This window comes from Pempheris klunzingeri, chromosome 8 (assembly GCF_042242105.1).
Source record: "Pempheris klunzingeri isolate RE-2024b chromosome 8, fPemKlu1.hap1, whole genome shotgun sequence".
Classification (NCBI taxonomy): domain Eukaryota; kingdom Metazoa; phylum Chordata; class Actinopteri; order Acropomatiformes; family Pempheridae; genus Pempheris; species Pempheris klunzingeri.
In genome coordinates this window covers 21454934-21576829 of record NC_092019.1, presented here as the reverse complement: position 1 = coordinate 21576829, position 121896 = coordinate 21454934, and the positions used below count along the sequence as shown (strand labels likewise).

General features: G+C 42.9%; 5 protein-coding genes and 2 long non-coding RNA genes across 8 annotated transcripts; 4 read left to right on the top strand and 3 right to left on the bottom strand.

Annotated features, from left to right (window-relative positions):
• Positions 1–263: 263 nt before the first annotated feature.
• Positions 264–30194, bottom strand: ago3a (argonaute RISC catalytic component 3a). Its single transcript, XM_070834783.1, has 19 exons — positions 29465–30194; positions 16579–16750; positions 16175–16295; positions 15809–16017; positions 14773–14909; positions 12299–12433; positions 12044–12131; positions 10553–10700; positions 10232–10351; positions 8302–8424; positions 7279–7412; positions 6535–6719; positions 6009–6168; positions 5689–5779; positions 5303–5497; positions 4768–4902; positions 4059–4160; positions 2948–3147; positions 264–2799 (listed from the first exon to the last, which is right to left on the bottom strand). Exons 1-19 carry the CDS (start codon positions 29481–29483, stop codon positions 2691–2693), a joined length of 2583 nt encoding a protein of 860 aa, XP_070690884.1. The 5' UTR covers positions 29484–30194; the 3' UTR covers positions 264–2690.
• A 355-nt stretch (positions 30195–30549) lies between these two features.
• ago1 (argonaute RISC component 1) lies at positions 30550–49697 on the bottom strand. Its single transcript, XM_070834635.1, has 19 exons — positions 49631–49697; positions 45842–46028; positions 43285–43405; positions 41974–42155; positions 41594–41730; positions 41114–41248; positions 40744–40831; positions 40215–40362; positions 39934–40053; positions 39693–39815; positions 39434–39567; positions 38682–38866; positions 38243–38402; positions 36533–36623; positions 34503–34697; positions 34252–34386; positions 34038–34139; positions 33638–33837; positions 30550–33285 (listed from the first exon to the last, which is right to left on the bottom strand). The coding sequence occupies exons 1-19, from the start codon at positions 49653–49655 to the stop codon at positions 33177–33179; spliced, it is 2577 nt and encodes an 858-aa protein (XP_070690736.1). The 5' UTR covers positions 49656–49697; the 3' UTR covers positions 30550–33176.
• Positions 49698–53199: 3502 nt separating this feature from the next.
• Positions 53200–59066, top strand: dhdds (dehydrodolichyl diphosphate synthase). Of its 2 annotated transcripts, none has more exons than XM_070835461.1 (9): positions 53200–53221; positions 53600–53680; positions 54621–54737; positions 54861–55003; positions 56026–56142; positions 56284–56385; positions 56526–56640; positions 57267–57374; positions 57842–59066. In XM_070835461.1, the coding sequence occupies exons 2-9, from the start codon at positions 53618–53620 to the stop codon at positions 58082–58084; spliced, it is 1008 nt and encodes a 335-aa protein (XP_070691562.1). In that variant the 5' UTR covers positions 53200–53221; positions 53600–53617; the 3' UTR covers positions 58085–59066. The 2 variants fall into 2 exon arrangements, with proteins under 2 accessions (XP_070691562.1, XP_070691561.1); XM_070835460.1 differs by having other exon boundaries at positions 53209–53324.
• A 1534-nt stretch (positions 59067–60600) lies between these two features.
• LOC139205810 (uncharacterized) lies at positions 60601–65302 on the top strand. Its single transcript, XR_011584476.1, has 6 exons — positions 60601–60779; positions 62148–62165; positions 62487–62516; positions 62807–62851; positions 63072–63128; positions 64633–65302. It is a non-coding gene; the product is annotated as an uncharacterized lncRNA (long non-coding RNA).
• Positions 65303–68236: 2934 nt separating this feature from the next.
• On the top strand, positions 68237–78053 carry LOC139205802 (uncharacterized). The gene is made up of 3 exons (XR_011584475.1): positions 68237–68430; positions 73930–74042; positions 75182–78053. It is a non-coding gene; the product is annotated as an uncharacterized lncRNA (long non-coding RNA).
• Positions 78054–92505: 14452 nt separating this feature from the next.
• LOC139205812 (uncharacterized protein C1orf232) lies at positions 92506–95972 on the top strand. The gene is made up of 4 exons (XM_070836138.1): positions 92506–92586; positions 94279–94356; positions 94624–94730; positions 95482–95972. Exons 1-4 carry the CDS (start codon positions 92506–92508, stop codon positions 95852–95854), a joined length of 639 nt encoding a protein of 212 aa, XP_070692239.1. The 3' UTR covers positions 95855–95972.
• Positions 95973–118787: 22815 nt separating this feature from the next.
• fam110d (family with sequence similarity 110 member D) lies at positions 118788–120514 on the bottom strand. Its single transcript, XM_070835945.1, has one exon. It carries the CDS (start codon positions 120132–120134, stop codon positions 118788–118790), a length of 1347 nt encoding a protein of 448 aa, XP_070692046.1. The 5' UTR covers positions 120135–120514.
• Between the last annotated feature and the right edge of the window lie 1382 nt (positions 120515–121896).

Sequence of the window (121896 nt, the reverse complement as noted above, 5' to 3'; positions counted from 1 at the left end):
ACATTTTTTTCTGTTAGCAAAAATAAGTGGTGTGCATTACATAATTTGAAATGTACAAATATACTTTCGATCTGGCTTTTAAAAAGGCTTTCAGACACTAGTGAAATCATGAAGGCTCAAACCTACTGGCTACTGGCTTCCACACTGGAAGGCAAGCCTGTGAAAGGCAGTCAAATGCAACAGCAGATGCAGGACCTTACGTTACACCTCACTGGGTCCTCCAAAGGGGACGTCTGCCACTGTACCGTTTACAGGCTCTCGATGCTGATCATAACCGAGTGAAATCTAGAGCTCCCCGCAGCAACCACAGCAGTGGGACCTTCTCCTGCTCTTCAGCGAGTGAGGTTTCTTGTTTTTTCTGTCCTTCTACCCAACCCACGTGCACATGTAGAGTCTCTTATTGAGGTTCAGCTTCAGATTCTAAAATCAGGCAGAGTAGCACCACGCCTGTGTTCACTCCCGAAACACAGCTCCTTTTAGTGCAGATAACTTCTAAAAACACCCCCCGGACGAGCTTCAGGTTTATCAGCGGCACAGAGGAGCTAAGTGGTGATTCAGCTACACATCTCATATCGACAGTCAGCTGTGCTTCTGCTGCAGATGCCGGTCACTGACGTAACTCCTCAACATTGTTCTGAAGCCAGTCGCAATTTTGGGCAGGTTACACGGACAGGAATTACACCTGGTCCTTTCTACTGCAACAAGCAGTCCGTTGAAAGAGTGAGTCTATGACGACGAGGCCGACTCCGTGTCCATGAACCCGGCCTTTCAGGTACAAACACACCGTAGCAGCTGGATCCATGTCTGGTGAACTTTAAGCAAAAAGACAACTCGGCCTGCTTTGCTAGAACGCTGCTCGGACGCAAAGCCAACAGCTAACACCGCTGTATAGGCAAACGCAATAAATATATTGATCTTAGGATGATTTGAATGAGATGTATAGAAAAGTCAGTAGACAGTTGTTGAGGAGAATAAGAGGCATCGGGTGAAGTTTTCTTGCTTTAAACCATCTTATGCTGTCCGTTTGTTGGAATATGCTTTTTGATTATTTTACCCCACTGAAAAAGGATCCCTATAATGCAGCTTTTGACCATTTAACACTTAACTTTCACCAGGCACTTGAATACTTCTTCTTTATGGCCTTTAGACTCCACTTTGCTGCAGTAAGGTGAAAAGCTTTGCTAATCTCAGGAACTGAAAAAACAAAAATCAGCTTCATTAGCAAACTGATGAGCAGGAAATCTGAAATTATGCCCATTGATGATAAAGTATCCTCAAACCACAGAGGCGCATAACATCCTTCAATTCAAGTAAAAACATGAAAATCACCAAAACTGCAGTTGCACCATTTTTGCCCCACAGCAAGGGCAAACTCATAAAACATGCTGATCAATCGTCTCACAGAGGAGCAATACATGAAAGTGCCAAGCGAATGGCAAACTTCTCTCTTTTCAGGGACGCTCACTTTCAAAGAAAATGCGTAAGTGTTCTTTTGAGTCGTGTAAGTCCCCTAAAATCCTCTTCCCTTCGTTTCAACTGATTATTGCACTAGAGGAAACCAACAACGTGATCTCTATTTACCCACCGTCTCAAACTCAAGAGAGGGAAATGTGAGATAAAGCACTGAGGGAAATGAATGCATGACGACTACTAAGATTAAAAACACAAGCTTACATGATTTTAAATGATTAAAAAAAGTCATAAAATGTTTCACATAATGTTGATGAAAAACGACAACTAGAATTAAATAACAGTGTTATACTTTAAATGTCCATAGATGACTACAATCGAGCAATTGATATATCAGCCAATATAAACTGCCCCTGTTTAAACGTGACAGCTGACTGCTAAAGATAAATCAAAACTGATCTGAAGCCTTATAAGACAACATCTCCTTGTTGTGACTTAAAGGGGGCATTTATACCTCGTCGCCAACAGGTGGCAGTGTGCTCAAAAGAAACTGTTGCTCCATACAAATAACTGGTGGTTTCACACACTAGTGAAAAGTGACAGAGTGGAAGAAACAAGAGGATAAAGGGAAAAAATAAAAAGTGGCAACTGGGAGGACCTCTGGTCCAACAAAACAACTATATTCCAAAATAAATCAAACGCCACTCCAGAGTTTGACCCCTCCTTCTCTGCTCCCTCATTTCTAACACTGGGGCGAATCGACAAACTACAGTAAAACTGACAGAATGTAAAAGTGCTGCTGCTCAAACTGACTTGAGGTACTGTAGATGGCAAAGGAGCAGTGGAGTAGAATATAAAGAACAACTGTGCCAAAAGGAGGGAAAAGTAAAAAAAACAAACGAGAAAAACACCCACTAGGCCACAAGTAAAGGAGACAAACAGGGAAGAACAGATAGGAGGGGCAATGAAAAGGGGGCCTGATAAGGGTGAAAATAAACTGGTTGGCTGGTTTAATATTGCATAATAGTGCTGAGTTTCTCTCTTGTTTGTTTTTAAAGCAGCGTTTGCATCCTCAGTCCAGTGTGGGGGTGCCTCCTCCCCTCCTTCCTCCCCGCTTTCCTCTGCACAGTGTCAGGTCCGGATTGACTAGGCGTGTGGGGGGGGGGCAGGACTCGCACATATGAGGACTCCTTGACTGGCAAGCCAGGTGTGTGCGATTGTGTCTGTGTGTGTTTCTGTGTGTGTTAAGGGTGGAAATGGTTGGGGAGGGTTGGTGCAGCTCAAGCGAAGTACATGGTCCTCAGGGTGTCGTGGTGAATCTGAACAGCTTTGGCCAGCGCCTGGGGGTCCCGACCGTTACTCTGACCAGACACATGGCTGCCCTCAGCGCTACAGGGAGGAGACAAGACAGCCAGTTGTGATGGATGACGAACAATAAGTGCAAAATTTTTTTTTGGCACATCCTGCAAGTAATACAACAACCTTTACATCCAGAGTCAAAAAAGGAGAACCTCGTTTACTCTCCTCTCTTCCTCACCTGTCGTGTTCTTTGTCCACCAGATGGTAGCGGGCACGGAAGGCCACCAGGTGGGCGTAGTAGGCTGGCGCAGGGATGGAGACTGAGCGGGTACAGCGCACGTAGGTGTGGCACAACTGGTAGGTGAGCAGCTGGAACTCGTCAGCGGTAAAACAATTGTCGTCCCACAGTACATGGTAGTGGGAGGGCCGACTGGTGCCCTGGGAGAAGGGAATTAAAGGGCACATTTGTATTACTATTAGATTCAATGTGACTGGAATTTGCTTTGATGGAAAAAAAAAAAACCTCGGGACATTACATAACTACATTGTTGTGGTAAAAACATAAAATAAACAAGAACACCCTTGCATAAAAAAATAATATAATAAATGGATAAAAACAAACCTTCCGTAGGGGTTCAATCAGCACCACTAATTAACTGTGATGCATACATACCATTACAGTGCCTTGTGCACAAACCAAACAGCAGCACAATGGTGATTTAGGAGTTGGTAAAAAAACAAAACAAAACAACAACAACATGCAAACAGGCTCCGGGTAAGTGCTGTTACAGAACCTCCCGTCCTAGATCTGATACTTTTCAGTCTTTTATTAGTGTGGAGTAAACTTCAGTAAGGGATGGTAGCTCGATGATCTCTGATGCAGTGTGCACGACTCTCTCCAGCCGTTTACTGTGCAAAGGTGCTGCCTTTCCAACCAGCAATTGCAAAGGTGAGAGTGCTCTGAATGCCACTTTGATACAATTACATCTAACATTCCCACGATCTGTAAAACTGTTTCATCTAGAAGAAGACTAAGGCATCTTACAATGAGAATATGTGAGCAGGTATCCTGTTCCTGGGGATGTAACTTAGATAGATAATGACCCTAGAGTGTGTGTACATGTGTGTATGTGCTTGCGTGCAGGGGAGTTATAAAATTAATATTTCCTCTTTTCTCCTGTAGCCATGTTTCTGAATCATGTTTACCATCTATTTGCAACAATGCATAGCTCTGCGAAAGCACACACAGTCTTCAGATGTTAGTGAGGGAGAATGTGATGAAACACTGCTGAGAGAAAAAAAAAAAAAAGGCAGCAGGCTGGGCAGAGAAGACAAGAGGTTGGTCTGACCTGTATTCCAGCGTGACTGCAGAGGTAAAAGTCAAACTCGTAGGGATGCGTGATGTCCGTATCCACGGTGGTACCAGCAGGAATGTTTCCACTACGTCCAACCTGACAAAAGCAAAGGTAAAGTCAGTTGGTCCCCACTAACGGCCTTTGCCTTCCCCATGTTGTATCATGAAATCAAAAACAACATGAACAGAAAATGGAAGATTCAGGAAAAGTGCAGCAGAAAACAAAGGTTTCAAAGCTCAAAAGGATGTTCGGAGGTAAAAATTCTTATCATTGAAAAAAAGAACTAGATGATGGACCCTGGCAAAGGTTTACCAAGTGCTTCCTAATCAACCAATTAAAAGCCTAATGCTCTGGAGGGCCTAATGCTCTGTATGGGAGTGCCTGCACTGAAAACAAGGTTGTTACTAGTCTTACTCTGGGGGCCTTGAGTGCCACTCCAGAGCGCTGGGTTTGCGTTGGGCCCTAATGCTTTAATCGAAGATAATTACTGGGGTTAGAGGGTGAACAGTCCAATTGACAACAAAAGGTAATTAAGGAGACCCATTTTGAGCACTTAATGTGCTGGAACAGAGCATAAAAAAAGAATATGGACTAACGCATAACACACTATACTGACTTTAATGGGTCCCATCGCTGTGCCACGCTAAAGTGTGTGTGTGTGTGTGTGTGTGTGTGTGTTTGTGTGTGAGTGGTAGGGACTCACTCTCTCGTTGCGGTCAGCACAGAAGAGGCGTGTATGGTGGCGTTTTTGCACAACAATGTAGGTGATGCCTGGCTGGTACTCCTTCTCCAGGCTTATACAGGCCTCACGAATGGCCAGCAGCTCATAATACAGCACCTGAGGAGGAGGAGGAAGGAAAAAAAATGCAAATGTAAAAATTACCTTTAAGAGAAAACCCTGTCAACTAAATTCTTCATACATTATACAATATGCATTCTTTTGTCCTTATTCGTGTCATTTTAGTTTCATGGTGTCCTATCATATATGAGTGATACAGATCTCTACCTGCTACCTAATGTGTCTCATTAAATCATCTATTATTGAAGAATATCAAGGAATATGCTCATACATTTTGATTAATGCTTGCAAACACTTATTAGTATATTAGTATAAGCTACAGACGCAAAAACAACCTAAATATCTAAATAATGAAAATCAAACTCAGTAGAATTCCAGATGGTGTTCACTCACACCCCGACTTCAACCAATATTTTCATGTACACAAGCAGAAACTGACCTGTCTGAACTGGCCTTCTGAAACTCCGTCCCTGTAGAAAATGATCCTGGTGGGCTTGTAGCGGGTCGACTTGTAGAACTGGATGAGCAACTCCCGCACCATGGAGGCCAGGTCCTGAATGACCTCCTGCCTGGGCCTCTGGACCCGCACAGTGGCACAGTACCTGCTGGGGTGTGCGTCCATGCTGCCTACCACCTGGAGGAGAGAGCGGAGGAGCAGAGGGAGCATGAGTGAGTGATAAATTGCGAGGGGACAGGGAGGGGTGCAGGAGAGTGAAAGAAAGAGGAGAAATCTGATATCAATCAACAGTGTATGTCAGATCACAAGATCATCATATCTTAATAAATTCAACCAATAGGTCAGGTGGACATGATGAAGAAACTCACTGCTGCGATTGACGGCTTCTTCCCATCTCCAGCAGGCGGATGTGTAACATCTGCTCCCAAGAAGATAACTGGCTGCTGAAACACTGATGGTCTATTGATTGAGAGATGAGACATTAATTAGACTGAGTTACATTAAAATATATCGACCATTTCCTTTTCCCATTTTTTAAAATTTCTGAACAATTGTCACACAATCTCATGATATTCTGACACAAATATTTGAAAACAACAGCTGAACAGTCCAGGATACGAGAAGCCATTCAAAACCAGTGCCACTGCAGTAGAGAATCTACTGTGAGGAGATGGAGAGCGTGACTGACCGTTGGTGAGGCACCAGGATGTTGTTGATGCCTCCCAGCTTCACGTTGATCTTGAGGCAGAGGTTGGAGAGGGTCTGCGGTGACGTCTTCACCACGTTCTTCACCTGGACACACTGCGTGGCCATGCCCAAGAGGGTGTCTCCCACGCGCTTCACCTCCGCTATGGGTGGTTACAAAAAAGTGATGAGCCAACGTGATTATCAAATTCTAAAATATGCCATCCTTGCAAAAGTAGCACAGGCATTATAATGTCAATGTCATTTCTCAACATCGAGCCACTTTAGGTGTTGAAAAACCAAGAACAGTCTGAGGAAAATGTACAGATTAAAAATATAACACAATAGAAAGAATGTTTTGTAATACAGCATGATGTACTTAATATGGTCCTTTCTTTAACAAAAACATTTGGGGAGCTGAGGAGGAGTGAATATTGTACCAGAGCTCAGTCCCAGAATAGCATTTGTCTTAACCACAAGCATATCTCTGTACTCTAATGTGATATTTATTTCTAAACACATTTTCTAACCGTAGACAGGAGTCTTCCCAGGCAGAATGACGATGATGAGCTGCAGTCCAGCATACGTGTTCTTCAGGTGTCTGAACATGGGCTCCACGCTGTCCGCTCCCTGGGCGTATTTACAGAAACATGGCTGGCCCTGGATGGGCATCCCAGCATCCTTAGAGATCTTACGCAGCTGATCTGTGAAACCCCTACACGAGGAAAAAGCAGGGGTGAAGGATGAAGAGTTGAAAGTCAACTAGAATCAAAGCTGCAAGCTTTTATATTGTCTTTTATATGGTCACATTATTGCATTTTTTCTTTTGCAGTGCAACACAGGGCAGTGTGCAGTTTACAAGGTACATTTTTAACATCGGTTACAGCAACTACAGATGAAAACTATCCTTTTGTCTTTGACAAAGTGATGGTTATTCCTCATGAATGTGCATTGTTTGGCATTAACTTGTAAGATATATAATATAATGAAATCGTCAGGCTCGCTGTAGCAACACCTTGTCCTTCAGCAAACTGATGAGCTAGCCTTCTTTTAGTTATCATTTGAAACAGAAACCATTATTTCATGCCAGATTTCAATTTATGAAGACACAAATATACAAATAAACCATCTCTTACATCATTACAGATAAATGAGAATGCATAATATACAAATGATTGGAATAGATGTAACTAAGGTCTGGATTCACTTTTGTGAGCATTACTGCTGCACACATGGTGACAACAGAATCTCTAGACTTTTACAGATAAACGTACTTTAGGATTTCTTCCCGACACTGCCTCTGTGTGGCGAAGCAGGCGATGGCCCACATCTTGATCTCCACCCCGGTGTGGAACTGCTTCCCCCTCATGTCCCACACCCCGTGGCTGGGCGTGGCTACAGTGCGGTTCTGAAACAACATTGCAATCTCACCACATGTATTCATGATTATGTAGGCAAACACTCACATTCATACTGTTCATACAGACTCGTGCTTGAACAGGCATACAAACACATAAACACATAGACACACACAAACACTCTTCATCCATACCAAAATGTTCCAACACTCACTTTTTTTTTAACAAATATTCACACTTTGAGAAAAACAAACAAACATGCATTTGCAAAAAATCTTTTACCAGAAAAAGGCTTTAACTTTTAAATCAAAATGACCAATAAATATGAAGTGCACATAGAGGTTTTGATGTGAACCTTGAATTTCATTGCAAAGGTGATGCACTATGTGATGGAGTCTATAGTACATAAGATGCCAGTTTGTGTGTGTATCACATACAAGATAGTGTGCATAACAGTGTCATAGTTTTCAGTAATACACACATCCAAATGTACAATAGTAAACCTCAGAGATGGTAAACAGACAGATGTTAATCAGCACTGTGGTTCAGTCTCATTAAGTTGCTTCTTTATCCAATTTCTGTTCAATGCGCTTCTACTTGACTTCACCAAGGAAAATTAACATTAGGAATATGCTGGCAAAGAGTTTGGAAATCATGATTCTTTTTATATTCTAAATGGCCGCCGTGGCAGATCTGTCCAGTCGGTCTCTCTCAAAACCACAGAAATCTTTAAGGTAGAGCTGAAGTTTGCACTACTGAGACTCAACCACAAAAAGTAAGCCAAAAAGACTGACACCATGAAGTACAAAACAGAAGCCAGTGAGTTAGTTCCCCTTAGAGGCAGGACAATAAAGGCTGAGGAAGGGGAGAGCGTGTCAGACAAACAGAGAGAATGGGCGTGATTTAAAGGAAGGGTACCATAAAGTGCTCAGTGCTCACCCTGCCGCCGTATTGCAGCATGGGGGCGGGTAGCACTCGCCCCGTCACGTGGGCCATCTCGTCGCGCACTTTGAACTGGAACTCCTGCACAAAAGGGTCTGCCTCGTAGTTGGCACTGCGCACCTGCAGGGAAAGTGGGTGGGACAGCAGGACACGGTAGTCAGTGACAGTATGAAATAAAGATCACTGCAGTGCTGCAAGGATGTCGTATACAGTCACACGTTCTACTGAAGCCTTTTTTACCTACTCACTTGTGGCTTGTTTCAGTTAAAAGTTAAAGTTCAACACTTTTCGAAGTAGTGTATTTGCTCTCTTTCTGAGAGTTAGATGCCACTCACAAATCTATACGGTAACGTTAGGTTACAGGGAGCAGCTGGTTAGCTTAGCACGCAGACTGGACAGAGCCAGGCTAGCCGTTTCCCCTTTTTCCAAGGTAAGGTAACAAAATCTGATCATCAGTGCCACCAAAGCTCACTAATCAATACTCATATCTCCAGTCATGCTAAGCTAACCAGCTGCGGGCTGTGAAAGGAGAAATAGGAGAGTGGTATCAGTTGTCATCAAACTCCCAGCCAAAAGGTGGATAACCTTATCTCCCCAAAAGGTAAAAACTAAATTCAGCCGTTGTGAATTGACAGTAAAATACACGACCCTTTCTTAGATGTCTCTGTGCCAAGTGCTTGTGCCATCATTGTTTCAGATTCACCTTATGCTTGTTACCCTAGTGAGTCATTGCTTTTCTGGCCTAATACATGAGTATTAGTTTTCCTTTGTGCTGCATTCTCTTTTGCAGTTAGTATTTCTATTGTTTTCATTACTCTCTATGATGTTGGTGGATGGGAAAAATAAAACAGCAAATTGGTGGCGTGCCACGAAATGTCAGGCGCCAACACCCTAATCCAAGACGACTGCAGGCACAGGGTCCATGATCAGCCAAATTGGCACCATATCCAAGTTTATTACAGAATTCATTATGTACTTCTGACAGACACAGCTTATCTGCTTGTTTAGTACCTTTCTGTCTCTCAGCCTCTGCTATTCCACCCACACTGCCTGTCAGTTTCAAGCAACTGTGCATTTAAATGAAAACGCCACCACACTGATGTCTACAATGATTTCCTGTAAGCAAGTCCAGTCATTTTGCTGCGGAGTGGAGAGATAGGGAGACGTGGTTTAATAAGGTAACAACAGATACTAAATGAGCGCTGCTAATCTGATAGTGGCCAAAGGCAGCGCACAGTCTGTCAATCTTTCCATATACAATACGCTGCATAGACTGTAGCAGCCTCACACGCACACATTAAAGCCATTAGTCTGGCATTTTGTTGACCCTGGGTAGGACCTGCCTTGTTATTGCGAAATCTGATGGACCAGTGTGCAGACATGCCTTGGTTAACAATATAAAATGAAAATCTGGGAGAGGTCTCTTACAAAACAAGCAATTGAGCAGCATGGCAACCAAGTGTTGACAAGCGTAGCAACGCTGCATCTCATGAAGCTGTTATGTGACCAACTAAATTGCTATCAAAATGTAACATGCTGAAATGAACAAACTGCTAAAGATTAAAATATTCTATACAAGCAATCAATGTCTATCTATTAGACATAGATCTATCTCAATCTATTAGAGTTTTGTATTGGTTCTTGCTCCAAGTTGCGGTGTGGCCCCCAAAATGGCTTTAACTTTCATGCATGTACAGTATGACCCTAACACTGCACAACATATCAAGATGTTCTGCCTACTAGACACATTTCACAGGAACGTTTTATCAAGTTTGAAATAAATAAGCATCACAGCCTTGAATTTAGAGTATGTTGACACTGAGGGGAATATTTAGCACCCTCAGCGCATTATGTTATTTCAGTATTCAACCAGGGCTTCTATGGAGTGACAGAAGAGCTCTTGATTCAGCAGGTGTCCCCAACTCACTAGTCTGCTGATCTCCTCCTGCCTGTCGGGTGCGGAGCGAGCTGTGGCTTTGATCATAGTGGAGGTCTGATTATCTGTCAGCTTCTTGATGCATCGTTGACCAGCTACAATGTTACACACCTGAAAGAACATGAAGGCAAGAATGGTTGGAGCATGTATCTTTAATGATTGTAGTTATTAAGTAACCAGCAAATTATCTGCTGGGCATTCTTTAGACTTTGCTTCTTATTCGTACAGCTGATGTAGAGGAACACCTGTCAGTGAACCATACACTGCCACATAAAAAAAAAAAAAGAGGAATAGCAACTTGTTTTCTCTCACCTCCAGGGGCAGATAGGTGTGCTTTTGCTCCTGGCCCACCTGTAGACAGGGCAAATGTGGGTACTTAAGCTGCAGGTTGTACTTCTCCCTGAAGTACTGGGCTACAGTCCGCTCTACAGTCTGACCATTTTCCAGCTGTAGTGGGAACCTGCAGAGAAAATGCATCTCATTTTGAAAACTAGTCCACCGCTCAGGCAACTAAATAAGAATGATTTAACTGAATGTAAGTCAGTTGTCACTGTGTGTAAAACCAGTCGTAAGCACACATTAACAACACTTAAAAAGTGTGTGGCCATCTACCGTCAAATCTTAGCATGACTATTCAAATAAACATAGCACAAAAAGAAAGGAAATTTGTGTTTGGTAGATTGTTTCTTTGTTGTAACAATGCTTCTTGGCAATAAATCTTATACCGTTGGAAAGCCTGTTTATTTCCCTTTTAAATGGTGCCACATTTGTAAGGAATATGAATTTGTGGGATGAGCAGCAGAGCTGAGGATGTGGGTTGTGCCCATGAAAGATTTGCCAAATCTTCTCTGCCAACGCCAAACAGCTTATTCTGTTATCGACTCTTGTTTGGTGGATTAGATGATTGATGTCTGAAGAAACAAGACACATTGACAATTTATTGACCCCGCTCTGTGGGGGCGGGCATTGTCATCTTGGAGCACGGTCTTCGGTCCCAGACTGTGGAGATACACCATCACACTGCTTCCATCAAAGAATCTGTGCAGCAATCAGCATAGCCTGCTCCGCATCTTCTCCACACTTTGACCCTGTGATCCAACTGCCGGAGGTTCCTCCACATGTTCAGGTTCCAGTGCAAGTGTTGCTAGCACCAGTGCAAATGGGCCTGACGGTGAAGGGCAGTCATGGCAGGCCTCCTGGCAGCCCTATGAGATCAGAGATTGGCTGCGTGCAGTCTGTTCCAGGCAGAGATTTGGCAAATGTTTCATGGGCACAACAGACATCCTCAGCTCTGCTGCTCATCCCACAAGTGCATGTTCCTTACTAATGCGGCACCATTGAAAAGGGAAATAAACAGGCTTTCCAACGGTATAAGATTTATTGCCAAGATGCATTGTTATAACAAAGAAATAATCTACCAAACACAACTTTCCTTACTTTTTGTGCTATGTTTATAATTAAATATATTTACTCTTAGTAGTCAAATCTCATAAATGGCATATTTCCAGAAGTTTGGACCATCCTTTTTGATGGCCACATGGGGACGTAAACACCATGTAGAGGATAAAACACAGACAGATATTTTACTCTAAATGAGACTAAGGATCAGCAGCCGCACATAGCAGCTACTTCACTAATGGATGACTAACGTTGACCGCATGGTTGTCAGATGAGTCAGCCATTATCTGGTTTGTTTGGTGGTGAACTGGTGATCACATCCTCTTTAGTCTGTGTTGCCCTCCCCCATCCCATCCACACACGCCATCCTGACTCTCCGATTCCCTCACCCGCCGGCTGACTCACGTTTGATGGCTGGCAGGCCGACGGGTCACGTTGCAGACACGGTACTTCCTCCGCATGGTTCCACAGTGCGTCACCTCCACCTTCAAACCTGGTGAACAACAATAAGTGTTGGAGTAGCATTTAGAGTGTGTCTCTGTGTGTGAACGGCTGCGACATGTGCTCTCCCCGTTGCTGCTCAAGCTCTCTCTCTCACCCACGCACATAATGCACTTGTATTTATCTATTCTAGCAGTCTTTCTCACACGCAGGCATCACCTTTGATTTCTTTGGTGAATTTGACCCGGTGCGAGTCAGTGAGAGGGCGAGGCTGCTCGTCGATGTTGTGGATGTCCAGCACTTCACACATGAACTGGATGACTGGCTGGGCCTTGTAGAAGGCAGTGGCAGAAACTGCAAGATAAAGCAAAGACAAGCGTCATTTAAGACAAAAAAAATATAATAATATACTATAACACTAGACTGAACCGACAGCAGCTTGATTCATTGATGCAACAGCGTTACACCACTGGCTGCACTTACTTTGTAGTTTAATTTTGGATGGTGTACATATTGAGCGCCTGAAAAGAAAATTTGAGCAGAAATGTAAAATGTTTATGGAGAAAAAAAAAAATTTGTCCCACATTGAAGTTAAAGGGCTCTTCATTAGGTTTTGTTTAGCACTATGGAACAATCCGACCATGAGGACAAATTCAAAGCTCTACTAACAACACCTGTAACACAACAGTTGTAGAACTCCTTCAGAAAACCGTATGTTGGTGTCTAATGACTCGCAGCTTCAATTAACAAAGGCAGTGCGTGAATACCAGGCAAATCTTCAATGTGCAACATAGCTGTTATAAAGCTCATCACATAATGTTCGCATAGTCAGCCTATCGTGCTACTTAAATGTAGCAAGACTCACTGAACAGAGGAAGTTAGATTCATGCAGTACAAAGTTCCCTTGTTTTAATACAATGCTTTCTTGCAATAAATGGAAAGACTGAGGCACTGGGAAATTGAAATACGATAGGTTACAAGGCAGAGCGGGACACACAACGTCAGAGAAAAATTCAAGAGCTAATATGACAATACACAAAGCAAGATTTGAAGAAATCCAAAAATGGATGTGACGACATGAGGAGGTGGTGTTGGCAGTTTTTGACAAATGATCTGGCTAAGCAGGTCTGACACCTCTCTCAGACGGAGTGTTTGATGAAAGCACCTCCATGAGTGACACCAACAACAAGCCAGATGACTGCATTGTACACATACTCTTTGACATGGGAGCGTTTTACAACCAGCAGGAAGTGACATCACTCCAAACTGTCCTGGACACGCATTTGTGATTTCATTTCTGTGTGTCTGGCAGTGTTTGAGTCATCCATGCAAAGGTAAAATTGAATGGTTTGATTTCTCTGTAATGGCAAATATTCAATATGTGCGGTTTTGATCACCCATGATACCGAGCGTGGGAAGCAGTTTTTGTTGCCTTCCTGCACGTGTATTCAAATAGGCTTTGCAAATATACAATGCCACAGAGAACACTTTGAGCTCTAGTTTGTTGATGCAGAGCGGACAAGAGACTTGTCGGCCAATTGATTTTGAGAGGGCGGGAAAATGAGACAAAGAGTGAGCGGTTCAAATACAGACAGAGGCTTCAAGCACTTGGAGCAAAACAAAAGCTGTCTCAAGGAAATGCTCCACACACCTACCCTCCTGACCCCAGCAACACCCACCAGTCTCACTCATGCAGGCACAACCGTACACACACACACACACACACACACACACACACACACAGATACTCACAGACACACTAACTGCCCTCCGTCTCCACAGCAACCAACTAGTCAGTTCCCATCCAGCAAAAAAAAAACACCTCTAAGTTCCTTGGTATCCAACAACCTCCTGCAGTGTGCATATGGCAGAACACATTCTCCACCACCCTTCCTGACACTTATTTTCCACTGAGAATAACAGACTGAAATTGTAGCTCACTATTCCAGGACATCAAATCAAGTTTTTCACCCGACGAGAGGCCTAAAGCCAGCAGAGCAGCCTCTGTTTTGACAAATTCTAGATAACTAGATAACAAGTGACGCCAGAGTAGGGGCAATGCCATCACCGTGTAAAACTTAACTCACTCGACAGCCTTTATGCGCAATGCGAGCAGCAAGTAGATTTTCAAGACTGATTTGATGAAAAAATAACTAAAACAAAAAGCAAAATACATCTGTCAGTTTCACTCTGGAAAGTGTTGCCGTTTCTTAAAATAAAGATTTGATTCCCTGGCACAACACCACAGCATCAGCCTCCACCATGATGAAAAAGCCTTGGGAGTATTTTGCAGACCTCATTCAGTTAGAATAGAATATAATTTCTCCAGCATGTGGCATTGTCAAGTTAAGATTTACATTAAACTACTCAGATATAATATTTCCCCAAACATAGCATCATTGAAGCTAAATTGATCATGCACAAATCTCTAAAAACAAAAAATAACCGTGTCATGGAGGCTTGCATATCATTCTAATCCATCTGTTTAATTATTAAAATCTCATTTCACCAGCTGTGAACGCAAAACAATTTCTGTGTGACTGTACAAGAGTACATCATTTTATTTTCCTTTTTCACTGGGAATCTTGTACATTTTGGAATATTTTGAAATTTGGACAGAGAGCATGAATTGTTTTAGCTGGGAGGAAATACTGAAGCCTTGATTCCATTTCAAGTTGTAATTTGGTTCTCACCATCAATGTTAAGCATCATCTTCCACATGGCAGGGCGCACAGATTGATGGAAGCCGAACCAAACCTCCCTCCCACCACCCAAGGGATGGTCATAGCCCTCTGGAGCCGAGAAGAAGGATCGACCCACTGGAGTGTACCTAGATGGAGCAATTGCAAGAAAAGAGCAAAGAGATTGTAAGAATGAAAGATGATGGGGAGGTAAAAACAAAAGGTTGTGAAAAAAGGACAAGATGAATAGGAGGGGAACAAGGAAGAAATTGCACAGGAGATGACAGGAAATGTAAGATTAGTCCACACGTCCTGAATTGAGAATGTAGGTCAATATGCGTTTATACGGGGTCCCTCTTCAATATGGCCTCAAACTACATCAGTGAAATAAGAGGGTGGTGACAGTGCCTGGACCCATCGACCTCTTATCACTCTGCCCAGGAGGCACATTAATAATTGTACACGGGAAACATTTCTCTTGGTGAACCTCGGGACTGACAATGTGTCATGATGCCACTGCAATATCTGGCCCCCGGTTGCTACGAGCGGTGCTAAATGAAAGGTGTCGATGTAACCTCTTTTTAATAATGCTTTGAGAAAGATTTTCATTACAGCGCTGGCGATATTGTGTTCGACTGTGCTCTTGCTGCGGCTTAGGAAAGTGATATCGAGTGTAAGATGGTATGAGGTCAAGTATGGCACTTCGTGAGAGCCCATACAAGCTGTGTTTGATTTCCGTTGGGATCACAGTGCTGATATTGGTGCCACTGTGACAAACCAAATATATAGTATTTACTCTGAGTATCAGAGGGATCATGTGCTCTCTGTCCTTTGACTTTACGTTTGCTGACTGATGATGGAAGTGCGGTGATTACATAAGGATAAATGGATCATTTCCTTATCTCCGCTGTTAAAAGATCGCTCCTTAAAATGATCTAATAATATTGATAAATTATGTATTCAGGCCTCCAGCTGTCATGAAAAGAGGGAACCCCGTAGCACAAAACTTTTAGAAAAAAAATAAATAAATAAAAAATCAGCATCTCACTTCATGGAGGGCAGGTGCCGCAGCACCACATCCACCGCGTGCACAGGGTTGGTGCTGATGGGCTTGTCCAGCTCCAGGGGCTCAGGCATGCTGCGACCAGTCAGCACCTCGTGGAGCATATGCCAGCTGACAAGAGACACAAACTTGATGGAGACTTTGAAGGGGCGATCTTTCCCTCCCTCGCCTGGTAGAGTGACGTCCAGGTCCACCTAAGGAAGAAGGAGGGCGAGACGGGAGATGAAGGCCGTGTGCGTTTAGTGAGGGTAGATTTCAAGTGGTACACTAGACATCACGCATGGTTAACAATGAGGCCGTGCTGAAGAGGAAAGATTCTGTGTTTTCCTGCGTGTGTTTTTTCCGGCTCACCCCTGTGGGTGCCACAGGCAGTGGGTTGGCTGTGTACAAGCTCTTCTTTCCATCGTAGACTGGCCTGCGATCCCCAAAGATGGTCACCTTAAAGTGCTGCACCATAGAGTCAACCACCTCCCTGCACATCACACACACACACACACACATCGAGTTTCAGTAATATTGTAGGTGGTAAAATGCTGACATTAAAAATGTTAAATGAACAATTAATGAAACAATCAAACAAATCTTTAGATTCAGCTAATCAACAGCCGTTTATCCTTTGGAAACCCTGTGCACTCACTCACATCGGGATGCTCTATGTTAAATATGAGCTAAATGCCTATTCCCAAATGTATATACTATATCTGAGAAAGACGTAGGAGAGGTTTTACAGATACTATTCAGACGGTGCAGCCTACCTGTTGACTCGCCGTGGACACTTGTCAGGCTTGATGTCCACCTCGTAGAGGTAGACATCCATCTTGGGGATCTCCACCTGGAAACAGTTGGCCAGCAGCTTGATGGGCTTCCCCATGGTGCCATAGCCAGGCCGCCGAGGCATGGAGAACAGGGACTGGGCCCCAACGGCTCCTGAGAGGATAACAAGGAGGGCAGGGTGAATGAAAAAAGAAAACTTGGAGTAGATCTGACGCGAGTCATTCAGGGAGAGGATGTGATCGATACAGGCACACAGAGAGCGGGTCATGTTATATTAGACAAAATGTGTCACGCTCTGCTGACATCAACAGATACTGGCTTATCACAGATACTGTAGGAGTCTATTAGTTTGTGTATTTTATACACATTACTTTTTAAACTAAATATTAACGTCCTCACCAAGAAAAAAGCAATGAAAAAATTTATTCTTTATATATTTTATTTCCTTGGGGCACCAATTACAAAAATCAATGTTTTTTTATGAACAGACCCCATATTTTTTGAAATATTGGCCTCTACCAAACAGTTCAGATGTCGTAAATAAAACATGTTTTCAATAAGATATAGTGAGTCAAAATGTGCTCTACCATATGGTTGAGCAGAAGGTTAAAGGGTTAATTTCACAGGATAAAAAGTATTGATATGTTATAATATCCTGACTTAGATATCTTTGTCACAACAATTTAATACCCAAATCTTAGGTACAATTGCCAAAATAATATGCATGGGTCATTTGTTTATGAAGAGAAACGTGATATCACAACAATATTACTTGTTGGACTATAAAGAAGAAGGGAAGCTAAAAGGGAAACTATTATTTTTTTGCCTTTCTACTACACTGTCAGTGGCTCACACTGTAACAGGGCAACAAGTTGCCTGATGGTGGAAAACACATTAACAGTGACATTCCAAATCTCAAGATAAGGTGTTGTGCAGGGGAAACACCAAAATGAAACACATCTCACGTCAACATTTTGAACAACACCACAAACACACCCACCCACTAAAATCATACCGACACAAAACGAAACAGGCACTTTAAATATGATTTGACCTACTGAGAAAAGTACACAGATGAGGTACATGTATCGGGGGAATAAAACCATTTTCAAAAGATGAACAACACACACACACACCCATGACGGAAAAAAAAAAGAAAAAACACACTCAGGACAGTAAACACTGACATTTGTTTAAGTGTGACATGGCACACTAACTCATTAGCAAACAACAGCATGTGGATGTTAAATATGGACTGAGAACTGAAAAACAAACATTCACGACTGACCATGTACATAACATCTGAATCAGGAAATACACTGACTGGCAAATTAACTCAAATAAATGCTCGCAGCAACTCTGCCTTCCAAATAGTTGTCAGAGTCACATTTAAAAAAAAAAAAAAAAAAAGACATCAGTGTACAAAAATAAACTGCTACCCACTTTCTCTTGGAATTGAGGAGCGGGGAGACACTCACTATAGGTTTCCCACAATAATGATGGTGTCACATTAGTGTTGATGGTGTTTACTTTGAACTTTAGGACACAAAGTAATGGCATTCAAGTGAGGTAGTGGGCAGCAGACAAAAGCAGGAAAAGCATTTGTAAATCAAATTTAAAAAGCATACATACTTCATGCACATGTATGGATTAAACATCACTGGACGGAAAGACGACGATATATCCTCCTATCAATGTAGACCAATACAGGGCAACATTAATGATTATTAATTGTGTAATGTTACTCACAACAGAGCATGTTTTTGACAATATGTTTGCTGAGCTACACAGTTCTCACGTTTACTCTAAAAAAAAAAATGGCAGTACTGAGCACGCACAGACACTCGCAGAAAGACCATGAGATGTTTTAGACGTGAGTCACTTTGATCCAGAAACAGTGAGTTCTTTTCAACTTAATGTGTCACACTCATGTCAGTGCTATTTTTAGGTCTGCTGAGGCTTGCCTTCCACATCACACTTGGAAAAACACAAATGGCTTTGCTGATGTGCCAATATGTGGCTTAAACTTATGGTGTTGTCGTACCCTTTGCTATTGTTATGCTACAGCCATCTCTACACGAAGACTCAGATGAGACGCATCCATTTGCCCGGTAAGTGTTACTTTGTTTATGCCCTTTTCCCCCGTGGCCGTTTTTCAGTTTTATTCATCTGTCTCATTCTCTCTCCGGTTTTTAACCAAAGAACTGCCCCAAATGTGTCATTGATAAATGAGAGTCATGGCGGAGTGTGATTCATCAGCGATTTGACTCATAGGCCGACATGTGGGTGATGCTGGGGTTGAGGGCCCAGCTGAGGGGAAGTTCACAAAAACCTCCCGACAACAGAACAGAAACCTTCTGTGAGGTAGCAGCCGACAACATGAGCAGCCCTGTTTGTTTACTGTCGGGCTTTGGAAGTATGTGTTTTCTGCCCTGCTCTCTTTCTCTGTTTCTCCTCTGGCGGGCTGTGGAGTGGAGGCTAACAGGGTTGACAGAGGGTGAAGGCCTCATGTTTGAAATTGCCTGCTGGGATAAAATGATGAAAAAGAGAGGAAAGTCTGGAATTCCAGCCACGGCTGTCCCTCTCACACAAAGCTATGTGCACACACACACCTTTGTTATGGTAATTCTCATGGGGCCCTTGGTGAAACTTGGTAAGCCCAATTTCACACACAAGAGTGACAAAAAGAAAGAAGACAGATATTCTGGTAAATCTTCATTAAGGCTACAGAAATAAGCTTGTCTACCACAGACTGAGATCTGTCCTACTTCAGTCAGAATGGAACTCATTCAAGAAGTCCTTGATACAAATTTCAAGAGGGTCTTCCATTACTGAGAGCCCTTTTTTCTGTACTGTGATGGTACTGGTAAGGACGGCAAGTTGGAGGAGGATAGCAGGGAGTGGCTGGATTAGAGAGTGGGCAAGGCTGGTGTTTTCCAGCTTTCATCTGCCTCTCAGCGCTGGCTTCCATTCAGCATGAGTCACAGAGCCACAACATGCAGAGAAACACACAGTGGAGCATCCTCAACTCCATGCTTCTGGATTTGGTAGTGGTTGAACTACAGTGGCAATAACAGGGTCCGACAGTGAGGGAAAAAATTAAAAAGTGAAGGAAAACAAAAAACGCGCCGCTCACATTAAAGTTTTGGTATTCCACCCACTGCGCAGACACACACAGAGCCAACTGGTTAAGTTTCAAAGTCTCAGTATCAAACCCACACACAGCAATAGCCGTGGTATTGCACAGACACACTGTTAGAATTGCTTTGTATATCCCTTATTACCCTGAGAGTTAATACTTTTTGACATTTTGCACAAACACAAGCACACACCCTCCATGATGTTTCAAAACACATGCATGCACATTGACAAGCTGCTATAAACTCCAAAATTCACACAAACGAATTACTCCTGACACGGTCCAACCTCTAAGGCCAAATCTCCCAAAAAAAAAAGTGCTCGATGGCACAGGCTGACCCACCACCTGCAGTCAAGACTTGTGTGAGGCGGTAATCTGACAAGATGCAAACAGGCATCAAAGCAAACAAGTTGTGTGGGTCTGATAAAAACGCTGGCTCCGTCACCATGATATTTAGCGAGCCTGCCTCTGCATTCGTTGGCTTCCTGCGATCATGACGGATTCTGACGCCTGCAGAAATGCTACGAGGTGTTGGTATATTCAGGTTCCATCTGCAAGGATGCTTAAAAGGCAAATGTGTCTCCATACAGAAAAATGTTACAGAAATAGAAGGGGTTAGGTTAAAATTGACTAACACAGGATTTTTACTTTCTTTACTTGTAGATAACAGAAGAGACCCGAACCTCTTTCTGCTTTCATGTAGTACAGTGTGATTCATTTTGGCCTCAGCATTCGTCTGTGGTGATTACTGCTTGCTGTAACACAGATGGGACCTTACAACATCACCCTCATTGCAGACAACGCGCTGTGATGTTGAAAATCAACCAGGCAGGTCACGCTGATGTGTCTCGTGAACGGCCGGCCCAACCCTGGTCGTTCAGCAGCACATCAGATACCTCCCTCCTCGCTGCCCTCCCATGGAAACTGTGCATCTGTTCCCTACACAAACAGACACAACAAACGTGCTTGTCCACTGACGGGAGCGAGGGGGTCACGGTGGGAGGTTTAACTGTCGGGCTGGGAATGGAGGTGGGGGGACTGGGAGAGCGCAATACTTCAGTCTTGAGTAGGTCTGTCTGTAGTGAAATTACTGAGCGTTCAAGACGAGTAGGCAGTGTTATTGTTATGTGTTGGACTAAGACCTTGACTGTCAAAATGGCCATTCTCTGGGCTTGTTAGGTATGTGGGAGGCTGCACAACCCCTAACACACAAAGACGCCTGCATGAGTTTACAGCAACACAAGACTAAACACAGAATACTCATGAAGAACATGTCAGGGGGAGAAAGACGTCTGCTCTTGGCAAGGTGATCCGTTATAGCTGGCAATGACAAATAGTGAAAACTCAACCACAAATCTACACAAATAAATCGAAGGCCTATTGGACTTTTTGTACAGTGAGTGTAAGCGTTCAAGGAACCCTCCCCAGTGCACGCACTTTCAGATAATTACAGGAAGGACATGCTTTAACAAACAGAAGAGAGTAGATTTAATCCTCCCCCGTCTACCAGTAAGATTCTCATTTCCTGAGACGTGCGTTCGCTGGGTGACTGGCGACAAAGGAGGGCAAAACCTTCTTGACCACGAATAAAATTAACTCCATTAGTGTATTTTAGTGAAATTGCAACAATTATGTGTCATGGTGCAGATGGAAATAGCCACTCAAACCTCAGACCGATTGCATCCTGCTGAAAGAGTAGCGTGACCCTTGTTCTTGCCCTTTATCGTGCAGCCAGCCAGCCATTCCATAACTCAAGTCTGGTGCTGGCTGATCACTATACAAGCTGTTCAATGAAGACATGCAGCAAGAGTCAGAGGTTCCTTCTTTGAATTAAAAGGATATATTTATATTTCTTTCTTTTTACTGCCACTGAAAAATAAAGAGTTGCAAGCGTTTCTAAAAATAAATCCCACTCCCAAAAGCAGTCTGGTTTAGCTTTTAGAAAGGAATTATCACTTTATATGCAGGATCAAAACACAAGTGGAGTAATACATGTACATTTTTACACTGTTAGTTATGTTCTTCACATTATATTTAGAGTAATTCTTTCTTTATTTCTGTGCCAAATACCGTACTTTCAATTGAAGCAGGTATTCATTATGTAATAAAATGAAATATTATAATACAAGTGTTTAAGTCAAATGCTTTAATATGGTTAAACCCTACAGGCTTGAATGGTTGTTAGTTTCCTCTTTCAGCGAGCAGCCGCTGTGGTCAGCTTGAATCTGTGTCACATTCACTGTACTCCAGTAGTAACATAGTTTCATGGCAGAAATACAGTATCAAAACATCCATAGAAATTCTCAAACTACTGCTATGAATCCTGCTTCCTGCTGTCCAACAGCATGTCCAATATGCTCCAAGCTCTCGTATTTTTTGCCAATTTTTTACTGAACACACAGCTTCAGTTTGCTGCTTGTGCACTGAGCTGAGTTTGTGTGTCGCTTGTGCGGTTAGCTGGCAACCCTACTTTTGGACATATTCCGCCGCTTTCTGTTGGCGGATCAGTTTTACACAAGTCAGCTGGCGAGGTGAAGAGTTGCTGGCGCCTTTTACAGTTCAAGCAAACCTCAAACATCCAAATTTCTTCGGTGCCGTTGTAACTCTGTCTGGCAGCTTATCACTGTTTATTATCAGCATTTTTCTGAAATTATTCAATGTGATCCAAGTGCAGTTCTGGGATCATTGTGCAGTTACAGTAACACTAATATTACAAGTAGTTTTAAGTCTCATTCTCTTCCCTAAGATTGATCCACTTGTCATTGGTGATATGAGGAACTAATAGATTCATTCATGCATTGGTGGTCTTTGCATCAGTAAGAAATGTGTCACGAGCACAAGGGTTGAATTTAGTTAATCAATTGTAAACAAAGCTGAATGATTCCATTCAGCAAGTGAGGCACCGGTACTACACGTGGAACATATACATCAAGTAAATACTATGTAACACATGAATAACTGTGATGCCTTTCTTAGCATATGAATATTTTGCATAAACAGCCCAGCAAATGTGAGCTCGTTCCACTCTGCTGCTTTCCAACACAGCACAGTCACTCTGTACACAGTGGGCTGGGAGCCAGAATAACTGGATAGTGAGGGGCCAGGCTGACATACAGTCTCTGCTAACCCCCTTAGCCACATCCCCCACGGTACACAAACCTACACGCTGCTAACGAGTGCACATGTCCACAAATATAAAGGCCCACACACCAACACACACACACACACACACACACACACACACAATACAGCTGTTGTGTTTCTAATCCAGAGAGGCCTGAGCTGTGGGAACAGGGTGAGAGCTCAGTGGCGAGGCACAATGGCGTCAGTCACAGCAGGCAGAACGTAGAGACACACACAAACACACACACGCACACACAGACGTACACAGAAAGACTGATAGCTGGCGAGCAAGGAATGATGCACGACACACTCAGTCAGACTCCTCCCTCCCGTTCCCCTCGTCAGCCTCGAGAGTGTTACATCTGGCACCCATGGGAGTCGGTACAACTCTCTGCCGCAGATAAAACCCAGCAGACAGCCACATACTGACAGGCTGATGAGGGCCTGGTCAGTCACAACAACATGCAAAGATGTTGAAATCCCCCTCAGGACGGACAAACCTGAGGCACAAACCTGAGGCATGTGTGAGAAGGGGAGTACATGACAGAAGTATTTTCAGAGAGCAGGAGCGAGGCGGGTGAGGGGATTTGAAGGAGGTTAAGAATCAACTGCAGTGAGAGGCAACTTCTGACTCACTGGCATTAAAGAAGGCCTAACGGTCTTACGGACACAGGTAGGTGAGGGATGGATTCAAACACACACACACACATATTCACACAAAGCTCTAGCTATGTTAAACTGACCAGGAGATTCTACTCAGGCAGGTTAAAAGGAGCCTTCTGTCCCCAGTCTGGCCAGAGTGGAGCAGACAGGGGGGCCAGGGGTTGTTGACTTTTTATGTTGACTTAGGCAGGATGACTGCTCTGTCACTCTCAGAGTTCACATGCACTTTAATACATTAATTAGAGCCAAAACAAGGTAGGCTAATGCTCTGGTTTTTGCAATTTACCAGATAGTTATTTTGGCCGTCGCTGCTGTCTGTGTCTTGGCCCTGGCCCGTGTATCAGAATCATTACATTTCTTTGTCTTTGTCTCCAATCAGCGTGAAACGTGGCCAGTGGCACATCGGCACAAATCCCAGTGGGCCACCACATCTGTGAGCCTTTCTCCGTGCCTCACATACGGACTGCACATGAGAGCTGCTGCGTGCATGCTCCAGGACCTCACCTCTACCCGGTCTGAAGCAAGTTTATTCACTCCAGACGACTCCTAACCAGTTTCTGGAAACGCTCCTGATTCACATCTTCCTTTTTTGCAATATTTCCCTAAAATTTACTTGACATTAGATGGAGATAGTGAAGCATGGAAGCAGCTTCTTCTGTGGCTTTAAATGTGATGGTACTGACAAAACTCTTCATCTATACATTATTTATTAATCATCTAATTAAACACAAATATGCCTTTAAGTTATGTGGTAGAAAATGACCGACTGTCTCTTTCAAATGTGAGAAAATGTAGTTGCTATTGAACTCTTAACAGCCCTCATTACAGAACTGTATGGAATAATGAAGAGATATCTGAATCTTCCTCTGCAGGCTGACTTCTGACTGTCCTCCAGCGAGCCCCCAACAAAACAGACAGACTTCCCTTTCCAATTCCTTTTCTTCCTGTCCTTAACCTCCCCCTAAAATGAGCCCCTCGCAGTTCCCCAAAAAACAGATCTCAGGAAGGGGAAAAGCAGGAGGAGGAGGAGGAGGAGAGCATGGTCTGGCTGCTCTGGCTTCTAATCTCTGCGACACATCACAACCTCCTCCTCCTCCTCCTCCTCCTCCTCCTCCTCCTCCTCCTCCTCCTCCTCCTCCTCCTCCTCCTCCTCCTCCTCTGTATCCCACCCTTCTCTCCACCCCCCAACACATACACACTCCATCGCTTGACTGTTCCCTCCTTCTACCTGGCCCACTTGCAGGAGTCTCGGCCCTGTACTGTGACAACAGCATGTGTCAGCCAGCAGAGTTGCCTCACAGACTGCTACACTGACACATGATTAAGACTTTGTAGCAAACAAACATGAGATATACTCCACACAGGGCAACGACACAATAAAATACAATGCAGAAAATGTCTTTAGACTGCAAATGTGAAGCATGTACTCGTTGGTATTTACTGTGTTCCACTTACATTAAATTTGAGCTGAAACAACACCCTCTCTTCCTATTTAAAGGAATCTGTACATTGTAGGTCGGAAAGCAGAAAAAACAAGAACAGTGATGCATCGGTGGAGGTTTATCATCAAGCAGCACCTGCACAGGGTGCATTCTGCCGCTGCTTTAGATTTAAAAATTCAAAAGACAAAATGAAGTATGATAATCTAGGCTGTTTGCAAATACTGTCATGGCGGCTCAGCTGAAACAATTAGCCAATTAATTGATTAGTACAATTTGAAAAAATAATTAACCTGCAACTATTTTTAAAATTGAATAATAGTTTGATTTACTTATCGAGCAGAAATGCAGAGAAACTTCTGCTTCCAGCTCCTTCGATGTGTTATATCATTGTAAACTGAATATCTTTGGACTGTTGATTGAACAAAACAAGACATATGGAGAAGTCGCCTTCAGCTCTGGGACACTCAGACACACATTTTATAGACCAAACAAATAATTAATCAAATCAATCAAAAGTGAAAATAATCATTAATTGCAGCCCTAATAGCAACGTCACATTTTGTGGGAAATCTTTTACTTTACCTGCCCTAGATGATATGGAAACAGGAACGCTGTTATCAAATTAAATACTTGAAGGAACACAGACTGATGTTCAGTTTACAATACTGGACATCATTAATTAACTGTTCAAAATTAACTAGAACTTATAAAAAAAACATAATATATCTAAGACCTGAGTACTTGGCAGCTCCAAGTACATTGTGGCCCTTAGTACTTTTGATTGATACGAATATTAATGCCAACATGCCTAAAGACCATTGGCAAACCGCATTCACTATAGAAACCTACATCAATATGCCAATGGTTAGCCTTATGGGTGGCTGGGGTTGCCGATGGGGGTTGTCTATTGTCAACGGGGCTGCTTGAATGAACTGAGTACTATGGGGAGAGACTGCAAATCAAGCATTAAGCCCTCCCTCAAAGCCAACCCCACTGTCTGTACAAAATCCACAGAGAACCAGCGTACAAGGAGAATGACAGGGAAGGCAGAGTTTCCCACTGAGACACTGAGAGGGAAACAGAAGCAGCAAGCAGGGAAGGGAGGGGTGGTGGTGGTGGGGACTGTCAATGAATCAAAAAAGAGCGGGAAACACATGAGAAAGAAGGGGGGGGGGGGTCTGAACTGGGGGGAGAGGCTGGCCAAAGAGCATGATTAAGACATCAATGGGACAAACAACAGAGAGCAGGCCAGTATCAGATGTCCTCAAAAGTACCCCGAAGACATGTTACGCTCAGTGAAATTAGTGCCGTTCCTCCTCAGTGTTTGTTAGGACAGCCTCTTATACCAAACTGAGGCGACTGAAACCCCACCTGGTGACAAAGAGCAGTGTGAAAGGTGGAGGGTGTGGGGAGGCTCTCGTTGTCTACCAGTAAGCTGCATCTCTCATTATGCAAAGTGCGCGCAGTTGATGCCACCAACATATGGGTCTGTTCTGTGATAACAAGAAAAACCTAGACTATTATTCATCCGTACTACTGAGCTGGAAGGAGGACACATTGATATGGGCAATGATGCAATTTAAAGAATAGTTTTACATTTTGGGGATTACACTTATTCGCTTTCATGCCAAGAGTGAGACGAAAGGATCTCATGCCTGTATGATTAATATGAAGCTACAGCCAGCAGATGGTGAGCTTAGCTTAGCAGAAAGACTAGAAACAGGGGAATAGATAGCCTGGCTCCCTTCAGAGGTAACAAAATCCACCTAGCAGCCACTCCAAAGCTTACTAATTAACATGTTACATCTTGTTTGTCATCACTGTGAGGCTGCCAGATAACCAGCAGAGAATCCAGGAAGGTAGTGCCTCCACCGCACAGCCCACCCGAAACCTCACCATGATGCTTTTACTAGATTAAACACATAAGGCGTAAGGTGTTAATGAGTGTTACCTGGCCAGGCTAGCTGATTACCTCGTTTACCATCTGAAGCTTAATGTTGAATGGACAGATATGAGATCAATGGTATCAATCCTCTCAGGCTTCACTTGCAGCAAGAAAAAAAAGCAAATGTATTTCCCAAACTGTGAACAATTCTTTTAAAAACAGGCCTGCCACTGAAATCAGCATGACTTACCAATAACTGCACTTTGTAAATACAGTAATTCTAATGTATTTCTCTCTCCATTTAAAGGCCATGTATTACTAAGAGGCCTCGAGTAACATTACTGAGGTTAAACCTATAATTTGACATTCCTAGTTCTGGCTTTGCAACTCAGCCATAATGTAACATCACATCAGTATCAAGCGACAAGCCATTTCTAGGCATACCTCGGGGTTAGCATATCAAACTGATTTTGGATTGCTTGAGGCTTGAAAGCCTTGCTCTCATTATATCCCTGGTGCTAAGCTCTCCAGAGCCATGGTTTCCATGCCACATGCTGCTGCTTAGACTTCTGGGGGACAAGAGTGAGTCAGTCAGTCTCTAAACAAGCTCTTCGGGCCACTCACTGACTGGCGGAGGGCCCCCTTTTAATCATTTACCCCGGCATAGGACTCACTGGTCGACCTGTGGTGGTTAATCATATGTGACTGTGAACCAACAGCAGCAACCATACAATATCAAGGCCCAGCAGCAACCTACATGCATTAATGACTTCCAAAGAAAAAGCACCAACACACACTCGGAATAACTTACTGCAAGCAAACACTAATACACTCATGGCAAATCCCAACATTTGTTTTTTTGTGGCATCAATACTGATTGAGGAGCTCGAGAGTTATGGTGGAAGTAGGCAACTTGTTCTTCAAAAAAAAAAGAAGAAGTGAACACATAATTATTGCAAAACTAGAAAACTGTCGCCTTTGAATTTCATTGAAATGATTTGGTTGACTGTGACCACATAATATTGTTGAAGAGTTGCAGCCAACAGTGTGTTGGGCTCTGCCAACATGGCTATGCCAAACATTTGATTTTTAATACTTTTCACATTTGGAAGAGCAAAGCCAAATCTGGAGCTTCTTCTTAAACACAAACTCGTCATTTTGCCTGTGAGAACACACCAAAGTTAATCTAGTTCAGAGAAGAGTGTAAGTCTAACTGGCACACCTGCCCCGACACAGATACAGAACTGTTTTAGTCTGTTTGACATTACTGCAGGTGCTGCAGGTCACTGGGAAAACACCTCATGTTCCCTTATGCTACCGACACTGGGAAGTGATCCAACTGAGTGGAGCGGAGAGACCAATGCGATTCGGCAGCAGAGAGGGATCTCCTCGAGGAGGAGGGTTAAGAACCAACTGCTGTATCATGTGTCACTGGCTGATCAAGAGTACCTGGCGTTCAGTTTATGGTCACATAAGTGGAAAGCTTCCGTTACAGCTGCGACAAAGCCAGGCCGTGTGGACTGTTTAACTGCCACTACGATGAAGAAAGAAACAGTTTACTTGCCGTGGCTGACAACCTTTATCACCAGTGCAGCCATTTGCAAGGTTACTGTTGTAGAAAAACATGTTGGGTATTAAGGTCTCGTCGTTTTCTTAGCTCAGGCTGCCGTGTAGTTGGAAAAACAAACATGTAAGCTGCTATCCTTCACAAGTAGTACAGCTAATGTGTTCCAAAAACACAAGGATCCCGTCAATGTTTCTAAAGGAAAAGACGCTCGTCACTACTCACCTACACCGCTCGCTCTTAAGGAATTAGAAAACAGCATTAACTAAATGCTCCATGCACAAATATGACAAATCAGGTTAAATCTCAGACTGTAGCACTGCGAACCATGTTGAGGTCAGTCTGGGGTCAGTGGGTGATCAAGAGCTGGGAGCCTTGAAAAGACAGAAAGTACACTCGCTGTCACAAGTTCTCAAGAGAGGTTTCAGCTGAACACAGCGTCTCATTCTGCACCGTGAAGACTAAAACCAAGAAATAACTTCTGAGTGTGAGTGTGTGTGTGTGTGTGTGGGGGGGGGGGGTCTTCCTGCCAATGCAGGGGAATGCCAGTGATAACCTCCAGCACCTGGCTGAATGAAGCCCACACAGCTGGCTGAAGATCCTACTGAGCTTAGTCAGTGACCCTTGGGGGATGACTTCTAAAATGATTACAACAGGCAAACATTTTACTTTAAAGTTCTCAGAAGTGCAACTCAGTCTCGCATGACGGGGAGTGTCACCGTTTCAGCAGTGACTCATGTTTAGGTAAAAGATCAGCAGAGGGAGAGAGACAGAGAGAGAGAGACAGAGACAGAGAGAGAGACAGAGAGAGACAGAGAGAGAGAGAGAGACAGAGAGAGAGAGAGAGAGAGAGAGAGAGACAGAGAGAGAGACTGCCTGGTTACACTTGAACACCTTCAAGCTTCACCCAGAGCTGTCAAACACATCCCGGTCATGCCGGTGTTTCGTCTCTCCAGCCAAAGCAGTCCAGAGCAAAGGATCACTTCCACCGACACTTCCATACTGTGAAAAAGCAAACAACTTAGTGTAGAGACGCTATGGATTAATTTACCTGTAGTTCCGATTTCCATTCATGAGGTCCCTGCCCGGTTCACTACCCGGATCACAGTTGTCAAACGTTTGGGACTCTTCCTCCGTTCAATCCGGTGTCTCCTTCGGCAGTGCACCGCCTCTGCAGCGCCGTAAAGCCCCAATTGCCCTGTTCTTTTGCTGGCTCCTCTCCCTGCGGACCGCCGAGAAGGGGCCCTGCGGTGCGGTCGTTTGGCCCGCCGGGGGTCTTCGGCGTCCCCGCACACGGTCAGCGTATCCAATGGGATTTCAGTGCCACGGAGAAAGCTGCTGGCTGCTCAACGCGACGCTGAGGCTAGTTAGCCAAGTTAGCTCGCTAGCCAGGCGCAGGAAAGTGGCTGCAACGGGCGAGAGAAGCCGTCAGGATATCATCACAGCGAGGTCACCGAGTCCAAATGAATCCCTACCGATACATTAACACTAGCAGAGACGACATCAACTCGTATCTCCGGCACAGCGAGCGTCCGAGTCCCAGGCTACAGTGGTTAGCTAGCTGGCTAGCTCGGCTGTTTGATACTTGGAATTCTGACAGACGACGGCGACTTTTATCGCGTTAAAATCAGCCGTCGACGCGGCTCCGGCTCCCAAACACCATTTCCCGAAGACCTCGGCTTCTGTACTTGGTGTCCCGAAGCCGAAACGAAGCTGTCAGCACCGGGTAGTGTCCGCCGATAACTGTCAGGATTTTCAGTCCGGTTGACAGATCAACTCTTCGGGGCTTCGGCGAGCAGCTAAATATGGTGAAGTTGCCTTTCTGACACCGACAGGAAGAGGTGGGCTCAGTGTCACCGCACGTCAGAAACATCAACTCCGCCTCCGTCCACAACACTGTGGACACATTCACAGATGTAGTTTCCACGCCTATTGTGCTTTTGAATCTGTCAGTCTAGGCCACAGTAGTTTAGTTCATGGCTACGTTCCCTGGGTTGTCATTTATAATCGCCCCATCACTTTAGTTTTTGAGCTCAAATTCAAAGCAACAAATACAGGTGTAAACAGTTATAATCAGGTAGACACACAACAGGGGTAATAAAAAACAATTTTATTTTCTTTAAAAAATAACCCGCCCCAACAGAGTTCCCATACTATCACATACAGAGCCAAAATAATATGCTTCCATGTCCTTTCATTCAAATCTATTGGGAAGTGCTATGACAAGGACTGTTCTTGATCAGTGGCTTCAATATTGCTTAGTCAGACAGTGAGGCTGTGTGGAGAGGAGTGGAGACTCTCTCGGTGTCCACATGATGCATTTCCAGGGTGACTGCCATTTCGTCTCCCCCCTTTGCAAGGTGCTTTGTGGCTTCAGTGAATGAAGAACTGCATCTGGTTTCAGTGGTGCTGCGAAATGCCCCCAGACTGATATTTTTTTTTCTTTTTTTAAAACACAGAATGAGGGAAAGAACACTGACCCCAACTGTGAAAGGCCCGGCAACTGGTGAGCCAAAATACATAACAGGTTAATATTATATATTTATATATACAAATCACCTTGGACACAATGAAGGATCAGTAATACGGTGTACAAAGGCATACTGATTATGTTAATAAACATGATTTAAAAATCAAACTCATCTGATCTCTTATCTTTTGATCCCTTTCAGCTCAAAGGGGCTCTGACCATCAGACAAGATTTGAGGCGCTTTAAGGGCAACTGAGGTGGAATTTTGAGACAGTCTCCACAGTGCCCTCTCGAGGATACACTCTGACACTAGTCAACAATATTCATAATAATAATGACAAAGGAAAAAGCAGTCTTTATAACCATTACACAATCGAGGCAAAAACGACTGACAGGCAGTGGTGAGCACAAGGCTCCTACCTCTAAGGAAACCAAAATAAGGTGGCTCAGAATATCCAGTCAAAAAATAATCATAATTACATGCATTTTTTTTCCATAAATCCAGAAAGTGACTAGATGTAAAGGCAGGGCATATTAAGTAGTAGTAATAGTTGCCCACCCTGTCCAATGTAGCAATCCCCTATCTGTGCCGCCCATGCACACAGAGCACCAATGGGGATTGGCTAACACAAGCTAGGGGATTGGGGCAGGGGATGCTGTAGGTGTGTGATGTTAGAAGTCCGAAGAGAGGGATAGAGGGTGATGATGGAGAGGGTGATAAGTGATAGTTTGGCTCGGAGGGAAATAAGGGGACAAGTGCATTTGAAGAGGCTAATCTCTACATGCTAAGAAAGAGACTGAGAGGGCAGAGATGTGTGTGTGCTTCTGCTATCCAGGCTATGAGTTGTAATTGCCTGCAGAGGGAAGAGCTTTGTTGTAAAAATGGGTGTGTGTGTGTGTGTGTGTGTGTGTGTGTGTAGGTACGCGGAGAAGTGCGAGGATTGGAGGTGTGGAGCGCGCTGTGTGGCATCACCTCCATACTGATACATGTTGGAATGTGCAGAATGATCGGAGCAAGGTCAACTGCTGAATGAGAGTTCAGCTTTGCAGCACTTAAGTGGTCACAGACTTTATATTTGCCTGCATTCAATTCTACAGAGGAGTGATGACCTTGCCTATTGCCTTAGTTACCTCTTCGTTTTGAAAACTGAGCGAGTGTGGGTGTGAAAACTCCAAAGTGGTCTGTGTCGAGCCTCGGGGCAGACAAGTGTCACTATTTTGAAGTAAAAGAAATCAACAAGTAAATTAAAAAAAGTGCCTCGTGGATCCTAAAAGAGCGTCGCATACAGAAATATTAGATTATCTTCCTGTTTAAGTGCCCCTTTTCCATTGGTTGGCATCACTTTTGGCTGGTTAATAATGCTGGTTTAGGTGCATGGGGTGCAAGTATATTTGATACACTCTATGCAAATGGTCCCTCTATTGTTATGCTAAGCTTGCCTCTATAGGGTAAATCTCTAAGGGACTGGCCAACCAGCACAGAGAGTGCGGCAGGACTTCTCTCCTGTGTCTACGATATGCTACACCTGCTCTGTCTGTCTCTGCTAATATAGAGACCAGAGGGCTAGTCTCACATGTACTAACAAACTCATATGTGCAGGACTGGTGGCACCTACATGCTAACACTAAGTGCTAATGTACCATACCTCAGACTCGTCAAGGCCGTTTAAAAAAATAACATTATTCAAAAACATTAAAAACATGAATGAAGTTCATGACGACGTTATAATGATACATGTAAGTGTGCATGCCCAGTACCAACCCTCTGGAGGATCCCCGTACTAAGGGGATTGGAACACTGGCATCCGGCTTTCGGATGGGTGAAGAGGCAGCATCGTGGTGGCAGTTAAAAAAGTTTTTTGTGATTTTTTTTTTTTTTCTTCTTTTTATCGCCTATTTTCCTCCCATCCGTATTGCATACTTACATACACAGGAGTGTGAAGATCGTGTACAATACAATTACATAATAATAATACCCAAGTTTTAAAAATTCAACATAAAAAGAGCAATACTCCTGGTAAAGTAAAAACAATAAAACGACAATAATAATAACAATAATAATAATAATATTCATAACCTTTTGAGTGCATGAGGCTGTAGAGTCTGCCTGTGTTTTACAGGTGAAGGGCCTTATGTTTCTTGGATGTGGGTGAATGACTGGCAGGTCTGTGGAGTGTGTGTGGTGGGCAGTCATAGGGAATAAGGGATGGGGATGAGGTGGTGGTGGCGGCCATGTGCCCACTTAGGTAGAAATGAGGTGGGAGGGATCGATGGTCGTGATGGTTGGCGTAGCTCAGGCGAAGTACATGGTCCTCAGGGTGTCGTGATGGATCTGGACAGCCTTAGCCAGCGCCTGGGGGTCCCGGCCGTTACTCTGACCGGACACATGGCTGCCCTCTCCACTGCAGTGATGACAAGGAGAGACGTTGCAGAACAAAGACCAGTGACACTTTGTATGCAATTATCAGAATAATGTCACCAATCGCATTGTGTCTCCTAAATTTGGGGTCCAAACGCTACATGGGGGCTGACAGTACAAGACTGATTAACTTTATGTTTGGTATTATTTGTGATAAGTAAATAAGCTTTAAATGTTTCACTAATTCTAAAAATAGAATAGAGAAAAAGTATGTCACACCAAAGGAACATTTTCCCATTACAGTGGGCTGTACAAGTTTGGGGAACCAAAAACTGGGTGATGAGCTGTCAAAGATTGAGAAACCCTGCGTTCCATCTGTCATAACCAAATCTAACCTGTCATGTTCTTTGTCCACCAGATGGTAGCGGGCACGGAAGGCCACGAGGCGGGCGTAGTAGGCTGGCGCAGGGATGGAGACTGAGCGGGTACAGCGCACGTAAGTGTGGCACAACTGGTACGTTAGAATCTGCAACTCATCAGCCGTGAAACGATTGTCGTCCCATAAGACATAGTAATGAGACGGCCGGCTGGTACCCTGGAGACAGAGAGGAGGCAGGAAATATGAGATGGAACATTAATGCAAAAAAAAAAAAAAAAAAAAAGGATCTGTGGATATGTAAAACAATCAAATACAAAATGTCGGGTTTTGGTGTTAAAGGTATTCAATCTTATTATAATCTATTCAGGAAAATGTAATCACAGAGCAATGAAACATTCTGCGTCTGTTATTATTACCTGTATGCCTGCATGGCTGCACAGGTAGAAATCAAACTCAAAGGGATGAGTGATGCTGGTGTCCACTGTAGTCCCTGCAGGAATATTCCCACTCTTCCCAATCTATCAAAAGAAAACACAAGATGATCATCGTAAAACACAAGGAAACAAGTGTGCACGCATGAATAGAGAACATAAAAAAAAAAAAGATAGTGTCAGAAAATGGATAGCTCACCCTCTCAGACTTGTCAGCACAGAAGAGGCGTGTGTGGTGGCGTTTCTGCACCACGATGTAGGTAATGCCAGGCTGATAGTCCTTCTCCAACTTGATGCATGCATCTCTTATGGCCAGGAGCTCGTAGTGCAGAATCTACACAACAACACTGTTTATTAGCACTCAAGCCGATAAAGAAATGATGCATTACATATTCAATATTAACCACCAAACAACTCTGATCAGTGTCGGTTACCATTACGCCATATTACCTGCGGCAACTGTCCCTCAGGAACTCCATCTCTGTAGAAAATGATCCTGGTGGGCTTGAACCGGGTCGATTTGTAGAACTGAATCAGCAGTTCTCGCACCATGTATGACAGATCTTCGATGATCTCCTGCCTGGGTCTCTGGACTCGCACTGTGGCACAGTATCTGCTGGGATGAGCGTCCATACTGCCTACCACCTGGAACAGAGGGGAGGAGGGCAGTGGCAGAGTGGGACAGGGCACTGTCAGGGTCAGCGATCCAATTTCCACTGGTAACACATACGCGAAAAAGGGCGCCATCACGAGTACATCTCGATCTACTCTGAGTAAAACTTAATTCATTTAGACATCTTATGCAGAAGTTGTAGCGTATAGTTTTAATCAGCACTGTTCTGCCCAAGTAGCTGTTGTGTATTATTCTTCAGTTCGTGCATTTAGAGTAATCAGCTTACACAGACATCAACACACTGTCCTTTCACCACTATCACTTGTTTGTGTATATTTGTACGTTAGCATCCCCTAGAGGTTGCCACTGGGAAGTGTAGGAGGCTCAACACCCCCTTTTATTTTTCTTCCCTCAAATCCTTACACTGGATTACAACCATAGGTTTTCACCAGTGTTCTCCTCTGTCAGGAGGATCGAGACAGACCCACTCTCCTCTCCCATCCTCTGTGCGCGCGTGACTCAAGCGTTTGTCATAATTGCTAGGCAACAACACAGCCAACCACAGCGGAGCTGAGGTCAAGGGCAGGCGTGGGTTGACGTCATTTCCTTTTTGAACGTGAGTCAGTGATGAGCCTCTTGTTTCCCTTTATCCCTCAACAACTCCTCTCTTCCTGCGTTTTTCATCAGCCTGATGTGTTTTGTGTGTACGACTCTAAAAGAAAAGTCTGATTGACGGCAGACGTTTCTCTTAAAATGGGCTTTCAAAGCACCGTGTGTCGGGGAATTTAACTAATAAGTTGGTGTTGGTGATATATTCTGATTAGCCTGTAGAACTGTGAAAAGTGTTCTGGCTAAATTGCAAGTTTATGAAAGGCCTGGGAGTGCGCAACAGATTCTAAAGCCATAACTAAGAGCTGCAGCTACTAGTGGTTTGATTGAAAACGCCAAGATGAACTACAAATGCCCATCGCAAGTTACCAGAGCTAAAAGTGTTGAATTCATCTCATCTATCCAACAAACATAAAAGCATTTCCCCGTTTCTTTTGTGCATTCATCTTTGCTCACTAGAAGCATTGACAAATATTCACATATGAGCTGAATGTAATGACATTTGCACTGCAGTGTTTCAGTGTTAGATTATAAGCTGTTAAAGCTCTTCTGTCTCCCACATGCAATTTATGGCTGCGGGATTCTTCTCTTATCAGCACTGTCATGTGCCATTACCACCCAGTGCTACTGTCACCAAGCAACCGCAACTGTTTGCTTTTCTATGCCATCTTGAGGTCATTTGCATTATTTACATGCTCTTATTGTTTTTTTGATTTCATTATTTTTGATTTCTAAAAAGGAGTGCTGCTGCAGGCTTCTGGACCGCCCTCAGAGAAACCACACTACACACTGCGGCTGTGTGAAGGTATTAACAATGATCTAGATCTGTTTTTGCTGGCTTACAAGAAGTATGTTTATAAAATATATCTCAGCATGTCCACTTAGATCAGGTCTTAATATTCTGGCTCCAGTACCTGACAAAGATGGCAGTAAACAGCAAACCCAAGCCCAGTCTTTGATTTCAGAAACCCAAAGATTATGTAAAGTCTGTTGTTTTCCAACAGCTTACAATCTTTAAACAATAGACACAGACAATTATTAGTTATCAGTTTGATTAATCAAGCAATCGTTAGTCTCTAAATAAGAAGTACTAACAAGAAATGCCCTTCATAAGTTCTCAAAGCCAAAAGCACCACACCTGGACTTGACCTGTACGCCCTGACTTTGTGTGGCATGTTGCGCACTGCCTTCCTTTTCCTGAGACTGTGTTCAAGGTCAACTACTGTAGCTTAATAAAGGCGTTATTTCTGAGACTTACAGCAGTAATGGAGGGCTTCTTGCCATCTCCAGCAGGGGGGTGCGTGACATCTGCTCCCAGGAAGATAACTGGCTGCTGAAACACTGCTGACCTGAGAGACCGCATGGAGGAGGAGATGCAAATTACACTTGCTCATAAAGGCAGTGTGGGGTTGCTTTTGAGGGTTTCTACCATCATCACAGGCTGAAATTCTGTGATGGGTCAATGAACAATACACAACTTTGTAGGCTTCATCTACATAAAGGATAACTCCACTATCTTTAAGCCTGGGCCCTGTTTTGACATAGTTTTGGTATGAAATGACTGATGGGTACAAAAATCTCTGGAATTGGTCCAGTAGATTGCGTCAGCCGGCAGCTGAGAACACACATCAAACAAGCTGCATACGTAATGTAATCTTTTGGAGCAACTGTGTCCCATCATGTTCACGTAAAGTGCCACTAACAGGCTCAGATTGTCATCCGAAGTGTCTGACAACATTAAAGAAAGGCTCCCTACAGAGACAGACCTGTATAACCCACAAACAAGTGTTTGTTTAACTAGAAATAGCCGTTTTAGCGCTCGGTTCAAAGCCACCAGACTCCATTGACAAAGACAGTAATTTTACACAGGGGTTGCTGGTCTATCCACTATCTCGATCAGTTAGTTTGTTTGTGTTACTGTGGTGTTTTAAACAGTTAGTTCAGATCCAACACAATATTTGTGTGACACAACAACGCAAACCAACCAACCGATCGAGGCAGCAGTAGACCAGCCACTCCCATGTTCTGTAGGTAAAATGACTGTTTTTGTCAATGGCGTCTGGTGGGTTTGAACAGTGCAAGAAAATATTTCTTTTAAAACAAAAAGGATCTTTCATGTCTAACTCTGTAGGGATCCTTTCTGTGAAGTTGTCAGACATTTCAAATAACAGCCCGAGTGACCGACAGTGGCAAAAACAAGCACTTTTACTGGTGGTATTTTGATCGGCCAAAGACTGTGTAAAAATTGTGCCTAGGTTTAAAAATACTGGAGTTATCTGTTAAATTTGAACATGCAAATTGTTACAAAAGGACATCAAACACAATAAGAAGACAAAATAAAGGACAATACAAAACTTGCATCTTAGAAATTAATATTGCAGGAGCCATTTGTCATTTACTTAAGGATAGAATCCTAAACATAAAAGCAACTTATTCTATGGTTTAAAAGTGCAAATTAATGCAGAATCTGTAGGCAAAGGACAAGACTTTGGGTGTCAGAAGCATTTTGGTTTCAGTTTATAGTCCGAGTTGGCCAATCACGCTTGAGTCCACGTGGTGCAAAAAAAAAGCAAAAAGCATCCGCTGAAATACAATCACAAATAACCCATCGGCTATCGTCTGATAATGATTCAGCTCTTTTCATCTCCATTATTATATCTGTTTGTAGAGATAAGCAAAAATGTCAGAGAGAGGAAAGAGGAAGTCCTGGCCCTGATATCCGTTATCTAGGTATCCACTGGCCCTTGCCGCCAGAGGCTAAATCATCATCAGACGATGGCCTACTGGTTATGAGATTTATGGAAAGGTTGTCCTCTTTTATGGACACTGATGACCTTACTGGTGTTAAAGGGTTACACAAGGGTCAAACACCTGTTTAAATGCAACAGTAGTATTATAAAATTCTCACTGTTGTCCTCCTGCTATGAATGTCTACAACTAATTAAAAGAAGCTCAAACAAAAGCTCACCGTTGGTGAGGCACCAGGATGTTGTTGATGCCTCCCAGCTTCACGTTGATCTTGAGGCAGAGGTTGGAGAGGGTCTGCGGTGACGTCTTCACCACGTTCTTCACCTGGACACACTGCGTGGCCATGCCCAAGAGGGTGTCTCCCACGCGCTTCACCTCCGCTAAAGAGGACAATTTGGAAATGGGATATGAATGAATGACACCATGATGCTAAAGATCTAATGTGGCATTTTGAGGAGTTTGCTTTTTCAAAACTCTGCTTCTTGATGATGAGGCTTTAACAGCAGAGCACATCTTTAGATAGTTTTGAGGTTTTATGACGTTTTTAGACTGCTCCTTCTTATAGAATTTACTTATTCGTCTGTGCAAAAACAAAAACAGTCTCTCATCATGACAAGCAGAGAGCGTATCTAAATAATAAGAACTATGACATGGCCTACCATAGACGGGAGTTTTTCCTGGCAGGATGACGATGATAAGCTGCAGTCCAGAGTAGGTGTTCTTCAGGTGTCTGAACATGGGCTCCACGCTGTCTGCTCCCTGGGCGTATTTGCAGAAGCATGGCTGGCCCTGAATTGGCATCCCAGCATCCTTAGAGATCTTGCGCAGCTGGTCTGTGAAGTTCCTGAGTGAACACCAGAGTAGTAGGCATGCAAAAGTTAAGGTTTTTCACACCTTACTGTTGTCGTGCACTTTATCTCTGCCCCCCCCCTGTCGTATTATAAAGACACGAATCACCGTTTTGGAGAGAACAAATGTAAACGGTCTGTATTTGTATAGCGCATTTCATTTCAACTACTCAAAACACTTTCACATCACATCCTCATTCACCCGCTCACACATCATTCATGCAGAAGGAATCTAAGTTGGAGGAGACTGTTCTTTTCCACACATTCAGTTGAGGTTCAGTGTCTCGCCCAAGGACACTTTGACATGCTGACTAAGAAGAGCCGTGGATCGACTTCCGATTGTTGGACGATCCGCTCTACCACTGAGCCACAGCCGCCCCTCGTGTGTGCTAAATATGGCGTTGTGGCTGCTCTTTCTTTTTTTTTTCTTGCTCGCAGCCAAATTCAAAGTGGATCTAATGACTTAACAGTATCAAATGCAAAACAGCCAAAGAATGTTATGGAGAAAATTGTTTAATCCCCAAAAAAATGAATTCCCGCTGTTACTCCTCATTAGTACTTACTTGAGCACCTCTTCTCTGCACTGTTTCTGGGGGGCAAAGCAGGCAATCGCCCACACTTTGATCTCGATGCCGTTATAAAACTGCTTCCCCCTCATGTCCCACACTCCCTGGTTGGGGGTCGCTATGGCACGATTCTGTGGAAGAGAGGACCAGAGGAGATTAAAGTTTAAACCAAATCAGGTCACATCTACAGTAGTTTACTGCACGGCGCACTGTGTGGACTGACTTCTCTTAAAATAACAAATGAACCATGTATTACCCGTCCTCCATACTGCAGGATGGGGGCTGGAAGCACTCTGCCCGTCACTTCAGCCATGTCGTCTTTCACCTTAATCCCAAACTCCTGGATGTACGGGTCCAGGTTGAAGTTAGCGTTCTTCATCTGTGGGGAGCGACGGACATCCATCATATCTCAAGCGGATCACAGAGCCACACATTCCTAAACACTGTTGTTATACCTGGTGCGTGGCCTCCACCCACCAGTTGTCTCTACAACTCACCAGCCTGCTGATCTCCTCCTGCCTGTCGGGTGCGGAGCGAGCTGTGGCTTTGATCATAGTGGAGGTCTGATTATCTGTCAGCTTCTTGATGCATCGTTGACCTGCTACAATGTTACACACCTGCAAGGAGTCATCATCATGTAAACATTGGTTATTGACATGCACTAATCCTGGATGTAGCTAATGTATCAAACTAGTCACATATGAACACTATCTGGTAAATCTTTGACCTAAAATAAGCTCAGTTATTGTATCACAGTGAAATCATTTCCTTTCCTCACCTCCAGTGGCAGATAGGTGTGCTTCTGCTCCTGGCCCACCTGTAGACAGGGTAGGTGGGGGTATTTTAGCTGCAGGTTGTACTTCTGCTTGAAGTACTGGGCCACTGTACATTCTACTGTCTGCCCACTTTCGAGCTGGAGGGGAAACCTGGTAGAAAAGACAAGAAACATGAACTACTCGGGGACCTGGTAAATAGACGATGCTGCACATCACTGGCCAGCTCCTGATTGGCTGAGTCATCTAGGTTGACACTAAAATCACATTAAAAATAACTATAGTCTTTTTGTAAACAGTCTGTCAGGCTGTAAACAGAGTGTTTTAACTGTCAAATGATTTACCAAATATCATGTGGTATCATATTATGGGGTGTTTCCACTGCAGTCAGTCAGTCATTCATTGATTCATTCAAACATCAGAATCATGCAACGGTAGCTGCACACAACAGGGTGACTATATGGTCTGGTGCTTAGTGCAAGTCACTTCCAAAAGCGCCTGCCAAATTCATTTGAATGCTTTCTGCGTTCTTACGTCTGGTGGCTGGCAGGCCGTCGGGTGACATTGCATACGCGATACTTCCTCTTCATTTGGCCACAGTGCGTCACCTCCACCTTCAGGCCTGGTAACGCCAACGATAAGTAGGGTAAACAAGCAGGAACAGAGACAGACAGACAGACATGACAATTCCAAGCAAAGTAATTTAAAGAGCTTCTCATTAGAATAAGTGAAAAGGGAAATGTCCGTGATTATATATGGCGGTAACTCATTTATAAGGTCTAGAAAGAGATCTGAAACGAATCTGCCAGGTGTAAAGTGAGCAAAGGATCTTTAGGCGGAGGCATGACGGTGTCCATTTATTTTCTTGTTGAGGGCTTATCCTGTGTGTGCACCAGCAGCCCACCTTTAATCTCCTTGGTGAAGCGAACCCTTTGTGAGTCAGTGAGAGTTTTGGGCTGCTCGTCAATATTGCGAATGTCCAACACCTCACACATGAACTCAATTACAGGCTGGGCTTTGTAGAAGGCCGTGGCAGACACTAGAGGGAGACAGAGAGCAGCAACAAGTCCAGTCAGAAGAGCAACTTCACAAAAGGCTCCTGGTGACCACAACATTTCTGAGCCTCTGCGTCACAATTTAAGGCATTATCAGAGTGAAATTATGTTGGAATAAAAAGGTAAAATATAAGCAGCCGATAGGAAGGAGAGCAGCACCACTTACACTATGATTTAATTATAAGTCATGTAATGATTGGTGCTTCAAATCCTCTCAAGTCCCAAAGTGAATTTAACTTTTCACCTCTTCTGTCCCTCTGTCATACAATGTCGGTAAAAACAATGAGTTCACTGACTGACACACACTCTGGTGAGCTTTGGTGACTCACCATCAATGTTTAACATCATCTTCCACATGGCGGGGCGCACAGACTGGTGGAAACCAAACCAGACTTCCCTCCCTCCACCCAGTGGGTGGTAGTATCCTTCAGGTGGGGAGAAAAATGAACGGCCCACTGGAGTGTACCTAATTGGAGGAGGTGGGAAGGTGAAATTGATGAATGTGAAAAAAGGACTCGACTGGATTAAAAGTACACCCTCAGGCTGACTTCATGTCCAGGGTGACTTCTTATGTAGGAGGTTTGAGAATGAGTCACCTCTTAGAGGGATTTGTATTTTTTAGGAGTAGGTTTTTACAGGAGTAGGGATGTTGTAGTGTGTGTACATGTGTATGTTGTGGTGTAAAAGATGAAGGGTTTCCATTGTGTACCTCATAGAGGCCAGGTGGCGCATGGCCACGTCCAGGGCTTGGACCGAGTCGAGGGGAACCTGCAGCCGGCCGCTGACCAGAGTCTCCTGCAGCAGGCGCCATGAAACTTTGGCCAGCCAACGGATGGACACCTTGAAGATTCGGTCCTTACCCTCGCCTGGGATGGTTACCTCGAAGTCCACCTGGAGAATTCGAGGATAGAGAGGGCAGAAATGGAGAGGAGAGGTAAGGCTGTAGGAGAAGGAGAACAATAACCACAAGTTGAATCAAGAAGAACTTCTAGCAAAAGAAAAGCTGATTATCAGGCCGTGCAGTATACTGGAAATCCTACTTCGTACACGATTCATTATTCGAGGCGGAATTTCACATTATAGAAGGTGGTTCAACAACACCTTGCCTGCTACACATCACTTATCTTACAGACACTACACAGCACACGAGTTTGCATGGCTTTATTTTCTATTGCTGTAGGGGCTCTTAAACATGACTGTAAGTCAAAGAACATGTGTCTGTATCCTTTTGGAGATTGTTTGACACACTTATTCACGTTCTTGCCAAGAGCTGGATGGGAAATCAATACCACTGGTATGTATGTATGGGAAATATAAAACTAAACCCTGCAGCCCTTTAGCTTAGCTTATAATAAAGACCAGAACCTGGGGGACACTGCTGGACTGGCTCGGTCCGAAAGTAACCCAAAGCATCAGAAAGCACCCCAAAAGCTCACTAATTAACATGTTTCATTGTTTTTGTTTAATCTGTGCAACAACAAACGCAATGCAGACATTGCAGATTTATGGGGTGTTACGTGTTGGACTATTTCTTGGCCAGGAGCAGCGACCTCCAGCAGTCCTGCCATCACCATGACAGCCAAGACTCCTTTGGACAAAGCCAGGCAAGCCATTTCCCCCATTTCCCATATTTATGCAAAGTCAAGCTAACTGGCTATGGCCTTATATTTGCTGGACAGGTATAAATATAGTACTGAGCCTCTTATCTGACAAGAAAGCAAATTTCCCGAAATGTCAAACTATTCCTTAAAGATTAGAAATAACAGAAGGAACAGCTCTGCGTGCTCAAATACTCCAGGACACATTAAAGCTACACGTAGGTGTCTGTGGTTGTTGTGAATACTGAGATAGACATATGTGCTCTGCAGGACTTCTATTCAGTGTTGTGCAAATAACCCTCCCTTCCCCAGAGAGTCTTCTGTTATTCGCATTAAAACGGGGCTTAAGATGGACTTTATTGATCCCCGAGGATAAATCAGTCGGTGATCATGGCGCGGTGTAAACCACTGCAGACATCTACCTTCTCACTCCCAATAGGAAGTGCTAGCACTGTGTAGATGTTCTTTTTGCCGTCATACACTGGCTTCCTGTCGCCAAAGAGCTGGGGCTTGAAGTGTTGCACCATGTATTCCACCACCTCCCTGTAGGAAGAGACACACAAATACAATATGGGATTAACACGCACCAGAGGCAGAAAGAGACCCCGCTCTGCCAATTAAACCGATCCCCCGATCAGGATGCTCTATTGTGATCGGATTGTGATCAGTACCCCAGATGACAGAGTATTGATCAAGCAGGATACAGCTGGTGGGTGCAATATTTCATGGTCACAGGGGGAGAGGCAAGGACAAAAAGAGCGAGGGTGTGGGCGGGGGGCCACCCTTCAATGCCCGGTGCCTTGGCCTTCATATAAATGTGGGGGGATGAGGATTTGTTCTGAATAGAAAAGGTCAAAGGGCTTGACCTTTGCATGCCTTCTTGGAACCTTTGTCTCACACTCCAAAAGCAAAAGAGACGGATGCTCAAAGACCCTCTCTGAAAGAAGGAGGTACGTTTCTCAAGGGTCCTTCTTCAAAATTTCAGGTTTTCTGAGCAAACGCGTCTTTAATTACAAATAGGAGATGACTGATTTGTTCATTTGTTTCTGTTTCCGTTCATGTATTTGTTAATTAGGGAGACAGCAAAAGCTCAAGGACACTCCTAGATAATTCTCTGGACAGCCTTCAAGGATTTGACCAAAAGATTGTTTGTTAAATCAAAACCAGAATGCTCTATGAGGACACTGGTATTGGATCAGGGCTGTTTTAATAGACAGACATAAATCGTGTCAAGATGTTCCTTTCAGATTTAAGAAAAGTAAATACTTAAATAATACAGTTATATTCAAGCTGCACAAGTCTAAATAAAATTGTCAACATTAATGGCAACCCCATGTTTGTACAATAATATCTGGTTTCCAATAGCCAGATGTCATTTTTGTCGAGAAAGAAAACTGAACATACATCAGAGTTTTGTCCATTAAACGCTGTTTTACACCTCGTCTTTCTAAATGATTTACTGACTTTTGTCCACAGGCCTAAGGCTATTAGTAAACCACAGTGGGAGAGTGAACCTAAGAGTTCATGAATTGGAATACGTCCAAAAGAACGTATAACGCCTTCATAGAGGGACAGCATCTCCTGGATCAAACATGACGAATCATATTTATTGTGTGGCGTGTTGCCTTTTCCCCTCAAAGGCAGACATGACAGTTGTTTTAAACACGCTGGCTCATGGAGAGTCATGACAAAAGTCGGCATGTCGGGCAGACAGCGCATTTCCCCCCCTGGATTTCGTAAATTATGTCTATGTACTGTTTGATGCTTGGAGTAATAAATGTGACAAATCACAACCGTGGCAGCTTTTTTTATTTCTAATTTGTTCCAGCTGAAAAGCATATTTGAATGGGGCCACCAAGATGGTCTAGGGGCTAATAGCTCCCTTAGAAAAGTTGATACTGAATGAAGCACATGGAAACTAACACAGCAACCCTTGCTAGCCTGTGCATGCATTGAGCGAAACACTGATAGATAAACCTTTTTGCAATGCAGGCAATAGATTCAGATCTCTGCTCCTGCATGATATCATGAGGTTGATTCACGTTTATTCTATCCAATAATATCTTTGGGATCCTGCCTCAAACACCACGATCATCCTGATTTGGCCTGCCTCAGCCAGCCAAAGGTTCAACCATCCAATAAAGGGGCTTCTTAGAGCACACTCTGCAGCATAAACACCAGCCAAGGTGAAAGGGTCAGTTAAGTTAGATTCACTTTTGACTCCACCATCTGTCCAGTCCGGTCACTCTGGCACAGCAACTGCAGGAGGAGGCTCCCTGGTGCTTAGTGTGATCCAACCCATGCATACTTTGTGTTTCATTTTTGCCCGATACTGCTCTGATGCCTGGACTTTTCTCAGATTGCTTCTTGCTCTTTCAGGCCAAACAAGAAGTCACAGTCGGTATGTTTTTCACACAGGCTTTGTCTTCAACATAAAGCAAAGCATATACTAGAATCTGAACTTTGCAAAAAATGTGTCATTGGCTGAAAATATCAGAAGCAGGCAGGTTAGTAAAATCTATCTCAGTGAGGTGTACTCAAGAGCTGAATGGGTCTGCTTAAGCTGCAAAAGATTTCTTATTATTTCCCTCACACAAAAACAGGGTAATCAACTGTTAAAAGACACAAATAGTTATTACAAAGAATTATATTTTAATCTCAGTTCATTGTTCATTTGTTGAAAGCAGCTGCTGCTGCTGCTGCTGCGGCTGCCACCTGAAAGACTGACAACACAGTGATTACAAGTGGCTGGTGGGCTTTCATTATCCAATTTCAAACTGTTCCAGACTGCAGAGACTTCAGCTGCTTGTTGACTTCTTAAAATGCATGCCTCGCTGCCACAAGTAAATAACTTGTGACACATGACAACTGGCAAGTATTGATCTTTGAGATTAATGTGGGACTTCATAGGCCAGAAATACAAGAAACGCTGTGCCTGTGATCACATGGTGCAACCATAGTCTTCATATGTCCTGTTACCTGTTGACTCTCCGAGGGCACTTGTCGGGTTTAATGTCCACCTCATAGTGATAGACGTCCATCTTTGGGATCTCCACCTCAAAGTAGTTGGCCAGCAGCTTGATGGGCTTGCCCACGGTACCCATGCCTGGCCGGCGGGGGGCATGGAACACCTGCTGCAAGGGTGGGGGGAAGGCCCCCATGGGCACTGGAGCGACAGGGAACGGGGGGCCATCGACAAGGACAGAGGGGGTTCAGAGCAAAGAGGGCAGAAATGTGGAAAGAGAATGTTCACAAAGCAACAGTGGGAAGAGAAAACGAACGAATGAAAGCAGAGGAAGGGCGCAGGCAAAGCAGGCACACGGGAGATAAAGAACGGTTGAGTGAGGAGGTGGCAGAGGAAGTGGTTGTGAGCAGCAGCGGACAGGGCAAATGTGGCATAAGCCGGGAAGGAAGCGTAGGCAGAGGCCGAGAGGACAGAAGTGGAGGCCAGAGGTAGCGGCAGGAAGGGGAAGACGGGGACGAGGAGAGGGAGGATAGGAAAAGAGACAAACAATGAGGATGGAATAGTTTATGCAGCAAAATGTGCATTAGGGGCCAGGGGAAGGGAGAGAGGTGTGTTATGGTGGTAAGATAAAGGGTGATGGAGGGTGATGGATATTGACAAGGCATAAAAAAAAAAAAAGAAAAAGAAGGAGGAGTAACAGCCAGATTAGGTCAAATGAGAATGGACAAGGGAGGGAAGGGGGAGGAGGAGAGAAAGGGAAAGAAAAGGAATACATTAGAAAAAAAAAATGCCTCTTTATGTAGAGAAACTGCAAATTGTGATTTCTATTTCTGTTTGTAATTCATTCATTTATCATATGAACTTTTTTTTGGTTTGGTTTGGTTGCGTTTCAGGTTGCACCGTTGCTCTACAGATTACCAACAATTATGATAATTGATCGATTGTTTAACAAAAACGGCAAACATCTGCTGGCTCCAGCTCGTGTGAAATTGGAGGATTTTCCATCTCTCTCTGTTGTAAATTGAGACTATAGAACAACTGATGTATCAAGTAATTGAGAAGATCATTTAAAATTATATCGCTAATGAAAATAATCATAAGTTGCAGCCTCAAATATATTGTGGATTGTAGTTTAATTTCTGAAAATGACTTCACCCAACACACACTTTATATTATTTTAGTTATTTTTCAGTTAGTAAAGTTTGGCACTGACTTGTATAAAGGCAGTATTACACTGGCAGAAAACATGAGAAAACACAAATGGCCCACAGCATACAACTTAAATCTTCCTGATCAGTGTCCACACTAGCATCAGGTCTTAAAAACAAGTCTGAGCCGGTCTGGAGGTCTAATACAGAGGGGGGTCCAAGACTGGGTGCTAGATGCGAGGCTAGCTGTGACTCCTGCCTGAGAGGGGCCCAGTGCCTTAACCTCTGGGTCCCCAGAGAACAGCCCTCTTCCAGCACAACAAAGACCCCAGCTGCCCTGCTCCTCCATCTCTCTCACACACACACACACAAATGCACGGGTGTGTGAAAGAGGGAGCGCCCTTGCTACGGCGAACACACTCACTCTTACACACAAACACAGGGGGCCCCCTCTACATTCCCAGCCTCACCATGGAGACACCACGGCAACACAGCATTGTCATGGATATCAGGGGACCTGTGCGTGTGTGTGTGTGTGTGTGTGTGTGTGTGTGAGTGGGGCTGTTGGAGGAGATGGGAGTAGGCAGGGTGCTGCTGTGGTCCTGCTGAAGAGACCATGGCCTTTTCGGTCCTGCACTGAGCGTTTTCCCACTTCGGGCCGAGGCGCCCGCGTATCCCAAACTGGAAAAGCCCTGCTTTAAATATCTGCTAAGGAAATCCCTGGGTCAAACACACCACTCACTCATATGTTCACCCACCCTGAGAGGAAGAGTAACATTAGCAACAAAACACAGAAAGATGCTCTGCAGTGTGTGTGTGTGTGCGCGTGTAAAATCACACTTCACTACAACACATCTGACAAACACCATAAACACAGACACCAGACATGTGCTGACCTCACATACTCTGTGTGCGAGAAAGCACGCATGTGTGTGTGAATATGTAAGTGTCTAGAGTGTGTTGTGATCGCTGCACACTCACACAATGACACACACTTTCGCCCTCGTGCCAGTGAAGGCAGATGGTGAGAAGCGGAGCCAGCGCTCTCACATATCCCAAGACAATAGCAGTCTTTCCCGGGCGGTAAGACTTAAAGCACAGCTTTGATGCTGCATCACAACATGAGGACTCTCACTACTTACAGTCTTTACCATGACGTAACATGCAACAAACCCAAGTCACATGGGAACGACCACTCTAAAGTAGTCGTTCTGGGGGAACATGTTCATTTTTTACGCGCTTCATTTTGGGTTATTAATGGCTTCGACTGCAAGTACACACTGAAATTGATAAAAAAGATATCAGAATAAAATGAGCCTTTGATATCTCAAAATAAAGAACAGTGGTGGATGTTTACAAAGAGACCCCTTCAGGGGACCACCACAGGCCAAGTACATAAATGAGAGGGAACAGCCAATTATGCATTAATTGTTTTGGCAAACTAGTTGGCTCTCTGAATAACTGGCTGTGACCATGAGCTAAACATGGCAATCAGCTAAGTCTAAGAAAATAGCACATTGAATCGTCACACTTCAAACACAAAAGCAGACTTTGAGATGACTGGCCCCAGGCACCCTTCACCAGTTGTAAAAAAAAACAAAAAAACAACAACAACAACAACAACAAGGCGATTCAATCTAACTCAAGGTTCAGTATCTACATTGATTTAATCTCAATCTGTGGCCTATTTGTGCAGATAAAGACAGCCAGGCGATTTTCAAAGAGGATTCAGAGGTAGCCATCAGGTTCTGTGTGTTCACAACACCACCTCCTTAATTAAGACAGCATGCAATATGATTTTTTTTTTTAAAAAAGCTGCCTTCCAAAGTACAAGACAGATTCAAGGCCGGATTACAAACACCAGGGGCCAGGATTTTCCACAATAGGCGGACTTCAGACCTGGTCATAAAGTCAAACATCACCTAGTTTTGTGACTTATTTGGCGGCACTTTGGTGTCATTCAAGGAACCTGCCAGATAATGATCTGAGCACTGGATGTAAATCTGAAAGTGAAGCATGCAGAGAGAAACCCCACATGCAAAGCGCAATGCACTGCACATGTTCCTCAGGAGTACAAACAGGTTCTGTCAACTCAAACAGCAGATTTGCAGACATCACAATTGAGGATTATTTTTGGTTGCACAGGAATTAATAATTCATCTGTCTCTGCAGATCTCTGGCCTGTGCATGTGGACCTTCAGTGAGATATAGGTGCTGTACTCTCTGAACACCCTCAACCTGTCAGTGAAACGGGGAGGCTGGTCTGCTGTGGGGGTGTGCGGGGTGCAGCCTGCTGCTGGTGCTGCTGCTGCTTGAAGGCGGGCTTCACCTCGTCCCTCCTCACAGAGATTCCCACGACCTCCCTGCCCCCGCGCATGGCTGTGGATATAGTCAGCGCTCCAAAGGGCTCGTCCGTAGCCATAAATCTGGATAAATAATAACGCTCTGTGCATGCAGCCTGCAAACAGAGCCCCCTCCATCTCCCACTCTCTGCGGTGCAACAGACGGGGTTGTCACCAAGCCTCCCTGAACATCCCCCCTGACGCCAAGGCCAGGCTACGGTGCCCCGCTTTTTCAAATGTGCTCTCCGATATATCTGCAGCCATAACTCGGGCGTGATAGCATGTTAAGCCACTGAAGTGAAAATAAACCTACCAGCGCCAGACGGTCCCGGCTCCATCCCATTCACTTAGCCGCGCGGGTACAAGCTAGCTAGTCCGGGGTGCTGTGGCCAAACCGCCGGCCCCTTCAGGCTGGAAGCGTCTCAGACTTCCAGCCCCCTCCTCTCGGCGTGTAGTCTTCTCCTTTCTCGGTGTACCCCCGCCCCCTGCCCCTACCAGAGCCCCCCAGACCCGCAGAGGAGTTGAGGCTAACGGCGGTAGCTGCCAGTCGCCCGTCTGCCCGTTGACCCTGGAGCTAGCAGCGGCAGGGCTGGAGGGAGATACCGTCTTATTTCTGGCCTCTCCTCCGTCGCGGGGCTCTGTGCTCCCTCCCGGCGCCGTGATTTCGCCGATTGTCCGAGGCGTTGGGATTTCTCGTCAGTCTGTTGCGCTCCTGCTCACCGTTCAAGCAGGATTCTCCAGCGGAACAAAAAAGGCCAGCCCCTCACCCCCCAAAAATCTGAAACTTCTTCTGTGCCATTAAAAAGTGCAAAGGAGCTGCTGATGAACTTGCTGTCACACCCCAGAGGCTGAAGACGGAACTGCACTGCAGATATGCAAATGTGGCCGAGTGTCAGGGCAGGTCACCCGGGCTGTGGGGCTGGGACACTGGGTCTCCCGTTTGGTGAAGAAACTACACATGAATGAGATGAATGATCATTGTGAATAACACCACACACCATCCATGTCCATAGAGTCTTATTTTCACCATAAGAAAGAGTTAAAAAGTTTATTGCAGGTCAGTCATTTGTGTTGTTAAAATTCAGCCTATGTGATTAACACAGGTACTTCACAGTCGACATATATGTGTCTGGTGATTATTATTTTAGGCACATCTAATTATTGCTTTTCTTTTCTCTATTCCTGTCTGTTTTAGTCACGTATTTCATAACTATTGATCGGTTAAATCTAATTTTAGTTGTATTTCTGAGTGGCATGGCACAATTATTACATCCGTAGACGTATTTTTGTATGTTTTAGTATAGGGATAAACTTGTTTTCTTGATATTTACCAAACATGTCCTTCACTGTCTCCAGTGGCAGCTCATCCTTAGCCTCAACCTTCATCTCCTGTCCAGCTACATACAGCTCTGGAAAAAATTAAGAGACCACTGCAAATTTTTCTGAGATCAGCATCTCTACATGTATGACAGCCATCCCATTCCAGTGTCTGATGAATTCCAACACAAGCTCACCTCATTCTACTTAATGAGGTACTGATTAGGAGATCACCTGAACCAAATCTTATTTAATGAGGAAAAGTATAAAAACCACTGCTGTGGTCATCACTATGCTCTTGCAATAGGACCAGCTGGATGGAAAAATCAGTGCTAGTAGTACCTCAAAAGTAATTGGAATCACAAAAATTACTATTGACCATTCCAAAAGAGTTGAAAAGAAAAGTTTTGAGTCAGGAAAAGAAGGGTTAAATTCTGGCTTTACTGGCAGAGGGATACAGTGAGCGTCAGGTTGCTTCCATCCTTAAAATTTCAAAGACAGCGGTTCATAAGAACAAGGTCAAGCAGGAGACATTGGGGACAACAAAGCTACAGACCGGCAGAGGGCGAAAACAACTCTCCACTGACCGAGATGACCGTCAACTCATTCGAATGTCACTCAGCAACCGTAGCACCCACAGCTGGGGTGAAGTGCACGGCGAGAATGGGTCGAAACAGGCTCCTAGGGGCAGGGCTCAAGTTGTGTAAAGCTAGAAAAAAGCCCTTCATCAATGAAAAGCAAAGAAGAGCCAGGCTGAGGTTTGCAAAAGACCATAAGGATCGGACCATAGAGGACTGGAGTAAGTTCATCTTCTCTGATGAGTCCAATTTTCAGCTTTGTGCAACACCTGGTCGTCTAATGGTTAGACAGAGACCTGGAGAGGCCTACAAGCCACAGTGTCTTGCACCCACTGTGAAATTTGGTGGAGGATCGGTGATGATCTGGGGATGCTTCAGCAAGGCTGGAATCGGGCAGATTCGTCTTTGCGAAGGATGCATGAATCAAGCCACGTACAAGGTTATCCTGGAAGAAAACTTGCTTCCTTCTGCTCTGACAATGCTCCCCAACTCTGAGGATTGGTTTTTCCAGCAGGACAATGCTCCATGCCACACAGCTAGGTCAATCAAGGTGTGGATGAAGGACCACCAGATCAAGACCCTGTCATGGCCAGCCCAATCTCCAGACCTGAACCCCATTGAAAACGTCTGGAATGTGATCAAGAGGAAGATGGATGGTCACAAGCCATCAAACATAGCTGAGCTGCTTGAATTTTTGCGCCAGGAGTGGCATGAATCAATCAGGGTTATTCCACCAAATATTGATTTCTGAACTCTTCCTAAGTTAAAACATTAGTATTGTGTTGTTTAAAAATGAATATGAACTTATTTTCTTTGCATTATTTGAGATCTGAAAACTGCATCTTTTTTTGTTATTTTGACCATTTGTCGTTTTCTGCAAATAAATGCTCTAAATAACAATATTTTTATTTGGAATTTGGGAGAAATGTCAGTAGTTTATAGAATAAAACAAAAATGTTAATTTTACTCAAACACATACCTATAAATAGTAAAATCAGAGAAACTGATAATTTTGCAGTGGTCTTTTAATTTTTTCCAGAGCTGTATATGCTTCCCGTTTGGTCACATCACCAAAAAACACAACCTCTCTTTTTGTTGCTATGCTACCACTTCTTCCCCCATAGGACGTAATACTCATAACAAACTAATTGGCCTCAACAACTACAGGAATCACAGCAATTAACCTCTTTTCCTAGTTCTCATCCATGCTCACGCTTGTGAAATTACACACAAAAATATGTTAATTGGGGAAAATAAAATTGTGAAATAAATGCACTAAATCCTGTTAGTGTAAAAACAAACCAATATACCAATAAAATGGCATTTCATGATAATGAGCTGAGTTTTAAAAAGTTCTTGGACTGTTTCACAATATTATGGTTACATTATTGGCCTATATTTTGCGTTTATTCATATGTCATTGATTACTTAATTGGTTAGATTATCAATTTACAATCATCTGAGAAACTGAAACTGGGAAATATTTTGCATTTTTGCTTTGACAGATTATCTCAATGTTTAATTGATTAGCATGATATGCGCAGATAACATTTCCATTAAGTGATTACCTGAGTAATCTTTTCTGTATTCATTTATTTTATCATATATCTTTCAAAACGTAACGTAATCTTAATACATACACACATGCTTTCATCTATAGGCGTGCACACTGTCTGCTAACACTTAAACTTGTCTGCACACATTATTTAGGCTATGTAAGAGTTATTCAACTGTTTAAATCTTATTATATGAGCCATGCTAGTATTTAAAAATGTAGGCTACATAGTCCACACATTCATATATAAAGATTAAATAAGAGTGTGGCAGTGGTGGAAAGTATGTGATTTTATTTACATTTCCTGTAGCCCACATGGTAGCATCTGTTTTTTTTTTTTTTACGTCAGTCTATCCAGACACTATACAGATCTACCGACGTCTGACAGGAAGTTGTCACCGTGCGGATGACGTCACTTTACTCCAATGCGGAAGAGGTCGTCATCATAAAAGCTGTGAGTTGGAAGATGTGCGATATGCGGTAAAATTATCCTAATTTTGGGACTAGAACAGCGAGTGGTTCAGTGGTTTGAATGAAGGAAGCGGTTTCCATCAACAGTAGGTATTTTGTGGACGGTGTGTGGCTGAGTTGTGCTGTTTTAGCCTCGTAGCAGTGAAGTTCATTGCATGACTCGTGAGCCAGGCAGACAGTTAACGGAGAAATCAATCTGTTGTTGGATGGAAGATCAAATATTTAATATAAAATGACATTTAATGATACATTTATGTAAATTCCTTATCGTGTTAAGCGCGACTTTGTATTTTTTTTCAGTCTAGTTTAGGGTGGGCAGTAATAATCCTTTGAAAAACTGATTTGAATTACTTCTTTTTAGACCGTTAACGTCCAAAACATGTCGTGGATAAGGGAAGGTGAACTAAACCTGCTCGAAAAGATTTCAGCCAATATCCTGAAGGTAAGCCAAACCCTGCACATTCATAGATACCTCTTTGTCAAGCCCAGTTGGAGCATGCATTGAATTTGAGGAGAAAAAAAACCCCAGAAAGCCCAGAGGGTCAGAAAACGATACTTTAAGCAGTTTCACAGGAGTTTCCAGACCCTCTCTCCTTCTCTGCTGATGTGTCCGCTTGTTCCACTGTTTGCCAAATAGGAAAACATGGAAATTAAATCTCGTTCAAATCTTAACTGAAGCACAAATTAAAAAAAAAAGGTCTTTGTTAAATTTGGCTATAGATAGTCAGAGAAATCTTTGAGGTTCCTCCAGGGCAGCGTTAAGTGTTGGTTAACAGCCTTCTGGGATTTTTCAAAGATTGCCAGTGATTTCTGTTTTTAAAAAATATAAATGTTCAGTCCTGTGACTTCAATATAATGGTGATATATATGAGAGGCTCAAACTGGGGCTATTGTCTGTCTAATCGTAATCACCTCCATGGAAGGGCTTCAGCAAAGGATCATTTTGATTCATCTATTATGAATCATTTGATCTATAAAGTGTAAAAAAAATGTATATATTTTGTCTTTAAATTGCTTGTTATGATTTTTCAAAAATAATCTTCAAAATGCCTAAATATTCATTAAAAAGCTTTCACCTGCATCTCTCAGTCTTCATCAGTGGATGGAGGTCGCTCAAATGCCATCCACTGATGAAGGCCGTGAGAAGCTGTTGAAAGCTCTGAAAAAAGCTTGTAAGTGGACTTCAAAATACTGTTTCTAAGGTCAAGAGTGAAATATAACTCTTAAAAAAAAAACTTCTTCACATTTTACAAGTTAGACCCAGAGAATATTTGGCATGTGTGCTTGAAAAATTACTTAAATGACTGATTGATCACAGTTGTTGCCTTCTGTCAGTTTAACCCAAATCTCTAGACTCCCCTGATCTGTATTGTGTCTCCCAGGCTGGACCCATGCCTAAGCATGTGGCTTTCATCATGGATGGAAACCGGCGCTTTGCACGTAAGAAAAACATGGGGCGCCAGGAAGGGCACATGCAGGGCTTCAACAAGCTGGCAGAGGTGAGGTTGCGTTCAGATGGAAGATTCCAAAACACAAGTCATCTGGGCATAGAATGGGTTGCCTGTGTGTGTGTGTGTGTGTGTGTGTGTGTGTGTGTGTAACCCCTTGTCCTTCTTCACCAGACATTACGTTGGTGTAAGCATCTGAACATCCAAGAGGTTACAGTGTACGCCTTCAGCATCGAGAACTTCAAACGCACTAAAGACGAGGTGGACGGGCTGATGGAGCTGGCCAAGCAGAAATTTGAGAAGCTGCTGGACGAACGGTGAGTTTCAAGTTAAAGATTCCACAGGTCACGTTTTTATTCATCATATGATCCACAGCTTCCTAAAAGTAAGAGGAACGTGATGCACTTAGTGCTCAAACACTGCTGTGCAGTCAAAGTAAGTACGACTGAAACGTACAGGTTTCAGTTTCAGTCTTTGCAAACATGAACTGGCCTTCGGGTGGGTAGTGAGTAGCTGTTTGTAACAAGAACCTTTTCAAACCACTTTTTTAGTTGCAATTAAATCAACACAGGAGGAAACATTAGACTTTTTTTACTGCAACTTTAAATGACAGTTGACAACACAGAAACGTCTGCCATAGCATTGGTGATTTAGTATTACTGTAAACTGCTGCCACAATAGAGGAAGAAAGTCTGACTTATAAATAGGAGTGCATAATATAATTTATTTCCATGCTATTTTGGCTGATAGACACTTTTTCCCTGCAATACACCGAAATATCTACCTTATATTGCAGATGTCATATTGCCTCTCATGAAACTATGGTCCTTTAGTGGAAATGTTAAGAGCAGAGAACACAAACAACACAACAACCACAATGAATGATTAAGCTAATATGGAGATTCAATTCCACAAATGGCCACTAAGCGTTGGTCTAAGAAGAATCTAATGTTGTCAAACTTTTTCTCATTTTTCCCCCACAGTGGGCTAGAACGACAGCAGTAACTTGTCTTGTTAACACTTTAGGGAGCAACTCCACATTTTCAACGTGTGTTTCAAGATGTCTTGAGGCCCTTGTTAGTATAACTACAATGCTGCTGCCACCAAGAGGACGGTTTATGATGGACACCAACACTTTGTAAAACACCTTTGTACAGTAATTAAACTGTACTCACTGACTCCTGAGTGGAAATACCTACGTGTTGGTGCCTTTGTGTATCTCTGGGTGGGAAATGCAGACGGACGTGTTTGGAGCAGTCTACCTGTCCGTCCTGTTCCTCCTCATGCTTTCTTGATTTTTCTACCCCTCAATGCGCCTCTTGTCTCTGGCCCTCTTCAGGGACAATCTGGAGAAGCACGGTGTGTGTATTCGGGTGCTGGGTGACTTGAATATGCTGCCGCTTGACCTTCAGCAGCTTATTGCCAAAGCTGTGATCACAACCAAGGCACACAATAAGTATGTGTTTCAATTGTTTGTACCTCTGCTTTTATGACCCTCACCATCACCGCCTGTAGCACTATATTGGCCACATGACATAAAGAGATGTTATATTACACATTGTAAATGACCACAGATATACAAATGCTTGTTTTGCAGATGTTTCCTGAATGTGTGTTTTGCCTACACGTCAAGATATGAAATCACCAATGCGGTCAGAGAAATGGCCTGGGGAGTGGAGAAGGGTTTGATCAAAGCAAGGTAAAAACTGGCAAAGACGCTATTGAATTGATCCGGTCGATGTCCTCCCAACATCCATCACGTGACATGCAATAAAATGAAATGACCTTCGGGAGCGATTGCTTTAACAAGCTGTGTTTGTGTTGCTCTGTGGTGCCCAGTGACGTTTCAGAGGCACTGCTAAGCGAGTGTCTGTACAGCAATAATTCTCCCAATCCTGATCTGCTCATCCGCACCTCTGGAGAGGTGCGCCTCAGCGACTTCCTTCTCTGGCAGGTGAGGATGAGAGTGACTGCGTGACAGATGCCCCCCCTCACAGTTAGACTTGCATTTCAGGTTACGTCGCTCAAAGGTTTTTAGTTTACGCAGACATTTCAAGACAAAACATGTCTTCAGTAGCTGGAGATGTTGTCAGATGGCAGCGAAGCAGACATGTTACGAGTCTGCTTTGTGTTTTCCAATAAGACTTTGTGGCGATCTTCAGTGTTAGTGAGTTTGAATACAGTCATCCTCTGTACGTCGTTGCGTTTATCTGTAATGTAGCAGCCACCAACAATGAGAAGTCACCATTGGTTTTTACCGATTTTAAAAATGGGATTTTAATTGTCTTAGACAACTTCTTCATGCCAAGCTATGACAGACTTTATAGGATCTATATTATAGGATCATAGGGCATCTCTAACGGTCACAAGCTACTTTCACATAATATATTTTCACCATTTATTTTATCCTTTTAAAGAACAAAGTAATAACCACCAAACTGTTATATGTGACAGACAGTATTCAACAAACAGACAACATTTTTTTTTTTTTTTTTTAATGATTTCATCTCACTGTCAAGCACACAACAGCTTCTCCACTGAGAGTTGTATTGATTTCTCTGTTACCTTTCCGTCCTGCAGAGTTCCCACTCCTGTCTAGTGTTTCAGTCCGTCCTGTGGCCGGAGTATTCATTCTGGAACCTGTGTGAAGCCATTCTCCAATATCAATTAAATCACACATCCATTCAGGTAAGGCTTGTAGTGAGACGCACTTTGTTTGTTGTCATCAATAGGGGTGAACGGGTGCACAGGGAAACCATCTCAGAATACTGTGGCCTTGCAGAAAATATAGCCTGGGAGAGGGTCAATATGTGGCAAAGGTGTTGATGCAGCTCTGCTCCTCTGTCATTTGGGAGTGTTCTAAAGCAGGTCGACCTGATGGCTGTCTTTTCAGTCAGTCTAAGTGAGGATCTGCGTGTGAATTCACCTCTCTGTTGCCATTGTTTTCCTGCTGAGCACTGAGTTATTTAGGTTTGCCATCGCCACATTTAAAATGTCTGCATTATGTACACGTTGTGCACCAGAAATTAAGACAATCTGACATCTGTCACATCTGAGTATTGTGATTTCAGTACATCTACATCATTATCGCCACAACAACAGGACTTTTTTTTTCAGGAAAAATTGCTAATGAAAGCATGTGCGTTGTATTTCAGAAAGCCAGAGAGTTCCATCGGGAGCACCAGGCCTTACAGCAGCTAGAGGCGGATCGTGCCTGTGTGGCAGAGCTCCTGCAGCATCATGGGAATGGAAAGCCTGCCGACGCCCAGAGAAGACAAGAGGCGCTGCAGCACTACACCACCTGCCGGGAAGAACGAATCCAGGACTTCTTAGAAGCACTGAAGCACAAGAGAGACTCTTTCTTTAATGACTTATGGTGCGAAGCCGTCTTGGCCTAGAAAGCTAGCTGCGAAGAACAAACCCCATGTTGAAGTGGGAATGAAACCTCTCCTGTCCTCTTCCCAAAAGGGCTTCTGTGGAAAAGGGAAGAGTGAACAGTAACTCAGAACGGTTTCATTTTGTTGCTGATTTGTACGAGGCGAGAGGGCAATTTTACCCCTATGGGGCTGTAGAGTAAATGTGATATTTATGATTGTAGATTTAAAAAAAAAAAAAAAAAAAAAGTCTAACATGTGGAAATGTCTGGTCAAGATGTAGTTAAATAATTGTGTAAATTGTCTGTCAAATGCATGCCACTGATTGGAAGATCAAACTATATGAGTGAAAGCCAGAGATCCTGCGTTTTTTTTTTTGGACAAGCCATCACCCAGATTAGTTTAAATAAGTCCAGTTTTGCATTATTGTTGAGACCCAAAGAAAGTGTCGTATGTTGAGTGTGATGTTAAAGGCATAACTAGATTTTGACCAGCTTTCTTTAACAGAATAAAGTGATTACTGTATGTCAGATATGATTAAGTGATGTGCGATTCAGTCCTGTGTGCCTGCGTACCATATGTCAATGTGTAATGGCTGTCTTTGATCAGTTGCTTTGATCAGTTGCTCTTGCCTCCATCTGAGTTTTAATACACTGGTCTCTAATGTCTTAACTTGTGCGGCAAATGAAAATCTCTTTTTTTTTAAGATCCGTGCTGCTGTAGCATCTCAGGGGAAACCAAATGCCTGTGTTTGGTTTCCTGTTAGATTACTGGATAGTTTTGAGCCTATGCAGCTATATTAACTAAGCCTGTAATTTCTTGGACCTTTCTGCTAAATTATATAATAAATGTACAGGTAAATTTAAGACATTTATTGCATATATTAAATCCATCTTATTGTATAAAGTGGCTATTGTACTCAAAGCAAATATTTAGCAGTAGTTGTAATGTTGTAGTACATATAAAGGTGGGTAAAGTGTGACTCCCAGTCAGTGATCTACCGCAAGCAAACACAAATATTTTGTTATGTCCACTGGTTTCTGTTCATTTTGGATTCATTATTCATAATACAGTCCAGTCATCATCCTTTTCTCCCTCTTGATTCTGACCATGTTACTCTCACTCCAAGGCAGCCATGGAGTGACAGCGGTAGCACCGATCTTCATCCGATTCTAAGTGTCTACGCCAGGGGTGTCAAGCTCATTTCAGTTCAGGGGCCAGACCAGTAAAATCACAGCGTAATAACCTTTAAATAACGACAACTCCACATTTTCCCCTTTGTTTTAGAGCAAAAAAGTTCATTCTGAAAATGTTCACATTTAATGAACTCTCTTTTGACAAACATTATGAACGACCTGAAATTTGTCTCTGTAATTTAGACACTTTGCAAAGTCATCTCGCGGGCCGGATTGGACCCTCTGGCGGGCCGGTTTAGGCCCACGGGCCGTATGTTTGACACCCCTGGTCTACGCAATCAGGTGTGCCACATTATATATATGTATTAAAAAAATATTCTCAAATTCTATTTTTTCAAATTATCTCTTGCATATCTTAGTTTTTCTGCAAGACATCGTCTTAGTCCACCGTCTAGAATTAGGTTTTTGAATGCCCTTCCAGAGGATACACCAATGAACCTAATGTTCCCTCAGAGAGAAAACCTTCATACAAGTAGTGCCACTTTAATACAGTGGAGGAGGATGTATTGAGATATTTTACCTGGGTAAAAGCAGCAACATGTACTTCAAGTATCAAAGTATTCTACTGCAGAATGGCCCAATTTAGAGTGCAACATTTGTATATAAATGACTGTAACAGGGTTATATTAAGGAGTAAGCAGCATTTACCCATCCAAGAGGAGGGGTACACCCTGGACTTGTCGCCACCTGATCACAGGGCTGACACACACACACACACACACACACACACACACAGACAACCATCTACGCTTACACTCGCACCTTGGCCCAATGAACCTAACCTGCTAGTCTTTGGCCTGTGGGAGGAAGCCACACAAGCACGAGGACACTGTGCAAACTCCACACACACAGGCCGCAGGCTCAAAGTCTGAATTCACTGGCAGATGTGATTCCTGCTTTTATCCATCACATCACATCACATTATTAACTGACTCATGTTTGAGAGTAACTAATCTATCTGTGAGATAAATCTAGTGGAATAAAAACACAATATCTTCCTCTGAGGGGTAGTGGGATAGCAGACTGGGGTACATGAAAATAATATCATTAAATTAACCTCAAAATGTGCTTACAGTACTTTAGTAAATGCATTTTGTCACTCTTCTTTGGTGAGATCTGTTAGCAGTAAACCGGACTACTGTCGCTGAAGAAGAAGTGCCGTCTAGCCGAGCACGACCCGGATCCACCACCCAAACAGCGCCGCCCCGCGGCTCTCGGCAGCCCCGGTAAGTACGGCTCTCCGCACCGCTTCCTGCCTCTCTGACAGGTGGGTGGCGCCTGTGGCCACGTGACGCATTTGCATCCAATGACAGACAGCGAAATACAAAACTGGCTCAAACCGGTTTCGTTCTTATATTTCAGTGTATAAACTACAAAAACATTCGTTTGCATTATACATTCGCCATTTTATTCAGCAACTGGTCGGCTGGCGTCTGTTATCTCTCCGAAAAAAAGCTCGTTTTCCCGGTTATATTTTTCTGAGCTTTCGTTGAGTTCCCGTCAACATCATGGGCAAAGCGAAGGTAATATTTTTATTTTATTTTATTTTATCCAACTCAGTGCATCAGGTCCGTGTTGTTCATGTCGGGCTGCGTTTGATATTTGTGCATCAGAGGAACGTCATCATCCCCAACAAACGTTACAGACATGGCGGTCCGACAGGGGAGACCTGCTCAGGCATCCTCCCATTTGTCGAAAATAAAAGTTTGTGGTCGAGGCAGCGAGCTAAAATATCTACTAATAAGTCAGACATTGCTGGTAAAATACATTTCGACGTCCTGTGCCAAAGCTGTGCTCGGTGTAGCCGCTGACATTGCGCGGTGCAGTGTGTGTTGGTCTCTGCCCTCTTTGACAGGAGGCTGGGGCACAAATGTTGACAGCTTAGACACAACTACAAACTTTAGACACACGCCGTAAACGTGTAACTATCCGGTTAATGCGAATGCATTAGTTGTGTTATAAGCCGACTCGTCGTGAGAGCTTAATGAAGCACAAGCTGCAAAATTTGAGGAAGGAGTTGGGGGATGGGAAGTGGCCTTAATGTTTTTTTTTTTTTTTTTTTTTTTCTTTCTCTGTTTTGAAGAAGAAAAGTCAGGCTTGTTCTTGCATGTCGATTCAAAACAGGTTTAATATGTCGCCAGTCGGGTTGAATTAAATCAATAATGGCCTTTAAAATATCTGACATTGCTCTACACCAGAGCTGCAGATCAGTAAATGAACAAATGGAGCGGTGTAAACTATTTAAGCTGCTCATCTCACAGAGGACTATATCGTTTGATTTGGAATAAAGTTCATTTTGATCGTCGCGGTTACGCAACCTGTTTTTTTTATATATATAAAAAAGAAAACATTTGACATTAAAAAAAAAAAAAAAAAGATATTAATAATTAAAAGCGGTTTCTTTAATTACACTGAAATGCCATTATATATTTTTTTGCAATCTCTGCATGTTTGCTCTTGGCTGCATGTATTACATGGGCGTAGCTACAGATTAGTAAAGTAGTAATCTTATCAGTGTCCCTCCAGCTGTCTGTCGGCGCGCACTGATACAAAACAAAGGAAGCTGTCAGGGCGCCAAAGCGGTGTCATGGTGACAGTACAGCCCCGATTTGAATTCAAATATTGGGCGGGAAGCTCTTCCTGATCACCAGAGCACAAGTTAACTCCGGGGTTCAGGGTTGTTCCCGCACAAACTGAACATGTTTCACTTTCTGTTTCTGCATTTTAAATGTGCCTATTTAGTATTTATGTTTATTATTACGCATAAATAGCAACACAGATTCCTTGTATGTCTGTAGGACTTTATTTTATTTTTCTGCCAGTAAAAGATGTAATGTGTAACACTGGAATTTAAATTATAATATCGTGTTTTTCTGTTATTTGTCTTTCAGAAACCCGTCAACCCTGAGGTTAGTAAAAAGTCATTTGTTTATATTATTCATGTTACATCATTGCTCTGTTATTCCAAGAATATGGTACATTTCTACAGATTGTGTTTACCTTGAATAAACTGATTGTTGAGGTTTGGACTTCAATGCATTTTTTTAAATGTAATTTTACCCAGATTTTAGTTTTCTGTTTTAAGTCATTTTGACAGGACAAGACGTCTTGACTCCTTAGGCAGCGAACGTCATACTTTAGTAATGGTCGTCTGTTTAAAAAAATCAGGCAAATTAGTTGCGTCTGCAATCACAGTTTTACTGGAGATTTTCTTCCTCCTGTCTCAACAGCAAAGAAGAAAGTCCCCACGCCTGGCGACGGTAAGTTATTAGAAACACAATGAATTATAAAGGACTTGCTTTATGATTAAACTTGATCATCATCTGAAAGTTAGTTGTTTTTTCAACAACAGTTTCCCCAGAGGATTAATTTAGACGTTGAAACTGAAATTTGTATGAGCATAGCATCTGTCTATTTGCATTGCACGTACATGCTGCACAAACTCTCATACTTTTTCCATTACCAGACATTATTTGTCACTTGTAACCCGTGCTTTTGTGTTGTACGATCGACTGTCACTTACTATTTGAAATATCTTCTTGTTTTGCAGAGACCTGTAGCTGCACCAGTGGAGAAGAAAAAGGCTGTTACAAAAGTATGACACTGATAACACAAGCTGATCCCAACATAACGTCTGTGTTAAACTGATTCAGACCTTGAAGGGAAATTAAATTTAACCTTCCAAAAAACCTTTTGAGAGCCAATTTAGACACTTTGGTACACTTGATTTTGTTCATTATTCTGATAAAGTGGTGATTGTGTATTAGTTGGAGGACTCTAATCTGTTAATAAGAAAGCATCATGTTGTTTTGTAGAAGGCACCCAAAGCAAAGAAGGCCAAGCCAGCTGAAAATGGGAGCACCAAGGCTGAGGTTTGTTTCTTTTCAGAATTGTTCTTGTTATTTGCACACGGTTTGTGCTATTAAATAAATACAACAAATCCATGTGACCAAATTAGCAAAGCACAGCATTCTTACTTTGTTACCTGTCTGAGTGTCCTCTGAGTGTTGAGAGGATGAGAACAAATGTTATGAATTGAAAAGCTAATGAAATTAAATGCAGGAATCAGCATTTGACTCGTCAGTACCAAAACACAGCTGCTACTAAACAGGCTACTTTAAAGGGACAGTTCACCCCAAAATACATATACATAAAAAATACATATATTTTTCACCTTTTAGCTGTAGTAGTATTTATCCATCTAGATGGGTGTTGGTGTCAGTTGCCAAGTTATGGAGATAATGGCCGTAGGCATGTCTCCTCTCTCAAATACAGTGGAACTGGGTGGCACTCAGCTTGTGATGCTCAAAGCGCCAGAAATATACATATGAAAAACTCAACAGCCAGGTGTCTCTCCTGAAATCATGACCCGCTTACTCAAGATAGACCACAGACCTGACTGTGAAGCACTTTCATGTAGGCTCAGCTGAGTAGTATACCACTACTGTTGACATCCTGCGCTTTCATGAGAACATCATATTTTTAATAATTATTTTGATATATATTTTTAGCACTTAGAGCACCACAAGCTTAGTGCCATCCAGTTCTATTGTATTGGAGAGCAGTCAGATGTCTCTTCAGCTGATATCCCCAAAACTCAGCAACTTGCACCTTTACGAGCTAGATGGAAAAATACTAGTGCATGTCATAGAATCAAAAATACATTTCCTAAGGTCAGCTGTCCCTTTAATTCCTTTCCTATTTCCTATTCGTTTACGGTAACTTAACATTACTTCAAGAAGAGAAATTACCAATCACATTTTAGAGGTTAATAGTTAAATATCTAGCAAGGAATCAATCAAGGAACTTTATTTGTCATACCAACACACATTTTCACATGGGATGGTACAAAATTACGCTCTCATAAATATATAGAATAAAATAAAATATAAAAAATAGAGGTATTATATAAAATCGAAGTACTAAAGGAAAAAGACCAGTATTAGCTAAAGTTAGCTTAGCTAAAGCCAGGCTGTATAAGAGGAAATGCAGATATCTGTGGACAATATGCATCTGCAAACTTGTGGTTTTGTGGGCAAAACCTAGAATTATAAACTTAAAAAAAAAAAATACCAATCACATGAAAGCTCAGGAAAATCACCACAATGTGTCGGCGTCCTCTGAATGTTTCTGAAAACGTAAGTACTTCAGCACATTTCAGCTTTATCTCCCGTCAATAGATGCAGTCCGGTCACTCTGACGGCGATCATTTTTATTTTCATGACTTGTATGATTTGATGAAATCTTAATTAGCATATTAAATGAGATAAATTGTATCAGATCGTAGCATCGCAATGGTCACAGCAAAGGGAAACGTACTGTCACACTGCCAAAACAATGCATGTAACATGCTGTGTTCTTATTTCCTGTCCCCAGGAGCCAAAGGCCGAAGCCACTGAAGCCAAATGAATAACGTGGACGTGCTCACTCTATGTACTTGGTGATTGTACAGTTTTAAATTAGTATTTTTTACCAAGTTTTATATTACAAAAGTCATTTATAGGTTTGTTTTGGGCTTGCACTTGATGTAACAAAACTTTGTTCTTACAGTCATATCCATTTTAAAATGATTACCGTCCATATCTTGTAGAGGTGGCATTTTTAGTTTGTCTAATTCTTTTATTAGTAATATTATTATTATTATTATTTTGAACTGCTGAGTAATAGATATTTTCCAAAAAGTTGGACTTTGAATTTAATTTTAAACATTACAAGGCAGCTAAAGCATATTGTTAAAATTGGAGAGAGAAAGAGTTTTGCCTTTTATCTCCTTGAATTTTAATGTTGAACTAATAAAAAAAAAAAAAAGCTTACCAAATGTTTTGAAACACTGTATGTTGACATGAGGTGTAGTCATTGAAAATGCCACAGAAAAATCCCGTTATTAGGTCAAAAGATTTATACATCTTAAAACATGCATGATGTGAACCCGGTCACCTGATGAAAAGTTATGCTAAGTTATGTTTCTGTTAGAGGAAAAGGACGCTTTTCTGACTTTAATGGTTGATCTAAATGTTGTTGAATAAAAATTTTCAAAATGTCAAAAGGTGTTGACTTTATTGTGACATGAAAACCTCAAAGAAGAGATGGGGAGAAGTGGCAGTAGCCTTGTTTGGTATCAATATACGCTGTCCCATCTTGGCAGGACGTCCATTTTAAGGTGTCTCTCCTTTTCACCACTGGGCGTAGTGGCTGGAAGCTCAGCTTTTATTTTCAGCTGATGTTTTATATTCTCACATCTTCAGTGGGGCTCCTCTAAATGAACGCACTTTAAAGTATCTGACTGTCAGGACCAGTTGAGCTGAATTAGGAAAAACGTATCACTCCAACCTGGTACCTGGTGCATCTATTATTATTATTATTATTATTATTATTATTAGACTTTATTGTCCCCGGGGGGGGAAATTCTTTTTCACAGCACTGATTCTGCTTGACAAACTAACAGTCAGACAGTAGACATGACAGCACAACAACAGCAGACTTAACAATACTTCACAAGACAACACTTCCCACTACCTTTACACATAGAAAAGCACCAACAGAGCAAACAGCCATAGTCACATTCAGCGGGCTCTGTTCAGGACTGTTATCACAGCAGGAATTAGACTCCTCCCAAAGTGGGCTCTCCTGCACCTCAGAGCTCTGTACCTGCGCCCTGAGGGCAGTGGGGCGAGATGTTCATTCAGAGCATGAGTGGAGTCCCGTGTTTGAAACATCACTGCAGAATTAAACCACAAACTATTCCTGTTGAATAAAGGTCTTTTTTTTTTTATTGGTACTGATGCATCAGTACTTGTCATATTGTAGTTTGTTCTGGTGTTTAATCATGTAAAGAATTTATTCAAGTTATACTCTATGTGCCAACAGATGCTGGAGTACACCGGTACCCTCTGAAATAGTGCTGTGGATTTACTAAAACTGCACAAATTAAAGTACTCGGGGTCAAATAACTAATGACCAGCGCATGATTTAAAAGTGAGTCTCTGGAAAGCACCAGTAGAGGGCAGCACCACATCACTGCAGGCAGTCTGGGTACTGGACTTCACTCCAGTGGTGGTGCGGGGGTCTTAGTATGGACACTGAGCACGCTGCTGTTTACAGAGATGTGTTCAACATCCTGTGAGCTCCTGCTGAGAACTGGCAGTGACAATAATGTTCAAATATGGATGAAATGTAACTTTAAAAAAGAAGAATAGGAAATGATACCAACAAGCTCAGTACAGGGCAAAGTATAATGCAAGAAATGCTGTTGCTTATTTTATGTGTTAATGCCCCATTGCAAACTGTATGATTTAATCTTTTACGTGGATAAGAGCTTTAGAAATATTCAACATATAATCATAGATAGAGTCAATAAAGCTGTAAATAGTTCTTGTAAGCATACGTAAAAGTATTCTCTTCTTCTGTGCTCTATTCTAGTTTAGTTTAAAAATATTCTTTGTCAACTTTGGAAACACTAGTTGTTGACAAAAAAAATCCACTTCATAGCTGTTCTGGGGCTTTCCATCAAATCACATGATCTTCCTCGTCACGTGGCGTTTGCCCACTTGTCAGGGAAATGCAGATGTAGATTTTTAATCTGTGTTTATACGACAGCGTGGATGAGAATTTCTTAAAATGCTCAGGACGAAAAAAAAAAGGCCACCTGTGACAACTGGGCGAACTCTGCCTGCTGTGGAAGACTGTGTGATGTGATAGAAAGCTCCAGAAAGAGCTACTGAGCGCACCTCGTAGTGTGTTTCTACCAGGAATACTGGTCTAAATTTCCCATCGGGAGTTTTATTGTGAACGCATGACGGGCCACGTTTCGCACCACAGACCAGACACTGTGCTGAGTGGCCAGGTGTGTCAGGAGGCAGGTACATTTATGACTTACTCAGTTTTCATCAAGAGGAAAGAAAACAAACAGTCAAAGTCATAACAAACGTATCTAAAGTGAACAAATCAGCTTGCTGGGCCTCCTGTTTGTTTACCTCCTGTCATGTAGGGACGCTAAGCAAATGTCGCGGCTAAAGAATCTGTCAAAGTGTGCGTGGGACCACCCTGCTGTCTGGGGTCACTGGGTTCACAGGCATTCCTGAGCTAAACAAGGACAGAAAGCAGGAGGCCAAACACTCGCTGAGCACATAGTTTAGATCAGTTAAGTGTTTTGAGGTGGGGGGGTTACAGAGGAGGCCGCCGTTCACAAAACGAAAAGTTCAGCTTAGTGCTACAACTTTGATTTTAGGTTTTTGCACGATCCAAAGCTCCTTATCGCCTCTGATTCACCATATTCACACACACACACACACACACTCGCACTGACGCCTGACTCTGCGCGGCCACGTGGTCTCCAGTGTCTCATCCTGGGAATCGAACCTCCGACCAAGTGGACAGGTCCTCTGAAAGGCTGACACACAGTTCCTCTGTCTGTTTGAGAGATCCTCACTTGTCTCTGGACTTCTCAAGCCACCGCTGAGCCATTCGTGGACGAGAAGCCCGGAAGGTGCTCGGGGGACAAATGGAAATCTGAAAATCTCCATTTCCATGACAACTGGCTCGATGATGATGAAGACGATGAAGTGTGAAGTGTGATAAGAGCAACAGCTCCAGAGCATTGGACCTTCTTGTCTGTGCGATAATAAACCCAACTTTTCAGGTGTGTTTTTGAAATGTACATTTTTCTCTGATCACTTTTTGAGGATGTCTCACCCAAAAAAAAAAAAAAAAAAAAAAAAAAAAAGCTGAAACTATTTTTCAGCCAACATGGACGACAAGTTCCTGAGGATCCTGGGGGAGAAGTGAAACATGGACATTAGATGGTGACACCAGGGCAGCAGCACAGAGACATGGTGTGATATAAACACAGGTAGTCCATATATGTGCTGGTGTTTCATGATGAAAACCAATTGATTAAAAAAAAAAAAAAAAAGAAGACAAAATGTTCCAAACACACAACATGTGAGCACAAATGTTGGACGAGCTCATTCCTCCCAGGCGTGGGGGAGGTCTATGTGCTTCACATGGCACACTGACATGCTTTGTGCGTGCTGCGGGACTCGGAGTGCCCCACCCCCAGTCCATACTGACTGTGTGCCGGCCTCCTATAAAGACTTTACATCGTGAACACAGTGTACAATCCACCCCCAGCAGGCAGAGCGTCCACAACCGGCCCAAACTCCCGTGTGGCTGCAGGTAAGAGCTTCTCAACTGGTGCCTTTTCACAAATTAAGAAGTAAAGAAGTAACCTGTGCGGAGCAGCGTCTGCAGCTGCTTCCTCAGCACTCACCGCCTGCTTTAAAGCGTCTCACCGCCTCTATACGGTGGCCTGTATGTTAATGTGGCTTTTATTCTTCTCACTCAAAACCTGAGCCATTTTGGTCAGGGAGGGTTTTTTTAAAAAAAAAAAAAACTCACCAAAACTGTAGTTTCTGGCGTAAAAACGTAAAAAAATAAATAAATTATAAGGAATCGGCCCGTTTGGTTTTTGAAATGATGAAACTTAAAGAGCGACACCTCCCCAGAAATGAAGAGCTCTCTGTCAAAGGTTTGCCGCTGACAAAGTGATAAATTGGATTAATTTGTGTTTTCTGAAAGTGAACAATGTTTGGTCTTGTTTTTGCAATATTGTGCAGCTGACTGGGACCAAATTCAGATCAGCATTGTAGCCTACTGGAGATGCGTGTGTTTTTGTTTTTTTGTTTTGTTTTTTCCTTCTATTTGAACAAGTTGTCCGTTTTGAGAAATGGCCCTGGTGCATCAAATTAGGAGAGTGTCCGTGTTCATTCGGCTGTGGTGATGATTAATTGGTAACAATGCAATGATTTGTTCAGCAGGCAACATCTTCATCGTGTCATTTTAATAATTTCGTCTTTAATGAAGATTTTTGAGCATCATTGTGATAATAGTGAGCTAAAGTCCCCCCCCCCCCCCCCCAAAGAAAATCCTCCTTTTTTTTTTTTTAAATCTAAAATTCCTGCAATTAATAAACCTGACTCATTCAGTGTGTCTGTATTGTCAGTTAGAGCTGATCTGGCTGTTATGTAGAGGCTTTGTGCTCCTTGCATGTCATGTGTACATTTTGTTCCCAGGCAGTATGGAGACTGGAGAACACGCTGTCCCTCTGCTTTTAATGGAGTTCTCTGGGAAGTGCAGCCAGTCAGAGCTCAGGGGTGAAATGCTGCAGTTTAATGTAGATTAATTTTTGATTTTTAATGTGATTTGACCTTTGATCTCCTTTTTGAATCAAGGTAAAGGCATGCAAAATGGCACAGAAAGCCAGGAATGTCTACCTTCCTGCTTTGTGTGTATTGTTTGGTCAGCTGTTGCTGTCTGCACATCACAGGTTGGATCAGAGTCTGGACTTCTGGGCCACTTTCCTCTCTTGATTAGCTTTACACTGGTGTCTGCTCAGTGGATGGCTTTTAACAGTGGGTGGGCAAACAGTTTAGCCTAACGCTAATGAACAAGCTTCAGATCCGGCTCGTCCGACTGGCAAAGCCCGGCTCTTCAGTCGGCTGCTCCTCTCCTCAATGATCTGCTCTACCAAACTCTTGTTGTTCCTGTCGGCCATGTTTGCTTCTTCACAGCAGGGGCCCAAAATGGAGGTCACGTCTCGGGTTTCGTTGACATGCACACCTTGAGCACATCAGCCACTAATGGAGAAAATTATTTATATGACCCCCTTTTTGAACCTTGACCTTCCATTAACTGTCTCACAACCAGCTACAAGAAAAGCATTTTGCTCCCCTCGTCGTGCTCCAAATACCGGTACCTGCCTCTTCCACCCAGAAATGACCCCAGAACTATCTGAATAGTCTCCAACATGTCTTGATCGAACAATGCTACATCCAGAATAAGGCCTGATTGGAGTAACTCAGACGGACTACGCTGTTTACATTACACCTGTGACGACTTCAGAATGAAGGTGTGCATGTAGACATAGGCAATGAGGCATGTAACCCCAAGGTGCTGTTTGATACGGCACAATGCAAACACGTGCATTATCTGCAGAGCTGAAACGATCAGTCGACCATTTGAAGGCTCACGGACATTAACCTCTGTTCAGTGGCTGCCGATCATCACATCACAAACACTCGAGCACATGGCACGGCACAGCCGCCCAGCTGATGAGTACACTATGTACATGACACGGCCATGTATGTGGAGGAAGTCCAGACAGTGGAGTGGAGTGACTGCGGGACTAGACAGCTGATGATGATGATGATGATGTTGGTGGTGATGTAATCACGAGCTGCTGTTGCCTGGCAGGAGATTTGCTCTGTTGAAAGTTGTGCCGCAGCTGCTGATGCCGGCGTCTTTTCACGTGGCTGTATTGCTCCACGCTCGCTGACGGGGATCCCCCCCCTGGTGGAGGGGGGATGGGCTGCACAGGGAGAAGAGAGGCATGAGAAGGCGGGACCAAGAGCGGAGGAAAGGAGTGATGATGATTTTTCATTGGCTGTTTGAAGTCAAGTACACAATGTACCCAAGAAATGTTTAGAGGCATGATGTGACTCTAATGCTGACTGACATCATTTTTATTTAAAAATCTCTGTGGGAGTTATGAAGTAAATGAACCTTTTTTTTTTTTTTGTGTGTGTTTTCACAGCCTCTCCTGATGGAAAGGTTTGTCATTACTGCGTTCGGTCTATACAAATCAGATTAGTTTAGTACATTAAGAAGCCTTTTAATTTGAAATGAACAGGAGTTAGATTAGCCAGAAAGCAAACATTAGTCATAGATGTCAAAGCGTGCAGTCCATCTGTCTGGCCACTCACTGGCTCATCTGTATACAGCTGATGTTTTGAAATGTGGTCACAAGGGGAAAACGCCCTCTTGCTCTCACGTAGGGCCTCAGATAAACCTGAATAGTTCTCAGGTGATTCACCAGGACTTCTGCAGAAGCATGTCGACAACCACTCCTGAGCTCTGACTCTGCTGCTGAATCAGCTGCCAGTGAGGATCTTCTGTGTGCAGACTGGCGACCTGTGCTCCTCGTTCCCTTCGCACATGAAGGTGATTATCTTGGCGAGATTGTGCCAGAAATATTGAACTAAATAACAGTGAGAAAAGTCTTTTATGTCCTTTTTAAAACTTAATGACAATTTTTCTGCTCAGCATTGAAGTGTATTAGCTACGTTAACCAGTGATCCACAGCACGGCTGAAGGGACAAGACTGGTAAATTGAGAAAAGCGATCACAGAAATTCCAAAGTAAACCCTTTTTTTAAGCATATGGTCAAAATTGAGACCGCAGAGGCTGAGAGCTCCTGACTTTTAGTCTCTTGTAGGGATCAAACACTGTATCCTCCAACTCTAATAATGCCATGGCTGCTAAATGCCCACTCCTTTCAAACCCCACACCTCCACTTTGTAGCGCAGGCTGTTCATCTCAAATGTCAGGGTTATTTTTCAAACTTTGTAAAACTCCATCTAGGGCCACAGAGGACGAGCAACTAAATTCACAGCAGCATGCAGTTTTTAGGCTCTGTTTACAAGCGCAAAACATTTAAACTACATACAGTATCTGCACAGTCAACTAATTGACTAAGGAAGACAATAACACAGAAGGTGCCTTTTTTTTTTTTTTTTTGGCCATTGTTTTTCCCCAATGTGCCTCTAGGGACACAGGTCTGTTGTCTTTACTTGTCAATTAAGTGTGAAACCACTTAAAATCTACTTAAATCACATTGTGTCCCCTGTAGAGTTGCTTGGAGTCATTTAACCAAGCTTTGACTTAATCTCTTAATCATAGTGCTGTGAAGAGCTTACCCTGTTGATGATGTGATCCATTTGGTTGCTGTTTGACAAAAATCAGCAGCCTTAGATAACTCTGTGCTGATGTGGGTCGGATGCTGTTTTGCAGATTTTTTTTTCAAGTTTGAGCCAAATTCGTTTGTTCAAGGAGCGACTGCTTATGTGTACTGAGGTTTTTGCTCCAGGGAGCCCAGATAACCTGCTGTATTTTGGTTACAGTACTTGAAGAGATGACTTCAAAATGGCCTGTGGATGTTAGACAGAACTCTTAAAACTCAGATAACATGATATAAGCATAGGCTTGTCAAGTAGCTGTCTTATATAATGCATTTCACTGAACAAATTGTTGTAGTCGGAGCAATTAAAACACACAACCAGAAGAAATTAGTTGGCACTTATTATCCCATGTTTTTAATGTGGAGGTTTTGTCAGGTTCTTGATGAAACTCCTGACGTTTATTTCTGCTCCATTTTGAGATCAAATGGACACATCAGGCTGGTTATGTAACCCTACACTCTGACATGCATGCTTCTTTAATAAAACACTGTCACGCTGCATTGTTTTGATCATATTACTCCCATCTACCTTAACCCAATCTTATCCAATGGTTCACAAAGGGTTTTTTTCTTATTTGGGAAGGAAGCTGGAAGGGGTGTGTTTGAGGAAGCGACCAACTGAGAGTAATGCATTTTGGCAGCGTTGTGTATGCGAGTTTGAGAGTGGGCGTGTATTGTAGGCCAGCCCGCAGAGCTGGTTGGACGAGAGTGGGGCTGTATAAAAAGGCGGAGTACAGCGCAGAAGCTCTCAGTAATTCAAGTTCATCACCCTGTTGTCCGCATCTGTTGGGATTTTCAGCCTGGCTACGAAGTCGAGGCTCCCACTGGCCAGTGTCAGGCTTGTTTGCCATTAGAGGGCCTCTGGAAGGTGAGGAATCGCATGAATAAGATCCGACTTTTCACACGAGGAGCCACTTTGGCGGTTTGGATTACGTTTCTTTTTGTTTCCTAAGGGGTGTAACTTCAACCAGGTCGGCACATTAATCCTGCTCATGTGTTTTACCTGCTCCACAACCCTCCACCGAGCCTTCCCTGGAACCTTGATCATAAATGTTGGCCAATCCCAGCTGAACATGACTTCCTTGGCGGCTGCTGCTGTTGTTTTTACCTCTTGTGCTTCGTCTGATCTTTCTGAGATGCCTTTTGAGGCAACCCTTTCCCCATTCTTGCACAGGTTAAGACAACCCCGTTAGAAAATGTTAAATGTCTTCTCCCTGTTGGGTACTTCTTGTAGAGTCTTGGGTGAACATCCATCCCTCCAACTATCCCTTCTTTGGCGTTATTGTTAACAGTTAGTGTGCAGCACTTATGTAAAGCGCCACATTTTCATTAATCACATATGGGATTGACCATGTGTGAATCAATGAAACTGTTGTTTTTTTGCAGAGTCAGTTTATGACGCAGCATCAATAGAGGTTCTGTTGCTTTGGTTCAGATGATTATTTAATGACGGCGGGCTTTAGGGACATTCTGGGCAGAAAAGGTGCCAAATAGGTCAGATCTAAACTGATTCCAGATGTGAAAGGTCTGATGAAGGCACTTATATGTTGGCTTTCCCTGCATGGGGTTCACATTGGATCTGCATCAGTTTTGTGCCATGGCTGCAGGCGAGAGATGCTCCCTTCTCATGCATGGATCAGATGGCTTTGGTTTATTATAGCAGGCCAACAGCAATGTTCCTTCCTCTTTTGGCAGCAATACTTTTCAAAACTCTATCAGATGCTTCTGTAGGAGACAACTGGATTTACTGTTTTTCTTATGTTTTGGAATTGCAACTCCAGGTTTGAGTTGGTAACTTAACCCTTGAGTTGCGTTTTTTTTTTTTTTTTTGTCGCATTGCTGAGCAGTTACTTAACAAATCCTCAATTTTTTTTTTGCAGGTCTTGAGAGCCCCCCCAGCTCCTCCCTCTGTTTCAACCAACCTCACACCACATCAGTCGAGATGATCATCAGACTGGGCCGACTGACGCCTGGATATTTCCGCCTCCTCCAGGTATGTGCAGCTTCACCACAGTTTACGAATTAACTCATCAAACGCCCTTGATGTCGGACCTCTTTCACTTTTTGCAGATTGTCCATCAGTTTGCCCCCATCCTTATGCAGCAATGCCATTTCTAATCTGAACAGCTTTCAGACGAGGGGCCCAGTGCTGTTCTGTGACCCACAATCCGCTTTCATCGCTCGTGTAATCAGGGGTGACGCTAATCATTGTGATATCATTTCCTCTCGGTTTCTTTTGTTGTTCCCGCTGTCATCATAATCCACTCACTGGTAGTGACCCTCCATATGTCTCGACCATTGTGTAAAGTCTTTGTTCGCATATTTACAGTAATTGGGGAAACAATGGCTGTCCGCTCTTATGGCTTTGTACTGTCCCAAAAGCTCAACAGACCGGAGGAAAGTGACTGGCTCTTACATGAGATCTGACACATTGGCGCGACAGTGAATTTGTCTTCGTTAATGCTGATTAGTTGTTGTGGGGAATCCACTACCAAGAGCTACTTTTCAGTGGAAAAGTTAAACCATTAACTCTAATCGTGGTAAAAGTGTAGTTCTTCCTAGCAGCATCACCAGAGGTCACATCTTACCTGAGAGAGTGTGTGTGTGTGTGTATAAACTGTCTTTAAATGAAAGGGGGGGTGTTTTGGAGTGTAGGCAGCTGTCTCTCAGATGCCTGAGCTTTTAAAACGCTGACATTGCTTTCTCAATGCTCAAAGTGCTGCAGGGATCATAGAGTGCAAGGAGGAGCTGTACATTTCGAAGCCACATGCAGAATGTAGGCAGTCTATACTATACATGCCGTTGCAAGCTGGGTGAAAGATTTGCTCCTTGTACTCTACTTTGTGCGCGGAACATTTTGTTCCCCTTTTTGCGCAGGTCTGTCTCCTTCCTAAATGTTTAACTATCCCTGCCAAAGGTTTACTCGCATGGCAGAGGGCTGTGGAACTAAACTTGCAGATGTTTGGTGTTAAAGACGCCTCTTTTGCAGAAAATATTTGGTGAATGCTTGCTTTTTAACAGCTCAGTGAGGCTTTAGCTTCTTTTGTTGACAAGAAACAAAGTTTGAATGTCTCATTGTCTCCACTGTTTGCTGACCCCTGACCTTTGTCCTGTTTGGGTTTGTCTTTGCAGAGGCAAGTTGCCGGTGAGGTGCAGACACCGCCACAAGACCGCTCCGTCAACCAGATAGCCATGATGCTGGCCATCATGGGCCTGAGTTTGTCCTACTACAGTGCTAAACAGATGACGGAGAAGGTCCATGCCCAGCCTGCGCCCTGAGGAGACTTGACTACTCTCATCGCAGAGATGATGGATGAGCCAGTGAGACGTGAAGGAGGTGGAGCGAGGAGGCAGAAGCAGAGACACGGCAGTGTCTTCCAGGACCGCACTTTTCTCACTTCAGTCATAGTCACACTCAGACACTGAATTTCTGGGATCCCTCACTCACCATTTCAGGGCTGCTGCTAAGTGGTTTCCATACTTTCTATTGTCGGGTCCTTGAGGGATTTGCGGGAGCTCACATGGGGTCATGGATAAGACTGGTTATTTGGACTGGTTTGGGTGGGTGATCAAAACCATCTGACTGCCTACTGGGTCTGACCATTAGTTGTTACAAAGGTACATGCCTGCAAGATGCCGTCAATACTGTTCTGAACTACAAAAGGGGTGGGGGGGGGAAACTGATCTTTGCCATCACTCAAAGCCTGTCCAAATAGTTAAATAATATGAACAGTAATGCCTTTTCAAGGGAAGGCTGACTGCAAGTGAGATGTACCTTGTAACAAAGTGATGGAAGGCCCAGAACATGGTTAAAAGGGATGAAAAGTTAGCTCAGCCCTTTTTAGGTCTTCTGTTTTGTTTTCTTTTTTGTTTTTCTTCCAGAGCATTGTGAACAGATCAGGAGCTCTATTCAGACTGTCATCATATATACTTGTGAAATATGTCAGGTGTCAGAGATTCAGTAAACATTTGCACAAAGGTGCAGAAATGTTTTAAATACTACAATAGATCTCCAAAGGGATTTAAAACTACTCACTACCTTTTTTTTTTTTATGGTGTTTTGTTAACATAAATTGAAGTCCTGATAAGATGTGTGACTAGCTTTTTAATAAGCAACCTGGTTAAGAACCCTTCCTGCAGAGTCTATTACATGTTAATACAATCATTTAACTTTACTGAACAATGCATGGGTGTGCAGACTTTTAATCAAAGCAACAGTCATGAGTCTGTCTTGTTTTTATTGATGAATGAATGTATTACTTTATTTTGTAATGATTTAATAAAGCTGTGAATATTTTGAATGACCTGTACAGTGGATTTTTAGTGATTCAAAATAAGCTAACTCCTATTAATCAAACGGTCTTCATAAATTCAAAGCGACTTGAGTTTGAACAGTTCCTCAGATGGCACTGGAAGCTGCAGAGCCACAGTATTTCCTGTATCAGAGAATCTGTGGTGTCATCTGCACGCGACAGGAAGTGGTCAGGCTGGTACGCACGCTATGTCTCGTTTTCCACCTGCTAGTGTGCCCTCTGCACACGCAAGCCCAAATTTATGGTGAATTTGCAAAAATGTGTTTGTGCAGGGATGACTGAGTGTCGTGGTAGGAAGCCCATGCAATAAAAGGCATTTGAGTAGAAATGTTTCTGTTGACGGCAGTTTTTTTGTAAGCATGTTGTTGTCTGTAGTGGAGGTTGAGTTACAGACTGACACAAAGATGGAAGGTGTGTTTGACGACATCAGGGATCATTTTGCTCCGCTAGCTTGTGACTGTGCCTCAATGTGGAGATCAAGTATTGATCGAAAGTGGCAGTCGTTTTTGTCACCTCGCAGAATATTCATGAAGCATTTTTCAGTGTGAGAATTATTTGTTCAGTACAGAAGTACATCAGTAAGTGTGAGGAAAGTTGACAACTAATTTCATGATGTTTCCACACTTGGTTCCCACATTTCCCTGCGACACAGACCGGTTTGAGGCAGATTGGTGGCTGCGCTTCTGCACGTTCTCCCTTTCTCTTGTGGAGTTTAGCAAGTGCGCATGCCTGCTCGCTGTCTGATGTGATGGCCTGTGACAGGCTGAGACCTCGTTGGTCGCCACGTGCCCCTCTGCCCACGCCACAGGCTCCTCCCCATCGCCCTCCCCGTCCTCTCCCCCTTGCACATCACTGGGCAAAAATCTCGCTTTGCCGTCTCAGTGATGGTAGGCTCAGGACACAACCCTTAACGGAGGGCGCCCATTGGCTAACCGGTGATGCGTCACCAAAATCGGCCTGGTTATGAGCCACAGAGACAAAAGGATGGGATAAGGTCATTGGTGGGGAATGTGGGAGAGGATCTTTATTTGGAACGGGAGTTGGGGCTCCATTTTATTTTATTTTGTTTAAACGCGTCATGAAGGGGCATAAGATCGCACTCGGAGAGAGAAATTGGTCAAACCAAGTGACGTTCTGCAGATGAGATGGCTGTGTAGATGTTTGTGAAGGCCTTTGGGAAGCTTTTGTAGAGAAAAAAAGAACAATTATTCAGGAATGGGTGGAATTTGGAGCTGCAGGTGTGAACATAAGACATAAACAGGACTGTAAAGCTCATGTCTCATTGTGCCACATTTCCGTCTCACAATCTCAGAAGTAAAATATAGTAAATTATACTCAAGGTGTGTGTGCATGATAAATATGTAAGGCAGAGGGTGAGTTTGTTGCCTCTGTATGTATCATCTTATTTGTTAAAAATGATCCAATATTCTTGACTGGCTGTATAATAATGAAGAAATATTGTTTTAGATATTTGAACTGATTCAAATGAAAACTCCATCAGAAGCATATTAGCACTTTCCGCAGGTTGCACATTTCATGAAGTAGCCTTATTATCTGTCAAAATGCACTGTATGTCCAACTTTTCATGGGGAATGAAGTGTTTGAGCCTCACGAGATGCTCGCTCCCACCTGTGAACGTATGTTATGTTTTGCTGCTCTTTTATATTCAATAAAGACATGAAGATATAATATCTGTTGTGTGTATTTGTGTAAACTATTGTCACTAGCATACCACTGAAAAGTCATGCAAATTAGTACATAGTCACTTTCGCCATATGTTGTGGCCCAAGGCGATGAGCTTTTGGTCAATTTGAAAGAAATGGATATCTATTCAAGTTCATACGAACTGCCTCAGTGTTGATTTAATCTTCAGTTATCTTTGAATATGTTGTAAATGAGTGTTTGAGTATTTGCTCACTGAAGGCTATCTGTACCTTTTTGGGCTCCAGTTTTGGGTTCAGGTGCGATGATCTTTCCGGCAAGTGTCAATTTTGAAACAGAATCACAAGAAATGCTCACAGGGTTAGGATTGTTAGGATTGTCCACCGACCGGTTCCAGTGAAGCATCCTGGCATCTTAACACAGCCCTGTATACTATATATGATATATTGAATGTACAGTATGTGACATGATCTCGGTGTAGCTGGTGCAGAGACATATTGCCAACTTGGAGTTAATGCACATAGAAAGTTTTAATTAAACTAAGAGGCACACACAAAGAATGTAAACCTCTGCCGATCCCTTCTTCAGAAATGCATTGAACACACAAAATGTACAAACACAAGCAGCTCTCAGTGCTGCTGATGCGCACAGATCACGTCAGGTCACATCTCAGCTCTCCTGGCAGAGTCGGGCTGAGGAGACGGCAGGGTGCACGTGCCGGGCTGGCCCGTGTGCTGGATGGAGGTTCATTTTGGGGTGACCTCTGCCTGGGGAGCCGCTGTTGTGGCTGCCGTCCCGACATGCAGAGTGCAGAGAACACAGTGTCTCTCAGATCCCAGCCCCCACCACCCCGCCCCCGCCCCGCAGCACAATCAGCAGCATTTGCTTGAATCTGCTGCCACATCAAAGCCTCTAAACTTAAAAACCAACAAAACCCTCCTTGTGACTATAAGTCAGTTTTTCAGTGGCCATGAAATTTCATCTTTTTATTTCTCTTTCCCATAGGAAATCCGTCATGCTAAAAATCACATAAGCATATATACTTTAAGCTTACTTTTACTTTAAAGTTTTTCTGTTTGTAACAGCTATTATTTCAGCCCTTTAACCTGCCAGGTCAGTGATGTAGGACGCCATGTTCTGTCTCCTAATCTCACTCTGATTTTTTTTTTTCTATCTCCCTATGGCTCCCTTTTCATTAGGATTTACTGAAAAGCGGCTTATCTCTTGACTCGAAGGCTGTTTGTTTCTCTATTTATGGGCTCAAAGGTTTTTCCCCACAGGGTGTGTGATCATTTTTCCTTATGGCTGTTGCTGCCTGATGTCCTCCATTAAGAGAAAACAGAAAATGGAAAATGTGCAGCAAGACAAAGCTGTCTTTCACACTTTGACTATCAATATGACAAACTATTTAATAATGACGCCGGTGTTGCGCCTCCACCACAAATATCAACATTACATCCAGACATGCTGACGTGAATATGTGCGATAAGTGCAATTTTAAGACTCTAAGAGAAGTTTTACATATTTTGATTAAACACTTTTATTTTATCTATTTATTTATTTTTACTTTTTTTTTAACATAATTTTTGTACATTTCAAGTTTTGCAGCCACGCTAGCATTGTGGCTGCAATGCCACAGAGCTGCTAGTGCAACTGGAGACTCTCAGTCTTGCCTAAAGTTTATTAACAGGATGTTTCATTTCAACCATCCGTGCTCTATCTCACAACATAAAACAACCATCTGCTCATCTGTCCCCATTCTACAAAGAAACACATGGAGGAAATAATTTGCAGAACCTGTTGCAAAATTTAAATAGAAATCACTGGGGGAGGAAGCACTGACTTGGTAAACCACCACTATTGGGCACAGTCACGCAACTTAGTGCCAGCACCGTCATGAAAAAATGTGATGCAAGAATCCTTACATATGGCTACACCACATTTCATTTCAGGGCGGACGTAGAGTTTAGTATTTTGGCTGCTGGATGTCACCCTTCAGTATTGGCCCTAAGAGAACTAACTAATACTGATCTTAGCACCACTTCTTGTCATGAATCATCTCTGGAAAGTTTCTTACAATAAGTGAAATTCCAGTGTAATTCAGCTTATTTAAATAATTCACATACATCAAGTGACAACTTCAGCTGTTTTGAATAAAATACTTTAGAAACGTGGAAAAACCACTCCACTGTACTGAAACATAAGTCTACTTCTTTTGACAGAAAGATTAAAAACTTTGTCAGTATTTTCTGCTTTCATTAGTTTAAAAGTCACTCAATCTGAGTCCAGACCCACAAGCCTGAGAGTGTTGTTTCAACACCCCGCATGGTTTTGATGAGCACATTTTTTGCTGAGCCGAGAGGAGCAGGCACATTGAGCTGCTGATTTCCTGTCCATATAAGCGAGGAATGCTTGTGAGAATGGCAGCGGCTGTGGGAGCCAGAGCTGGGAATAGAAAGTGGTTTGAGAATGATAGACTGTCAGTGCCTCAGTTTTTAACTGCTCGTCCTCATTGTTCCCCCCTGAGAGTTACTTCAGTTCTACTCCGTTACTGTCATATGCTGTTTTTGGTTTGGCTCAGCTCAGTGTTTGTCTGTCTTCTCTTTCCACTTTACTTTAACACGTCCTGGATGCACATACTTTTTTTTTTTTTTTACTATTTCTCTGTAGTCCTGCAGTCCTCTGAAGTAGCTTAATTAGTAAATCCCTGATCTGAGCATTTGTCACTCTACAGGAAGTAGACCTGCCTTGACATACAGCTTTCCAAGGATATGCCTTTGGGCAATGTGACCTACTTTAAACAGTAAATAGGATCATGTATAAGTTGTGACATGACACAGTACTCACTGGCACTCACCTGCACAGCCAAACTATTTTCCAGTGTGTACCTGTTGATGTCAAATGGTCTTCAACGGCAATCTTTCTTAAACTGGAATAAGTTTTGTTGACTTTTAGTCATCTTCTCAATCACTGATTACTGAATGAGAGAGATTGTTATCCCGTAGCATTGCACATACAGTATATATCACAAGCTGTGAAAACATGCAAGAAACGGTGATTCTTTCCCCCCTAATTGTCTGTTTGCCAGCCATGCAATGAGTGGGGGGGGGGGCGGGGGGGGGCAGCTCAGTGCTGCCACACTAGTGTGCCACTGTTGGAAATGAAGTCACCACATAGGACCAATTACGGATTACATGTCTTGATCAGTGGCATTAAGCAGTAGCTGCTGAATAAGGAGAAGGTGTTACATACTAATTCTCTGTCCGGTGCCCAGATTTTTCCCAGTGGGTCGACGAATTTGGACCGGCAGCGTTCCATGTAACGATAAAGACATACGATATCTAAGCTTTAGGTGACTTTGTGTAAGTTGTGGTGTCCCGAGCTTTAGTGTTTTGGTGTAAACAAAGATTTAGACCATCACTATTAATGCATGTTGTTGTAACAGCTCTGTGATTTTAAAGCAGATATACTGCACATGTTTTTATGATCATATTTTTCTAATATTCTGTATTGTAAATACATTTGATTATGCACCAATATACAAAGGCAAATTCCTTGTAATGTGATAACCTACTTGGCTCTGATGGTCTTAGTGTCAGCATGTTTGCCTGCTTATACCTGCATCTTTATGGGCTTTTATATATGGGTTTGCACGCTAGGGTGTGTGTTTAGTGACAAACTGAAAAATAAGGTGTAACTTGGTTAAACAAAATGTCTTGTTTGCAGCTGCACATGTTGTTCGCGGTCAAACTGAACACCCACTGCTCTGTTTACTACTATCTATCTCCATCTGCATCTGTCCCTGTTACCTTTTCTGTCACTGCTGCATCTATAACTCATCCTGCACTTGATAAAGTTCCACTCACACCAGTAGCTGTCCCAGAGATACACACCCAAGTCAGCTATAAAGAGAATGCAGAGTTGAATGATAGCTATTACCATGTAATCCTCTCATCTCATCCCTCCGTCCCCTTGAATCCCTCCATCTAATCTTCTCTTGGCAGCAGCCCCTTCTCTTCTCCACTGATTGGAATCAGGTCACTGCAGGTTAATTTTGGAGGGAACATTTGAAGACAGGTGGAGATGGATATCTGAGAGACTGCTGAGGCACGCGGTGGTTCATATGGGTGCTGATTGTAAACTGTGCAACTTGGAACTGCCACGCTTCTCATCGGCAGATAATTTACGGCCACCGCACGCTCGTATACTTTGCTCTTTTGAGAGAAGCGGCTCATTGGTCAAAAGAGCCGTCCGTCGATCCACATTTGATGGTTAAAGCTCGATGATTGGCGAGGATGGGAGGAGGCAGTTGTTTGTGCGCCATCATGGCAGCAACAGTTACGTGCTATTAAAGAGGATGAGAGGTTGTGACTGCATGTCGCTGAGGTCACTTTGCTCTGTTGCATAACATGTTTCATGTTTGCTTACCAACATGCTCGACTATGATACGCAGATGTTCACGCAGATTCGGTACATACATATATTACATGACATAGAGTGTGTACTACAGCAGGGCATGTACTACAGTACAATCTGGTCTATGTTTCTCTGATATTTCTCTTTGCTTTGTGCTGTTACTGAGCATGCCCAGTGTGGTTGTGCTATGGTATGTTGCTCTAGGGGCTTTAGAAAGTTAACTGTGAGAGAGTCGAAGACATCACAACGCCCGTGTTGTCACACTGAGAATGACGATTGTTTCAGGCGATCGGTGGCTCTGAGTTCTGCTTTGATCTAAGCAAAAGCCCCACATTGGTAGCTTTTTAGTGCAGGTAACATGGAGCCCAGCGTATCTGTTTGTAAGGTTCATATCTGCTTCAAATCTTTGAAAGTCTGAGTCTATCGCAGTCTACAACATCATAGTTTTAAACTCCTCTCCGTGAGCCTCTATGTGTGTTTTCCTCTTGGTTGCGAACTTTAAATTCCTGTTGAGCGAAACTGCAGTCCTGCTGTTGGGGAACTGCCTCTAGCTGTGCAGTAAAAACCTGGTTGTAACCGCTTCACAGCCGGTTTGAACAGGCTATGTCCTGAAAAAAAAAAAAAAAGTGCACAGACGAGCGCTCGACCACATATGTACACCAAGAAGGGGGTTGGGATTTGAAGGGGCACCTCCTTAAAAAGAGCTCTGCAGTGTCTTCAGGGTACCTTGTGGCTGCGCAATTATACAGACTAGTGCACATACAACCACACATAAGCACATATGTAAATACAACTTACAGATGTATCTCAAACAAGCAGCTTTCATAAGGGATCCCTGCTTTCCTGTGAACTTCTGTGACCCCCGATTCTACTAACCAAATGTTGCTTTCAAATAGAACTCATTTGGTTACGACACGAGAAATCGAGTAAACGATATGCTTGGCGTTTAAATGGTTTCGTTGTGAGATCACAGTTATAGGCAACACTGCGAGGCAACATGGACTCCAAAAGACTCAAGAACAACAACAATTTAGCTTGCTGGCGAGCGGGTAACCAAATACAGGAAATGTGAGGCCTTTGGAAATATCAACATATTCCTCAGACACAGAGTTACTAAGAAACTGTATACAACTAAAATTAAAGTTTAGCAGCTTACCATCCACTGAATAACTTGAAAATGTCCACTTCCTAAGTTGTAAATGCTGCAAGAGGGGGACATTCATACGGACTCTTTTCATGAACACCGTGGACACGAACCCATCTGAGGCCCCCAAAAATAACCCACCTGTATCATGTTGCTGTCTCAGATGCATCTATTATAATACGACAGCAGAATTTGGTGTAGACATTAACGCGCTGCGTTCTGTTCTTCGATTAGTTCAGTCAATAATCCTGGAAAGCAAGAAAGCGCTCAGTGGTGCTTTAAGCTAAATATTAATAGCCAACATGCTGGATGCTAACATGCTTATCTTTAGCAGATACTTGTGTTTATTACGTGCAGCATCTTACTTTAGTGTGCCAGCAGACCAACATTTGCTAATTAGCACTAAACACAAAGTGCAGCAGAGGTGGATGGGAATGCAATTATTGGACAAATTAAAACAATGAAACGATGATGGTGCCACAGGAAGCGACATCTGTGAAGTTTAATTCACGCATAATCTTGTGGGGAACATGAATGCGCGTACCATATTCATGGCAATCGATCCAATAGTTGTTGAGACAGAGGATCGTCAACGGCAGTAGGATTAATCCTCTGGGGACCGTGAATGTTTGTACAAAACTTTAATGGTATCACCATCAGACTGACATTGCCATCCCTCCAGCCAGTAAACAAAGCTTTTGTTGACAAGAAAGCAATCGCTGTTGACAATGAGCCATTTTTCACGTTTCACCCTACTGTTCCACACAAAAATATTCAGTCATGTCACAGTCTAAATGAATGGAAACCAATGGCTCCATCATAATATTCTTCAGAAAATAGCAGCAATGTTTGAAGTCCATGGAGATAGTGCTTGACTTGATGAGAGAACTACATGCTGTATGATTATGCCAACAATGTAAACCAGGTTTCTTTTGCTGGAAGTCAGTGAGTTCAACACCTCTAGAGAACAGGTAGTTTGTATATGTTTATATCACCCTCAGGCCCTGTAAACGGCAGGCTCACCTGCTGTGCCAAGTCAATTAATTTTGACTTTTTGGTTGACTGTTTAGCCTTTACAGTAGATGACTTAAAGCAGAAGATTATTAATTTATCCAGTGTGTTTTCTGTTCAGAATACTGATCACTGCTCCTTAAATGCAGACAAATGCAGAAGTGCTAAAAGAAGCATTTTTTATTTTGTCACCTGACATTTAATTGTAATGTAAAATGTTCAAACAACGTCTTGTCTTGTCATCAACAGTGACTGTAACACACTCATTAAAACAAGGTGTTTTTCATCACCTGATCTGAAAACATAGGTTTGCTTCAGCTGATGTGATCTGGTCATGAGATTCTCCTTTCTCTGCTGGTCAAAGGATAATTTAATCATCTATTTTAGATCTCGGTGTCTCGGTGTCAGTCTGGAATGCTTCACTGTTTACTGAGAGATCAACCTTTCACTGAGCCTTCTTTTGAATAAGTTTTGTTAGTGTGTGCATGTGTGTGTGTGTGTGTGTGTTCAAAGACAACTCGGAGGTCAGGACACAAGGAACTCTGTAAACCTGCGGCGCACAACAAAGACCTTAGTGATGCTGGTGGATGAACTGTATCATCAAGTACTTCACAGTAACTGGAGTGAAGGCATTTCCCTTTAAAACAATGACCTTGTCAGGGTGTTCTTGGGGAAGTCATAGAAACGACATACTGGTACTTCAGATGACGGGATCTTTAACAGAAGAGTAATTTAGCAGAGTAAATATTTTAGTGTCCCAGGGTGTATAGACAGGCCTCCCAGCATGCACTGGGGCAATTGATTTAAGGACTTACTTGTTGGTGTTAGTGTTCTATATTGTGCTCCATAAATTGTCACTTCCATTATTGTTATTACGAGAGAACATTACTGTTAATTAAAGCAGCACATTGGCTTGAAAAATATCGTAATTGTAGTGCAGGATGAGATGATCTCCATAACAAACCATGTCCATCCATTGTCTTTAATCTGTAACGTATTTTGCTCTGTTTAAAAAAAAAACATTGTTACCAATGACCTTGAGAGTTCTTATGTAAAACCAGAGCCTGAAGCCAAGACAATGGATGGACAAAATAACAACAGTAAATTCCTGTCTTGGGAGGCAAGAGAAGCTCTGAATGGGCATTTTTATTGTGTCTTACACAACAGTTGGCGTGGTAAGAGCGCCGGGCGCTGGTGCTGAAACTCACACATCCGCAGGGCCTCGTAAAACACGAGAAGAACATGGAAGGATGCATGCAAGTAGAGGTATTTATGCGATGTGTGAGGCATTGCGTTACCTAACAGCTTGCTTTTAAACATGCACGTGTGTGCGTGTACACCAAGACACATGCATGAACACGAGTCTTTGGCGTATATGCACACACACACTGATACAGATGTACCAGTGTTCTCCAGCAGCAGGGCAGGGTGTCATTATTCCTTTTTACGGGTCACTTTACCAAGCCATATTTTCCATCGCAGTTAAGGTGAACTACATTAATTTAGTCAAATGTGGATTTACTATAATCTAACGTTTTAACATTTGTTCACTTTCTGAGTGAATGCTATTCTTTGTTTTTTGAATTGGTTCAGACAAACACGCACATGTGACATATGACATTTACATTTAGGCCTTGTTTTTATTTGCACAAAGAATCCGCATGTCTTCCAGCATTAACCTGACTTACTTTAAGACATGACATCATTTTAACAAGAGACCTTAAAAGGTATTAATGTTTTGGACAAACGGAGTTGGTGAGGATAAATATTGGTCGTGTCACACGAGCTGACACAGATTATAATCCTAATCCAAGTCCCACAGGGGGGAATGTTTCTCTGCAGCACTGTCTCTAAAATGTCACTGACTCATTCATTTACTAAAAGCTTGATCAAGACTTCAATTTAGATATTTTTTGTCCAATTTTTTATTTTTTTTTGGAAATTAGAGAAAGGTGAGGAGGGGTCAAAAGCAGGCACTCTCTTGTCTGTATGTTAAATAGGAAGCTACAGCTAATCATAACAGTGGGAAACAACAACAGTCTGGCTCTGTTCAGTGGTGGCACCTCTACCACCACTAATTAACATGTTTTATCTGTAAAAGCATTAAATGATAAACATAAAGCCTGAAAACAAATGCTAAGATAAACTAAGAAACAAGTAGAAACAGGCAGCCTGGCTCCAGCCAAACGTAGCAAAATGCTTTTGGCCAAGAAATAGCACATATAACCACTCCTAAATCCACATTTTCACACTTCTTACTACTTGCACTTTACCGTCTTTGCACTTGTTTGATGTCATTTTTTACTGTAATTGTATTTTGGATGCATCTGAAGAAACACCATTTCATTTCCCTGTGTACTCAATGTACGTGTACGGAGACAATGACAATACCTTAATTGTACCTTAATGAGTGAACAGATGTGTCTTACCTTTAGGCAAAGACTGTTTCCAGTCTTCATGCTAAAATAAGCTGATACTGATCCTGTCATCTAACTCTAAGTCTATTGATTAAAGTCTAACTATTCTATAGAATCTGACATCCATTCTTCTGTCATACATAAACTTAAGAACAAACTGTGCATGCACAGCAGGCCAAGCATCTGTTTTAAACTCTAACCTACTGACCCGCATACTGAAATTTCACTGCATCAGCAAAAACTAGCCAATCCATTTACAGCTGAAAGTGGATGTCAAATGTTTTTAAGTCACGTTTGTCTTGACCTTCAACTCTGCGATATTTCGCTTGACATGACACACAGCCACAGAGTAAATAGAGCAAAGTTCAGCTCCATGTTGAAGCCATGTACCCATTCAACACATGGCTCGCACCAGCCGGCGTTCTCCTACACGTGGCTCTGTCATTAGGTTCGGGGCTATCTTGGGGTGGAAACATTCTGTCTGGCGAGCATTTACACATGTATCAGCTTTATCAAGTCCAGCCCTACACACCCACACACACACACACACACACACACACACACACACACGCACACTGTTGGGAATTCACTGCCCAATCCAAGTCGCTGCAGGAGGTTGAACAACAGGCTCTTAAATGGACAAGCATTAGGCGGAAACCAGTGGGCATGAGCGGGTGGGTGGGCGGGGGGTGACAAGATACTGTAGCCGGGGCTCTGAGGAGAAGGACGAGCACAGATGTGAGTCGCTGTAAAGGTCCTCAGCTCCATATTCGCAGTGTGATGTGTTACGGGTGAGGATCACCTGGTTCACCTGCGCTGACTTCTGGGTGTTTATTGAGCTCCTGTAGTACATTTACACTGCATACACATGTATAACCATTAATAGGAAAAATAAGCAGTGATGGAATGTAACTATGCACAGTTTGAGCTACTTGCACTTTACTTGAGTATCTCCATTTCCTTTATACTCCTCAACATCTCACAGGCAAATATTGAACTTTTTATCTCCGCTCTTTGATATTTAATGCACAATCATGAGCTAATAAATCTGACGTATTGTTATAGATTAGTTTACCCAACAGCATTTAAAGAGACCCAAAGTTAAATGAGTGCACTTAAACTTAAAAGTACTTTAATTAAATACAATGTTTAGGCACCATTTTCTGCTACTTTGTAGTTCTACTCCTCTACATTTCAATGTTTTACCTTTTATAACAACTGCTACTTTGTCTTTTAAGATTTTACAAGCAAGAATAAACTTGATTTCAACTTTCAACGTGAGATATAGTGTGGTGCTATAGATGTTTTCATACATATTCATTGAAGCTCATTTCAATGAATGATAATTAATGTCGCTCACTTGATAATGTCCTGGTTTATCTAGTGATGTTCCTTTGGTCATGTTTGGGCTGCTGGTGTGGATTTATTGAATCACCTGAGGCTGACGTGCCATTTGAACACCCTCTCTCCTCCATCCATACCCCCCCCCCCTCTTGGCATTCCCTGCTGTGCTGCGGGGTGGTCAGCTTGTACAAAAGAGCCTGAATTAATTTGCTTCAGCCTTCTAGTGTTGGACAGTTCCTTTTTGTCTACAGGATTATCTCTCACTAAACCAAAGTCTGCATTCTTTCTGTTGTGAGTGATCCTACTCAGGCAGCACAACAGATCTTCTCATCTTCACATCTCATGTGCCCTTACATTCAATCATATACAGTATGAGAGATGATGCTGGTGCACCTTACAGAAGGTTCATCAGCTGTTGATCTCTCACATGACTTTGAACAGGCCTGCATGTTGACACTGTGCCACCTATATGATAAACGTAATGCATCTGTACACTGTGTTCTGTACATGCTGTTCCACATTTCTCATGCACGACCCTGGAGCAGGGGATTTCTTTTCCTGTCCCCCCCTAGTGGTCAAAACAGGGAGGAAAGGATGATAACACAACACCAAAAAAGGATGCACCGCATGCATACGATGCACACACATACGTATATGGACTCAAGCATTCGCAGACATAAGCATAGACTTTCTTTTTTTATTCATATTAATGGTGCAACAGAAGAGAACTATTGCCTGTAGATCAATCTCTTGCATTTAAAACCACCGTCAGCTAATACTACTGGAGCAGCTTTAATGTGCACAGCCTGTTTCTGGAGCAAAAAGATAAATACAAGATAAGTACTGAAGAAAACAGTAAAAGACAGAGAGTTTGCTCGTGTAAAGATAATATCAAGACCTGGACTGATGTGAGATGGGGGCTTTGACCCACATTCACAGAGACCTTTGGACCAGACTGTAAAACTGTACTGTAAAACAAACTAAGACAGTAAGACGGTACAATCACAGCAATAAAAATCATAATTGGCTTCAATGAACGTTCTCAAGAAGCATCAGATTATGTCATTAAGTAATTACAATTCAGATTACTTCAGCTACTGCACGTTTAAAGTATATTTTCAAAACTGCCGTGCAGTGCAGCCTCTATGATCAGTGAAGCACACGAAGCCGATGTGTGTCTTCTTTTTAGCTTTAAGTTTACTTTTAAGAGGATGTGCTGTTTGCTTAATGACATTTGATGTGTTGGTGGATTTCATACTGTGTCATTAATTATCTATATTATAACCTATTTCCCACACTAATTTATATCAGCATTAGCAATTTGTTGCACATTAATAAAATCATTTCAATAATCACTGCACATCTGACATAAAAACAAATGACCTCTTCCTCACATTGTCCAGAAGCAGATGTTTAACTCTGTAACGGACTCTTGAGCCACCTTGTGGTGATCTATGGCTACGACCTCCAACAGTAGACAAGGTGAGTTTCTCTTTAGTATTTGTTCTTTATCTGGAAAACATACAGTCAAACATAAATACTTAATTAGCAGTTAAAGTGAAAGTCAGAGATAATTGAAAGACTGCCCCAGAGAGGTCACAGTGTATCCTGCTGATGCCTCTGTCACATCTAGATGATGTTGGACATCATTAACCGAGATTTAAAAATGAATCAAATTAATGCACAAATGAGTACAATTGGAATAATGATATAAAAGAAGAGGCAGTGACACCCTCGAGGTCAGAGAGTGATCTAGGAGACGGCTGGTTTTCATGCAGGGTGAGCTACACATGTGCGCCCCGATGCATTTCAGCAATTCATTAATAAGAATGAAGTGGGAAACAGAAAAACAAAAGCATTTAACTAAACAGAAAACTTCTCTCTTACTCCAGTAAGGTAGTGCTGCTCTCTGTTACTATTATACACCAAACCCCCTCGAAGTGGGCAGAAATGTAACAGCAGTACTCTTCCTATAACATGACAAAAATGGTTTGGTATAACGGATTGCATGATAAATTCATATGTGGTGAAAATGAAAGTCTCTGCAAAAGCTATGCTGAGCTTTAAGGTTCATTCCTTGACAAAAAATAATCACCACTACTTGGGTTTCCAGAACTTGCAGCCACATGTAGAAAATCACATGTGATGACAAAAGGTGCAGCTGAAAGCTAAAGACAAACCAAGTAAGTGGACCTTTTGATAATAATCTATAAACAAATCTATACTAATATCTTAAATGTACACTGATGCAACACTGAATTCTGCATTACAAGTAGTTTTGATTCTTTAAGTACATCTTATAAATGTAATTTTGTACTTCACTAAATAAGAACTATCTGATCCACCACTGTCTGCAAGTTAGACTGTGATCTCTGAAAGGTGAGCTCATAATATGCAAATATATCCGTGCACTTATATAGGGAGCCAGAGAGACCATGATCTGTCAGCCTCATCTCATTGTGGCCTTCTGATGCAAAAATCCTGCATGGCATGACGCTCTAAAATAGTTTCATCACATAATCCTTTTTCTATCTATAATAAGACATATGTAGGTCACTGAAAAAGCTGTGCTGCCTCCATAACAATCCGCTGCCTTGGCGAGGTGTGTTAACTCTGGTAAATCCTTGGGTGTGTCCCTTCCAGCCTGAAACATGAGCTCCTCCAGCCACAACCAAACTGGCTGCTCTTCAAATAACTCAGACCCATCAGTCTGTGCGCACGGACGTGTCGTCCACAGAACTGTGTTCATAATTCATGGTGATCTTATAGATCTGCCCGGCCGTACAGCTTCATTACTGTCGAACTCAGTATGGTAATCAAAGCCAGAAACAGGAGAGCTATAGGACAAGTTAGATCAAATTTCTCTCGTGTATAATCAAGATTATCATCAAGGCTACACTGGATAGCTTTACATAAATGTACAGCAAGTGGACCAGTGATGCATCACCATCGCTATAGTCAATAAAAAGGTTTTCCTGTAATCATTGATACATTGGCAGATAATTGAGACCTGCTGAGTTAACATTCAGTGTTGTTGTTTCTTAGATATTAGCGTGCATGCTTGAGCAAATAAGCCAAACAGAGTGTATTTCTGTAGTAGCTGTGTTGTCGTGGGTGGCTGGTGAAACCCAATCAGTCATCAAAGCTTTATACATCTCCCTTTATCTACACGACACTTGCCAGCCCTCTCAGGTTGCCAAGTGACCAGTCACAAAAGACCCTGCGGTGCACCTGAATCTGGTTGGCGTTTGACTGGTGTGCTGCAGCGGCCAATGAGAGCAGAGGGGAGGACTGGCAAGGAAGTGGCCAGGTGACAGTGGATGATGAGTGGATTGTTTGGGGAGCTGGTATAAATTTCCCTAAATAAACTGCTGACACGAGTTAATTCACGGGGAATTACAGATGGTGATTAAGGCACGTTTTGAAAAAAACTAATTTTCCGTCTGTTAAAGTATGTTGGGAGGAGTTAAGACCCAACTTTGGTGGAAACTGAAAACCTGGACGGTGGGTTTTAAAATCAGTTATGAGAGAGAGAGAGAACATGCTCCAGGCAGTGAGCTGTTGTAGCATAAAAAATCATCCAAGTAAGTTTTCCATCTGAAAACAAACATGGTAATACTGTACATGTGTGTGTGTGTGTACATCAGCGTTACAGGAGCCAGTCTACAAACACTGGCTGACAATGGACCTCTGGCTCTGGGAAAGAGACCCTCTGAAATATGCATGAGGAAATCTACACCTGTTTCCAGGTAACCAAGGCAGGGATTCTGAACCGTGACGCTGAATTTAGTGCGCGTGTGTGTGTGTATGTGTGTGCACCTGCGTGGGCGCATGCACAAACAGAACTGCTTCCTAGCTTTACCTGTTCAGACGCTCTGTGGGGATGAAAGCAGCTGTCAACCCTGCTGGCTTGACAGGACAACATAATCTGACCAGGAGGAACGCTATGAAACGGTGCGGGCCTCGGTGCTGAACAGATTCCCTGCACTACCAAGCCACTGAGAGCGTCACGCATGGAAACAGCTCAAAGTTGGCCCAACTGAGACGAGCTGAAGCTGGAAGTGGAGACTTGGTGGAGGGTGGACCACAGAGGCATCAACAGGTCTTCACGGGTCTTGCCCCGAGTGTTGAGTATCTATTTGTGCGAATATGAATCCAATGTGGAAGATCTATAAGAGCAAAGTGCTGAAGACCCTTAACCCTGAGTATGAGGAGGACACTGCCGAAGAGGTACAGAAATTACTGCTTTCTCCATCTTTGCTCCACTTACTGATCCACATGCACACATTATGGAGTCAGAAAGTGGACGTGGTTGTTGGCATCAAAGTCAGAAAGTCACCGGGTTTTGTTTTCTGATCATTTTTTATTCATCACATGGTCAGATGAGCTGGCTAGGCTGTTTTTCTTTTCTGTGCAATGGGAACTTTAAGACAGAAGTTAGGCCCACATGACACTTCCTCTTGTGTATTTTGGCAATGGTGACTCTACCATGTGAATTATTAACTGATAAAAGTGTTTGTAAATATTGTCATGAAGATCATCTGTGAACTCTTGTGTTTCCTGTGTCAGAGACGACACATTCACAGCACAAACGAAGCAGCTTGTAACTGAAGTGCTGCACATCAACGCAACATTACACAGCATGTTCAGTTTCATCAGCGGGGGAAAGTAATAAAGTCCACAACGTTTCAGGGGAAAATATTGTGCTTTCTCCCATATTACTTTTGTCTAAACACTACAATTACAACTTACTTTTCAGTTCCTTTTAATATCTTTTGATGCCCTTATAAAAAGCTCATTGTTGAAGATTAAACCCATGGGTACCGATCTTTTTGGATGGTGATCCCTTCTCAGACAGCCTCCTTTCAATAATTGTTTGTGGCAGAAAGAGGTAAAAGTACTCAATAGCTCAGCAAAAGTCTAATGAATGAGTATAGATTTGTGTTGCAGAAAAAGTTTATTTTCTTCTTTCGTGCACCAGCCATCATCTCCGGACCCCCCAATATACCTTGCTACCCTCTGATTATTAATTAATTATCAAATTACTAATTAAAACCACCTCCAGCTACAACAGTAAAATAGTACCTTCATATAGTTGCATCAATAATAGTATTTTTTCCTACTTGTGAATGTGAACACAGGACCTTGACTTGCCATGAAGCGTTTTACATTGCCTCACAACTTCATAACTTCAGCATCTAACTGCTTCTTCCCTCGCTGTTTATCGTGGTCTCACTGCAACACCTGCACCTTCATCCAGGGTTTGGTACCAACCACATAGACACAGCGTTGACCCAGATCTCTGGAGGGCTGCGAAACTCGATCCTGCACGGGAGCTGAACAAACGGATTAGTTGGCATTCCACTGACTGACTGACACGAAGGATGGAGACAGATAGCCAGGGCCTCGCAGTGCACTCAGACCAAACTGTGGTCTCTCGCAATGCCAGGGGGGTCTGCAGGGAATACTGTGTGTGCTGGCAGAGATAGTTTCCATTTAGATGGATGTGCAGGGTTGTCATCGCTGCTATTTGAGTCAACGTCGCTTCACACGTACTTGAGAAATATGAGACAACTGAAGTGTATTACTATGACCTCCTCTACTATGACATAGCACACACTGATGTGGAAATACTGCAAAGGTCTAAAACCAAAATAAAAAAAGCAAACTTAACTTTCAGTAAAACAAAATAAAATATATTTTTTCATAACTGCCATAGCATCAGACTCCAGCATCCATCCCATCTTCCTGTCCTGTTTCCTACACACTGTAGTGTCGACAATATGCACCAGATGGCGTCTAATGTGTAGAATTCCTGTGTGTAGGTCTTAGCACCAGACAGTATGCTGTGAATAAATTCAGGATGTTGCTGTGCGGACATGTAAGGTGGATCCATTTTGTATTTTCTGTCTGCTGTTGCAGGTCACGGAGGTGGAGAATGATATGAGTCCAGTGCAGGACGATGAGGGACACAACTCTGTATCCCAGCTGGCCAAGAAAGTACGTAAACATTGACATAGTTAATGAAAAAGAATATTTACGTGAACGCTAGAAGACAGCTACAGTTGATAATGTGGTCATACAGCCGTTAACTGTACCCCACAGTCAGTCTGTGCTGAGGAATATTATGATAAGTGGTCGTAAAATCATTATCAGAAACCTTCATCTCCAAGTATGAGAGAGGATCATTGTTCAGCTGATCATCTGAAACCACCTCCATGTATACCTACTTCGACCTTTGACCCCGTGTGTGTGGTTGGTGTCCAGATGCAGGGGGCCGGGACTAAAAGCTGGAACAGGCTTTCATCTATCTTCAACAAAGATGATGAACACCAGCTTCTAGAGGAGACTGAGAGCCCGCCAGTCGCTGACCAGTGAGTGGAAATCTCTCTCTTTTGTTAACATCCGTCCTCTTTTCTTCCTGGCTGGGTGTCATTCCTGCACCTTGTACCATCTGTGCAGGTAAAATAGTGCTGCGTCATGGAGCAATAGTTTTTGTTTGACATGGAAATTTGGCCGTGATCAGATTGGAGTTATGATTAGAAACACTTTGAGGACACCCAAATAATGTTGTAGATTAAGTTCAGCTTCAGTGCAAAACAGGACATGTGATTAAAATATAACTAGGACCATAAATGGGAAGACCAAAGGTTTGGGACATGAGCAGAAATGTTTTTGTTGAAGAATATCCATATTAAATATCCATTAGTTAACAAATGGTGGCTATGGTGTAGAGGTGCAGCTAGGTTCTGTCCAATATGTGACCCAGATGTTTAGACTGTTAACATTTCAAATCTAGTCTAGATGCTACAAGGATGTGTTGGATTCTTTGGCATCAGCTGGGCTGCTAGTAACACTGTCCTCTTCTCAATCCCCTCAACATCTTTCACTGCAGTCCAACCTAATTTTCAACCAGTTTATCTGCTGAATTGTCTTTGGTGTTTCTGTCTTCAGAGCAGTTCAGTTCTGCCTTACTGTCAGTCAGTATAAATAATGAGTGCAGCACTAGAATAACATCTAAAGTCAGTGAACAAGTGGTTGATGATGGTAAACTCCAAACCGATGCACCCTTCCACATCTGACTTCCTCCTAAAATGAACCCCACTACTTTCTCTGAATTCTCAGTCCACTTGCAGTAAAGCCGGAGGAGCCTCCTCGACCCACCAGGCGCTCAGGATTCTGGGATAGCTTCGCGACCAACTGGGCTGCCAAGAAGCAGGCGGAAGCTGCAGCCGCCGCCGCTGCTGCTGCAGCAAACGAGGCGGGCCAGGGAGAGGAGGGGGTGATAGAGGCCGTAGGAGAGGAGAGCAAGGACGGGCAGATCACTGAGGGAGAGGAGAGTGAAGGAGGAGGTGGAGGAGGAGGAGGAGGAGGAAGCAGGAGCAGCAACAACAGCTTCTCCAAATATGTCTCTCTGGGAGGAGGGAGTGAGGACGCGTCCTTCAAGTGGAACTTTGTCACCAGCAAGCTGGCAGAGCTGAAGAACAAGAGTAACTAGCTGCTCATGATGGAGGAATCTGGAGAACACAAACAATATGATTAAATGTAGGAGAGTGGAGGAAGTTTAGGAGGAGTAACTAAACTGTACAGCTATTGTAGAAGTCCCTCTTTATCACATTCTGAACTACTGAACTCCTGTGAATGTCCTTTAACATCCACATCACAATAAGCGTAAAATATATATCTGATATTCTCAGGACCCAGAGTCAGGAAGTAGAGAAATATTTTTGTAATTTTCAAGACCAAGCAGAGATAATATGAACAAGGGCATATTTCAAACCTGACAATGAAATGTCTGTGTCTGTAGTCGGGTCCTGGAGCACAGGATGAGACGCTCTGGAACCTGCTAATACATACGACTGCTAAACTATGATAGCAGAACTATGATGTCTGCAGTATACTTACAAAGGGGACTTCTAAAATTGCTTGTACTCTATTGGATGAATTTCATTATTATTCCTTGGAGATGAGGTGGGTGTACTATGCATATCTGCCTACAGAGCTAAACTCTTTTTACCAGCTTGAGACGCAGCATGCAGCCAACAGTGTAACAAGTGATCCGTATGGTGGAGGTAAATATAACATAAGATTTATGACTGTATCCAGTGTCCCAGCCTGGTGTAAAACTGTATGCTGCACAATACAATCTGCTTTCTAAGGGTTGTATGGTGATATCTACTTTCCTAAAGTGCTTTTTAAACCACAAAAAGGGGCCTTCATACCTGCCAGCAAACTTGATCTAATCTGTAGTTTAGCAAAAAAGTGGATTAAGAGATTAAAGACAGTGATAGCTGGATTAGCCGAGGATCTATCTCACTTAACCTGTTCAGAGGGCAGGGGATTTCTGTTAGGAGATTTGGCAGTGTGACGTGACTATTACATAATGTAAGCATATATAAACCACTTTTTCTCTCCTCAGACATCAGGGAGGGAAATTGTGCTGCACAGTTTTATGAAATGTGTAAAACACGAATGTGTGCGTGTGGTGAGATGACGTGGTGAGGCGCACTGACATGATGACTCCACTGACTTAAACTCTCTGATTGTGACTGAGACTGACATGTGCAAAGTGTGAGTTTTTAACATTCCTAATCAGGTAGCATGAAAGAAATGAGGCTTTAAATGTTATTTTATCTCTGATTTGGGTTTAGGCTTGTTGTATGTTTTGTTCTGTTGTTTTGTCTTCTGGTATGCTATAATAAAGGCTGCTGCACTAAAAGTTCTGACCAAAACATGAATGAGAAAATTCATTTTCTCTCTTGTACCAAACAGAAAGAAGATCAAATGAACGGCAGTAACAGTGGAGTCAAAACTCAGCGGTTCTGACCTACAATGTGTCTAACAAGCTTCACCCACACCAGGCGTGTGTTTGCTCCTCCAGACCCCAAAGAACAAACCCTTAATGCTTTTCCCAAATTATCGAGAAGAACACAAACATTACTGACAGAAATAGTAAACCAGCCCCATTCACAAACACGCAAGAGGGACTAGTTTTTCTTGTCCACAGAGTGCTAAAACATGAGGACTTTTTCAACAAAAAGTCATGTCATGACTTTTTCAGTGCTACAAGTAGACTCAGTCACTCCACAGTATCAACAGTGTCATCAAAAAAGTGCTTTACTATAAGGTAGCATGAATACTGACACAGTTACTGTAAAGGCTTCACTGTAAAATGTGTGGTTTGCTTATTGACATTTAGCACACGATTTAAAAAAACATATATAGATGAGTTTGCCCTCAAGCGTAGGTCGTATTCAAAAGGCCTAAAAAAATTAACACAAAGGAACGGTAAATAGTGTTTCACATTTTCTCCATCATACCAACAATTATTCACACTTATCCTCGTTGCAAAAGGAAAGATCACACTGCAATAAAACATCCTTGACATCAATAACACAGGGACACATGATACAGCTCCCCTGGATCTTTGTCCTGACCGACAAATAGGGAACACCTGAGCTGGCTGACTCTGTCGGATGAATGAGGAAACGTGGAGGAGAGAGCGCAACAATTCCATTTTGAACATCTTTCAGTTGGAGATTATTCACAGCCCTAATTTTAGCTTTTGTATTGGGTTAATTTGCTTTGGGATTGTTTTGGTAACAACAGAAATACCAACGCATAATTTTAATCTGTAGCCTGTCTGTGGCTCCTCTAAACCAGCAGGGGGCTCCCTTGACCATTTCACTGTAAAATATTCCTCTCCTCCCTTTCATGTTTTACTCCCCCCATCTCTTTCACATGCACACTGAAGATATTCTTAACTAATATACTAATTAAAATCTCTCCTTTCCTTCTCCTCTTTTATATCCTGTTTTTTTTCCTCCCCCTGATACACCCACTTCCTGTCTTACTGTGCCATGTTTCCTCATATACAATACTGTTTCCTCTTCAATTTAGGGACCTTTGTTGACATTTCCATTCGCATTTGACAATACACCCTTAATAAAAAAGGGAAGATTACGTGAGCAAATGCACCCAAAGCTCGGGTTCATGATTTTTTTAGCCGACCGGCCTCCATTATGTCCTTGTGTTTCCAGTGTCAGTCAGATTTCAGTCTGTCTGCGTGGATCCTGTGAAGCTCAGTGAGTCTCAGTAGTCCAGACCTCCACAGTTGTCAGGCCCAGTTTGAGTCAGAGCAGATCTTTCCCCACTCACATCTCAACGACATGTTCAGCTCTCTGGACATATTTACGTAACTCACCCAGATTCTGTGTCAGACACCATAAAACATGTTCGGGAGGCCATTTTACTCCAAGCTAATTTTTTTTTTTTTTGGTGTGTAGGGGGTGGCAGTCACGAGAGCAGCTTGTCTGGGTGAAAGCTGATGAATGCTGCTGACTATTTGATGCGTGTGTGCAGTGCTGAGGTCCATATTGCAGTTTTATGACACCGAGTGAGCAGCACTCAGTGCAAATGGGGTTTGTAGAGCATGAAAGCATCAGAAAGTGAAAAAGTTATGGATGGCAGTTTGTGCTGGGGAGACTGAGCTGGGGGTGCAGAGAAATAAAACAGGATGGATGAGAAATCTGTCGCAGACGCACTTAAAATGTGCCTGAACTCAGGTCTGAGCTGCTCGAAGTCATCAGTGGATTCTTTGTTTGTTTGGTTGGCGGGTTCATAAGCAGAGAAATGATTAGTATTTGGCTCTAACCAAGAGAGTAAAAAATTAAAGACACATTTAAGTGATTTTTTGTCCACATTGAAGACATTACCTTTCATTTGTAAGTGTGTTTCTGGCCACCTGACGAATGTAAGTCCAAAATGTTTGCTGTAATCAGATGCTGATACACAGATGTGCAGGTGTTGGGTTGAACTGCTGCATATATCAAAGAAGTTATAGGATAACTTTTTCAGCCCAAGAAGGATCTGTGAGTAGTCTGATAGGGGAACTGTAGAGTTTTAATTCTATGGGCAACAGGTTTAATTTCACATCTCACTCTTGAATAATGAATTATGAATAAATCAGTTAGTGCAGCTTTAAAGAGCATCTTATACTGTTGTGGTACGAGTCCAATGAGTTTGTCCCTACAAAATGAAGCAGCTTTGTGGATGAAGATTAGCATTCATATTCTCTGATTATTTTCACATTGACCACATTACACCAAGTAAATGTTCTAAGTCAGGGATGTCCAAACTACGGCCCGCGGTCCAATTTTCATTGGCCCGCAGGAAATTCTAAAAATGTATTGTAACACGGCCCACACATGGAACTTGCCCTGGACTGTGTTGTACTTCTTAGTCTCACCACTAGGTGGAGTAACTGTCTTGAACGAGGCAGCTTCTCTATAAAATGAGTAATAGAAGAAGAAATGTGCTACAGGTGACCCAAAATGGCAGAATTAAGGAAACGTAAGAGAGAAAGTGAGTGTAGAAAGTTTGAGACGCGGTGTGCGATGAGAGCACAGCTGATAACTAATGACGATCACTTTGCATTACGGAGGAGCTGCTTGATGTTAGCAGTCTAAAGAGCACCACGATGGGTGAGGATGTTTCTGAAGCTGTGCCAGGTTCAGTTGGCATGATGGGACTTAAATGGGACGAGCTGTGTGGAGGTACGACGGATGGAGCTCCAGCTGGGACAGGTGAGTGCAAAGGAATCTACGGTGTCCACCGAGGGGCAAGAAAGTGGAGGTAAGGTTGTTAATTCGAGCACCAGGGCTCTAGCACAGACTGTTACAAGCGTCCCTCTCTGGTGCTGGTGCTGGGGCCTCTAGTGGATTAAAGTTAGCAAAATAGCTCACTTCTAGTGAGTGGCCCAGCCCTTTTTATTTTTAAGAGCTTGTTCAGCATCTTAAAAATTAACTGGGATCAGGGTCAAAGCTACAGGGTTACAGTCTTTTGTTTATTTTGTGTTGTGTATTACCCTCTGAAAGGCCCAAAAGCCCTTAATCCACCCCCTCAGGTGTTTTCACTTAATCTGCCTGATTAGACCTCATCTCAGGACTGTATAAAGCCGCGCTTGATTGGGATCAAGCAGTCAGATGGAAATCCACCAGGTGAAATGTACTCTTGTGGGGTGGCCAACAGCAGGGCAGGGCTGAATAGGGTTAACATGGCTAACAGGCTGACAGCAGCAGTGCACAAAGTTGTGAATCGAAGCCCCGGTCGGTCCTTGTGTCTTTTTCACCCCTGTTGATTAGAATTACAGTCCTCAATAAATCAAACCCTCTCTCAGCACATACGCTCGCACAATGCCCCCAAAGTGTCCAACTCATTTATCATTTGTGGTCTTTTCAGACAGGTGTGTACCTCACCTTGTCTCTGCCGTTTGGCTCACTTTTGGCTCGGTGTAGCACAAACATTTCTCCGCCCCCCTCCTACACGAGAAACATCATTCAGACGCAGTACTTTCTTTTTTCTGCTGATGACTAAACTGCTTCACACCTTGCCCTGGGCTCTGTTCCACACACTGTAATTACTTCAAACAAAAGCAGCCCACAAAGTTGTGCGAGCCTGCTTTAATTGTTGCACAGAGCCCGCAATGCTTTTCCTTCTGTCTGCTGGCTCATCTGGACAAGAAATGGTTAGAGGATAACAAGTTATATCTGTTTATATCCATGATTGTCTTTTGTGGTGGCATTACCTTTGTAATTATGATGATAGATGAGCAATGATACATGGCTATAATGCTACAGAGCTGTAGTGGCTGTGATTAGAGCTTTTATATCACATTTCTTCAAGTTAAGTGCAAACGTAGAATAATTGTTAATAACCTGAGGCAAGTGGAGAAAATTAAAATTAGATTTATATTATACATAGATGCTTTCTTTATCCTATGCGGGCAATTTGGTTTTCCACAGAACTCATTTCTTTGTCCATTGATATGCTGAAAGAAATAACATCGAATGAGGTCACTGGGACCATTTTAAAGACACAGTCCAGTAAATAAATTTGGGTCAAACTACCATATGATTATGTTGTATGCTGATGTTGCATTTCCAGCATTTGTCCCGTTGTGACTCCTCTTGGCCAACACAAATCATAAATTATGCAGCCAAAGTGGCCAGACTGCGGCAGGTTTGGGTAAGTTTGTCTTCAGGATTACAGCTCAAGGACCCAAAGTTGTTGAGCTTATGAAACAACATCAGTCAGAGTGAAACGCATAAAAATGTGGCCCTGAGGTGTCGTCTCTTTGTCGTCTGAACCCCGGCATATTTTGTCTGAAAGAGCTGAGATCACAAGTGAGTCGGGAGAAGATTTACAGGTGAAATTATGGAACAGGGGCTGTAAAAGCAAACAGGAAAGGTGATATTTGACTTTAAACCTCACAGACAGACAGACATGTCTGGTAGCACTCAGGTATGACGACGCTGCGGCGGGCGTCTCAACAGACACGGTGACTCACACGCTCCAGCAGCAGTCCCATCTGGAAAGCAACCTACGGGCGCAAAGAAGTACACAAGAAAACACTGTCTGAGGCTTTTCAAGTACTTGCCTACAACTGCCACACCTGCTTGAGGCAAGAAGGAGGCAATGAGGGAGGAAAACATATACAGTGCAGTCTGAACAGGAGAAAGACACCCTTTTTCATTGTTTTGTCTCCCCTCCAGCACATTTGATTGGACATAAAATTTCTATGAAGGTAGAAAGACCTGACTTTTAAGAGTTGTCATCCATTCTGGGTGAGAGGTGCGGCGCTCTCTATGGATAGCCTCTCATTTTCTAATAAAATAAGAACAAATCAACCAAGGAGTTTTGTTCTTAGGAGGCCGAGTGAAGATTCAGTAACACTGGGCTAGTAGAGCACCACCCAGGCAGTTTGACACCAAATGTGAAACAAGATAAGAATATTACATTCCTGTAGGTACATTTTGTTTCCCTAAAGTTAGTGGAATATTTTTTAAGAATCCAACACTTTCCACCTTGTGTGGAGATAAACACCCTGAAATGAAAAGTGACAGTCAGCATTTCATTTTCTATGTGCTGGACCTACAGATTCAAAACAACAGACAGACTGTGTCACTGTCCTCTTTTCCCCTCTGTACTCTAGACACACACATTGTACATGCGCTCTCATACAATCTCCCAACAGATAGAAGTCTGATTTATTGACGTGAGATGTCATATTTGATTTCAGACATCTGATCCTGAGACAAATCTTCTACACCGCCACATAAAACCAAGTTTTTGACCACTGGTGGAGCAACGCGGCATCAAAGACCAGAACTATGATATAGAAATTATGTACATTTTAAAAAATATTAGGCCTAAAGGATATACACAATGTGTTCTAGCAACTTTGTAAACTCTGTTTAGACAAAAAAACGTGACCCCTGGACTAGTCTGGCAATAGTCTTATCACTTGTTTGATTTTTATTCACAGATTGAGCGCAATGCCATTAGCTATGCTACGTGCAGAATTTCAAAGCAATGTCCGTTTGTGTTGAACACTTGTGTTTCTAGTAGATTTAACATTGAAATTCGACACAGAGGCACCCAGTATGAGACATCTCTAGAGGTTGCTTATCTCTTCTCTAATGGGTCCTCTAGTTTAAAGTAATTATACTAATGTCTTGAAAGTAATGTGGTCGTGTTCAGCTGACTGGACGTCTCAGAGCTGCAGCTACCGCACAGAGGTCATTTTCAGGCAGGAGTGGGAGAGATTAGCTGTAACTTTGCACCAGACGACACTCTGATAGTTTTATCAGCTAAAAGCAGGAGATCCCCCAAACAAACATTCAGCCAAAGCAGTCGGCAGTGTTAATCTACAGTGTTTGCAGTATGTCTACAGAGATAAGAAGGAGGCAACTTGATTTTTTTAAGTAAGTCCAGCTCTCCTCTCAGTTATTATGACCTCTGTCATGCAACCTGTAGCCTTGTTAATCCTCAAGGGATAATGTGTGAAAGTATTAAACAGCATGCTTGAACTGATTGTCACTCAATATTAAGAAACATGGTGAGTAATCCTTTAAGATTTTACTATTTTGAGATTAAAATTGTTCATAATGGCAACATATTCAGATGTTTAATTTGTAGATGTCTCATTTTGAACCGAAAATTACTTGGATTTACTCCCATAATTTCCTAGAGCACTCACCAGTCAGTCTTTTTTGATTTTTAATCAGAAGTGTGGTAGCAATTATTTAATTGGAATGACACTGCAGAGCCTCTCTGGGAGGTTTTGTAGTGTTTTAAGGCAGGAGAATGGAGGCTTTGAGGTGAATTATGTCCCACAATCCTTTGGCCCTTGCCTCACGTTAAGGAGGTTCTCACAGGACGTTTCATCCCTCTAATCTACAGGCTCAATCTCAGTTTTGTAATCTCGTGGCCCTTTAGGAGCAGATTTTGGACCCCCTTAGAAAAGAAAGCCTGCCTCCTGAATCACCTCTGTTTCCCAGCAGAGGGGTAATCTCTCTGCTAAGCCACCCCCCTGGCCACACTGCAACCCAGCAAAAACACAAACACACGCAGGCACATGCACACAAACTCAGAAACACACACATACATACACACCCACACCCACACTGCCACCTATCATCTATCTCCATCTCTGTTGAAATCTGATCCCCCGTCTCCAAATGTAGGTCTGTCTGTCTGCTGTAAATAGATTGATTTTTCTTCAGCTATTGACACTCTCTAACAAGACCTTGGGGCTTAAAGGATTGTCCCATGACCACAAGTCAATCATTTTCCAGTCAATATAAGTGGGTTTTTCTTTCCTGATTCATGTTTTCATATGTTGATTGCATTGATCATTTCCGCATAACAAGCGCCACCAACCAAGACCGCTGAGCCTGTAGAACATGAACCTTGGTATTCCCATACATGACATAGAAAATATAACTGAGCAGCTGAGATGTTTCTGACTCCAAAATTATAGTTTGGAGAGTTATTTTAAGGGAGCGATATGCTAGAGGGTTACAGTTCTTCATCAATCAAAGCGCATTTTAAAGCTGGTTTGTCAGGCTGCTGTTATGGACTGCTGGTTGTTGTGGTCACTCAGACAATAAAAGTCCTGGTGTGTGCGATATCTTTAGGTTGTATATTTGGCTATTGTGGTTGCTGGAATGCTAATCGATTCTTTAGCCTTCCACAGAGTCCATGTCAGGCTCGAGTTACTGTTGCTACAGCTGTTTGGGGTTGTTGTTCTTTGCTTTTGCTCCCGACCTGCAGCTACAACCTCTAAGCCTAAACATACACACACACACACAGAAGCACACACACACACAGAGAAACACACACTCGCCGTGAGAACCAACCAACTCCAGTAAGACACTGAGAAGGCATTCAAAAAATGTATCTGAAAAAGTATGACGGACACAAAAACTCATGAAAAAAACTGTATTTTTGGGGACACTGATAAAATGGATTTAATGAGTTTGAAAAAGTTGAAAAAGTGAAAATGCAAGTTCTCTGCCATCCAGAAGAATATAAAGAACTAGTCAAATGTAACTGGGTTTGCTGTTTTATTTTTGAAGCTTTGCCACCTGAGATACTTAAATGTTTCCTCCTGGTTGCTTTCGCCTGTCATATCGTCTAACAGCGTCAGTTTTTGTAACTTTCCAAATGATAAATGTCACTTTACGCAGCAGGTGGCGAGGTGTTTAGGGATTAGCTTGACATTCAGGGAAATATTCCTGTTTGTTTTCTTGCAGAGAGTTGGATGAGAAGATCATTACTGGCACATAAAAGCGATGCAAATAAAGATGAAACTTTTTCTTTTCACACTTTTTTGCATGGAGTAAACAAATGCAATATAACATCTTAATTGGTGAGCTTTGGGGGTGCTGATGGGTGGGTTTTGTTACCCTCTGACACTTTCCAGTCTTTATGCTAAGCTAGGCTCACAGGCGTCATATTCAACATACAGACTTGAGGAGGTATCGATTTCTCATCTAACTTTAGGCAGTTAACAAATACGTAGTTTCCAAAATGTCAATATTCCTTTAAGGTTTTCTCTCTGGCTCTCTTTTTTCATTCTTCACATAATGTCTGTCACTTTTCTTGTGTTGCTAAAACCGAATGCAGCAACATGAATGTCTCTGAGGGAAAGCTGTCTGAAAGAGTGCGCTCTTAACTGCATGTGTATGATCAATTGCATAAAGACAAAGACAGATGAAAGCACAGAGTTCTTGAGGACAGATCAGAATAATGCAGTCAGGTCCATAAGAGCAGATTATTTTCCGTGTGGCCGTTTGGAACAGACCTGCCCTGACGACATGCTGTACAACTACACATTTAAAGCACAGTGAGTCCTTTACGGTTGTATTTACAAATTACAAAACCTGTGAAATCAGTGACATCCTTTAGAAATGTAACAAAAAACATGTCTTTTTTTGTAGGTTTTTTTTTTTCCACCACATCAGTAAATGCCCTCACACACCACAGACTGATCATGCATCCATGCCCAGCAAATCGAGCCTGGGGGAACCAGTGGCCCGTAACATAACTAACCAAGTCGGAAATTACACATTGATGCACGGCTGGAGACTTCACTGCTCCTGTTTCTCTTCATGTATGATCACTGCAGGTATGGAGGCACACAGGGTTAGAGTGTTCATCTATTCACAGCTATACATGCCCACATAGCTCATCTTACAACCTCCTCTTCCTCCGCTCCTGCAGGAGCCATGCATACCCCCATCCAGCCTGTCATCAAGATGTCATTAAAGCCCCTCCGTCTCTCCTTCGGGTGGTCGTTCTTTTGCTTTTCCCCTCCGACAGAAATTCCTGAGTTCCTTTGCACGCTGCTTCTCTTTGGGGTCGTCGTCCCTCTGTCCATCTCTATTTCTGACATGAGAATCTGGGCTGTCACTGCCTGCCAAGCTGTGGAGGTGGTGGGATGAGGAGATGCGTCGCTGTAGACTGTGCTGCTTGATAAGGAATTGACGGAGGCTGTCAGGAGGCAGAGCTATTGTGGGACAGGGCTGTTCTGGGGGGCAGGTATTTATGAGGACTTGTTTGCGTGGACACAAAACAACTAAATGAAATATGTTGTAAAAAAAAAAAAAAGACACACATGACACATACACTCGTGTGTAAATCTATACACATATCAATTTTGTACATATTTCCAGTATAATTAATTTTTTGTTAAGAAGAAAAAATATAAATCACTGAATGTCTACTTGTAACTCCTCAGCACAGTTTAACCTTTCATCCGTCCAGCACCACGTCTGATGCGTCTGTGCGGTCTGTTGCTTTCATTCAGGTCCTCTTCTTTAGTGGAGTGACTCATTGTTGCTTTCAAAGACCTTTACACCTGTGTGAGTGACACACTAATTGGCCAATTAGACACCTGGATCACTCACGCTTCCCCTTCGAGGAGACACCACTGTCCCGGGACATGACCCAGCCCCCAGTAGCTGTAGCCTTCACTCTTGCAGTTTGAAGATGTTACAAAGCCTCGTGTATCTTTGAACTGCGCCTGAGGCAGTTTAGAGCAAAACGATTTACAAAAGAGAGCAGTGTCCATCTTAGGTCTCTGTGAACGTGTCCTCTTTACAAGAAGAGGATGACTTTAGGCCACATTGTGCAACTTTGTTCTGCTGTTGAGGCTTCAAGTTAAACATCGCAGCCAATGTGTAATTTTGACCACACGGCTTCTTCTGTGATGATAAATGCTGTATCCACACTACGGGCTACAGAGCTACAAATCGAGGCTAACATTAGCTGGCATAGCACTCGCAACCTAAATAACACAAATGGTGAAACAAAGACACATGATTAGTTGACACTTCCTCGCATCTTTGGAGTTCTGAAAAGCGCTTTGTCCAGCTGAACCTTATCTGTAGCGTGTCTTGTCTTTCACTGAGCGACAAATGTCAGGTGCCAGTTTTTAGCTTCGTCTTGCCAGTTTCCATTGAAAATGACTTGTATGACTTTGCCGCTCATTGTGTGAACTTAGCATTAATCTCCTTCAAGAATGTTTGTTATTTTAAAGTCACTGACTAAAGTTTGCTGCGGCGAGAAGAAAGCAGCTTATCCGCAAACAGACCTATTGTGCATGTCTGCGGGGTTCTCTTTTGTGAATATTAAATTACAAAAATGTAAACTGTTCTTATATAACTAAAATATTCCGCAGTGCACGTACGTCATAAAGCTGCATTCCTCACTGGACAACTGGCAGCAAGTCATGAGAGCTCATGCTGGTGGACTGAAGAATGTAATTAGAGGAAACAGACTGTATTAGATCCCATTAGACTTCACTGGGTCAACAGGCAGTTCACATGTAATGTGTTGACAGTTAATTTGTTTTTAAGTTTCTTATCTGTCAGGTACAGTCAGCATTGTGGATGGTTACCATCGGAAGAAATTACTTCAGTGAGTTTATTCTTTCATTTAATATTCCTCATGGATTTCCAAAAACTAAAGCAATTTGGCAGAATGCTGTTGATTGTTGCTGGTCATTTTCATAAAATGTAATGCAAGTCTTGGCTTTGATTTCAAGTGATGCTTTGTTAAAATAAACACTTCATGATGTAGTAACAAAAAAAAAAAAACAAGGATTGAAAAAGTAGTAAAAATTACAAAAAAATGTGATGCCTCTAACACGCTTATGTTTGCCAGGCGTTGTCCTGTACGCCACAGTTAGATCCCACAGAGGGTGATATCAGGTGGGGATCCTCTGTGGCTTTTGAGGGCTGTCGTTGGTCGAATCGTCAAGGGAGGGCTTGCCCAGTGTGGCGCCATGGTGATGGGCCTTCCCTCGCCCTAGCAACCAGACTGGGGTTAAATTAAGACAGGCTAACCCCAGAACTGTGGTGGAGACGAGGGCGAGGTCAAACGCTCTGGTCTGCCTTTGATGATGGTGGAGGTTGGAGAGAGCAGCAGGCAGACGCTCTTCATCTGGAGCCTGACGGAGCCCGGGAGGACGGATCAACTGCTGCTCATCACTAATGCTGCTCCCGCCGGGCGCGTGCTCGCGGACATCGAGTTTATTCATGTGTGTATAGCTGAGGGACAGACGCATAAATACCTGTCTAAGGTCATCATTCACCATCGTTGTGTGTACTGTGCAAACGGTGGCTGCATTTCTTTGCTGTTTGCTCTTTAACCACTAACCCTACAAGAGTAACAGCATTAGTCAAGCCGAGGACCAAATCATTATCTAACCATTATTATGATTGTTAATATTATTATGTGGGGTTACAGGTTGCATTATGAAAGGTGTTATTTAGCGTGTAGGAGTGTAGATGCTACTACATCAGAGTGTAGGCTAATGTTAGCAGCTTTACCTCCCCTTTGTTGGCTCTGGGAAATTGTAGACTCCAGTCAACGTTACCCAAAATGGTGTTAAATTTCCCAAACAGATCAGGTGGTCCTCATCCCCTAAAAGCTTTTTCTCACATACAAGTGAAGCACGTTGTTTGAAAAGACAAAAAAAAAAGTCCAACCTCCCTGCTTGTCCATTGTGTGTGTGTGTGTGTGTGTGTGTGTGTTTTTTTAAGAACTTTTTGACTCCAATGTTCATGTAATACTTTAATACTGCACTATGACACTGAGGCTAGCTCGCTCCACACTGCAGCAAAGGAACAAACATGCTACTCATCTAACATCTTCTACATCATTTTGGCTCATCAACTGGTGAGGAGACTTTCTGCCTTGCACATGCAGCTTTAGGTTCAAATTTTTTACCGTTGTATCATGTATGTAACTATCAAATATGTATCTTAGATCTTTTATGCTATTGTTTTAAAACCACCCAGCTAGAAACTTAAAAAATTCAGCTGGAGATGCAACAAATCCAATGAGAATGAGAACTTGAGACGCCGCATTTTGTTTACTTCTGTGTAAAATCAAAAGAACTGAATAATTTAACTGAGAATTAAAGATTAACTACGAGTTTCGAGTGGTGAATTTGGCACTGTTATCATTTCCAAGGGCCCGTGTGCCACGTGAGACTTGACAACAGCAAGGAACAGGAGCAGGTTCAGAGAGTGCTCAATCTGAGCAGTACAGAGACGTGACGAACAGACAGTGATTTACTCTCAGTCCTCTCTGGGTGTCTGCTGCTGCTGCTGCTGCTGCTGAGGCTGCATAGCTTTCCATTTTCCCTCCCCAGTGCCTGAAGGTTACAGTCTAAGCCTGGACTCAGTCTGTCTACACTGTAGCTCAGCTCAAAATTTTATCTGTGCTGCAAAAAATGTTCACCTATATGCTCCAGGCGGAAATGTTGCAGTCTGAAAAAAAAAACATAAACAGCAAAAGAAAATGAATTTGTTTGACAATTAAGGACATTGGAACGTTTGCAGTCGACGCCCAGCTGTAAAATACGTTACACCTTCAAGTCCTTGTTGACTTTAGAATGAGTGCATTGTGAAGATAACTGCATGGCTTGAGGAGGTGCTGAAGGAGACTAGTTTGAGTTGTGGATGATTTGTCTTTTTAAACATACATTTTCCCAAACAAATATAACCGTCTGTGGAACACATCAAAGCTGCCAGCTAAAAAAAGGAAAAGGCCTGTCATTGGTTGTGCCCACGCCATATTGTGAACATATGGTCCCAGGAGACGCTTTCACCCCGTTTCGGTGAAAACATCAAGAACTGAAAGTGAAAGAGAGTAAACGAAAACCATAGGGGTGCAATAAAGTGACCAATAAAGAGACTGTATGCAGGAGTTTAGGTTATGAACTCTCTGCCCTGGTGGGAGTCGAATATCAGAGCCGGAGAAGTGTAGATGAATGTTTTCATGGATACGGACGGGGAGCGAGGGCCAGCTGTCGACCTGATGTTTTCTCGTTCCCACATGACTGTGAATAGATCTGACTATGTGATTAAGCTGCTTTCTCACTACCCACTGGCCTAGCATGCTTTCACATTGCAGAATGTGACTGCAAAGGATGTTTTCAACTTAATTCTTTGGCAAAACACATTTCTGAAAATCTGCACACACCCATGTTTTCAGACTCTTTAGGGTGGCATGTCGGGGTAGTAATCACGGAGCCTGTCTGCTCTGCAACAGCAAGTTTTCGAGTGTGAATCCTGAGCAGCATCAACAGCTGCTTGGTCATCAAGTCTTTTTGCTTCAGACTCTCGCCTGCTTACACAGCTATCAGGTAGATTTTGCAGCTGAATGCACCATATGCCTGTAAGTCAATTAATAACTTGCAAGGATTGTGATATGACGTTCAATAAAAGTAACATTTTCAAGATCAAGATTTTCCACATTCAAGCATCATTATTGAAAATTCAGGTCTTTACAAACTATTTAGTACACTTCAGCACACAAATAACTCTTCGGATCTGGATTAGATTTAGTGTATTCTTGCAGCTAAAATACTGGTTTGCAAACCTAAAGAAAGTTCACTTTGAACGCTGCTTCCCACCCCGTTCACCAACATGATCATCTCACTGGTCAAAGATGTCATGTGGCTGACTGCGGATTTTTGATTTACCTCCACAGTTTTATAATAAACCTGTTTGCTTCTTGTTTTGAGGAACAGCTGCTCTCAGAGTATGTGCTCTCAAAGTGACCTGTAAACTTCTCCAACTAATGAAGGATGACTTCTAATTAATACACCTGGCTTATTTTGTGTTATACCGCCAAAAGATTTTTTTCCCCAGACTTTAATTTTGACATTTATTGTGATGAACAGATGACTCTGCATCCACTCTGGCCTCGCTAACATTCTTCAAAAGCTGAACCGTTCACCACGAGATCTCTGCTAATTTGTTTGTTAAATTCTCATCATTCTTTTTCACCAAACAGGAAGGATGCAGTGCCTGAATGTTGATTTGTTACACTTTAGAGTGAGAATTTGCTGTAAACCCTGCTAATCTGCACTCCTAGCAGGTGAAAACAAACACTTTATTAGGATTATTTGCAGCTACTTTGTGACCACACATCCTCTTTCACAACAATCCAAAGTTTTGGGTGATCAAGTTAGCATGCTATAGAGCAGTGGCAGCCCGAAAGATGTTAATAGTTGTATGTTTATAATAAGACAAACCTCTGTACTGACACTCAACCCCATTCACATTTATTCTGCTATATCAGCAACAGTGCAAACGCCACTATAATAACAGGGAATTAGTGAGGATCTGGCTGTGCCCATGTGACACTTTTGGTGATAAAGCATACTAACGTGACGTTAACTTTCACCACTGTTGTTGGTAGATTTTCAAAGTTGGCACGAATAAATGTTTATTAGAGAAATGAACATCATGTTTAAGACACTCATAATAATGGAATGAAATTGCTCTACTACTCTGATATTTCTGTAGCAGGCGAACTTTCAAAGTTAAACGACACGCAGAGGAGTCATGACAACTTCTCTCAGACATACAAAATAATGTGATTTGTTTATAATAATATAATTATAATATATATAAATGTGTTGGTCAAAATTATATAAGGAGGTTGATAAAGGATTAAATCGATTATGTTGTGTGGTCTTTTCAAGACAAAGGCTGATCATTAAAATCAAACAGGGGAGACTGAGAGGAATACTAAATATATTCAAACAGAGGAAATAAGTCTAAATGAGATGTTAACTAAAGATATCTATGAGGGTTTACAGATGCCTCTACCTGAAGAGATGAGAATTAGACTATTTCTAATGGTCTAATCTATTTCTTTTATTATTTCCTGGGGAAATAAAGTACCGGGAAGAGCTGATTATCAGATACTTCTGTAGTAAAAGTAATGCAGTCTGTAAGTGTCAAGAAGATTGTTGACTTTAGCTGGCTATTAGTACCTGGAAATGTCCTACCAGATACTTTGTTTCACTGGCAATCCGTGTGGAAAACTACAGGACTGGTGTAATCACACCAATGTGGATTCTTTCACAAAGCAAATGTTAAAGTAAACCATTCAGCCTAACACATAAACCAGGAAACTGTCAATAGCATGAACACTCCCTGAACGAAAACTGGTCGATATTCAGTTTCGGTTCAGCCCAGCTGCAGTCAATCCTCGCCCTTGTTCTACAATGAGGGTCAACTGACCTCATTGACGACTATAAAAGAAAAACACGTAAAACTCTTGTCTCCTCTTCCTGTAAGTTTCAGTGGGGTTGAACCACAGGCCCTCCGGCAGTCCTGCTGTCGGTCTGCCATAGTCTCCCCTGACGTCAGAGAGTCATTTGAAGAGGGTCCATGGCTCCTGGTCAGGTTTCCCACAGACCCGAGGCTCAGCCCATCCTCCTGACCCCCCAGGAAGCAGAGGTCACGCATGAGAGAGAGAGGAGAGAAAAGGGCCACTCCTCTGATTTATGACCTGACGTAGCTATGGGATACCTTCAGACCAGGGATGGTTTTTGTTACAGAGGTGGGGGTACACCAAAGCAGATTCCCCCAGCACCTCCTGCCAACGTTGGTTTAAGATTTCAGCCGTTTAGAGGGAGAAGCTTGGCATTCAGAGTCTATGGGGCAGTAAGTGAATTGGTGAAGCTGGATTTTGAAGTTGCCTTATAGTGGGTTAGGACACTAAGCAGGTACAACACAGTCATCGTTTATTTTTGACTGATTGTCTGGTAGGTTGCATTCCCAGATGTAAACCAGCTGTTGGATTTTGGAAACCCATTGCATATCGGATTTGGCCGCTGCTGCCTTGGATCATTCCGGTAATTCCTTGGATTCAGTTATGAGGATTTTATTTTGGTCTCTCCATCAAGAGCCAATGTGTGTGTGTGTGTGTGTGTGTGTGTCAAATCAAACTATGGGGTTCACATTGTGGAGCCCTCTCCCACTTCTGATTCAGCTCCTTCTCAAGTTCTAAAACTAGAAAAAACACATATAAATCAATCAATCAATGACTTTATTTGTCCCCAGTGGGGCAATTGGTTGTGCAGCAGTGGAAGCATAACATAACATAAAATACATGTACAATAGAATAAATAGAAATCAGAAATAGAAATTAATGTATGTATTTGATTCAGCATCAGCGGTTGTGCACAGAACAAACGAGAGACCGGTCCTCTCATCGCTGTCATGAGCTCGTCCTCCTGCAGTAGTTCGCCAGCGCGCATTCATGTGTTGTGGGACTGTGGCTTTGGAGGGAGACATGAGGAAGGGGTGGGATTTAATTCGGTTGGATACTCTCAAAATGTAGCTACTCCTGCTGGTTTCTCCGATGTTACAGACCCTGCCTTTAATTTTGTTCAGCTCTGAGTGGGGGCTCAAATTTCTGCTTTGTATTACAATGTGGGACAACAGTGTCTATAAAGAGCACAGTCAAAAATCAAGCACATTTAGTATGTCTACTTACATCTTTGAGAACTATACTTCAATTTGCTACTTTTCTTGTGTTTAGGGACCAAACATACTAAAACTCCAGTCAGAATCAGTATGTAACTGGGACACAGCTCTAGTCCTCGCCAGTATCCTCAGTTACTGCCCACTACCGTCTGTACGAGGTCCCCTATGCTCGCAGCCTTTTGATGTATCTAGCACACCACTGATGAAAATGTGCCTTGGTAACAGCTTCTAATTGGCTAACATGTTTTATTCTTGTCCTGGCGGAGCATACAGACCTGTGTGCTAGTTTTGTGTGTGTGTGTGTGTGTGTGTGTGTGTTCAGCCTCTGTCCCTGAGTCATGGACTGAGCTTCTCTCAAGCGTAGACATCCACAGTCTGCTGAAGCTGCTGGCGCAGAAGAACTAGGCCAGATTTGACACACTTCACAACCCATGCTAACCCTGACACACATTATTGTTTCTCAGAGCTGAGAGGAAAAAATCCATCCCAGCTACAAATGCATCGGTTTGAAGCCCCTCGGACATAAAGTGTTAGTGTTTTACCCGAATTGTTGTCAGACAGCTGGACTGGAGGTTTTTATCCCAAAAGAAACTCGTGTTCTGCCTGCCTACGTGATGTGACACTGACAAAATCTTGTGACAGTCGCTAGAAGCGTTCAAGAGCACAATGAGTTCAAAACTTTGGGCAAAGGAGGAATCAGATTTTCATTTTTTTTGGCCCAGAAAGAAGTTCTGCTTTTCTGGCAGTGTAAGAGCCTTAAAACAAGGTTCTTACAAAATGAACGTAGTAAACCCACAGCTGCTTGTGTGAATTATAAACAACTCAATTTCATCCATTTGTGGGTTATTAAATTCCCAATAATAATGCTGTGGAGTTTCAGGAGATGCAGCTAAAACTGAAACTGGTTTGTCATGTTATAATTGGGTCAGAACTTTGCTGAACAGGATTTCATGGTGGGCTAAAGTGTAAAGCAGCAGGTCTTTGGACTCCCTGTGGTGTTTTCTTTTTTTTTTTCGAGTGAATAACCACATCAGCAGCCTCAAAGCCCGTAGTGGTGGATCCCTGCTGGTTTATCAACCACTTTTGAAACTACCAGGCATTTTCTGCAAGCACACTAAAGTCTTTAACAGGTAGGCCGGCTCAGCCTTCCCCTGAAAAGCTCAACACTACAGTAGACCAACGTAAAACCCATCACTCCCGTAATAATCAGATCTGAGTTGTCCTCCACAATACCAGCTGTTGTCTGTTTATTTCGAGTCAGACTGAGGAAGAAAGGCTAAACCCACAACATGACCATATGTTTAAACCTTGTCCTATGAACCCAAAACAGGATGTCACAGCAGGCCCTCCGGTCAGAGTAACTGGCATAGACACAGGCACACAGGAGGGCTATTGTTTTGTTCTGCTTTGGGAAAGACAGAAAGAGGGAAAGGGAAGTGCGGGAAGGGATGGAGAAATTGGACATGTGTGTGTGTGTATGTGTGTGTAGTTACACTGTACGTGTTGCTGTTAGAGATCTGAAGAAACAACAGCTAGTTCAGCGTCTGCATAACAGAGCCAAGGGAATGGGTCCTTAAATGCCCTGAGTATCATTTTGGGCCTCTTTAAAGGGAAAGTCCCTCCTAAAATAGAAATTTCATGTTTGTGAGTTTGAAGTCTCTCCTCCAGCAGAACTGCTGATGAAGTCATCTTCAGTCGACCCCTGGAGCTGCTCCATGGACAGTGAATAAGGAACTTGTAGTCAAATAGCACAAGTGGTGATTTTATTGGGATGTGGAGACATTTTGTACTTGACATCAGTAAACCCAAGGAATATGGATATCTTATAGGAACAGTTTGACATGTTGGGAAATAAGCTTTTTTGCTTTCACTCTGATATACACCCTCATGTCTGTATGATAAATATGTAGCCCGAGCCAAGTTAGCTTTAGCTCATGTCTAAGGTAATCTGTACAAAAAGTGCAACTGTGACAATCAATTTTTACAAAGAGTTATGTGTCTGTATCTTAGCCAGGGCCAGTAATTTCTAGTTTCTAGTTTTATTAAACAAACTAAATATAAAGTGTTGATTAATGAGCTTTAGCAGTCAAGCTGGTGGTTGCCAGGCAAAGTGTTTCGCTCAGTTTCCTGTCTCAGTGCCAAGCTAAGCAATAGGTGTAATTACGGTAGACACACAAGAGTGGCATCGGTCTTGCTAACGTGGTAACGCTCGACTTGGAAGCCTTTAAGTTTGGACTTGGAGCCAAAACCAGAAACAGCGAGAACAACTAGCCTGGCTCTCTTTTAAATTCAAAAATCTCCTTTTTCTTTCATCAGAACACATAAAGAAATCTAAATATGACAAGCCTTAGTTTTGGGAGTTACATGCTGTAGTTATTCATTGACTCTAGTCCTCATGCTAAGCCAAACTGAAGGCAGACTAGATTTAGCTTACTTTTTTTTTTTTGCATTTTTAAAGTTATTAAACAAAAATTCAGAGTCAGTGAATAATTTACTCACAATGGACCAAAAAGTGCCACATGATATTAACACTTCAAGATTCAAGCTGTGGCTCCCAGCTCAGGTTGACTTGTCAGCATAAAAAAAAGTTGCAGATTTTTTTTTCCCCTTAAGATTTGAACACGTTGTGAGCTGGTGCTTGTGGCAACAAAAGCTGACTCAGGTCTAAAAGGGAGAGAAGAGACAAAGAGTGTCAGGAGGACTCTGCAGACAGGGTGGAGGGTCTGCTCCCGGACGGCGTAGACATAGCATCAGGCCACACAGAGGCCTCCTTGTCTACAAACACAACCTGTTGCAACTCACTCAATAGCATACTATGCAGGGAATGCTAAAAGGATTAGTGCATAGCCACTTGAGATAATGTGAAAAATGAGACGTGATGTGGTGGAGAGAGGCAACAAAGAGTCAAGGACGAGAAAGCGTCACAACACTGACTCACTCAACCATCAACCACTAAGAAGCTTAGAGAAAAACTCACAGCTTTTATTTTTTTACTAACTGCTCAATTTTTTTCTAATTTCAAGTATTTTTTCTTTAATATTTTCTAAATATTCACTGAATGTTTCTGCATAAATATTATTCATGCGGAAAAACCTATTTTTTGCTGAAATGTGTGCTATAATGTGAATTTTGTAAAATCACCCCAGAGACACAACAAAGACAACAAACGACCTTCACACAAATGCTTCTTTCTTTGTGTTTATTTGCTGTGTACATCATACACAAACCTCTTTGGAATAAAAACTAAATTTCTCATGTATATCAAATAAAAAAGAGATTCAGAATTTTATGGAGCCACTTTGTAAACATGCAACCAAATGGTTTTTAGATATAAAACAAAAAGAAGTCCTGGTTGAAGGGTTTCAGGAGTGCGCCATGCTGATGATAGATACAGAGAAAAAACATATTAAAGCTGTAAAGTAATTGTTTAATTTATTATGTCCATTATAGATCACAACATGTACAAATATAACGTGGCCTTGGGCTCAGTGATACTCAGCCTAGAATGCCTCTCAGTCTAACCTCTGCATACCTCTGCAGACCTCCAGGTCATATTTCAGTGGCATCCTCCAGGCCAAGCAATGGAAATGACCTTTCATGGAGATAAAGTCAGAATCACTGAAGGATGGATGAAGTGAGGTAGGATCTCTGGTTATCAGAGAAAGGAGGGCGGCTTCATCCTCCCCTACTTGTTTTGATGGAAACAGGCTGACCGAGCCAGCTGGGAAGGTGAAACGTCTGTAAACAGCCAGATGGTAAATGTGACATCCTAAAACATTTTGCAGTAAGATAGAGTTTGACTCTATCTTGAGCCAACTTGAGCTTCTTTACTTTAGGAAGAGTCAATATTATTTTATGACATTTTCTTCATTTTTGAAACTTCTTTTGTGTGATTAAAATTCTCACTGTGTTTTATCACCTTGCACCTCTATGGCTTACACAGCTGTGGGCACTGAACACACAGGAAGCATTAGCTGTGGTAATCAATGGCTGTGTCACGCGAGATTATTGGACAGTGTATGCTGTGTGAGAACTGACCCTCTTTAGGGTTTGGAAAAAGAGATGAAAATGATGAGAATTACTGGCCAGGCCTGGCTCCTAGTCTTCCTCAATGTAGGTGCTCCTTTGAATCCAGCTCAGTGTTTCACGTTATATGAGATGAATCTCTGGAAAGAGTCGAAACTATATCTCTATCTTTCATTTCCTCTATCTCTGTCCAGTTCAGTGCATTAACAACCCCACAGGGGTGCCTCGCATGTTTGTTTCAACGCCTGCGTTTAAGGAGTACAAAAAAAAAAACCAACACACAAACCAAACTGGGACAGATCCGAATGAGGTACTCATGGTTCACTTCACACTCACACAACAGTTTTCCAGTTTAGAAAAAAACATAGCTTAGTGGTTTTCCATTTTAATTTAGTCATTAAAGGAGAGTGTTGGTGTCAAGGACACTGAACTATGTCCACTGTGCCACGACTAACATACACTTATGTGCCTTGTGAGAGGTCACAGGGGCTGATTTCAGATAAATTCAGAATCTGGTTTGGACTACTGAAGCTACAAATAATGACAGCAATGTCCGCTCCACACACACACACACACACACACACACACACACAGATACCAAAACATTTTGCAGGGAGAAATGGTTCCCGTCACCAGTAAGATCTGTCTATACCCACACATTACCTCTGTAGGATCTATAAATACAATATATCTATTTGACAGGAAATAACTAGTAGCGGTTGTTGTCCACTCATTTAAAGAAACAGTCTCTTTGGAGTTGGGGAGTGCAGGGGACTGAAGGCTGTTGTTTGCCATTGAATGCTAACTGATTCATGCAGACATTAGTGGCTGAAACCAAACCTAAGTCCATGTCAAGGAAACTCATTTGAAATTTAAAGGAAAAATCATATTTTTCCAGCAGTTTGTCTGACTTTGACTGGCATTGCTGCTTGTGACTCAAAAATAGAACCAAATCCTATTTTTTCCTCTATGGTGCATTGCAGCAATACTGCTAGCTAATCACAGCCCACACTGAATGTTGTCTTTGAGTTAAATTCACTGATTATTCAATGTTTTGACTTTTGGTTTGTGGTGCATTTCAGCAGCGAATTTCTGCACAAAAGGGTAGAGGTGTGCAGAACCAAATGCTACACCAGGGGACTTCACTGATTAGGTCCTTCTAGCTGGGTAAGCACACAGGTACGGATCCCCTGGTTTAGTGTTTTATCAGAAACCTTCAGACTCTCTGCACTCCATGGCACATGGTTCCTTGTCCCTACATTAAACAGTAGACTCTTTGGGTCCCTCTCGGGCGGCATTCTTACACCCGTAAAGCCACTTGATGACACGAGCATTCCTCTCAATGATTGACACACCAGTGGGAAGCTGCTCAGCCAGCTCCTCCTGAAACAGCCCATCCCCTGAGTGCCTGGAGAACTCACTGGGCTCTGAGCCGCCGACACTGCGGAGGGCCAATGAAAGTGTGTCTATGGAGCTGGCACCAGAGAGGAAATTCTCTCGACCCAGACGCTCTATCATGTCCATGTCCAGCCCGCAGAAGTCAAAGAAATGCTCCTGCTCTGATAACGCTACTGAGCAGCGCAGACGCAAATCCGACTTGGAGCGCTGCAACTGCCCAAACAGCCTTCTGGGTGCTGGTGGGGGTGACGCCCGCTTCCATGGGTCATTCTCATCATCACGGTTACTTGAGTGGTTGCCATTTGTGATACCAATGTTAACTCCATCACTGGTATCATTTGTAAATCCATTCTTAGTCCGTTCCAGCGTACAGCTCAACCCAGTGCCTGGGAGAGACCCTGGGCTGCGTTCTTGGTCAGTTTTACTAGACCTCCTGCTCCCTGGTCCACCATCCATAGTGTCTTTGTCATTGGTCCAAGACATGCGGGAGTCTCCATCCCGTGATGGTGCTTTCTCTTCACCAATCACCATCTTCTGGATTCTGCTTTCACCTCCGCTACTCTTCTCCCTCATGGAGCCCTGGAAGAGTCGGCGGACAAAACTGTAGCCCTTCACCTCAATGTTATTGTTCTCTCCCACTGCTGCACCACTCGGGCTCTTGCACTCTTTTTTCTGCCTGTAAATGAGGAGGGAGTCCGGCCTCAGCATGCGTTTGCCTGTGCTTCTTCTGAGTACGGGGGCGCTGTGCGGCGCTACCAAGGTGTTTATTCCAGGGGTCTTGGGGATGGGAGGCATTACATTGTTCACATTGCTCCTGTTATGCGCCTCAACGTCAACAGAAGTCCGTCTGTTCTCCTTCCTGGAGTCATCATTTTCATTTTCATCTCTTGAGGTGAAGGAGCCAGAGAGCGTAGAGAAGGGGGTGTTGGATGAACGGCGAGGGGGAAGATGTGGTGTCAGGCTACCGGGGATGGCGACAGCTCGCCGTGGCTGTGGTGGTGGAGTAGCACAGGGCACAAGCACAGGCTCCTGTTTGGTGTTGATCACCTGCTGGCTCTTCACATATTTGGCTTTGTCCGCCTCGAGCCTCTCCACAGCGCTGACTGAGCGGCCGTGTCCTCCACCATCGATCTGCCTGCGCAGGTAGTCTGGACCCTTGTTGAGGAGCCTCAGAGGAGAGGGGGATCCAGTTGGCGTTAGGGGCTTCATGTTGATTCACTGAGCTGGGAGAGACATGAAAACTGCAGCCCTTTGTTTGTAAAAGTTTCTAAGTGTAGAAAACTGTGGCAGCTCTCATTCCTGTTCTCACAGTTCTTCCTGGAGGGGTTATAGATAAGTAGCAATTCAGGAGACCAGAGTCCAAGCTTCTTGTAATGTTTTCTATGGATAGCCTACAGTCTCTTTGTAGATGTTAGAGCCCAGACAAATTGATATCTCTATCCAGTATTTACACAGGCATTTGAATAGGCAGTCAGGGCCCAGGGAAGTCCTTTTTTTGTCAGCCAAGAGCACTCCCAAATGAGACGCTGCCTGCCCACAGCGTAGCAGAAATAGATGGCAGAGTGCACTTTGAAAGGGTTACTTTTTCCTCCCCCACTTTTTCTTCTCTCTTTCTTTCTCCCAAAGACACCGTTCACTGTTGATCTTTTCAGTGGCGGCTGCCTGGAGAAATTAGATATAATGGCCTCAAATATTTGTTTTGTGCAGGCTGTCTGAGGGACGCTGGGTCAAGACTTTGATTGTTTGGCGCCCGTCACGGTTGAGGTGACCTGAGGGTGGCCACTTGGCTCACTGATGGACAGATGGGGCAGATGCAGATCTCGTCCTTGTCCTCACCTCACCTGCGTGGACCCCTGAGAGACAGAGAGACAGAGAGAGTGGTATTAGTTGGAAGTGCTATTCTCCAGGGCAAGCAACAGAGACCAGATGGCAGGGAGGACGGAGGTCCCTAAAGCTCAGCTCAGATTGTGCTTATTTAAAGCTGGAGGGAGTTACATATCTCAGGCAGGCAGCAAAGCAGAGCTGACACGTGTAAGCATTTAATGACCTTTACCTTTACCTTACACATTACAAACAATAAGCATACATAACACATGTATGACTTCACAAACATGTAAGTGATGTTTACTGCACACGCATTTCTTTATCATTTGTCACCGATATGTGTCTGACAGTATTAAAACATCCTGTATGTGCTGCATGAAAGATGAATGGATACAAAAATGTCTGGTGTCCAGGCGCATGATGACGAATCTGACTCCATTGGTTTTCTGCACAGGAAGTCTTTTTTTTTTTTTCTCCACACAGATAGACTCATTATCACCATTGATTAGGCCAATTGGGCAGTGAAAGGCTATGCTGCCTTTTTTTTGTAGTTTTAAAAGGACAGCATTGTAAAAATCAATGTTGTATACTCAACTGCTACAGGCACGCTGTCATTGACAATCCAGGACAAGTCACTCAAGTGGTGGAAAATCCATCAGAAAAATAACATTTTTTTTGACGGCTCAGTGAGGCTGACAGCTTTGAAGTTTTAAACTTTTAAACAGGCTTTTCTACTGAGAATTAGACTGAGGTTGTTGTAATTTAAACGCTCTAAAGTGTTTCTTAAATCAACCAATATACTTCTAAAGTAATAACTCTTTCATGGCCACAGTTAAACAGCTTCTTCTTCACATTAACAAGCCACTAAAAACATTAAATGACACTTTAAACCAAACACAAGGCATAACTCTGTGACATGGATTGCCTCATTTTGTATTTATGATGTGTTCTGTGGAGAGAGGCGTTTCATATCTTTTACATTTTCATGCTATATGAGGATTTGGGGAGGGGTGGCTGCATGTGTCTATAAGGGGATATGCTCTACCCGAGGAGTATTTATAGCATGAAAACATCCAAGCACAGTTACCATGTGTCTATTTACATGTGCATGTATGTGTGTATGTGCATGTGGTCATGGGTATATTTG

What these genes read in the sequence shown, in the direction of transcription:
- ago3a (XM_070834783.1), bottom strand. An exon ending in ATTCACCAAAGAAATCAAAG is followed by an intron (nt 12,132 to 12,298) that starts GTGATGCCTGCG and finishes GTTGTTCACCAG; the next exon opens with GTTTGAAGGTGGAGGTGACG. An exon ending in AGGAGGAGATCAGCAGACTA is followed by an intron (nt 8,425 to 10,231) that starts GTGAGTTGGGGA and finishes CTTTCCCTGCAG; the next exon opens with GTGCGCAGTGCCAACTACGA.
- ago1 (XM_070834635.1), bottom strand. Translation starts at nt 49,655, where the DNA reads ATGGAGCCGGGACCGTCTGGCGCTG. An exon ending in GATGATGTTAAACATTGATG is followed by an intron (nt 41,249 to 41,593) that starts GTGAGTCACCAA and finishes GTCTCCCTCTAG; the next exon opens with TGTCTGCCACGGCCTTCTAC. An exon ending in TGCAGAGAAGAGGTGCTCAA is followed by an intron (nt 38,867 to 39,433) that starts GTAAGTACTAAT and finishes GTGTTCACTCAG; the next exon opens with GAACTTCACAGACCAGCTGC.
- dhdds (XM_070835461.1), top strand. Translation starts at nt 53,618, where the DNA reads ATGTCGTGGATAAGGGAAGGTGAACTAAACCTGCTCGAAAAGATTTCA. An exon ending in ACAACCAAGGCACACAATAA is followed by an intron (nt 56,143 to 56,283) that starts GTATGTGTTTCA and finishes CTTGTTTTGCAG; the next exon opens with ATGTTTCCTGAATGTGTGTT. An exon ending in AAGGGTTTGATCAAAGCAAG is followed by an intron (nt 56,386 to 56,525) that starts GTAAAAACTGGC and finishes TGTGGTGCCCAG; the next exon opens with TGACGTTTCAGAGGCACTGC.
- LOC139205812 (XM_070836138.1), top strand. Translation starts at nt 92,506, where the DNA reads ATGAATCCAATGTGGAAGATCTATAAGAGCAAAGTGCTGAAGACCCTT. An exon ending in AGGAGGACACTGCCGAAGAG is followed by an intron (nt 92,587 to 94,278) that starts GTACAGAAATTA and finishes CTGCTGTTGCAG; the next exon opens with GTCACGGAGGTGGAGAATGA. An exon ending in AGCCCGCCAGTCGCTGACCA is followed by an intron (nt 94,731 to 95,481) that starts GTGAGTGGAAAT and finishes CTGAATTCTCAG; the next exon opens with TCCACTTGCAGTAAAGCCGG.
- fam110d (XM_070835945.1), bottom strand. Translation starts at nt 120,134, where the DNA reads ATGAAGCCCCTAACGCCAACTGGATCCCCCTCTCCTCTGAGGCTCCTC.